Source organism: Salvelinus namaycush, chromosome 18 (genome assembly GCF_016432855.1).
Source record: "Salvelinus namaycush isolate Seneca chromosome 18, SaNama_1.0, whole genome shotgun sequence".
Taxonomy (NCBI): Eukaryota; Metazoa; Chordata; class Actinopteri; order Salmoniformes; family Salmonidae; genus Salvelinus; species Salvelinus namaycush.
In genome coordinates, this window is record NC_052324.1 from 19816192 (window position 1) to 19949090 (window position 132899).

Sequence of the window (132899 nt, forward strand, 5' to 3'; positions counted from 1 at the left end):
TGTCACTTCCACATCTGAGTAAAGAAGTCAGAGCCTCATGTATCCTGCAGCCATTCAAGGTTGCGTTCCAGACGGCTTCATTTCAGTGGTGAGTCACTGTGTGTCTGGGCTGTGCGTTTGGGCTAATATACTATGCACGTACACCAGGTCACAAGATGGCGGCCTTATGGCATTCAGCACTTGATTCTTTAGGGAAAGGGGAATGTTTATTTAGCTTTTGGTGAATTAGTCATGGCAGTGTTCAGGGGGGTTTGAATCCCTATCCCTCCTGGGTTTAAAACTAAAGGAAAGGTGAATACATCATCCTCAGTACATCATCCTTTTTTCTGGGAGTTTTAGGGAATGTCAGGAGCATGTTCCAGCAGGCAGCAGGGCTTGTACTCAAACATTCCTGTCTCCTGAGAAAATTATTCTGAAAGATCCTACAGATCCTGTTTGGCAAGGGAAGGGAGGGAGGGATAGGGGTAGGATGGGCAGGTCTAATGTAGGCCCTGGCTTCAGAACTGATCATGCTTTTCAGTTGCTTATTTGCATGTTCTATCTTGTCAAACAAGTGTAATGATATGATTCTCTGAAACATTTTCCAGAAATGAAGACTTTGAACTCTATAGCAACGTGTCTTTGCAGTTTTATACCTACATGTACAGAGCTGTAAACTGAAAAAACTGAATGTGTAAGTTAACCACTATTGACAGAATAGACTATAGATCCTGCAGGTTTGGTTTCAGTAAAAATGTGTCACTAAAGAAATACACTATAGATTGATTGATTTTATTTCTGTTGTACACCAATTGGTGCCCAGCCCATAGGGCTTATAAGACACGATATCAAGTCTGTGTACACAAAACACTAAACACATTTTTCCATTGAACAAAGTAAATGCATTTAACAATTAAATGAATAATTAGCACTCATAAAAAAGTATAGTTTTCACCTTGTCACATTACACAAACAATACACTTCTCCTTCTCCCACATGCTTTGAAAATAAATTGTGCAATATCAAAAACTCCCTTTCTGAAAAGAAAACAAACTTCACTCTCTATTTCGCAGAAGATCACACAATACACAAACATTTTCCTCCTCAGGGATTCTGTTGAATCTACCTGTCTGTAGTGTCACAGGGAGCGGGCCGGATCTTAGCTGGACACAAACTAACTTTTGGGCTTTTGTTACATTCAGATTTACGTATAGTTCAGGGCTTTAGTTCTCTTTGAGAAGAGTATACGTTCTAAGTTTAAGTTTAAACCAAATATCAGCTGCCCCTTTTTCCTTGTGGATCAGAAAAAGCTTGTACCTGATTTGGTTAACACCACATGGTAATTTGTGGTACAGCAGACTTAGGCACTGCATCTCAGTGCTAGAGGCATCACTACAGACACCCTGGTTCGAATCCAGGCTCTATCACAACCGGCTGTGATTGGGAGTCCCATAGGGCGGCGCACAATTGACCCAGTGTCGTCCAGGTTTGGCTGGTGTAGACCGTCATTGTAAATAATAATTAGTTATTAACTGACTTGCCTAGTTAAATAAAGTTTTTTTTGTTTTTTTTTAAATATGCTGCAAATCAGTTTCACAAAAACAGATTCTCTAGCCCATGGATAGTTATGAGTAAGGTCCCAGTCAAGCACTTTTTTGTGATTCTGTGTTCTGGTATATTTATCAGTCTATTCCATAGATGTACCATTTGACACTTTTGTCTAACCACACACGGTTCCCAACCCATATCTCCACAGATGGCTAGGTTCGGAGTCAGTTTATGCACACCAAGAAAGCATTGGATTGCTGTGATTTGAACATTGTTACAATTAGTACGTACTTTGGATCCCCATACCCCAGCAGCATAGTCCATCACTGGACACACACAGGATTTATACAGCTGAGAATAAGCACACTAACCAAGATCCTTACACACTTTAATTTTCTTTAACACTGACCCCAAGGCTCTACCTGCAGAATCTTCTAGTGATCTAATGCCACCTTCAAAAGTCATGTGTTCATCCAGAGTGAAGCCAAAGTATTTATAAAGCCCAGTGTAGAATAATAGGGTTGTACCAAAATAAAAGTTGTGTGTACTTCTCTACACACCCTTCTTTCTGAAATGAACAACCTGGGTCTTATCTTGATTTATCACTAATCTCCATTTAGTACACCATAAATTAACAATATTTAAATGAAAATACACTGAGTGTACAAAACAACTTTCCATGACATAGACTGACCAGGTGAATCAAGGTGAAAGCTTTGATCCCTTATTGATGTTACCTGTTAAATCCACTTCAGTCTATGTAGATGAAAGGGAGGAGACAGGTTAAAGAAGGATTTTTAAGCCTTGAGACAATTGAGACATGGATTGTGTATGTGTGCCATTCTAAAGGTGAACGGGCAAGACAAAAGTTTTAAGTAAGCTTGAACAGGGTATGGTAGTAGGTGCCAGGCGCACCAGTTTGAGCGTGTTAAGAACTGCAACACTGCTGGGTTTTTCATGCTCAACAGTTTTCCGTGTGTATCAAGAATGGTCCACCACCCAAAGGACATCCAGCCAACTTGACACAACTGTGGGAAGAATTGGAGTAAACATAAGCCAGCATCCCGGTAGAATGCTTTTGAAACCTTGTAGTCCATGCCCCGACGAATTGAGTCTGTTCTGAGGGCTAAAGGGGATGCAATTCAATATTAGGAAGGTGTTCCTAATGTTTTGTTCACTCACTGTGTTTTGGAGGTCATCTTATGTCTCAGCAAGGAGAACTATGTCATCAGATGCCCCAAAAAATGCCAAGGAATATATCCTCAACTTCAACACCAAGTTTAGCATGTTTGATTTGTAGGGCTATATCATTAACATATAGTGTAAATAAAGTGGGTGAGAGTATGCTCCCCTGCTTTACATAGTAAGGGGTTGGAAACCAGCCAGTCCTGAGGTCATTGACCTGAACACAGGCAACTGGAGCCCGATAAAGAGCTTGATAGCATCATAGAATCTACCATCAATTCCCATTTTAATTCGTCTAAAAGCAAGGAGGTCTGTATTCACCCAATCGAAAGCCTTCTGAAAATCAATAAAACGGGCAAAAGTTGATTTTCCCTCTTGAATTCTAGGCCGGACCACTGTAAAGACCGTATAGATGTGATATACGCTATGGCTTTGTTGAATTCATCTGTACTATAAACAAATAATGTATTAATGAAAAAGAGAATCACTCTTAAATTACCATATTTTCTGCATTTCAGAATGGGTTGCAATGTGAGGGCATCTACAAAACGGTATTTGTGACAATACCATATAATAAGTGGCTTCTAAACAGCGTCTACCCCCAAGCCATAAGACAGCTAATCAAATGGCTACCCAGACTATTTGCACCCCCCCCCCACCCATCTATGCATAGCCACTTTAACAACCCAACCTGCATGTACATAATTATCTCAATTACCTCGACTCCGGTACCCCCGCACATTGATGACACATTGACTCTGTACCGATACCCCCTGTATATAGCCCTGCTATTGTTATTTACTGCTGCTCTTTAATTATTTGTTTTTCTTATCGATTACTTTTTTTTAACTTTTAATTTTTAGGTATTTTCTTAAAACTGCATCGTCGGTTAAGGGCTTTTAAGTAAGCATTTCACCTGTTGTATTCGGCGCTTTTGACAAATAAAATTTGATTTGATTTGATTTGAATAACAATGCAATGCAAAAGTACTCATCAATAATCTGACAAGAATCATATCTGCTTTGACTCTGAAGAAATTGATGGAGTGCATATTCTGAGAACTGATGGCAGCAAGTTTCTTAACTGATTCTCGAACTGGAAATTGCTGAAATTGAAACTAACTCACTCAACCCTGTTCCAACGAAATGCTGCCTTTCCAGGACTTAATAAACATGTACAGAGATATTATTGCCATCTAGAGGACTTGAAGGTAAATTGTGTAGAAATATCTGAAACAAGGCCAATAGAAAGGGGTTACGTGTTGACTATATAATCAAGGTGATTGTATAAATGTGATCTTGGTTACTAACTACAGGATAAATCCCACACACACACACACACACACACACACACACACACACACACACACACACACACACACACACACACACACACACACACACACACACACACACACACACACACACACACACACACACACACACACACACGCAGGCACGCACACACACATACACTTTCTGCTATCATTGGGCCTGACCTACAGCCTCTGGTGTGCTTTAACATATCACCAAGGGGCGTCTCTTCAATGGGCTATTTTAGCCATACCAGTTAGGATTTAATTCCCAAGCACTAAATCCATTTCACAGATCGTTAACAATGGGGCTTAACAAGAACTGGGACTGGAAGGTTCATAATCATTTTCATCTGGTTTCTTTCTGTATGCTTTCTGCGAGTGTGTGTATGCATGTGTCCAGGTGTTTGTGCCTGTGGTGCATTTTATTCTATTTTTAAAATTTGATTTGGATCCCAATTAGCTGTTGCAAAAGCAGTAGCTACTCTTCCTGGGGTCCACACAAAACATGAAACATAATACAGAATGACATAATACAGAACATCAATAGACAAGAACAGCTCAAAGACAGAACTACATACAAAAAAATTTAAAGGCACACGTAGCCTACATATCAATGCATACACACAAACTATCTAGGTCAAATAGGGGAGAGGTGTTGTGCCTCGAGGTGTTGCTTTATCTGTTTTTTGAAACCAGGTTTGCTGTTTATTTGAGCAATATGAGATGGAAGGAAGTTCCATGCAATTAGGACTCTATATAATACTGTACGCTTTCCTGAATTTGTTCTGGATTTGGGGATTGTGAAAAGACCCCTGGTGGCATGTCTGGTTGGATAAGAAGGTGTGTCAGAGCTGTGTGTAAGTTGACTATGCGAACAATTTGGGATTTGTTTCTTATAAAAAGAAGAAGTGATGCAGTCAGTCTCGCCTCAACTCTTAGACAAGAGAGACTGGCATGCATAGTATTTATATCAGCCCTCTGATTACAATTAAGAGCAAGACGTGGCACTATGGTCTGGGCCAGCTGCAGCTTAACTAGGTCTTTCCCTGCATCCCTGGACCACACGACTGGACAATAATCAAGATTAGACAAAACTAGAGCCTGCAGAACTTTCTTTTTGGAGTGTGGTGTCAAAAAAGCAGAGCATCTCTTTATTATGGCCAGACCTCTCCCCATCTTTATAACCATTGAATCTATATGTTTTGACCATGACAGTTTACAATCTAAAGTAACAGCAAGTGATTTAGTCTCCTCAAGTTGTTCAACAGCCACATCATTCATTACCAGATTCAGCTGAGGTCTAGAACTTAAGGAATGATTTGTACCAAATACAATGCTCTTAGTTTTAGAGATGTTCAGGACCAGTTTATTACTGGCCACCCATTCCAAAACAGACTGCAACTCTTTGTTAAGGGTTTCAGTGACTTCATTAGCTGTGGTTGTTGATGCGTATATGGTTGAATCCTCAGCATACATGGACACACACACATGCTTTGTTTAATGCCAGTGGCAGGTCATTGGTAAAAATAGAAAAGAGTATAGGGCCTAGAGAGCTGCCCTGCGGTACACCACACTTTACATGTTTGATATTAGAGAAGCTTCCATTAAAGAAAACCCTTTGAGTTCTATTAGATAGATAGCTCTGAATCCACAATATGGCAGAGGTTGAAAAGCCAAAACACATACGTTTTTTCAACAACAGGTTATGGTCAATAATGTCAAAGACTGCACTGAAATCTAAAAGTACAGCTCCCACAATCTTCTTATTATCAATTTCATTCAACCAATCATCCGTCATTTGTGTCAGTGCAGTACATATCGAGTGCCCTTCTCTATAAGCATGCTGAAAGTCTGTTGTTAATTTGTTTACAGAGAAATAGCATTGTATTTGGTAAACACAACTGTCAGTGTGTGTATGTGTGTCGTAGTATGCTCTCACAACAACTAAATGCAAACATTCTAAGCTAACCAAACTAGCTGTTAACCTTGTGCAGTATATTTCCTAACATCTCCTGTCCAGACTTGTTACTATCTTTATTGTTTAAACTTATGTAACAGTATTAAGCATCAAGAAACACTTGACACATGACCTTGATCAGACATTATTCAACATCATATGTACAATACAATCATGGAATGCCTTAGGAAAGCATAATGGCAATACAAACATTAGACATTTTCTTTTGAAATCTAATTTTTGCTGTCTATACAATTGTTATGTCGAGACTTTTCTTGTAACAATATCTTCATTATGTAGGCTACTCTGATTTCTTACCGAGAAATATTTCACATCTAAGACCCCATTGTTAATAACACTGTATCTTTCTCAACCTTGTTACAACTCGTGTCTTCAAGTTTCCTATGTTTACACTTTCCATCACACTCTCTCCCACAAGTGTTTCTTAGTTATGAAGAACAGTATAATCTAACTAAGTGGTGTTTTAGTAGAGGCTCTTTGTATAGTATTTCAACATCAGCCTGCCCTGCTCATTGTGAAAGATCCATTCTGCTTATTATGTGATCAACCAATAATGGTTGGCGGTATTATATATACTTTAAATTGTGTGTATGTATGATCATACAAACAGAAATGAGAAACCACGGTATTAGAGCGCAACTAACAATTACTGTGGGAAAAGGCTCTACTGTACATCCTGTATAGTCAATGTGAAGCCCAAGCCTGGGAAAAAAAATTCAATATGTTGGGGCCGGGGGGTTTGGTTCTCTCACACGAGTTACCCTTGTCACAAAGTTATTTCTCACGCCTCAAAAGAAAACATGCAAAGACCAAAATGGCACATCCCTATGATTTTCAACAACAATGCCATCAGCTTGACTAAAACCATAGAAAGGTACATTAATCTAATTATTAGTTTGGAAGTACTAATTAAAGATGCATTAATGTAATTATTTGATTATACTGTAAATTTTCTGGAAAATGTAAGACATTTTCAACGGTTAAATAACTAATGTGCTAATTCAGTAAAACAGTTCAAAAAATGGTTTAGAAATTATTTCTAAAAGTATTTTGTTTTATTGTGTTTTTACATCTAGAGGATGCCGTGCCAGCTAGTGTAATGAGGCAGTTGTACAGCCAGACTGTAAAAATAGAAAGACTCAAACCCTTATGATGTAATGAAACCATGAAAGTAGTGCAGCTAATCTGAGAGCTGGTGTTTGGAGGATGTTTGAATGTAAACCCAATGTAAGTGTTTTGGTACACAGAATGTGTTTTAAAACAGAATAGAAGTACTCTGAAACACCCAAAGTGGTTCTTCAATCTGAATATTGGTGTTTTTAAGAAAAATGTTGCACACTTTTTGGAGATTCAGTGCATGTAAACGGCAGCATCAAAACACACACACAAAATATATTATATAAGAAATACACACTCAAACACATACCCATATTGTGAAAAAATATTCTGTGGTGAATTAAAATGTACAAAAAAATGTAAATAACATACACTTAATAAAAATATTTGACTTTCACTGAGGTCATTTCAATGATTTGTTCATTTCATTTTACCTTAACATTTAAGAATAAATCCAACTTAATATGAGATGTAATGGATCATAATGAACAGATATCAAAACTGTCAGACAAAATGACAGTCAATGATGAGAGGAAAAATTTCCACATCTAAACATGAGAAAGAAATACAGTTTTCTACAATACTTACTGTAAAACATCTAATTATTGCTGGTGGATTGAGAGCTGTACTCAACATTGCCTGCCAAAATGGGTTAAACTGGCAAATTATTAGACAGATCAATGTTAAACATTAAAGTTCTTCATAAGGGATCTAATTCCGCACTAGACCAAAAGTGTTTAACCATTTCCGGTAGTGTGCCCAGTCCCTGGCAAGGTTTTGCACAACACTTAAGTTTAGTTACAATACCATGTAATCTTTCAAAAACATCTCAGGATGATGTGTTTCAATACTCCAGCAAAGTTAAGGTTTCATCTCCTTCGCGTTGGTGGCAGATCAGTTGCCACTAGTTTTGGTGTTACAAAGCACTTAATTTTAAGTGTAGAGCAGGGATCATTAACTACATTCAGCCGCGGGCCAATTTTTTCTTGAGTGGATGGTCGGGGGGCTGGAACATAATGACATATTATTTGTAGACTGCAAATTGACCGCAAGGAACCCAAACAGATATGTTTGACTAAAATAAAATAATTTCAAACCTTGCTTACATTTGTATTCGATTTGTGTGGGAATACTTGGGAACAGCTTTCTTAAATGAAAATCACTTGGAGCTGTTTTCCTGGCGTGGTTTTTAAATTTTAATTACAGTCCTGTGTCCAACTACGAAAATTCCACACCAAATGTTTTTTTGTTTTTTTGCTCAGTACTTAGGGGGCCAAATTCAGCCTGCCAGTTGGGGAATCCTGGTGTAGAGAAATAACTGAAGATGTGTGGGTGAGACTCTTCAAACCACAATATTTTAGTTTAAGGATGCTCTTCCTGTTTTGTCCCACATTTTCCCAAATTAAGAATTGAGTGTGGTAACGAATAACAGACAACATTATGTGATGCTAAAGTTTCTTAAATTAGAAAAAGAAAAGGCCCGAACAAGTCTGACACATGCAGAGAGATTGGACAAACTCGTAGAGAGCTTTTCATTCAGATCTTTTCACTGTTCACTCTAAATCACAGCCTTTCAAGAGCCTGAAGCCAGCTAAACACATAATGTATACACAACAAAATGGTTGTAGGTTGAGGAGAAACATGCATCACACACACACACAACAAAGCAGAAACAACAATACAAAACACATGAGGGTCAAATTGAAGGAGTTTCAAAATGTATATTGGATCACAGATTGTTTGGAAAACTACATACACCTTTACAAGAGATCCAGCAATCACTGCTGGATCTAGTCTGTTCAGTTGTTCACCCTTATGGTATTAACATTCCATTGATAATATTATTAGCTTCAACAATGTGTAACGAAGACGGAGGGAGTCAGGAAGCAGGTGCAGTCGGTGAGTCTAATATGAACAACCTTTGAGAATACAAGAACAAGAGTAGCGTCAGAACATGAACGCAGAAACAATACTGCCTGATGTGGGATACAACGGAGTGCTAGATAAAGGGGAAGTAATCAGGGAAGTGATGAAGTCCAGGTGTGCCTGATGAGGCGCATGTGTGTGTAATGATGGTTGCCAGGTGTGCATAATGGGTTGACAGGACCGGTGGTTAGTAGATAGGCAACGTCGAGCACCGGAGCGGGGGTAGACATGACATTACACACTCAGTATATTACCTCATTGACCCTCCAGAGGACTTTGAATGGCCCCACACATTGGGGCCTGAGCTTCCGGCAGGACATGCAGAGCGGGAGGTTCCTGGTGGAGAGCCAGACGAGATCACCAGGATGGAACACTGTAGTCTCACTGAGGTGGCGGTCCTCCTGCTCCTTTAGGCGGCAGCAGCAATTTGGAGCCTCACATGGGCAGCGTTCCAAACCTCCTCTGCGTGCCGGAACCACTCGTTCACCGCAGTAGCTTCGGTCTGGCTCGGGGTCCACAGAGCCAGGGCCGGCTGCTACCCCACAACGCACTGGAGTGACAAAGTGAATACTGGGCGTACGCTGCCCAGGGAAGGAACCGGACCCACTGCCGGTCATGGCAGTAACTCTTAAGGAATCTCACCAGCTCCTGGTTCATCCTCTCCACCTGCCGTTGGACTGAGGTCGGTACCCGGAAGTGAGCCTGACCGTGACCCCCAGCTTCTCCACGAAGGCTCTCCACGTGGAGACGATGTCCTCCGGAAGGCCATAGTGCCGAAAGACCTGCTGGAACAGTGACCTGGAGAGCGGTAGGGAGACCAGAGACAGGGATAAAATGGCATGATTTAGAGAATCTTTCCAATGGACAGATGAGAGCAAGGCTGAGGCACGGGAATGGGAAGGAGTTTTCCTGCTGGAGCATGCAGGGGAAATTTGGTTGACACAGGAGTTGACGTAATGAGCGACGTCCTGCACCAAGGTGGGCCACCAGTACTTAGCGAAGATAGATTGAATGGTGCAGGTGATACCTAGGTATCCAGCGACAAGGGATGTGTGCGCCCAGGTCAACAGCCGATCCCTTACCTCCGTGGGAACGTAGGTGCGCTTTGGAGGGCAGGTAGCAGGCGCGGGTTCCCTTTCCAGAGCCTGGCGGATGTCCACGTCCCAATGCACGCCGCATTGATTCGGGAGGGCGGAATGATGGGTGCACTCAGGACAGGAACCTCTCCCAAATCGTGGAGTTGGGAAAGGGCATCAGCCTTGATGTTCTTTGAACCTGGGACAGAGTGAAGTTAAATCTAGCAAAGAAAAGGGCCCACCTTACTTGGCTTGGGTTCAGCCGTCTCGCTGTCCGTATGTACTCCTGGTTCCGATGGTCGGTGAGAATGAGAAATGGGTCCTTGGCGCCCTGCAGCCAGTTGTTCCACTCCTCTAGTGCCAACTTCATTGTCAGGAGCTCCCGGTCGCCCGCGTCATAGTTCCTCTATGCAGGAGACAGTTTTTAAAGTTATATTCACATGGATATAATTTGTGGGTTATCTTGGCGTTGTGACAAGACAGGCCCCACGCCCACTTCTGAGGCATCCACCTCCACCACGAAGGGCAGCGTAGGATCTGGGTGTTTCAGCAATGAGGCGGAGGTGAAACGCCCCTTCAGTAGGCGGAAATCCTCATTGGCTGTAGTATTCCACACCAACTTACGGAGATGACCCTTGAGGAGAGGCGATGGAGATGAAGTTCTTAATGAAGCGGCGGTAGAAATTGGCAAACGCCAAAAACCATTGTAGTCCCTTTATGGTGGTTGGGAATGTTTAGTAAAAATTCGGGCCCGCAGAGCTTTTTGATGGCGGCTGTCACCAACGGGAGAGGGTAGCGGTACTTGGTGGTGATGGAATTGAGACCTCTAGTCGATGCACAGACATAGACCACCCTCCTTCTTGGCCACGAGGAATAAGCCTGCCGATGCTGGGGAGGTGGATGGGCAGATGAAACCCTGTTGGAGAGCATCCTGGTTGTACTCCTCCATAACCTTGGTTTCAACCACCGACAGGGGTTAGATGCGGCTGCGCGGAGGCGCAGAGTCTGCTAGCAGGTCGATGGCATAGTCTCAGGGGCAATGTGAAGGGAGACCTCCCGGAGATCCTGGTAAACCTCCGGGATGTCGACCTGAAGGGCATCCACAGGACACTCAACTGACGTGGAACCACAGGGTAAGGGAAAGCAGGTCTTCCGACATCCAGGTGCCCAGGCAGTAATCTCCATTCTCCACCAGGAGATGGAGGGGTTATGGCGTTGGAGCCACGGGAGGCCAAGGATGACTTTGTGTACGGGTGCCTTAAGGAAGGGAAGGCTTTCTTGGTGCAGGGGTCCCATGGTGATGGTGAGTGGTGCTGTGATGTGTGTGATTGTCCCAGATCCCAGTGGTCGATTATACAGAGCTTGAACCGGAAATTAAGAGGTGAGCGGGTATGAGGTTTTGTTAAGGGAGGAAGCAAGGCCGGGTCAATGAAAGTCCCCGCGGAACCCGGAATCTACTAGAATTGTAGAAACAAGGGAAAGCCAGCTGATGAAAATCGGTACTAAAAGGGTTCGGTGGAAAGTGATGGAATACTCACACCTATCCCAGGAGACGGATGATCATGGGACCGTCCCTCTGCTCCAGTGGATCTCGAGTTGGGATGTAGCAGACAATTGAAGCTGGTGCCCCTCCTGACCACAATACGGACAGAACCCCAGCTGTTTCCAACGGCGTCGCTCAGTCGCAGGGAGACGTGTAGGCTCTGAATCAGAACGGTCAACAAAGGAGGGAGAGAGGTGATGAAGACTCCGTTTAACAGAGCCATAAACCTCTCATAGGAACCCAGCTCCTCCTCTCCGCTCCCCCAGGCGGCTGTAGCCGACTCCAACGCCTGTCCAGTCAGCAGTGAAATAACTGTGGCAGCCTTGGACCTCTCGGTGGTAGTAGCTCCCATCTGATGAGTGAAATAGAGGGAACACTGGAGGAGGAAGCCACGACATTTGTCTGGGTGGCCTGCTGAATGGGCTGACGTGCTGGCTCGACTCATGGTAGAGGATCCTTCGATTGTTGGAGGTGACGGCTCTTGAGGAAGATCTAGATGTTGAAGAACGCGGAGGACCTCATCCATCACCGTCGCCAGTTGTGCCAGCTGGTCGTGGTGTTGGCGAAGCAGATCTTCCTGTTCATTGACCATCTGGGAGATGTCTCGGTTGGCTGCTGCTTCCATTTTGTGAGTCAGTATTCTGTAACAAAGACACAGGGAGTCAGGAAGCAGGTGCAGTCGGTGAGTTTAATATGAACGAACATAGCAAGAATACAAGCACAAGAGTAGTGTCTGAACATGAACACAGGGATGATCCTGCCTGATGGGTGATACAACAGAGTGATAGAGTGATAAAGGGGAAGTAATCAGGGAAGTGAGGAAGTCCAGGTGTGCCTGATGATGAGGCGCAGGTGTGCGTAATGATGGTTGCCAGGTGTGCGTAATGATGGGTTGCCAGGTGCGCGTAATGATGGGTTGCCGGACCCCTGGTGACTAGACCTGTGATGTCGAGCGCCGGAGCAGGGGAGAGGGAGTAGACGCAGCACTAAAAAGTATAACTTGCAAAACTTTTACAAATGTAATCTCTTCTATCTTCCCACTGTAATCTCCTGTGTTTGATTATTCTTTGTGTAAAAGGGGGTAAATAAATCCCTACATGCTTTTCCATTTCAGAAACATCACACAAAAGATGTCCAAGCTTCTGTCACACACTTGTTCACACTCTTGTCTCTGTAACGGAGTTAATAAGATGGTATCGTAAGCTCATTCCACAGCAAGCTTGAAATGTTGGGGATGGAGCTATCAAATGAAATTACATTAGATATAACCGTTGGAATGTTGTCAAGGAGGGTAGTTACGTGTGTTGCTAAGCAGAGGATCACTGGTTTTAGCCCAGTATGTGGCAGTTGGACAATGGAGGAAGCAAAACTAGTAAGTGCACACTGACCTCATGTCTTCAGTGTATTCACAATTTGTTTATCACTTTAATTGAACATTTACAGTGCCTTCAGAAAGTATTCAGACCCCTTGACTTTTTCCAATTTTTTTTACGTTACAGTCTTATTCTAAAATGTATTAAATAAAACAAGTTCCTCATCAATCTACATACAATACCCCATAATGACAAAGCAAAATACAGAAATACCTTATTTACATAAGTATTCAGACCCTTTGCTACTCGAAATGGAGCTCAGGTGCATCCTGTTTCCATTGATCATCCTTGAGATGTTTCTACAACTTGATTGGAGTCCACCTGTGGTACATTCAATTGATTGGACATGATGTTTGGTAAGGTCCCACAGTTGACAATGCATGTCAGAGGCCTGAATGCTGGCCTGAATGCCAAGCGTCACGTCTGGAGGAAACCTGGCACCATCCCTACGGTGATGCATGGTGGTGCAAAAGTACAGAGAGCAAAGTACAGAGAGATCATTGATGAAAACCCACTCCAGAGTGCTCAGGACCTCAGACTGGGACGAAGGATCACCCTCCAACAGGACAATGACCCTAAGCACACAGCCAAGACAACGCAAGAGTGGCTTCGGGACAAGTTTCTGAATGTCCTTGAGTGGCCCAGCCAGAGCCCGGACTTGAACCCGATCGAACATCTTTGGAGAGACCTGAAATTGTTGTGCAGCAACGCTCCCCGTTCAACCTGACAGAGCTTGAGAGGTTCTGTAGAGAAGAATGGGAGAAACTCCCCAAATACAGGTGTGCCAAGCTTGTAGCGTCATACCCAAGAAGACTTGAGGCTGTAATCTCTGTCTATGGTGCTTCAACAAAGTACTAAGTAAATGGTCTGAATAGTTATGTAAATGTGATATTTCCATACATTTTTTATAAATTAGCAAAAATGTATAACCAGTTTTTGCTTTGTTATTTATTTATTTTTATTTTACCTTTATTTAACTAGGCAAGTCAGTTAAGAACAAATTCTTATTTTCAATGACAGCCTAGGAACAGTGGGTTAACTGCCTTGTTCAGGGGCAGAACGGCAGATTTTTACCTTGTCAGCTCGGGGTTTCGATCTTGCAACCTTTCGGTTACTAGTCCAACGCTCTAACCACTAGGCTACCTGCCGCCCTATTATGGGGTATTGTGTGGAAATTGAGAGAAAAAAAATGCTCTAACCTAACAAAATGTGGAAAAAGTTAGGGGTCTGAATACTTTACGAAGGCGCTGTACTGTATGTGCAGTATCAATAGAAAAATTACACGGTTATCAGGACTTCAGTTAGAGAATCATCAGCTCTGTCTTCCTGGCCCACCTCCAAATGCTTTTGATGGGTCAAAAAGTTCCATCCGAGGGGCAAACGGATCACATAAATGCTGACTAAAAGGTTTAGATCACATGCACTTCAACTACCACAACTTTAACACCACAGAGTTCCAAATAATTAGTGATGTTTAAAGGGAAGCCATCAGCAGTTTTGAGGGCAATGTTGCAATTCAAACCTGGGCAAATTCTGCTGACTAACATGGGCCTGCAGACTTCCTATGTGAATTTCACATAAAAGGTGATTAATAGTTAATTGGAGTTTGACCTGACCCCTAGACTTTTAAAGTGACCGCATAGTGCTGATGTGCAGAGACAATACACTGAGTATACCAAACATTAGGAACACCTTCCTAATATTGCCCTCAGAAAAGACTCAATATATTGGGGCATGGACTCTACAAGGTGTCGAAAGCGTTCCACAGGGATGCTGGCCAATGCTTCGTACAGTTGTGTCAAGTTGGCTGGATGTCCTTTGCGTCGTGGACCATTCTTGATACACACGGGAAAATGTTGAGCAAGAAAAACCCAGCAACATTGTATTTCTTGACACAAACCGGTGCTCGTGGCACCTTCTACCATATCCCATTCAAAGGCACTTAAATATTTTGCCTTGCCCATTTAACCATCTGAATGGCACATACACAATCCATGTCTCAAGGCTTAAAATCCTTCTTTAACCTCTAAAAGTCTAAGCCATACTATAGCCCATAGAAACACATTGAATAACACATTCATAAATGGCAAAAAAGACATTCAAATTATAAATAAGGAATAAGGCTTGGAAGTGTCTGTCCTATATCTAGGAGATTTAGGACATATTTTAGTTGTTTCGGACACTTATTCAACCTCTTATCTTTGTTAGAAAAAAACTACATCCATACTTCAATTCACATACTAAAGTAAAGATCTCTTAATAGAAAATGACTCAAGTAAAAGTCACCCAGTAAAATACTACTTGAGTAAAAGTCTAAAAGTATTTGGTTTAAAATATACTTAACTATCAAAAGTAAAGATAATTGCTCAAATAAATAAAAAACTATATTTTATCCTTATAGTTATCAAACCAGAGGGCACTATTTTCTTGTTTTTATTTATTTATGGATAGCCAGGGCACACTCCAACACTCAGACATAATTTACAAACAAGCCTGTGTGTTTACTGAGTCCACCAGATCAGAGGCAGTAGGGTTGACCAGGAATGTTCTCTTGATAACTGTGTGAATTGGACCATTTTCCTGTCCTGCTAAGCAGTCAAAATGTAACGAGTACTTTTGGGTGTCAGGGAAAATTTATGGATTAAAAAGTGCATTATTTTCTTTAGGAATGTAGTGAAGTAAAAGTAGAAGTTGTCAAAAATATAAATAGTAAAGCAAAGTACAGATACCCATAAAAACGACTTAAGTAGTATTTTAAATTATTTTTACTGAAGTACTTTACACCACTATAGACACGTTCATTTTGATTAATTAACTCCAGGAGTATAGCCTAGCCTGTAAAATAAAAGTGTTTTTTTGTTGTTGTAGAAAGCAACATGCATCGAAATTGGTTGATTTTGCAGCACTAATCATAAACACATGCGCATACACTGGAAGATGGGCCATGATATTTACTTTCTGCATCCCATGAGTTGTAGTGCTCATGAGAGCAGCATCACTAAAAACGATGTAGAACATGCTTTGAAACTTTGATTTGATTATCAAACAATTAAGTAATAGGCCTAATTTAGATGATACACAACGCCTTGAAGAAAATGGTCTAGTTATCTGAAAAAGGTGTGCCTTTTGCTAAAGGAGCTGCAATTGATGTTTCCTGTAAACAGGCTATTAAGCTTTGCCTCTGGCGGCTACGGTCTTATGATTAGAACTGAACGTGCGTGCGCATGAGCCGTTAGGCTACTCTCCACCCATTGCCGAACAAATATAAGCCAACAAGCAATTTAACATATAACAACACTGGCAGCGCCACTTGATATAGACCTCTCCTCCGATGACTGTTTGCCTACAAGTGGACAAGTGACAGGATACTGCGGATGCTTGCTTCCTAGACACACAGGCTACGCGCAGTCTTTTCAATGTCACCTACTTATTGCAACAGGAACAGTGGAGCGCCAGCCTTCGGAGAGACACTTTTTTTAACACATTATTGGTGAGTTTCAAGCAACTTGTTCCTCTTATGGTTTTCAGAATTGGACAATTAAAAGGCTACTACTCTAAGATGGTTTTATGTTCCACTTGTTTTAATTTCATAACTGGTTTTAGTATAAAGCACACGTGAAGCAGCCTAACCAGGCAGTTATTCATTGCAGGTTATGCAAGATACAGAATTTTCTGGTTGCCTAGTCGGCCTATTGCATAAGACCACTTTTACTGTGTTAGTCTATAATAACTTTATGTAGCATTCATGGATAAGGCCTCACTAAATCAAATAACACTGCTCTTGAAGTGCTTGAAATCTACTTTTGTGCTCATTTATTATATAAGTATGTTACTTTTATGTTAGTGTATGTTCACTGACAACTTGTGAAGGCCTACAGAAAGACTACTTTTATACTGTATTATTTCAGCGATTTAAATTAAATTTGAGCCATCATACATGATTTCTAAAGTACCATCTCTCAAATTACAGTACAAAACATAGACTCCTTAGGGTAATGATTCACACCATGGTTAACCCACCAATTCTTGGATGTGCTCTTAGTTCACAAATTAAAGGCCACTGTAAAAGAAGCCCAGACAGTTCACTAATGTTAAAGTCAATAGGTCAGCTAGACAGAGACTGCGCCAGTGAGCATGGTGGAGAGAATGATTTACTATCAAATGTCAAAAATTACAAAACAGTAGTTCTGTCTGCTTTTTTTTCACACATACAATGGTCATTAATTTGACCCCACCCAAGTTGTATCCATATTGACTTTGATCTGTCAGCAGACATGCTGTAACACTGCTGATCCATAGTGACTGTTTTGGTCCTGTCTGTTAACTCCTGGTCTAATATGTTTATGTCACTTCAAGTATGTAATTAGTGTTCAATGCTGAAATTAAACAATGCTTTATATCTTCTGATTCAGTGTGGTGGATTAATCTTTTTGGTTGTTTTTTTGCAGAACATTGTATATCATCAACCACCTGCTGAGGCTACCACACAATGGATGTCCTTTGCATATCATCGCAGTGTCTAAGAAAACTCTCAAACCAGCTTTGTATACTTAGATAACAAATATTGTTTTACCCTTCCCATTAGCCGCTTATTGAACAGAGCTCGGAAAGGAGTAAGAAAATAGCTATATTCTTTGATTTGAGGCAGGATACCTGAAACATTTATTTATTGAATTCCAAAGAAGCAATATACCTCATTATTTATTAATCATATAATCTCGGAAAGCATTGTTAAGTAATTTTGAAACTATCCTAATATTTAGAATTTAGTTTTGAGATTCAAACACACACGTTGTTTTGCAATGGAGTCTACCACTATAGCATCTCTCGCAGCAGCCACCACTTTAGCTACCGCGGCCTATTCAAGCGATATGTCAGGCTACCTGTGGCTACTGATCCTGGGCTTTGTCATTGCCTTCATCCTGGCCTTCTCTGTGGGGGCCAATGATGTGGCCAACTCATTTGGCACGGCGGTGGGCTCTGGCGTGGTCACCTTACGGCAGGCCTGCATCCTGGCCACTATCTTTGAGACCGTGGGCTCCATGCTGCTGGGGGCCAAAGTCAGCGAGACCATCCGCAAGGGCATCATCGATGTGAACATGTACAATGGCTCCGAACACGTGCTGATGGCAGGCTCCATCAGTGCCATGTTTGGTGAGTGCTTATATGATGGTCACTGTTAGGAGTTCCGAAACTCCTTGCATGCTATATTGATTTGAAAGGTCTCAATGGCATTTGTTGATATCCTTTTGAAAAGGGCAACCAATTAGGATTTTGTTCATCCTTGTGTTCTACAGGTTCTGCTGTGTGGCAACTGACCGCTTCATTTTTGAAGCTCCCTATATCTGGAACCCACTGTATTGTGGGTGCGACACTTGGTTTCTCCATGGTAGCCAAAGGTCATCACGGGGTCAAATGGATGGAGCTACTACGCATTGGTATTTAAATGACTGTGGAGATATTCTGCAATAGGGACTTGCTCAGAAATTATAATTGTGAGATGACAAGACTATTAAAAGGGTGACATGTATGCATTGCTTATGACAAGTCTTACAATGTGTTATATCTGTATCATAATGCATCGTATATGTCTGTGTTAAGGAAAGTGACGAATAGTGTTGGTCAGAGACTCATTGAAATATGCATTGAAAGGATTCTCTTTTAAAATACCCCTATTTTCTCTCTGTAGTGGCATCTTGGTTCCTCTCACCTCTGCTGTCAGGCATCATGTCAGCAGTTCTCTTCTATTTTGTTCGTAAATTCATCCTGAATAAGGTAAGATGGATAAACCTGTAATTCACTATTGTTTATAGTGCTTCAACTTTCCCTTGGGGAGTGAATGTAGTAGTATGAAATTACTGTTTCAACACAACATGGGGAGTATCTGAGGAATATATGAAATAACAGTGATATTTAAGAAGAGATCCTTAGCTATGTACTCCGAGTCAGACCTTACCCATCCTGTCTTCCTCAGGAGGACCCTGTTCCCAACGGCCTGAGAGCTCTCCCTGTCTTCTATGCTATCACCATGGCCATCAACCTGTTCTCCATCATGTTCACTGGAGCCCCCTGTGAGTACAATACACACTCTGTCACAATGCACACATACACACCACCTACTTCATCCTCTCAAAACGCTCTCTCACAGCACTAATGCAGGGACCATTGACACCCCTGGAGCACGCTTGATGCCTTATTAAAGTGTCACTGGAGGCACCAAGAAGTCTGCTTTGATGACATCTGTAAATATTTCACTCCTATGTTTTGTCATTCAGCATATTTAACTACCTGAATCTTAGAAAAGCAAGCATGCCACTGTCAGAACCTCTGCAATGACATTTCTTATACTGTGTTTTGGAAACTATTTTATTTTCAAGTTGACTGAGCCACTGAGAGAAAAATGGATATTAAATGGGACATTTCCACTCCTTTGTGTTTCACTTGCAGGGCTGAACTTTTCAAGAAGTCAACTGGCCTGGGCCCTTCACTAAAGGCTGCAGGCCGGTGTATGTCAAGGATTAATACACACCATAACCCCTGCACACAGCACACATTCAGCACACATAGACAGCAATATATAGGCTATTTTGTATGGTATTGCTCATTTAGCAGGATAATCATTTTTACCACACTCATTTTAATGCTTGCCCACATACTCTTTTCACATACACTTGCCCACTTTTTCTGTTTCTCAGACACTCACAGTATCACAACTGATGCTGATAATCTCACTCATTCCAACAGACACACGTAATCAGAACCACACAATTGGATGTAGTATCATTGAGAGCAGGGCTCTCCTACCCTGTTCCTGGAGAGCTACCGTCCTGTAGGTTTTCACTCCTACCTTAATCTAGCGCACCTTATAATTAGCTGGTTGATAAGCTGAATCAGGTTAGTTACAACTGGGGTTGGAGCGAAAACCTACAAGAGGGTAGCTCTCCAGGAACAGGGTTGGGAGAACCCTGATTGAGAAGATAAGAAGTGTTCTCTTGGGAGCCTCTTGCTGTATCTATGGCAGTAGGAGATTCAATGTCACTACATTACAGCATTTGCCATCCTGTATATTTTTATTGTTCGTCTCTGGTGTTTGGCTCCCTCTCTTTTACTTCTGTCAAGTCTTCATTAAAATAGGCAGAGCTAGACATCTTCTTTTGCTTCATATACCACTATGAGACACTTTGAAAGAGCATCTCTTAATTACATTTACTAGTTAGCCATACATTAGTCTGTTACATTTCATTCTCTACCGGATTAAACAGGTAAGTATTTGATGAAAATGGTGTTACTAACCATATAGTATAAACATATGTTAATAAGTAGGAAACAAAAAAGTAAAAACAATTACTAGTGATTGGTACATAGTAATGCACTGGCCTATTTTAAAGTGACCCTAAATCACATAATCACTATGCCACAGCGCCTGTCTGACTCCCATTATCTGTTGTGCAGAGCATGTCCTCTGTCTGATACTGCTAATCTCTGAGGACGTACACAAACAGCTTAGCTGAAAGTTAAACATTTCTCAAGAAATTCTACCACGTGTCTCCCATCTCATGTGATCATGAAGTAAGCAGGGGCATAGAAATTACCAAGAAAGGACAGCAAGAGGGGTCATTTGGTTTGTACCATCCTAGTGATTATCAAAAAGGACTTTGAAGGCACAAGCAATAGTACACTCAATAGTGTACTGGACACTGGCATAACTTAAATGAAAAGGTCACTTTCTATTTTATTCAAATTACTGAGTTATGTACAATTTCTAATTTTAGAAAAGGCATCTAACCCAACTACGAATGTAAACTGAGATATGTTCGATGTTTTGTGCAGAATTTTGTTGCTATGATTGTGATAAAATACAGTGGGAAATGTTGACATTCCCATGGCAGGTGCTGTGTATGATGACCTTGGATTATGTGGAGGGTACATGTTTTAGTGAAAGCGTCCTCTGAGCATTCTGTTCTTTGTTCCCTTGTCGTGTACATAGTGCTGGGGTTCAACAAAATGCCATGGTGGGTAACACTGCTCATATCGCTAGGCTGCGCCCTCGTCACAGGCCTGGTCGTGTGGTTCTTCGTCTGTCCACGGCTCAAAAAGAAGATCAGGCGTAAGTGGCATTGCTGTACTTTTTCTTTAATTTGCAAAAAATAAATACTGGACTTCAAACTTGTGTTGATTTAAAGGGAATTGACTGATATGAAGATAATCCTGATTGCTCCCTTTCTGCCTGTTTGTCAACCAGGTAAAGTTGCCTCCAGCCCCTGTATGACTCCACTGATGGAGAAGACCCCTTCCAAACCTGCCCTACAGGAGCATCCCTCCACAATTCAACCTTGTGACTCTGTTCCCCAGACACCACCAGCCTATGAGAAAAGGGCGGCCTTTAAGATTGGAGGTTCGGAGGAGGCTGATCTGGACAGCAACATGGACACCAAAGACTTAGGCGCTAGCAGCGGTGAGATCCCCTTACTTTGTTGCAAGTGGCTAGTGACCATTTTAATTAGGGCACAATACATTATTTGTAAATGTATACATTTTATATAGATAAAGTATTATAATATTATTACATTACTAAAGTAAGTATTATAGTATTTGTACACTCATCTGTATTGTTTGAACTGAATGTATTGTTGCTTGTTATCCCTCTTAGGTATTAATGGCATGGGCCCCATGACCATCACAGACCCACACAGTGGTCAGGCTCACACTGTACACAAGGATTCAGGGCTCTACAAAGACCTGCTGCACAAGCTTCACCTAGCTAAGGTGGGTGACTGCATTGGTGACGACGATGGACGGCCCATACGGCGGAACAACAGCTACACCTCCTACACCCTGGCCATCTATGGCATCCATGGGGACCCCAGATACAAGGAGGGAGAGCTAGCAGATCAGCGGAGGAGATCGCGGCTGGACAGCTACAACAGCTACTGCTCGGCAGTAGCAGATGGTGGCACAGTGGCTAAGGAGGAGGCAGGGGCTGTGGGGCTGACACTGGAGGCTGGCCAGGACATACTCCAAGAGGAGGATGAGCTGGAGGTGGACCGGCCAGAGGTCACACATCTCTTCCGGTTCCTCCAGATCCTCACTGCTTGTTTCGGCTCTTTCGCCCATGGAGGAAATGATGTCAGGTATGCTAGGATAGAGAATATAGAGAAATAATTACTGTCTGTGAATTATCATAGGCTGATTATAGGCTGTTATTCTCTCTCAGTAATGCGATTGGTCCTCTGGTGGCCCTGTGGCTGGTGTTTGAGAGTGGCTCTGTGGTGTCCAATGCCCCCACACCTATCTGGCTGCTGTTGTATGGAGGAGTGGGCATCACTGCTGGGCTCTGGGTGTGGGGACGCAGAGTGATCCAGACCATGGGCAAGGACCTCACCCCAATCACCCCCTCCAGGTATGCCATGCACTCAAACTGAATATCTGTGTTTTACGTAAGTCTGTGGGCCAATACAACAACATATCACATTGTTCAAACTCCCAATGTTTATTCAGTATGAATATCATTCATTGTACTCTTGTATCGTATTACACAGTATACTGTATAATCTCTTGTGAATCTTATTTGCTTCCTCCAGTGGATTTAGCATTGAACTGTCCTCAGCGCTCACAGTGGTAGTGGCCTCAAATATTGGTCTCCCTGTTAGCACAACTCACTGCAAGGTACTTCAACTTTAAATGTATAGATGAGTCTGTCCAATTTCTTAGCCTAACAACAAGAAACTGTCTATAGTGCTAAATCACTGTTAGAAAATATTTTGGAAAATGTGTGTTTTATAACAACATAACGGAGGAGTCGCATGACATGTTAATAAGTAATAATTCATTCATTTATTCATTCATTCATTCATTGACCAGTGTGAGCCGGTAGAAACCAGTGTGAACCTGTGCATAGTGTTGAGTAAAGTTGTTTCTATTATGCTCACTCAGGTGGGCTCTGTGGTTGCTGTTGGATGGCTGCGCTCCAGGAAGGCTGTTGACTGGCGTCTCTTCAGGAACATCTTCATCGCCTGGTTTGTAACCGTCCCCATCTCTGGGCTCATCAGTGCTGCCATCATGGCTCTCTTCACCTATGTTATCCTGTGAGGTTCAAATGGACCTGGGATGACATTGCCTTCACCCCTGACGAGGGTCTACTACACTGCAGCCGGGGATACTGTTGTTTTCTCACTGACCATAGTTTAAAACTGTGTTGAAAAATGTGTGTTTCAGCATGTTTATGTTATCTGTACATATCAAGTCCTGACTCTGTTTCTTTGTTTCTTTATACACATGTGTTTACTGCACAGTATTCAGCATCATTGAAGTTGATTACTATGTAATGTTGATCATCTATCTATCATGTAATGAATTGTTTGAAAAATTGTAAAATGTCTAGTTTACAGAAGATCTAGGAGGTGTCCCTCCAATGGTGTTTCTAATAAAAAATTTGATTCAAAATAAAATGACATTACTAACCCATTTGTTGTTGGGGTTCTAATGTCAGGACACTTACCAGCAAGAAAATACAATGCAGTAAAAACGTAGACAATTCATTTTAAATAGTCAATTTATATTTAGTTTGAAGAAATAATAGATCAATAACCTCTGTCATGATTTGCATAGGCACATACAATACAGAGACATTGTAATCCTCATAAAATGTAGATTATTCTAGTCTTTCATTCACTTAATCAAGGTTGACAGATTACAAACATTTATGCTATGTGCGGCACTTGGGTGATAAACATCTAGAGGATCATAATGAAATAGTGGATACCACTGGACAGTATTTTAAATCTATATGTAGGCTAGTGTGTGTGTGTCCAGATAATTTGACCCTGAGTGGGACTGAGGTGATCTGCCGCACAGGTATGTAAGTATTTAGTGATGGAAAAGATCCAGGAGATGATACACACACTAGCCTACATATAGATTTAAAATGCAATACATCATTTTGTTGACTATGAAATAGGCTGTGCAATAGAGATTAGACTATACACTACAACTATATTATTATATTGCAGTATGTACAATCACAAAGCGAATTGAGCAACTGCAGGCAATTTCATTACCAATTTTTTAAAGAATGGCTCAGCAGCCCAATTATTAGCTATGCCTTTGCTGGGCAGTATTCACAAACCTATATGATCTCTTGCAATTATATAATTGCCACCAAAGCCCAGTCTGGCTAATAATACAGTCAGTGCTGGTTGAGGATGAACAGTCTGGGGTATGGACCAGGGACACTGTGTTGAGTGAGTTCGTGGGGCGAGTGCAATACCGCATGTGCAATAAAATAAATACTTTCTTAGCAGACGCAGCACTAACATATGGGGAGGCTAAACCCACTTAACAGAGTTCAGATTCTAGAAAACCAAATCATTGCAATAATAAAGTTGGCTGGAGCGGTGATGCTTCAACGAGTCGATAGAGGGCATTGTAGAAGAAAATGTAGCGTCGAATTTGACCTATAACACGGACGGAAGCGGAAGTAATGACTCTTGTTGTTACATCGTGTTTGTCGGGACGTATGGCCAACGCTTTTATTTACAAAAAGTACATCGCGTATCGCTAAGTGTATATATACATATATCTATAGATACAGAGAATTTCTGCTTATCTGTATTTATTGATCTAAAGCACACCAACATTGGCTGTGGAGCTAGCCAACCTTAGCGGGCTGCTCCGCAAACTAGCCATCGTTTTTCCAGTGTTGAACAACAAAAGTGCTATTACGTTCATTCAAAAATGGCAGATGTTACTGCGCGTAGCTTGCAGTATGAATACAAAGCGGTGAGTATGAAATTGAACTAAGTTAGCTAACGATAACTATTTGGAAATATGTTCACTCAGGCTATTGTTTTGTTGCGCCTATGTAGCTAGTTCGCAGTATATAACTTTAGTTAGAGTAGCTGGACACAGCCTCTTAACTTTAACAACCAAAACTGACTAAAGTTACGGGTTACTAACCAGCCGTGCTTGCACGACCAGTTGCTAGCTAGCGAGACAAGTTAGCGAACCAACGTTAGTCTGCTAGCTAGACAGTTGATTGTCTAATGTTGGGAAACACGAATTCCTTAAAATAAGTTGTTTTTGTGCCTCAATAACTGTATAACCAGCCAACATAAGAATAACTTGGTGTAGGGAAGTTTACATTGCATTACAGTTACTCCTTTTATCTTTTGTCTCTTTTCCAATAATAGAACTCCAACTTGGTCTTACAAGCGGACCGTTCGCTCATTGACCGCACAAGGCGCGATGAGCCCACGGGAGAGGTGCTGTCCTTGGTGGGAAAGTTGGTGGGAACCAAGATGGGTGACAAGTCCCAGAGGACCAAACCTTCAATGCAAGGAGAGAAACGGGCAAAGTAACTACAAGTGCCTCTAAATTGTCTATTTCCTGGTGCATGTCTGAATCACTTCTTGACTAACTAACCCACATATGACTCTTCCTTCCACCATTGTCTTTTAATCTGTGCAGGAGGAGGAAGAGAGATGAGGACGGGCACGACATGAACAAGATGAAGGGCTTCACCCTCCTGTCAGAAGGCATTGATGAGATGGTGGGCATTGTGTACAAGCCTAAGACCAAGGAGACTAGGGAGACCTACGAGGTCCTTCTCAGCTTCATCCAAGCTGCCCTGGGAGATCAGGTCAGAGAAACAACCAATAAGGCACTTGTGCAATTATGTGTCTGTCTCAAGAGTCACTGATTTGAAAAGATTGAAGAACTCTATGCAGACAATATATACTGGTGGAATTAACAACGTTCTATTCAAATCAATTGATGACTTGAATATGCCTGTGATGTGTGTCTGTGTCTACGCAGCCAAGAGACATCCTTTGTGGAGCAGCTGACGAGGTGCTGGCTGTGCTGAAGAATGACAAGATGAGGGACAAGGAGAGACGGCGTGAAGTGGAGCAGCTACTAGGGCCTGCAGATGACACACGCTACCACGTGCTGGTCAACCTGGGCAAGAAGATCAGTGACTACGGGGGTGACAAGGAGCTGCAGAACATGGGTAAGGAAATGAACACAATGATGAAGGAATGTTTACATTATGTTCACTCAACTGGAACATGCCTTTATTTCAGGCTAGTATTATGCACTCACTTCAAATGAATCAATGTTTCAACACACAGATGACAACATTGACGAAACATATGGGGTGAATGTCCAGTTTGAATCTGATGAGGAGGAGGGTGATGAGGACCAGTTTGGGGAGGTGCGAGATGATGGCTCAGATGAAGAGAGTGAAGGAGAGGAAGCAGACTTGGGCTGCACCCTGACAGCCAACGTAAGACCCCTCGTTTACATGACAACACACACATCAGTGTTCATACTAAACTACAATGTATTTTTTAACCATTGCACTAATGAAATGCGTCTCCATGTTCCCCTGTAGCTTGGTGTGACAGGTGATGTGATGACAGCCAAGAAGAAGGAGCTGCACCCTCGTGACATTGATGCCTTCTGGCTCCAGCGTCAGCTCAGCCGTTTCTATGACGATGCCATCATCTCTCAGAAGAAAGCAGATGAGGTTCTGGAGATCCTCAAGGTGTGTGTTTTATTTGTTTCAGTGTGTCTGTACGGATGCCTTGGTCTCTGACTGACTCTGTGTTTCTGTATTCCACAGACGGCCAGTGATGACAGAGAATGTGAGAACCAGCTGGTCTTACTGTTGGGATTCAACACTTTCGACTTCATCAAAATCCTTCGGCAGCATCGGCGGATGAGTGAGTACCTGTCATTTCCACAATGGCGAACATCACAGCCTGCGTTGCCAAATTTGAAAGGTCACTCATAATCAATTTATCTCCTCCTTCACAGTCCAGTACTGTACCATGTTGGCAAGTGCTCAGAGCGAAGCAGAGAAGGAGAAGATTATAGGAAAGATGGAGGCAGATCCAGACTTGTCCAAAGTTCTTTACCAGCTGCAGGAGACTGAGAAGGAGGATATTATTAGGGTAAGATGCCATCTTCATTGTTGCATTAATCACTGGATAAATCATTGTTTCTATACTGTGTAATATAAACATATTGGAACAGACTGAAATAAATAAACAAATGATCGCCTTAACATTTCATGTTAGTTCCCTTTGTCTCAAACAATGGCTGGTGTTCCATGTCTTTAGGAGGAGCGATCTCGCAGGGAGAGAGTGAGGAAGTCTCGTGTGGACAATGACTTGGAGTCTATGGACATCGACCACGGAGAGGTGAGGAGGAGAACCATGATTAATGCACACACTAATATAGCCCGTCTACCCACTGTGTAGCACACAGACGATTTGCACATACATTGCAAACATGACACACATGTTGCAATTCCACACGTATTTAATATGAATACATTGATGCTAAATACTAACTTGGAATCATTTACCCCCCCTCTCAGTCCATGGCCCCTAAACAACTGCTGGACCTGGAGGACCTGGCCTTCACCCAGGGAAGCCACTTCATGGCCAACAAGAGGTGCCAGCTACCAGACGGGTCCTTCCGCAAGCAGCGCAAAGGCTACGAGGAGGTGCACGTTCCTGCCCTCAAGCCCAAGCCCTTCGCTGACGATGAGGTGTGTGTTTGTGTGCGCGCCTGTGAATGTTTTATTTTTTGCTGTAGTCAGTACTGAGGCTTCTAGCAAGTGAATGGTCTTGTTTTCAAGAACTTTCTGCCAAGCCTCTTAATTTATTAACTGTGTTATTAGGTGCTGGTGGCCATTGAGAAGCTTCCCAAGTATGCCCAGGCAGGTTTCGAAGGATTCAAAACCCTGAACCGCATCCAGAGCAAGCTGTTCAAGACTGCTATGGAGACCGACGAGAACCTGCTTGTGTGCGCTCCTACGGTTAGTAAATAAACCACGGTCAATTATAATACTTCTCCCCACAACACACTGCTCTCTGCTCAGCACGCTGTCATGTTGCATATGTTTCGAAAGTGCCTTCAAACTCTCTCTTATGTTTTCTAACTTATCACTATGTATGGTCTCCCTCTGTCTTTTCCCCTGGGTGCCTCCAGGGGGCAGGCAAGACCAACGTGGCCCTGATGGCAATGCTGAGGGAGATCGGCAAGCACATCAACCTGGACGGAACCATCAACTTGGACGACTTCAAGATCATCTACGTTGCTCCGATGCGCTCGCTGGTACAGGAGATGGTGGGGAACTTTAGTAAGGTGAGACTTGTTGTCCTTTCAATGGGGTCAGAACTCAATGTTCAATGCTGTCAAGGATATGAATTGCCAAGGAAGCTGTGTTTGTATAATTAATCATAAGGCATAATGTCCTGTTTGATCAGTTTTGCTTGTCTCCCTCCATCCCAGCGTCTGGCTAGTTACGGCATCACAGTGTCTGAGCTGACTGGAGACCACCAGCTGTGTAAAGAGGAGATCAATGCCACCCAGGTCATCGTCTGCACCCCAGAGAAATGGGACATCATCACGCGCAAAGGAGGCGAGCGCACCTACACCCAGCTAGTGCGCCTCATCATCATTGTAAGTACAGACACTCTCAAACGGCCCTCTTGTGGACCTCATGCATGATCCTTCGAGTGTTTAGTCAAACATCCCATTATTACATTTCCCAAGCATTTACATTCTTTTACATTATTTTTCAAACTAGTTCTAAACTCATTGGGTGTAAGTACTGTATGTAACGGAGTGTGTCTTATGGTCAGGATGAGATCCATCTGCTGCATGACGACCGCGGGCCAGTCCTAGAGTCTCTGGTGGCCAGGACCATCCGCAACGTGGAGCTGACCCAGGAGGACGTGCGTCTGCTGGGTCTCAGTGCCACCCTGCCAAACTACGAGGACGTGGCCACCTGCCTGCGTGTGGACCCCGCTAAGGGACTCTTCTACTTCGACAACAGGTCAGCCAGGGCTCAGGAAGGAGGGACAATCTCTCCCACACTCATAATCCCACTTCAGTTTAACAGGTTTTATCGTGTGAGTGGTTGCATTATCAGCATAAGGCTAACAGTCTTTTCTGTCCGGTAGTTTCCGCCCAGTGCCTCTGGAGCAGACGTATGTGGGCATCACTGAGAAGAAGGCCATCAAGCGCTTCCAGATCATGAATGAGATTGTCTATGAGAAGATCATGGAGCATGCTGGGAAGAACCAGGTGAGGACAGCTCAGTCTAGTGTTCTTTTATTTTATTAAATTCTTTGTGTTTTTTATACCCACTTTTCTCCCCAATTTCGATCTTGTCTTATCGCTGCAACTCCCCAACGGGCTCGGGAGGCGAAGGTCGAGTCATGTGTCCTCCGAAACAACATGACCCGCCAAACCACACTTCTTACAGGGATACAAACTAGTCACCTTTCTGCGAAATTTGCCGTTTTGAATCCAAAATAGGTGACCTATGTGATTCGTGTAGATTTTTCGTGTAGATTTTTTTTTTTGGGGGGGGGGGGGGGGTCTTTGGATGACCACTGGCTGTATGTGAACTAGTGATTCGTGTTTGGAGCAATACTGGCTGTATCCAAGGCTCAGCCAGTCGTTCACATAACAGAATGCAGCACGCGACTGAAGAGATTGGCTAGTTACAGCATCAGCGCACGCTCTGGAAAGACAGCCGGAGAGTTGAAAGGCAGTTTACCAGTTAACTTACAGCAGCGCGTCCCCTGAACGATAACTAAGGTAGGTGAGAAGCCTGACCACGGAGAAGGGGATGAAGCGTACTTCATGAGCTGTAACTGAAAAACAACTGGCATTTGGAACGTTTGAGGTGAGGGAGAAAGTGTGGTGGAACAAGTATTGTTTAGCATTGTTAAGTATCTTGCTAGCTGGATCAAATTATCCGTTTGCTAGCCAGAGAAATGTTGAGCAACATTAGCCAACTTTACTGATCAAATAATTGAGTTCATACGTGTGAAAATTAGCAGACTAATAAAGTTAGACAGCTAACGTTAGCTAACTAACACTACATCAGATGAGCTAACGTTAGTAACCTAACCAATTCACTATAATATTAACTAGTAATGTTATACGACTCCTTGCCGTTCCTCAAGTTATGTGTTAGTTGCTTACTGGACCCTGGCAATCTGTGTGACATGTTAACTAGCTAACTAACTACAATCTGTGAATTAATGTTTTCCCTTTACAGTATGTGGTTAATTTTCAGAATGAGAGAATTAGATGAAAAATTAGATGTTGCTTGTTAAACAAGTGTAGCTGGAGCTGGGCCTGGCTTAAACTGGATGCCACTAGGTGAAAGGAACACCACACACTTTCTCACTTTTTCAATACAGTGGATAAAAAGGGTTATGCCAGGTGTACTCTCTGCCTGAAAGAGATCAATTATGCCAACAAAGGGTATCATGCTGTGCTGGCACATTGTAGAACAGATGTACACAGGCAAAGTGTAAAATGCAGTGTAGGCCAAAGATATTGCTTTTGTTGGGTTGAACTTGACTAACACGTGTATGAGTGAGGGGGGATTATTACATTTTTTACTCAGTGAACTTTATTTTTGCACACATGTAGCCTTAGAGCAAAAATAGAATGCCTGTTTGTTTCATTCTATTTCTACTTAAGATGTTTTTTTCCCAAGTGTAATATTTAGAAGTGTGTGGTCACAAACGTTCTATTATAAAGGCTGTCATGACTAACTGCAATATTAATGTATTGTTTTTTTCTCAAGGCTTGAATGTCATTTGCAGTGAAGTCTAGGCAACAAATAACATTGGATTGCTTTCTTTACATTTGTTTAGCTGTGAGTTAGTTTCACATTAACCACTTTTTATTTTACACACAGAGACGGATCATTTAGATCATATTCTTTGTTTAATTCGTTAACCTGCATTTCACCAGGATGGATTTCTTTTACATGTTTCAGTGCAAATAAAGTGTCACCTTTTTGGGCCCTCACCAGTTTGCATCCTTGTTCTTAACACCCGCCCGCTTAACCCAGAAGCCAGCCGTGTTGGAGGAAACATTGTTCAACTGACAACCAGGGTCAGCCTGCAGGCGCACGGCCCACCACAAGGAGTCGCTAGAGCACGATGAGCCAAGTAAAGCCCCCTTTGGCCAAACCCTCCCCTAACCCGGACAACGCTGGGCCAATTGAGTCGTGCTCTGTAACCATCATCTGACTCCACATTGCGACCAAAACAAAACATGAGCTCTAGAAAATCTCAATGTCTGTTTATCAGAGGAAGAGCAACAGAGAGTTCCACAATCTAGTATCCCTGTGCTAACTTGTGTTTGTCAGGTGCTGGTGTTTGTCCACTCCAGGAAGGAGACTGGGAAGACGGCCCGGGCCATCAGGGACATGTGTCTGGAGAAGGACACTCTGGGGCTGTTCCTGAGGGAGGGCTCAGCCTCCACCGAGGTCCTCAGGACTGAGGCAGAGCAGTGCAAGGTGAGCTCATCTGACCTGGAGACTGATTTTAGCTGTCAATCTATGCACTTCATTGAAAACCAAATCTTACAATCCGATTATAAAAGTAAAATAAAAATTCTCTAAACAGTACGTACATTTTTTTCATCCACCAGAACCTTGAGCTTAAGGACTTGCTGCCTTACGGTTTTGCCATCCATCATGCTGGTATGACCAGAGTGGACCGTACCTTGGTAGAAGATCTCTTTGCTGATCGCCACATCCAGGTTAGTCTCTTCTAAATCTCTACTAACCTCTTTCCCTTGCTCCTATACAGTCAGAGTTATTGTTACAATGTCACTAGACCTGTCCCACTGAAAAGGCTTTGTCTGTCTGTTTCAGGTGCTGGTGTCCACAGCCACATTGGCCTGGGGTGTGAATCTGCCTGCTCATACTGTCATCATCAAAGGCACCCAGGTGTACAGCCCAGAGAAAGGCCGATGGACAGAGCTGGGAGCCCTGGACATTCTACAGGTTTGTCTGCATTGGCTGGATTAGATGACTGAGATACATACACAGGGCTAGACTTCATTGTAGCACAGTGTAATTTGTTAGCTAAATAATCCTCAAACTCTGGCCGTGTTTGTGAGTTTGAATGACACCGTTCTGTGTTCAGATGCTTGGTCGAGCTGGGCGTCCTCAGTACGACACCAAGGGAGAGGGCATCCTGATCACATCCCACGGAGAGCTGCAGTACTACCTGTCTCTGCTCAACCAGCAGCTGCCCATCGAGAGCCAGATGGTGTCCAAGCTGCCAGATATGCTCAACGCTGAGATAGTACTGGGCAATGTGCAGAATGCTAAGGTGAGCGTATAACTGGGGTTCACCCCCCCACAACCAGGGCTGTGTCGGTCACGAAGTTTCGTCAGCCGGTAATTGTCAAGCAAATAACTGTCGGTCTCACGGTAATTGGCCGCAAATTAACAAACACATTTAGCATCTCCTGGCTTCCACACAAGGCCAACAAACCACTGATGAATCCATGTAATATAGCCTACACCTTCACAATAAATCAATTATTTATTTTAGACATGTCTAAAGAAGCATGATATGAAGAAAATGTAGTCTATTACAGAAGAACAGAATAGAGTTGTCCTTATGTTAGGTCCTGATCATGCTATGCCAAATGGCTGTGGGCTACACTAGTTCATTTAGCAGACAAGATTTGCTTAGAATTCCGTGGCATTATTTTATATTATGAAGAACACAATTGAACAAAACTGAATGAAATAAAAAATGATATTTTGAGGGAGTGCGCACATGCGGTTATTGTGTCGAGCGGTTAACAAAGAAATAGGTACTCCTATATGCTTAGAGTTATTCATGTAACTTTAGTTGTTCTAGAAACGTTGGGCCATATGTTTAGATGTGTAATACATTGTAAGGCTGTGATGCGACTCTAAATGATGATTTGAAAAAAGTTGCTTGAAAGGCATGAGCTCTGCTTTGTTTTTTTGCGTAGACTGTACACACTCCAATAGTCTCTCATTCACAATTTGACAAGCACTTGATAATGCCTATAATTTCACAGCGGCATCCCATTTGTGTGGCCGTAATGCATCCTAAAAAAATCCATGCCTTGTGGCCGTTGTGCCCTTCTCCCTGAGTGCTGTGCGCTCCATCACGTGATTGGGTCTTTCTCACAGGCTATAAATGAAGACGGACACATTGGGGACGCATCTGTCGCGTCCTTATCCAATTCCGAGGTGCATATTGAAGATATTGGAAGAACTGCCCACATTCACTTTTCTATGCCAACAAGAGGCCTAACGAACAGCAAAAGCACCAACCTTATGTCAATCTACTATCCTCCATAGTAGAGGTCGACCGATTGTGATTTTTCAACGCCGATACCGATTATTGGCCAATTAAAAAATATATTTAAAAAAATTATTTAAATGTTTTGTAATAATGACAATTACAACAATACTGAATGAACACTTTTCTTTTACCTTAATATAATACATCAATAAAATCAATTTAGCCTCAAATAAATAATGAAACATGTTCAATTTGGTTTAAATAATGCAAAAACAAAGTGTTGGAGAAGAAAGTAAAAGTGCAATATGTACCATGTAAAAAAGCTAAGTTTTAAGTTCCTTGCTCAGAACATGAGAACATATGAAAGCTGGTGGTTCCTTTTAACATGAGTCTTCAATATTCCCAGCTAAGAAGTTTTAGGTTGTAGTTATTATAGGAATTATAGGACTATTTCTCTCTATACCATTTGTATTTCATATACCTTTGACTATTGGATGTTCTTATAGGCAGGTATTGCTTGTGTAGCAGTATAGCTTCCGTCCCTCTCCTCGCCCCTACCTGGGTTCGAACCAGGAACACATCGTCAACAGCCACCCTCGAAGCATCGTTACCCATCGCTCCACAAAAGCCGCGGCCCTTGCAGAGCAAGGGGAACAACTACTCCAAGTCTCAGAGCGAGTGACGTCACCGATTGAAACGCTATTAGCGTGCACCCCGCTAACTAGCTAGCCATTTCACATCGGTTACACCAGCCTAATCTCGGGAGTTGATAGGCTTGAAGTCATAAACAGCTCAATGCTTGAAGCATTGCGAAGAGCTGCTGGCAAACGCACGAAAGTGCTGTTTGAATGAATGCTTACGAGCCTGCTGCTGCCTACCATCGCTCAGTCAGACTTAATTATAACATAACACACAGAAATACGAGCCTTTGGTCATTGATATGGTCGAATCCGGAAACTATCATTTCGAAAACAAAACGTTTATTCTTTCAGTGAAATACGGAACCATTCCGTATTTTATCTAACGGGTAGCATCCCTAAGTCTAAATATTGCTGTTACATTGTACAACCTTCAATGTTATGTCATAATTATGTACAATTCTGGCAAATTAATTACGGTCTTTGTTAGGAATAAATGGACTTCACACAGTTCGCAACGAGCCGGGCGGCCCAAACTGCTGCATATACCCTGACTGCTTGCACGGAACGCAGGAGAAGTGACACAATTTCCCTAATTATAAGAAATTCATGTTAGCAGGCAATATTAACTAAATATGCAGGTTAAAAAAATATATACTTGTGTGTTGATTTTAAAGAAAGGCATTGATGTTTATGGTTAGGTTTGGTGCAACGACAGTGCTAAATCATCACCCGTTTGGCGAAGTAGGCTGTGAATCGATGAGAAATTAACATAGTACAAAAGTCAACCTATTCTGTGCGAGAAATAAATATTCCAAACACAGTCTGGGACAGTTGTGGGATGTGATAGATCCCAAATGAATACAACCACTAGCATTAAAAAAGACTTTTTTACGCGATGTGGCTGTTGCAACAGATCAGAACATTTAGCTTAAAATGTTGATAAATTCTTAGGCTTTTTCACATTATAAGCGCAGCAATGCGCACATGGCAGTAGGCTATAAGCGCAGATATTCCATTAGCGGAAAATAGCATTTATCAAAAGTGACCGCCAATGCAATTATGCATGTACTGCTTTTATTATAAAGGTGCATTTTTATGGTAAAAATGATCTTCCCCAAACTTGAAACTCACCTGCTTCTTAAGTATGCCAGTTAGGCTCTACACCCCTTGTAAAGCAGATTAATGTCCTTCATTTTAAGAAGTTATTTGGCCACTTTAGTTGTGATACAAACCTTATTAAAACAAATAGGCCTATGGGCTAGGCTACAGTACATGAGGTGTGCTACTATAATTTGAAAAAGTTGCCCCAAAAAAAGGCATTGTTTCTTATGCAGGGCATCATTCACAAGTGAAAATATATATTTCACGTGATATTGTCACCCATCAGACTATTCTTGATTTAATCTGGTCTTTACATATACAAAATAATATATGTGTTAAATTTGTTTTGATTTAGAATGGACAATTATCATGCGCCTGTATCAAAACAGGGGTAGCGGGAAAAAATACATGTCATCTCTGCACTTAAATAGCGAATGGAAGATGCTTTTCCTGTGGTTTATTTTCATGCCAGCCAGTTAGGCTATACTCTTGTTGTAAATATAAACGATGTGCTTAATATTTGGAAAGTTAAGAAATAAATATAGTAGGCCTAGCCTAGAGAAAGCTGATGGAATCCTCCTCTTTTTAATAGAGGCCGTCACTCGCGCAATTTCATAGCCTATAGAAATGTTGAGCAACATGAGCTCATGGGCTCTCATGAAGTGTTTGATTAGATTTTCAAATACATTTTCATTGATAGAGAGACAATAGAGTGCTGAGTACCAGGCAGTTAGCAAGTTTGGTAGGTTACTAATGACCAACAGCAGCATCAGAGCTTGGAGAAGCCTAATTACCGCCGGTGTGGCGGTAATACGGTCACCGCAACAACCCTACCCACAACTCACCACAAATAACCATACAGACATGCTGTGGTGTGCTCTTGAGACTGCACTTTACCTGTACAGAAACTGGTCGGCTAGAATCATTAGTGCTCACTCCTCTCTCGTTGTCTCCTCATCAGGATGCAGTGAACTGGCTGGGCTACACCTATCTGTATGTGCGTATGCTCCGTAACCCCACCCTGTACGGGGTCTCCCATGACGACCGCAGCTCTGACCCCTTGCTAGAGCGCCGCAGGATGGACCTGATCCACACTGCAGCCAACGTGCTGGACAAGAACAGCCTGGTCAAGTATGACAAGAGGACCGGCGCCTTCCAGGTACACACCGCTCTACACATGTTATTTTTGTTCAGGCGGATCAATGACCAATTGTGAACTCTCATCAAGATTTTAAGATGGTGAACGCAAAGATTATGCTATTGATATGAATGAGACAAATTGATGTGCATAATAGATTATATTTTGGGCAACTTTTTCGCATCCCTCCCTGAAGGTTACTGACCTGGGTCGCATCGCCAGTCACTTCTACATAACCCACAACTCCATCCAGACCTACAACCAGCTGCTGAAGCCCACCCTTAGTGAGATCGAGCTGTTCCGCGTCTTCTCCCTCTCCTCAGAGTTCAGGAACATCACTGTCAGAGAGGTATGCACCACTCTGGGATACTATATCAATTACTAAAGCCTACACATTTTGGGGGTGACTTTTGGTTGGATCTACACAAAACTAGTTACTAGTAAAATGCTACAGATACATAAATACTCACATGTGGGGATTTATTTCAGGAAGAGAAGCTGGAGCTGCAGAAGCTTCTGGAGAGAGTTCCCATTCCAGTGAAGGAGAGCATTGAGGAACCCAGTGCTAAGGTATACTACATGTGTCAATGTTGTCACTGATCAGACCTGGGTTGAAATACTATTTAGGTTATTTCAATTACTTTCAAAGACATTACATTTTTTTGTTGTTGAAAAGACAAGCACTTGAATACTGGAATGTATTTGGAAATACTCAAATACAGTGACTTAAATACACTCCTGTGCATTTAACCCAGGTATTTGAAATAAGTATTTTTAGATAATTTCAAATAGTAGGCTATTTATAGGAAATCCAATAGAAGTAGTTGATTCGGGCCACATTATTTGAAAATACTAAAATACACAGAAAATAAGTATTTAATGAACAACTACACATATATTTGAGCCCAGGTCTAACACTGATCAATGATATGGTACACCACTGCAGTATGTATTACTAGAGCCCTGTTGGTATGAACCAGTTCGGAGGTGTGTGTTCTTATTACAGATCAACGTGCTGCTCCAGGCTTACATCTCTCAGCTCAAACTGGAGGGCTTTGCTCTGATGGCTGACATGGTCTATGTGACACAGGTAAGCCCATGTCTGTTTGCTTGATTTGAGAGTTGTTTTAAGTATGTTACCAGCCTCTGACTGTTAAAGCTGGAATCCTTAGTTGCTACATCCATTTTTTGTATAATTATTTTACAGTTGAAGTTGGAAGTTTACATACACCTTAGCCAAATACATTCAAACTCAGTTTTTCACAATTCCTGACATTTAATCCTAGTAAAAATCCATTGTCTTAGGTCAGTTAGGATCACCACTTTATTCTAAGAATGTGAAATGCCAGAATAATAGTAGAGAGAATGATTTACTTCAGCTTTTATTTCTTTCATCACATTCCCAAGTGGGTCAGAAGTTTACATACACTCAATTAGTATTTGGTAGCATTGCCTTTAAATTGTTTAACCTGGGTCAAATGTTTCGGGAAGCCTTCCACAAGCTTCCCACAATAAGTTGGGTGAATTTTGGCCCATTCTTCCTGACACAGCTGGTGTAACTCAGTCAGGTTTGTAGGCCTCCTTGCTCACACACACTTTTTCAGTTCTGCCCACAAATGTTCGATGGTATTGAGGTCAGGGCTTTATGATGGCCACTCCAATACCTTGACTTTGTTGTCCTTAAGCCATTTTGCCACAACTTTGTATGCTTGGGGTCATTGTCCATTTGGAAGACCCATTTGCTACCAAGCTTTAACTTCCTGACTGATGTCTTGAGATGTTGCTTCAATATATCCACATAATTGTCCTTCCTCGTGATGCCATCTATTTTGTGAAGTGCACCAGTCCATCCTGCAGCAAAGCACCCCCACAACATGATGCTGCCACCCCCGTGCTCCACAGTTGAGATGGTGTTCTTCAGCTTGCAAGCGTCCCCCCTTTTCCTCCAAACATAACGATGGTCATTATGGCTAAAGAGTTAAATTTTTGTTTCATCAGACCAGAGGACATTTCTCCAAAAAGTACGATCTTTGTCCCCATGTGCAGTTGCAAACCGTAGTCTGGCTTTTTTATGGTGGTTTTGGAGCAGTGGCTTCTTCCTTGCTGAGCGGCCTTTCAGGTTATGTCGATATAGGACTCATTTTACTGTGGATATTGATACTTTTGTACCTGTTTCCTCCAGCATATTCACAATGTCCTTTGCTGTTGTTCTGGGATTGATTTGCACTTTTCACACAAAAGTACGTTCATCTCTAGGAGACAGAATGCGTCCCCTTCCTGAGCGGTATGACGGCTGCGTGGTCCCATGGTGTTTATACTTGGGTACTATTGTTTGTACAGATGAACGTGGTACCTTCAGGCGTTTGGAAATTGCTCCCAAGGATGAACCAGACTTGTGGAGGTCAACAATTTATTTTCTGAGGTCTTGTTAATTTTGATTTTCCCATGATGTCAAGCAAAGAGGCACTGAGTTTGAAGGTAGGCCTTGAAATACATCCACAGGTACACCTCCAATTGACTCAAATGATGTCAATTAGCCTATCAGAAGCTTCTAAAGCCATGACATCATTTTCTGGAATTTTACAAGCTTTTTAAAGGCACAGTCAACTTAGTGTATGTAAACTTCTGACCTACTAAAATTGTGATGCAGTGAATTATAAGTGAAATAATCTGTCTGTAAACAATTTTTGGGAAAATGACTTGTCGTGCACAAAGTAGATGTCCTAACCGACTTGTCAAAACTATAGTTTGTTAACAAGAAATTTGTGGAGTGGTTGAAAAACGAGTTTTAATGACTCCAACCTAAGTGTATGTAAACTTCCGACTTCAACTGTATATACCCATTAATTCTTGAAGTATTTAACTGATTGTACCCTCAACTGTTGTACCCCATCAGTACCCAAAATATAAGCATGTTTTCCTCCAATGATTGTAAACAATGTAAATGTAAACAAACACTGTATATCCTCAACATGGTTAACTATGATTTTGAAATCATGGATGGTCAGTCCTTGCATCCATAGCTCTGTCTATGAATTTGAGAAAGGTGGCATTTCTCACGGCCTATCCCTCACTTTTTTACCAAAACAAAGGCTGGGTGAAACTTTGTCTCACCTTCTGATTCTAGCTTTAACTGTGTTCTTCCTCAGAGTGCTGGAAGACTGATGCGAGCAATCTTTGAGATCGTCCTGAGCAGGGGATGGGCCCAGCTCACAGACAAGACCATGAACCTCTGCAAGATGATTGACAAGAGGATGTAAGTTAACCATTGCTGTTTATTCCTAGTTTTCACTGATTTAAGACGTTAGTCTACAGTCCTAGTGAATTACATGATGATGATACATGAAATGTGACGTTCTTCCCTGTGTGGATGTGTCCCTCCTACACAGGTGGCAGTCCATGTCTCCTCTGCGTCAGTTCAGGAAGCTCCCAGAGGAAGTCATCAAGAAGATTGAGAAGAAGAATTTCCCCTTCGAGCGCCTCTATGACCTCAACCACAATGAGATTGGTGAGTCTGCTCTGCAGTCTGCTCCAAATGCCCCACCTCAGACCTGCACCCACTAACACTACATTCTCATTGATTCATCCCCGGTTGTTAAAGTCCTTCTGTCCCTCAGGTGAGTTGATCCGCATGCCCAAGATGGGGAAGACCATCCACAAGTACGTGCACCAGTTCCCCAAACTGGACCTGGCCGTCCACCTGCAGCCCATCACCCGTTCCACACTGAAGGTGGAACTCACCATCACACCAGACTTCCAGTGGGATGACAAGGTCAGTGGTTCAGTGGCTATAGTAGTTTAACAGGATTCACTTACTGTAACACACACACAAACCGTTAACACTGCTCTCTGTGGCCCATACAGGTGCATGGCTCATCGGAGGCCTTCTGGATACTGGTGGAGGATGTGGACAGTGAGGTCATCCTACACCACGAGTACTTCCTGCTCAAGGCCAAGTACGCCCAGGACGAGCACCTGGTCACCTTCTTTGTGCCCGTGTTTGAGCCCCTGCCCCCGCAGTACTTCATCCGTGTGGCCTCGGACCGTTGGCTATGTGAGTGACAATCCTCTGGCTAGATATTATATATATATATGTGTTTTTTTTGTGGTATAGAGCATTGGACCAGTAACCAAAAGGTCGCTGGTTCAAATCCCCCAAGCTGACTAGGTAAAAAAAAAATGTCTGTGTGCCCTTGAGCAAGGCACTTAAACCTAATTGCTCCTGTAAGCTGCTCTGGATAAGGGTGTCTGCTAAATATGTAGAATGTAGTTAATTAAACTGTATGAGAAAATATAGACTTTAGAGGATGTCCATTGAAAATGTATCTCTCTCTCTCCTTCTCTCAGCCTGTGAGACGCAGCTGCCGGTGTCTTTCCGCCACCTGATCCTGCCAGAGAAGTACCCCCCTCCCACTGAGCTGCTGGACCTGCAGCCCCTGCCTGTGACAGCCCTCCGTAATGCCGCCTTCGAGACCCTCTACCACAACAAGTTCCCCTTCTTCAACCCCATCCAGACGCAGGGTAAGATGGCACCATGTTGGCTAACAGTTTCTAACAGCACCCATCTGACCTCAAAGACCAATGTGGCCCATTCAATGACTTCGATCAGGCACATGCCTCTATACCTTTTGGTGCTTACACTGGGAGTAAACTGTGTGGTATTGTCCGTCTTCCTCCAGTGTTCAACGCTGTGTACAACAGTGACGACAACGTGTTTGTGGGAGCCCCCACCGGCAGTGGGAAGACCATCTGTGCTGAGTTTGCCATCCTGAGGATGCTGCTGCACAACGCAGAGGGCCGATGTGTTTACATCACACCCATGGAGGCCCTGGCTGAACAGGTACAGTTATCAATATGGACTGTTTTTACATTTACATCGTAAAGCAAGGTTATATTTTGGGTTCTGATGGGGCAGGACAGTAAAAATATGCTCGTGAGGCATTTAGAAATTATATTCCTCAAGAATCAATGGGTACATATCATTAATTTGGATGTAGGAACTGCACATTGCCCCCCTTTTTAACATAATGTTGTTTTCATCTGACTTCTAATTGTTCACACTGTTTACCCATTCCTTACACCTCCGTTTAATATCTTCCTGTGTGTGTCCAGGTGTTTGTTGACTGGCACCAGAAGTTCCAGGATGCTCTGAATAAGAAGGTGGTGTTGCTGACGGGAGAGACCAGCACTGACCTGAAGCTGCTGGGCAAGGGTGACATCATCGTCAGCACCCCGGACAAATGGGACATCCTGTCACGCCGCTGGAAGCAGAGGAAGAACGTCCAGAACGTCAGCCTCTTCATCGTGGACGAGACTCATCTCATTGGAGGAGAGAATGGAGTAAGGCCATGAATCCAAACCGATAAAACCTATATATCCACCTGCCTAGTGCTTTGATTAGATATAAACTATACAATACTTGTTTGGCATGTGAAGTAAAATACATTGATATTCACACTCATTGTCTTGCTTGTAGCCTGTGTTGGAGGTAATCTGCTCCAGGATGAGGTACATCTCATCTCAGATTGAGCGTCCCATCCGCATCGTGGCCCTCAGCTCCTCCCTGTCCAACGCCAAAGACGTGGCCCACTGGCTGGGATGCAGTACCACCGCAACCTTCAACTTCCACCCCAACGTCAGGCCTGTCCCTCTGGAGCTGCACATCCAGGTCTGAACCATGACTGTAATGTCTTAACATTTTATCATCATCAACCTGCCACCAATAAGGATTTGGCCATAAAATCTGTTATTGTTTGGCTGGGTAATATCATCTGCTCAATTGAACCTCATTGTAATGCCTGTCTCTCCTCAGGGCTTCAATGTGAGTCACACCCAGACTCGCCTGCTGTCCATGGCCAAGCCAGTGTACCACGCCATCATGAAGCACTCCCCCTCCAAACCGGCCGTGGTGTTCGTCCCATCCCGCCGACAGACCCGCCTCACCGCCATTGACATCCTCACCTTCTGTGCTGCTGACGTGGTCCCTCAGAGGTCAGACCCATAACCTCAGCCTTTAATCTCTGAGGGGTGCAAGGGGTTAAAACTCTTAATAGGTATCCAGTAATGATAGGTGTAACCTGAGGTCTCAAAGCAGTAACATATGTCCCTGTCTCCCTGTAGGTTCCTGCACTGCACTGAGAAGGACCTGGCTCCCTTTCTGGAGAAGGTGACGGACGGCACCCTGAAGGAGACGTTGGCCAATGGGGTGGGCTACCTGCACGAGGGCCTGTCCACCACAGAGCGCAGGATCGTGGAGCAGCTCTTCAACTCAGGTACAACTGGCCACTCCATTAGACCTGCTGATGCCTAGTTAGGGGAATTATGGGCTATGGTTGTTAAATGACATGCTGTGTCTGGTCTGCAGGTGCAGTCCAGGTTGTGGTGGCTTCACGCTCCCTCTGCTGGGGCACCAACATCTCTGCTCACTTGGTCGTTATCATGGACACCCAGTATTACAACGGCAAAATCCATGCGTAAGTAGCTACGACACTGGTTTTGGTGATGACTACATTTCCTAATTTATACCCGTCAGAACCTCCTCCTGCCTCAGGTTGAGTGTGTGTTAGTGACCATGTCCTCTCTGTCCCCAGCTACGTGGACTACCCTATTTACGATGTGCTCCAGATGGTGGGCAAGGCCAACCGGCCCCTGCAGGACGATGAGGGACGCTGTGTCATCATGTGTCAGGGTTCCAAAAAGGTACATTGGCAATATCCTCATTTACTCGCCCTCTCCATTTTCACTCAGTCCCTCTCTATCTCTCGTACTCCATCATTCTGTCGTTTATAACCCACTCTCTTTTTCTCAAATGTAGGATTTCTTCAAGAAGTTCCTGTATGAGCCCCTGCCGGTGGAATCTCACCTGGACCACTGTATGCATGACCACTTCAACGCTGAGATCGTCACCAAGACGGTGGAGAACAAACAGGACGCAGTGGACTACCTGACCTGGACCTTCCTGTACCGCCGCATGACCCAGAACCCCAACTACTACAACCTGCAGGGTGAGAGACACTCACAGCACTGCGACTGCTCTCTACTGTTGGCATTCTTACAGATGGGCTATACAGGTTTTCAGACTATATGCCTTTTAGTTGAAGTTGATTTATTTTCCTGACATACAGGTAACTGCCAAAATAAAGGAAACACCTAAATAAAGTGTCTTAATAGGGTGTTGGGTCACCACAAGCCAGAACAGCTTCAATGCACGTTGACGTAGATTCTACAAGTGTCTGAAACTATTGAAGAGATGCAACACCATTCTTCTATGAGAAATTCCATAATTTGGTGTTTTGTTGATGGTGGTGGTAAAAACTAGCTCAGGCACTGCTCCAGAATCTCCCATAAGTGTTCAGTTGGGTTGAGATCTGGTGACTGAAATGGCCATTTAGTTTACAGTCGTGGCCAAAAGTTTTGAGAATGACACAAATATAAATTTTCACAAAGTCTGCTGCCTCAGTTTGTATGATGGCAATTTGCATATACTCCAGAATGTTGTGAAGAGTGATCAGATGAATTGCAATTAATTGCCAAGTCCCTCTTTGCCATGCAAATTAACTGAATCCCCAAAAAACATTTCCGCCGCATTTCAGCCCTGCCACAAAAGGACCAGCTGACATCATGTCAGTGATTCTCTCGTTAACACAGGTGTGAGTGTTGACGAGGACAAGGCTGGAGATCACTCTGTCATGCTGATTGAGTTCGAATAACAGACTGGAAGCTTCAAAAGGAGGGTGGTGCTTGGAATCCTTGTTCTTCTTCTGTCAACCATGGTTACCTGCAAGGAAACATGTGCCGTCATCATTGCTTTGCACAAAAAGGGCTTCACAGGCAAGGATATTGCTGCCAGTAAGATGCACCTAAATCAACCATTTATCGGCTCATCAAGAACTTCAAGGAGAGCGGTTCAATTGTTGTGAAGAAGGCTTCAGGGCGCCCAAGAAAGTGCAGCAAGCGCCAGGACCGTCTCCTAAAGTTGATTCAGCTGTGGGATCGGGGCACCACCAGTACAGAGCTTGCTCAGGAATGGCAGCAGGCAGGTGTGAGTGCATCTGCACGCACAGTGACGCAAAGACTTTTGGAGGATGGCCTGGTGTTCAAGAAGGGCAGCAAAGAAGCCACTTCTCTCCAGGAAAAACATCAGGGACAGACTGATATTCTGCAAAAGGTACAGGGATTGGACTGCTGAGGACTGGGGTAAAGTCATTTTCTCTGAATCCCTTTACGATTTTTTTGGGGCATCCGGAAAAAAGCTTGTCCGGAGAAGACAAGGTGAGTGCTACCATCAGTCCTGTGTCACACCAACAGTAAAGCATCCTGAGCCCATTCATGTGTGGGGTTGCTTCTCAGCCAAGGGAGTGGGCTCACTCACAGTTTTGCCTAAGAACACAGCCATGAATAAAGAATGGTACCAACACATCCTCCGAGAGCATCCATCCAGGAATAGCTTGGTGACGAACAATGCCTTATCCAGCATGATGGAGCACCTTGCTATAAGGCAAAAGTGATAACTAAGTGGCTCGGGGAACAAAACATCGATATTTTGGGTCCACCACATATACAACTTGATTAATGACAAGTGTTTCCGGATTAGTATTCGTGAGCAATTTCCATTTTTTCCACATCCACTTCAGGAAACTGCCCAGACCTTAATCCCATTGAGAACTTGTGGTCAATCCTCAAGAGGCGGGAGGACAAACAAAAACCCACAAATTCTGACAAACTCCAAGCATTGATTATGCCATCAGTCAGGATGTGGCCCAGAAGTTAATTGACAGCATGCCAGGGCGGATTGCAGAGGTCTTGAAAAAGAAGGGTCAACGCTGCAAATATTGACTTTTTGCATCAACTTAATGTAATTGTCAATAAAAGCTTTTGACACTTATGAAATGCTTGTAATTATACTTCAGTATACCATAGTAACATCTGACAAAAATATCTGAAGACACTGAAGCAAAAAACTTTGTGGAAATTAATATTTGTCATTCTCAACTTTTGGCCACGACTGTACATCGTTTTCATGCTCATCAAACCATTTTGACCACTTGTGCCCTGTGGATCGGGGCATTGTCATCCTGCCCAGCATTTGTATACATGGCCCAAAGCATGATGGGATGTTAATGGCTTAATTAACTCAGGAACCACCTGCTTTCACTATACTTTGTATCCCTCATTTACCAAGTGTTTGTTTTATTTTGGCAGTTACCAGTATATGTGTAGTCTTCTGTTAAACTGCTGCTCTCCATCTCCCCTGCAGGCATGTCTCACCGTCACCTGTCAGACCACCTGTCAGAGCTGGTGGAGAACACCCTGCATGATCTAGAGCAGTCCAAGTGCATCAGCATCGAGGATGAGATGGACGTGGCACCTCTTAACTTGGGCATGATCGCTGCCTACTACTATATCAACTACACCACCATCGGTGAGAACTACCACAACCAACAACCCACTGTCACGAAATATGGCTGTATCAGTCACATCACCTATACTGTGAACCATCGCAAAGACTAAACAACTGTTGAAATAGAATACATCCATCATTGAGTATATAACGTGTTGCTATGTACAACAGTTCTGGAGTTACTGACATTTTATTTGTGTTTGTATCAGAGTTGTTCAGTATGTCCCTGAACGCCAAGACCAAGATTCGTGGATTGATTGAGATCATCTCCAATGCTGCGGAGTACAAGAACATCCCCATCAGACACCATGAGGACAACCTGCTCAGACAGGTAAACATACTAATGCACATCAATAATCATAATATGCATTATGAGCAGACTCATAACCCACTCAAATACCCATGTAGAAGTGGAAAAAATGGAAATTGCTCACGAATACTAATCCGGAAACACTTGTCATTAATCAAGTTGTATATGTGGTGTTTTCAGCTGGCCCAGAAGGTGCCACACAAACTGAACAACCCCAAGTTCAACGACCCACACGTGAAGACCAATCTGCTGCTGCAGGCTCACTTGTCCAGGATGCAGTTGAGCGCTGAGCTGCAGTCAGACACAGAGGAGATCCTCAGCAAGGTGAGGAGGAATGGCTAACAGCTCCCTGAATGAGACATTGATAGATACTTTGGTGGAATCTTAGCTGTGGTAAATGGGCTCTGTAGAGCAATCCACATATATTATGATGACATTTTGAGACGTTTTGGACATGGGCAAGGGTTTTTCCGGCTGTTCGGGCACAACTTTTTTTCTAGAGGCAAGCCGAAGTCGGAAGCCGAGGACTACGCCCCCTCGTTCGTCGATTTGGTCAACAGTAGGGATTCTTCAATTAATTTATTTGTAATTTCTCTGACGACTCGCCCTCATGCAAATTTTTCCGAAATTGCACCAAACATCCTAGTCAGAAGCAAAATTGTTGACTAAGATCTCGCCTGCAAAAATTTGTAAATTAATTACAGATTTCTTGAGTTCTTTGACTTTTGAGGAAGTGTATTTTGGCTATGGCAGGGATCATCGACTAGATTCAACAGATGGTTGGGGGGCCAGAACTTAATTACAAATATTTTGTTGACTGCAAGAAGCCCAAACATACAGTACCAATCAAAGGTTTGGAACACCTACTCATTCAAGGTTTTTTCTTTATTTTTATTTTTTTCTACATTGTAGAATAATAGTGAATACATCAACTATGAAATAACACATAGAATCATGTAGTAACCAAAAAAGTGTTAAACAAATCAAAATATATTTGAGATTTGAGATTCTTCAAAGTAGCCACCCTTTGATGACAGCTTTGCACAATCTTGGCATTCTCTCAACCAGCTTCGTGAGGAATGCTTTTCCAACAGTCTTGAAGGAGTTCCCACATATGCTGAGCACTTGTTCCTTCACTCTGCGGTCCAACTCATCCCAAACCATCTCAATTGTGTTGAGGTCGGGTGATTGTGGAGGCCAGGTCATCTGATTCAGCATTCCATCACTCTCCTTCTTGGTGAAATAGCCCTTACACAGCCTGGAGGTGTGTTGGGTCATTGTCCTGTTGAAAAACAAATGATAGTCCCACTAAGTGCAATCCAGATGGGATAGCGTATTGCTGCAGAATGCTGTGGTACAGTAGCCATACTGGTTAAGTGTGCCTTGAAGTCTAAATAAATCACTGACAGTGTCACCAGCAAAGCACCCTCACACCACCTTCATGCTTCATGGTGGGAACCACACTTGCGGAGATCATCTGTTCACCTACTCTGCATCTCACAAAGACATGGTTGTTGGAACCAAAAATCTCAAATTTGGACTCATCAGACCAAAGGACAGATTTCCACCGGTCTAATGGCCCAAGCAAGTTTCTTATTATTATTGGTGTTCTTTAGTAATGGTTTCTTTGCAGCAATCCGACCATGAAGGCCTGATTCACGCAGTCTCCTCTGAACAATTGATGTTGAGATGTCTGTTACTTGAACTTCAAAGCATTTATTTGGGCTGCGATTTCTGAGGCTGGTAACTAAGGAACTTATCCTCTGCAGCAGAGGTAACTCTGGGTCTTCCTTTCCTGTGGCGGTCCTCATGAGAGCCAGTTTCATCATAGTGTGTGATAGTTTTTGCGACTGCACTTAAAGAAACTTTAAAAGTTCTTAAACTTCTTAGGGCTGCAATCCCGTTAACGGGATCGATATGACAACAGCCAGTGAAAGTGCAGGGCGCCAAATTCAAACAGAAATCTCATAATTAAAATTCCTCAAGCATTTCACACCATTTTAAAGATACACTTCTTGTTAATCCCACCACAGTGTCCGATTTTCAAAAAGGCTTTACAGCGAAAGCACCACAAACGATTATGTTAGATCACAGAAAAACACAGCCATTTTTCCAGCCAAAGACAGGAGTCACAAAAAGCAGAAATAGAGATAAAATTAATCACTAACCTTTGATGATCTTCATCAGATGACACTCATAGGACTTCATGTTACACAATACATATGTTTTGTTCGATAAAGTTCATATTTATATCCAAAAACCTCAGTTTACATTGGTGCCATGTTCAGAAATGCCTCCAAAATATCCGGAGAAATTGCAGAGAGCCACATCAAATAACAGAATTACTCATCATAAACTTTGATGAAAGATACATGTTTTACATAGAATTAAAGATAGACTTGTTCTTAATGCAACCGCTGTGTCAGATTTCAAAAAAGCTTTACGGCAAGAGCACAATATTCAATAATCTGAGAACAGTGTTCAGCCACAAAAGGAAGCCATACAGTTACCCGCCAAATTGTGGAGTCAACAAAAGTCATAAATAGCATTATAAATCTTCACTTACCTTTGCTGATCTTCTTCGGAATGTACTCCCAGGACTCCCACTTCCACAATAAATGTTTGTTTTGTTCGGTAATGTCCATTTATGTCCAAATAGCTACTTTTGTTAGCGTGTTTGGTAAACAAATCCAAAGTCACAAAGCGCGTTCACTAAAAGCAGACAAAATGTCAAAAAGTTCCGTAAGTCAGTAGACACATGTCAAACGATGTATTGAATCAATCTTTAGGATGTTTTAACATAAATCTTCAATAATGTTCCAACCGAAGAATTCCATTGTCTTCAGAAGTGCGATGGAACAGAGCTCCCTCTCATGTGAACGCGCATGGTCAGCTCATGGCAGACCTTACTCATTCCCGTCTCCTTCGGCCACACTTCACAGTAGAAGCATCAGACAAGGTTCTAAAGACTGTTGACATCTAGTGGAAGCCGTAGGAAGTGCAAACTGACCCATATCCCACTGTGTATTCGATAGGCGATGAGTTGAAAACCTACAAACCTCAGATTTCCCACTTCCTGGTTGGATTTTTTTCTCAGGTTTTTGCCTGCCATATGAGTTGTGTTATACTCACAGACATCATTCAAACAGTTTTAGAAACTTCAGAGTGTTTTCTGTCCAATACTAATAATAATATGCATATATTAGCAACTGGGACTGAGGAGCCGGCAGTTTACTCTGGGCACCTTTTCATCCAAGCTACTCAATACTGCCCCTGCAGCCATGAGAAGTTAATTTTCCAGATTGACTGACCATGTCTTAAAGTCATTTCTCTTTGCTTATTTGAGCTGTTCTTGCCATAGTATGGACTTGGTCTTTTACCAAATAGGGCTATCTTCTGTATACTACTCATACATTGTCACAACACAACTCATTGGCTCAAACGCATTAAGAAGGAAAGAAATTCCACAAATTAACTTTTAACAAGGCACACTTGTTATTAATTGAAATGCATTCCACCTCAGGTAGCTGGTTGAGAGAATGCCAAGAATGTGCAAAGCTGTCAAAGCAAAAGGTGGCTACTTTGAAGAATCTCAAATATAAAATATATTTTGATTTAACACTTTTTGTTTACTACATGATTCCATGTTATTTCATTGTTTTGATGTCTTGAAATGGAAAAAGAATGTGTGGATGTGTCAACTTTTGACTGGTATTGTATATAATATTTGACTAAAACATCATTTCAAACCTTGCTTACATCTATCTGTATATGATCACGTGTCTCTATTATGCGTGGAAATAATTAAATAATTGGGAGCAGATTTCCCAAATGTAAAATCATTTGAAGCTGATTTCCTGATGTTTTTACAGTTTTTATACATACGTCTCAAAAAAAATATTATTTGTATAAACATTTTTGAAAACTTGGGGGGCCAAATAGGCCACCAGTTGGGTAACTCTGGGCTACGAGATCTCAAAATGGACAAACAGTACTATTGCTGCTTTTTTTCTCGTTTTTCAATCAAAGGTCTTTTAAGGGAGTACGCAAGCACACTCGTTCAATTCGGCTAGCTGGGATCGGCTAGGCGCCAGCCAAACTGAAGCATGCTTACACCTTAAGACTGTGGTATGACCTAGTGTTAAACTGCTGAGAGAGCAGTGGGTCATATTGAGTTATGCTAGTGTTTAAAATCTGTATATGGTTCTGTCTTGTCCAGGCTGTGCGTCTGATCCAGGCCTGTGTAGATGTGCTGTCCAGTAACGGCTGGCTAAGCCCTGCGCTGGCTGCTATGGAGCTGGCCCAGATGGTCACCCAGGCCATGTGGTCCAAGGACTCCTACCTCAAACAGCTGCCTTACTTTACCTTAGAGCACATCAAACGCTGCACAGACAAGGTAACACATCCACTACTGCCTGTTACTCTATCCATTTGTAACACTTTAATTTACCAGACAAGCAATGAACATCTTGCTCGGGTGTGGATCTTGAAGCTGATCTCTCGATGTATTTCTCAGGGTGTGGAGAGTATCTTTGACATCATGGAGATGGAGGATGAGGATCGTAGTGGGTTGCTGCAGCTCTCAGACACACAGATAGCTGACGTGGCTCGCTTCTGTAACCGCTACCCCAACATTGAACTGTCCTACGAGGTGGCAGAGAAGGAGAATATCAAGAGGTGATTTAAATGGGGGCTGTTAGAGGTATAGGGGAATCTTTGTGGGGAAATAGCTTGACTGAATATAAAGAGATCAGTACCACAGGAAACTGTAAATTTGCTTAGGAGTTTGATAATGTTTTTACTAGTTACTACTACTGCCCAGTGAATCTATAGAACATTGAGAATGAGAGAGAAACTGAGTAGGTGTCTGATCATATCTTTGTGTTCACAGTGGAGGTCCAGTTTTGGTTCTGGTCCAGTTGGAGAGAGAAGAGGAGGTGACTGGGCCTGTTATTGCCCCACTCTTCCCCCAGGTACCTATCATCACCACCAGCTTGTCAGAACTCCCATACTGATTTGTTCAAAAAGCACAAACTCAACAATGGCCCTTTTTAACATTTGATTGTTATTGTTCCAGAAACGTGAGGAGGGCTGGTGGGTGGTGATTGGAGACCCCAAATCCAACAGCCTGATCTCCATCAAGAGGCTGACACTGCAGCAGAAGGCCAAGGTCAGTTAAATACCACACATCAATCTGATCTTGTGGAGCCAATGAATACCTGCAGGCAACTGCATATGTTTGACAAAATTGTTGCATATGGCTTGTGGGTGTAAAAACAAAGTAGACAATCTTAAAAGTGAATGCCCTCTGTCAGCAGTGCTTGGCCTCACTCTGAGCCCCTTTCTCCCACTGCAGGTGAAGCTGGACTTTGTTGCACCAGTGCTGGGCATTCACAACTACACACTGTACTTCATGAGTGATGCCTACATGGGCTGTGATCAGGAGTATAAGTTCAGTGTGGACGTGAAGGAGGCAGAAAGTGATGGAGACAGTGACTCAGACTAATCGGGGATCTATAGAAGGAGAGAAGTCTCCCCAGACTGGGATCAGTAGGGATTGTTGGTTTTGTTTTAGGTAAGGCATACACGGGTTAGCTGAGAACGTCACAAAAACGATGTGCACGCTTCAATGGGGCAGAAGTCAGCGTTGTGATTCTGGATAGCTAGCAACAATGACAAGTAGCTGCCATATGGGGAATTGTAGGTGGCTCGTTTCAGCTAGTTTTATCTTGTTCTTGATACCATGTCTTGTTTTGAGGTGTTATGTCTATGCTAATATGGCTATAATTAGCTAACCAACAACTAACTATTTGAGACAAGTGCTCATATAGATTACATGTCAACAATCTTAGCCAACCCTGTCTTTTTTGCCCCAAAGTTTTGCATGCGTCGGTTTTGTTGCTAAACCGTCTAGTCGTTTTTTCCCCCTTTATATGCTTTTGAGGTAGTGTTAAACTTTTTCTAGGTCTACAGTAGTTTTTGAATTTGGATCAGTCGAGAATAATGTATATAGTACCTATTTAGCGATGTCAACCACAAGGTTTGAATTGTACATGAAAGAAGCATACTATTTTAGTGAACAGTCATTGAATATTAAAGATGTCTACTATAACTGTTTCAACAACATGATTAATAGATTGACCTGTTTTTTTTGTAAAATGCTTGTGCAGTTTTTTTTTAACAATAAATAATCCAAATTGACCTGACTGCTTTGACTGTCAATTTAAAGGTAGACTAGCATAATGACGTTGCCACAAGTAGCACTGCAGATATTGCGATGAACGAGGTGTTAGACTTCGCTCTCACACGGTGTCTATGGGTTTGCTTCATGCTCTTACATGGTAGCCAAAGGACCGAAATTTACCCACTATGCATTTTACTTTGTGCATTTGTCATATAGCTGAGTACCTTTTAATATGAGGACAATAATCCTTACGAACAATTTGTAATTTTTTTTATGCAATGGTATTGCATCATCGCTTACAATTAAATGCTTTCTTTCCCTTACACGTTTCTGGAAAATTTTAGCTAGCACCAGTCCTAGACATCCAAACGCGCCGAACCACTCAACTTTGATTAAATAGCTATAACAATTTTATTTTATTGATATTACAAAATGCCTTTGGAATGTGTAAATTGTATTGTTTTTCAAATACATAATTATGACAATACACATTTGGGACCCTTGAAACCACAATTTATGAAGCACAGAACAAGTGCACAGGCAGGAAGGAGTCTTATCAGTATCACATGAGACCAAGAAACCTAATGTTATAACAGGAAATTCCAAGAGACAAACAAAATACATGACTATTTTAGTGCTGGTAGCACCCTCAATTGTACAAGGTAAATTCAGCACTGTTAAACACTGGATGTCGAAGTCCTAACTGGCCCAGCATACTGTACATTTTCTCAGACCGCAGACTGGTAGTTCCAGACTGCTATCTCCCCATTGTCACTGCAGGAGACAAGGAGCCCAGCCTCCTTGGGGTGCCAGGCGATACAGTTGACATCCTGGCTGTGGGCCTTGGGTACATGGGCAGACAGGGAGAAAACAGGCTGGTCTGGGTCAGCCGTCTCATCCTCCTTAAACACACGCACTCCGTCATCACCACATGCAGTCGCCAGGGCACCGGTCAGCGGACACCTGAGTACAACAAATAAGTACTAAATTGGATCTGTGGCTGCATTTATCAATATATATGTTTTATATAAAGAGGATGCTCACCATGCAATATCATACACTGTCCGTCCATGAAACCCTGAAAGGGTGCAAACACATTTCCAAGCCGTGTCTGTGCCTTCAGTAAAAAAACAAAAATCAGGTGTTAAATGGGCATTTATCTTCCTTTTCCCTTACATCATCCACACATTCACAGAGCATCTTGCCCACCTCCAGGCTGACATTCTTTCCAGATCTTCACAGTACGGTCATCACTGCAGGAGGCCAGTCTCTGGCCACTTGGGTCAAAGGTCAAACCCCAGACAGTGGAGGTGTGACCCTCCAAGATCGCCCTGCACTCCCAGTCATCATCCTCTTCTTTATAGACACACACATTGTTGTCATAGCTACACGAGGCCAGGAGCTGCGTAGAGAACATTTAACTTCAGTGGGTAAAAACACACTGAATGCAGAGTACAGAATACTGAAACGATTAGTCCAGAGAAGCCTTGCAATAGTGTTGGGGTGTGAAAGGATTATATAATGCTGCTATTTAGTACAAAGAGTGAAACAGTATGAAATAGGCAGTACCTCCTGTGTTGGGTGCCAGACAACATGCTTGACATCCTGTGTATGAGAGTTCACCACGCTCACACACTCATACTCATCCTCCTCATCCACTGAGAAAGATGGAGAGAGACTGTTCAAAACTACATACAGATACACAACAGCTGAATGTTTATGTGGAACACAAGTAATGTGATAAAAATACAAGGAATTGTATTCCTATGTTAATGCAGCACTAACCCTCCCAGATCCAGACGCTCTTGTCTCTACTACATGTGGCCAGCAGGTTACCGGATGGGGCCCAGGCCACACATTTGACCTCATTCTCATGTCCTTCCAACACAGTCAAGCACTGAAAGAAACAGAAACAGTGTGATGCTCTCACGGGCCATATCTTACTATCATCATCACAAAGCATTTGGTCAATTGTCTGTGGATGACTCACCTCAAAGTCATCATTCTTCTTCTTCCAGATGCAGGTTGTGGCATCAAAGCTGGCTGAGGCCAGGTAGTTTCCACATGGGGACCATGCCACCTTTCTGACAGCTCGCTGGTGTCCATCCTGGAGCACTGTCTTGCATTCCCAAGAGTCACCTACACAGACAAAGGGGTTATTTTTTTCTGTTTTCCACCTCTGATATGGTTAATTTCACACAGTGGATTTGGGATATTTACCTTCCCTTCCCCATATCCGAATGGCCCGGTCACCACCACACGAGGCCAGCAATGTGCCCTTGGGGTTCCATGCAACATACCAACAGCGAGAATCTGGATGCGCGTTGAATTTCTGTAGAAGGGCCAAAGTGTCCTTCATTGCTAACAAGCTTGCTATCTTGCAGTTACTGGCAACTGATAAGCACAATGTGCAGCCACCAAACTAGTCGTAGCTATGAATGATACCAACAAAACCGTATCCCCAAGAAGATAATGCAAATATCATACAGACATAAACAATGAAGATAGCTAATATCCACTTAAAATACGATATTGTTATCCGGTATATGTAAATACATTTACCAACCAAATCCAAAAACGCTCAACCTCAACTTCCTACTTTTTCTTCCTCTTCGTATCTTAGTTACTGCTGGCTGCCAATCTAACGTCCATCTGGCTCATTACCGCCCCCCTGAGTACAGGGTGAACATTGCACGTGTTTCTGGTGTGTAGCTGCACAATAACCCAGTAGATGGCGGTAATAACCACAAAAGTACCTTGGTCTGTGATGAATAACAAGGAAGGAAACAATTTTACAGGAAGCTAGCTAGCGAATTGGCTGCCTTTTGTTTTTGTTTTTAGCGTGAGAGCTAGTATAAATCCTGATGTTCGCGGTTTAGATTGTAAGTATCATATCATCAGATTGTATTTATTATGCCAGTTCACGTTACTGTTTTGTTTGAAGTGATTTAATTAGGATTGTATACTTAGCTAGCTAACGTTATACGTCTAAAACGAACTAGATAGCTAACTTCTGCTGCTAACAGGCCTAGGTCGAGATCTTAGCTAGTTAGACTGAAAATTATCGGTCTATTTTCTTAGTCATTTATCATATCACACCCAACAGTTAAAACGTATTTATTTTACAAATAATGTAACCAGTTGACCTTCATTATCGGTTTTGGTGAGCTGATTATTTCACAGGCGGAAGGGCGCATTGTTAAAACAAAAGCTGTCCGTCCTTTGAGTGACATAACATAGATATACATCAGGCACTGAGTCCTGGTTGAAGACAAAGCGGGAATTGAATGACAATGTATGCACCACCTGGTGCCACTGTCCCTGGAAACCGGCGAAGGAGAGGGGGTACCGCACTACCCAAGCAGCCAGAGCGAAGCCTGGCATCTGCCCTCCCCGGAGCACTCTCCATCACGGCTCTATGTACGGCATTGGCCGAACCAGCTTGGGTCCGAGTTCATGGAGGGACGTGTCCCAGGCAGGAGCTTGGAGTGGCTGATGTCCTGGGATACATTGACCCAAAACTCATGGAGGGTAAGTAATGATATTGTCAACATTGGCTCGAGCACCGAATGTGAAATCACGTTGGCATGTTTACAAGACCTGTGGTTTGTGTTAACTATCACGAACTTCTCCTAAAGATTACTGCGTGAACTCCCAGACCATCTTACTGATAAGGGTCATTGCTGCCTTCTGCTTCCTGGGCATCCTGTGCAGCCTGACAGCTTTCCTGTTGGATGTCTTTGGGCCCAAGCACCCTGCCCTCAAAATCACCCGCAGATACGCATTTGCACACATTCTCACAGGTATGAATGGGTTTGGGCGGTGGAAGGGGGAGGGAATGAGCTTTTCAGCTAAAGAGTGTGTAAACAATTGCAAGGCAAGGTAGAAACAATGGAAATCAAAAAATTATTTTCCTGCTTGCTGTTATTTTGTATGTTTTCAGTGCTGCAGTGTGCCACAGTGATCGGGTTCTGCTACTGGGCCTCAGAGCTCATCTTGTCACTACAGCAGCAGCACAAGAAGTACCACGGATCCCTCATCTACGTCACTTTTGCCATCAGCTTTTACCTGGTGGCGGGGGCTGGTGGAGCCTCTATTCTGGCCACAGCTGCCAACCTGCTGCGCCACTACCCCACAGAGGAGGAAGAGCAGGCTCTGGAGCTTCTCTCAGAGATGGAGGAGAGCAGTGAAACATATCCTGCTGATTATGACATTGCCAACCAGTTCCAGCCGCCTCCTGCATACATGCCTTAATGTTGCCAGATAGCCGCCTCTTTCTCTTACATCCATGCTTCTCTATGAGTACCACTTTTGGCCTCGTAACAAACACATATACAGATATGTGATCCAATAATTGTACCAAATGGATATTCTCTGCAAATAGCTTACTCTCCTTTCCTTTATCAACACACTAATGAACACACTTATTTCTTGATTGTGGGTGCTTGAGTGCATGAAAGCTTCCTTTTATGATGGCAGAGATTCAATACTTGAATCTTATTTTCACCACTGAAGCTTTTAGTAATTTGCATGTAAATGGCATTAAGGTCTTGACCCTTACATGTAAAGCAAGAGAAAGTGGTAATATATGGGGTGTTAATTCATGCACTACTGTGCGGTTTGGGTCTACACCTGGTTATTGAATGATCAGATATGGGTTGAGACTCAACTTGGTATATGACAGTGTATGACAGTCATGGTTTGACAAAGGTCAAGTTTTGAACAAAAGTTTTGAGTTTCCACAGTGTGTCAGTAGTATTTGGCCCTTGGTTTGAAGCATTAAATACCCACCGAACATCCAAAACTTGGTGACTTGCCTGCCATTTGAATATTATTTGACATTTTATCAGTTAAACCAAATAAAAGGCACCAAGATTACACAGACACTGAATTGTGGACATTTATTTTTTAATTGAAATGGACCATTATTTAATAACTGCCTGTCCCTGGTGTGGTAAATGTGTTTTTTCTTTTTATGTGTATGAAAGGCACTGTTTTGCATTTTATTTAGTCTTGCAGTTGTGAACTTGGAAATTAATAGGTTTTCAATATTCTGTAAGATTGGTTCGTCATGGTAGTGGAAAAAAAAGTTATTTTACATGATTATGGCTAGTAATTGAGGCACTCATTGCTGTGAAAGTAATTGATGGAAAACCATGAGAAATGTGAAGTGTCTCATTATTTTGCAATGGACATTATTCAAGATGTTCCTATGTTGGACAACTAGAGGAACATTATTTTCTAATTTTAACAATGGGGGAAAATGGGTAGAACGTCATTGTAGAATCATCAATCCACAATGCATTGGTAATTTCATAGATTAAGTAATTTCACTTAAATATACACAACTGATTGACAACTCTTAATTGTACTTTGTGATTACTTGGCTTGAGTTATGTGACAGTTGTATGTTGTCTGTGCATGAGTTCTTCCCCCTTGATCCTCAAGATAGTGAGAATCTGATTGTAATTATTTGGGATGGAATCTTACACACACCTATCTTAACTTGTGTTCAGATTCAGCCCTGTACTGCTTACTTTTTTTATTTTTATAAATGTGATTAATAATATAGTTTTACCATAGGTGATTTGTTGCTCTATTGTTTATTTTATTTTAGCCTTTCCCCTCATTGTTGCTTTACTTTCATCAGTCTGTAAACATGTATTGTGGACTGTTTATACAAAAGCAGGTCATATTCAAAATAAAAAAAGATATTGTCCAATTTTCTTTTAGATAGTCCAATTTTCTTTTAGCTCGTACCCGGCTCCACGAGGGTACTAAAGGGGCATGCTTCAGTTCGGTTAGCGCCTAGCCTAGTAGAACCGAACGAGTGTGCTCGCATACTCCCTTAAAAGTCCTTTGCTTAAAAACGAGAAAAAAGTGGTAATTGTACTGTTTTTCCATTTTGAGACGCTGTAGCCAGTAATACTTCCTCAAAATAGTCAGAATTAATCTAAGATTAAAACCCCCTTTTTAAATTATTATTAACAAATCAATACAAAAGGTACATGGGAGAAGACAAGTGTGAGATATGTGTATAAAGAATATACAAAGGACAATTGGGCTAGGGGGGTACAATATCACATTACACATGGACCTTAAGGGACATACACACACATTTATAATTCTTACGTTTTTTTTGTTGGAAGAGTATAGTTGTCTTACAGTTCAATTTATTTTTGTAAGGTAAGAAAATATGGTGTTTTGTTTGTAAATTTACATTTGTGAATATGAAATTTGGCCAAAAGAATAATACAATTAATTACATCAAATTGTTTCAACTTATTTCTATCGTAGGTAAAGAATCCAAGCAGTACATCTCTCCATAAGTGTAAAATCTTCATAAATGTGTTCAATTATACATCTACTGAAGTCTTGCCACAGATTCATTACATGAATACAATGCCAAAAAAGATGCAACACCGTTTCTGGGAGGTCATTACAAAAGGTACAATTTGAATTTATGTTTTTCTTAAACTTCTTCATATAGTGGTTGGCAGGATAATATTTATGAATATATATATTTTTTTTTAAAACGTCCTTAATTTTGTTAATACAGTAAGTGGGTATGTGTGTGGCAACACCCAAACTTTTTTTCAACAGATATGATCAATAAAACCATTCCAATAAGGCATGACATAAGGTATCCTGCTGAAAGAAGGCTTGTATTGTTGTTGGATGGACCAAAAGAGAAACAAATGTTTCCTGCTGATGAGTCAACAGGGTTAATCTTAGGTATGTTCCGAGGGTCAGGCCTTGACACGTTCCTGAATAATAAAGCAACACCTGCGGGAAAGGCATCTAAAACAATTGCACATCTTTAGGTGTTACAGGGATCTTGTAGTGATAAGAATTCCTTATAATTAAGTAAAATACCCTCTGCAGCCGAAAAAAAACCTTGCCGAAGTCCAAAACGAATAAAAACGTCACAAAATTGTGTCATAATATGGGCTCCCGAGGAGGTCCGCAAAGTCTAAGGCACTGCATCTCACTGCAAGAGGCGTCACTGCAGTTCCTGGTTTGAATCCAGGCTGCGTAACATCCAGCCGTGATTGGGAGTCCCATAGGGCGGCACACAATTGGCCCAGCGTCGTCCGGGTTTGCCCGGGGTAGGCCATCAATGGAAATAAGAATTTGTTCTTAACTCACTTGCCTAGTTAAATCAAGTTTAAATAAAAATATATATGTACTAACTCTTCCGGCTAGGAAGCATGCGAACGCCAAAAATGTGCCACCTCAAATTGAAACTATTGCTAATCTGTGTTGTTTACAAAGTGGGAAGCATAGTGGGCCGAACAAGCAAGGAGCTGGTCAAAGTCAAGCGCGAGATCCTATTGACTCGTTGTAGCATACATTTGCATATTCCGTTAGGGAACGCCTCTTCTGAAGTGCACGACTGCACATATGCGACCTTGCACTTTTAAACGACTTTTTATTTATGTTTTACTTTGGCAAAGCGTCAAGTCTATAAAACTTAGTGCACTGTGTTCATAACAGATTCTAGTTTTGGGAACATACAAATGTATTGAGATGTTTAATCAATGAGAAAGAATGTTGGCTCGGTTTCACCTAGTTCCATCCTCTCCCACACCCTAAGAACAGGTGGGTTCAAGAAGGATGGAAACCTAGAGTTCAACATGAGGGCCATTTTCTACAGGATACCCAGACACACACATCTGTATTAAAACTTAAACTGAGGGGGCAATAGCACAGACAGAAGGGGTAACCCAGACACGTCACAGAGGCTATAAAGTTGAAGCATTCGTTTAGAATGTTTTCTCACCACCACATATGGTAGTGAGATGAAGTCCTGCCCACTTCTTGAACCCACCTGTTCTTAGGGTGTCATCCTCACAGCATACAAACACAGACAATACAATTATTCTTGATGATTTCGATGGAAAGATGGAAATCAAGGTTTATACTGAATAACATCAGATGTGATCAAATCAAAGTTTATTGGACATGCGCAAGATACTAGGCTAAACCTTGCAGTGAAATTCTTACTCATGGGATCTTCTCAACGGTGCAGTACACATCCACCATTACCTAAGGTGGCAATATCTGTTCATGACAATGCAATAACAAATGTCCCAGTGATGTGTATACCTGTATGTTTAGGCTGGCTGAGTCGAGGACGGTGGTCACTAGATTGGGCTGGGGAATACACTGTAATTTATGATGCAGAGACATGTTGTAAGTTTGTGTGTGTAAACGTCTGTGTGACCTTACAAAAGCTAAAAATTGGTTCCCCTTGAAGTCTGATAGTCCTGTCCAGCTTAAGGTGACCAGATTTCTGAAATGAAAACCGGGTTCATTTTCAGTTCGGCGGTCAATATATAATTAAAATATCCAATGTTATTATCTATGGGGGAAAAAAGGGGGACAATGCCTGTTTCATTTATTTAGTCTAACAGGCACACTGTGATAGACAGAGAAAACAACTATATTACAGAAACACTACAGACAAGACAGAACTGTCCGATCTGAACAGCCATTCAGTGGTCCTGGTAGTCTGGGTAGAATAAGAGCAGAAGAGAACATGAGCAAAATTGAAAAAACAGACAATAGTATATGTGAAATACTTACCAACATAATAAAGAAATAAGACGCTGATGAGGTTGGTAACTACATAATATACTTATACCAACCTAATCTGTATATTTCTCAGAAGAATGTATTTTATTCAGGATTGCTCTGTCTTGCTTCTCCATGAACTCAGGATTGCTTCTCCATGAACTCCTGGCAGGGGAGGTTAAAGTTTATCTTCACAATAAGCATGGCCTTGATGGTAGGAACAGTGAACCTATTTCTTGCTGCTGTCCATAGATCATTCATTTGGGAGAACACTCTCTCGACTGGTGCATTACTTCCAGGTAAGCACATGACAACAGACGCTAATCTAGCCAGGTTAGTGTGTGGGATGTCATTCTATTTGAAGTGGGTAACCACCGTGCTCCATCTCTGACTAAGCGGTGTCTCAGATGTTTTCCATTCTTCAAGCGATCCCCCTTTAGGAACTCTTGCAGGCCAGTAACCTCGTCACACAATGCATCCTCATTGATGGTCACATTGGGCATTTTTCCTGCAGTGTGCCTGCTGCCTTCTGGATCTCTTCAGGCAGAGGTTGCCTTTTTAAAAGGAGACAATGTAAATCTTTTAGATTATCTGTGTGCTTTCCCCATGCTTGCAAGTAGTTCACAGCCGTAGTGAAGAATGATTGGGATGTTTTGAGAAAGCTCTCTTTAGACATGGCTCCATTTTCCTCTAGCTCTCTCAGAAGTCCTCTGACCAAAAATGGAATGAAGTTGTCATCACGTCTTGCAGTAAATTTTGCCTCAACGTTTCTCAGAATTGCAGCGGAGTCCACAGCACAGTGGTCCTGGCCTCCAAGCATCTTGATCGTGTCACTGAATACAGTCAAGTTTCCATGGACAAAGGCCAGCCAAAGTTCAGTCAGTGGATCTTCGAACATTGTTCGCAGGACAACAGGGCATTTGTCTTCAGAAATAAAAAAGGATTTCAATGGCACATACATTTTCAGCACTCTTTCTAGAGCAGGGAGCATGGACAGCCAGCGAACATTGCTGTGTCCTAAAATGTTATGGTACTCCTGGCCAACAAACTCACAAAAGCCCTTCAGTCTTTCTACTCTGACGGTGAAAATATGAACATATTCAAATATCTTTGTGAGCAGATACTCAACATCATATCCAAAGCTGTTCTGGCCGTGTTATGAATGATGTGGGCAGGAAAACCTAAGCCAATCACCTCCCACTGCAGAGCATTTTTAACTTTGGTATGGACATTGACTCTCCCCAGCCTATTCAGTCCTCCAAAGTTGGTATTTGTTGTCGGCAGAGAATGTTTTCCAGGTTACATTTTTGGATGACCACCAGGACCTCAGCTGCAACTTCCTGTGCCGTTTCTCCATTCAATTCAACAAAATCAAGCAGTGTTGTTTCCACAGATGTGCTGCCATCATATATCTTACAATATCTGACTACTTTGGCAGCAGCTTTACATGTCCATGACTGGATGCATCAATGGACAGGGACACAAATTCAACCTGGTCTAGGTCCTGTGTTATCAAAGTACTTGCCCATGTTACTAACACATTACTCACTATGGCGTCACATTTTGTCCTAGCACATGTAAACTTTGGCTCATAAAGCTTCCATGTCAGTTGTGCTGTGCAGTCCATAGATCTGTAACTATGATTGTGTCGCATAGTGTGGTATGCAAAGACACCCTCCTGCACAGCTAAACCATATTCTTCTTGGGAAGGCTCTACCTTCTTGAAGAATGTGGTGACAGAGGACATACCAACACGGGCAATCAGAGAGGCTTTATGCTTTTTCGTCTGCTGATGTTCTACCACTGCCGTTCTTCCCCGGCTGCCAATTGAAAGAGAGGATGCAGTGAACCATTCTATCGTCTTGACCTGAGCGTATTAAATGGAAATTCTCTCATCATGTTTATCATAAAAAGTGCATTTCCGTTTCTTGGAAAGAGTCATTGTATCTCCTCTGTCTGCTCTTCTTCACTCTCCTTGTGCCACTCTTAATTACTCTCTTAACTTTCTATTCTCCTCCTCTTTCCTTCACTCGTCTTCCTTTCCTTCACCTTTCCACCTCACTCTTCTACACTCTCCTTGCTTCACTCTTTTTACTCCCTTAAATTTTTCCTTCTCCTTCCTCTCCAATCTGTATTAATAAATAGCATACTATTAGATAACCAAAGTATTTTAACAGATTCCCATTGCTTGCTTCATGTTTGTATTTTATCTCAAAAACATTGTTTGGAATAATAAATTGGCAGGCTCTGTAACCATCTTAACCTTTCCTCCTCTGTCTCCTTCACTCTTCTTCCTATCCAGTCTTCCTCCTCACTGCTAATGCTATCCATGAACATTTCTAAATATATTTTCACACTACTTATTATAATGCCAAACCATTAAAATTGTAATCTACAAAAATATTCTCTGAATTAATTGTGCATTCATTTAATATAATCATATTTTCAAAATAGCCCGTCCACTGCATGTTTACATGTGAACGTTTTTTTTTACCTAGCTACCATAACAGTAGCTAACTAACCTAGCTAGTTAGTCTACATAGCTAACGTTAGCTAGCATAACCTATTTAAAACCTTGTAGAGCAGATCATCTATCTATATAATAAATTGTGACATTATAACATCACTAGCTAGTATCTCAAACGATTGGAATTTACCTGGCTTGAAAAGACGTTTGTGGTGATGTTGTGGATTCACTTGATACTTGCTAGCTTCTGGCCGAGTTTTCCACAGCAGTTTTCTCTAAAACTATCGCGAGCAAGTAGTTAGTAGAAGAGTGAATGAAGCTGCTATAGAGAGCAGCCCCCTCTGTTGGCCTAAACAAGCACAACGCGATTGCGACGTCAACCCGTAGGCTCTGCTGCCCGGTCTTTCTTGCCAAGTAAAATATTTCACTTTGCGGTCTGTTTTTAACGCACAGTTAAAAACGGGGACATTTCCGAGGACAGGCCACCAAAAACGGGGACTGTCCCCGGAAAACGGGGACGTCTGGTCACCCTAGTCCAGCTGGCCTGGAATCAACTCAGGTATCTTCCACTATAAAGATATAACTCAGAGACAGACACACAACTGATAATGTAGCTTAGCTATACTTCATAAGAATGTGTCATGACATCATGTGTTGCCGTGCATAAATTACAGTATTGTGATAATCAGATTCCATGTGAGGCTATTCACCAGATGCATTCTTTCGCTCCCTCTCATATTAGCTAGCTACTCCTCTCAAACTCACGATCACACACAGATGGCTTCAACCTAACAAGCTTAGGAAACATCATTCAGTGTCGTAACATTAGCCATTTTGTTTGCTATATAGCTAACTAGCAACCTAGGTTAGCTAAAAAAGCAAAGTGTCCCGTCTGGTCAGCATCTAAAACAGCTAGTTAGCTAGCCACGTCCGCTAACTCAACGATTTACGATATACTTGAGTTTAGCTTGGTTGGCTAGCTAACGTTAGTGAGAGAGCTATGTAAATCCTGTAGCCACAATGGAGCCGAATTGAATGTAATCTATATAGCTAACTAGTTAGTTTAGCTGCTGTTATTATTATATCGCTAGCTTTCTGCAGTTAGCTCGTTAGCTAACTATCTAGCAATATCAACGACAAACAAAAATGCTCAACCAACCAAAACATAATAGGCAATTGTAGCAGCACGTGATCACATCAACCCGCATTTCTTCCAATCCGTCCCCTGGACTCTACTAGCTAGTTATTCAACATAACATTCCATAGCAGTCTAAGCTGTAGCTACATATTGTGCCCCCTACTGCCTCCCTCCCTCCACTTCTCAACAACATTCTTCCAAAGAAGTGTGATGTGAAGTTTGCACTTACAATCGTACGCTCTCCTCCCCATAGAAGTCGTCACTCCCGGTTCTCGTTGCATAAGCAGTTCGAGTCTCCCAATAATCACTCTATTGCGGCATTGCCTTATCAGTTGTTAGTTAAATATTACATTTTACAATCGAGGTATAGCACGCATTACGCCTCATACCCTAGCGCCGATTGGCATGAGAGAAAGAGTGATCTTGGGTCTCATCAAACAGAGCCTAAACTCCAACATAGAAGAGAGAAGGAACGAACTGTGCTGAAATCCCGTCTGAGAAGAGTGGTGCTGTAGGACACAACATAATAATCACAAATTATGCTTCCCTCAGTTTTGAACCCAGTTCACTGAATGGTGACCTCATGTGTAAAGTCTGAAATAAGTAAAGGTGTAAAGTCTGTGAATGATTCACTCTTGAGTTTTATCTCACTGTTACCAATAACATGAACATGGGTGCAAACTGGATAGTTCAGGACCCTGTTCAAGACTTTTCAATGTCAAATCATAATGTCACATTCTGGTACATTCAGAATAAAACAATTTATTCAATACAAAAATAAAAACGACAATGACAAGAACCAAGTGAGCAGATATTGAAAAAACATCCAGTTTGTACAAAACATCAAACTTATTTTAAAAAATGCCAATGTACTCCAAATGTACAGATGTACAACTGCTCCATAAGTATAATACATGCTTCAATTCTTTCCTTTTATGAAATTGTATAAGAAATATCTCTCTTGGTTACTGTAAAACAGTTCCATTATAAAGTACAGTTTTTTTTATTAAATAACAAATGTCAGGACACAATTTTGGATATAAAATGTACAACAATAAATGGAGACTTCTTATTCCAGCAGAATTCAGCTTAATGGAGTATATTTGTAACGGATGTGAAATGGCTAGCTAGTTAGCGGGTACGCGCTAGTAGCATTTCAATCAGTTACGTCACTTGCTCTGAAACCTAGAAGTAGGGTTGCCCCTTGCTCTGCAAGGGCCGCGGCCTTTGTGGAGCGATGGGTAACGATGCTTCGTGGGCGACCGTTGTTGATGTGTGCAGAGGGTCCCTGGTTCGCACCCCTGTCGGGGCGAGGGGATGGTTTAAAGTGATACTGTTACATATTCACAGTGTGCTTTTCACATCAATAATGTGAACTTGCATGTAAACATTGTTGCATATCAAAACTCATGTTAATAAATATACAATAATGTTCAATAATGCTTGTAGTACAAAAGGTGATGACATACATTATACACAGTACTTAATCTCAAGCCATATTGTTATTCTTGAATTCCAATAATTGAATATAGGCCTAGTTTGGGAATAATGTTCAACCATATTTGTGAATGGTGAACTACCATTTTTTTGGACAAAGGTAAAGCAAAGATGATACACAACCTGTCCCTGTCATGGACAACTTCATAACATCTTTTTCATATGATCAAGGATTAAGATGTTGAGTTGCTATGGTACCAAAAATACAAGGTGTAATTGTCTAGGGCTACAGTACATGAAAACATTGACACATAAATTACAGCAATCACTCAACACTTTCCTGTTAGTCTGAAATACTCTGCTGAGAAAACTGAGTATAATTACAAACACAACAATGAGGGAGATTTACCTGTTTAATTGGGAAATGAATAAACATGTTTTTCTGCTCAGGTAATGGTGAGCTAGCTACCCACTCACTGTAACAATGCAACACAAAGATGAAGGCTCGCTCACTCAAAGCTCATGCCATTTAGGTGGCTAGTACTGTACTAAATCTTCATATTCAGTGTTTTCACATACAGATCCATACATTGTCATAAACTGACTGATGTTTTCATCCAATTTGTATAAAATGGTGGTGGAAGCAAAAATACTTTGTCCTTGATGTGAAATACTCCTTGGACTTGAAATACAGATCTCAGGCACAAGTTATTGCTTGCCACCATTAGCTGGCCAAGTGGTTATGTACAAGCATGAATCCAGTGACTTTTCCAATATCTTATTTAAAGAGGGCCAACTGTGTTTATTGTCCAAGCTTACCAAAAGCCCATAAAACACTTGTTGTTTTGGTTTACATTTGTACTTGCCTCTTTGAAAGGTCCCTGGTCAGTTTCACCAAAACACAAGAAATGTAAATATCCAGCATCTCATAACAGGCTCCAATCAGGGCAAAGTATTATTCTGTGTCAATAATGATGGCACAACACAGGTATCAATATCTGTGGCAATTGGTGTGTACGATGTGAGCCATATGATCAAGCATATCCTTTCTCTTTCAGTTGGTTACACTTTTGACAGTGTTCCGTCCACAGAGGATCCAGTTGGATTGTCGAGGATTTGGATTTTGAGGTGTTGAGGTATCATGAAGCTTCAAAAAAGATATCCAGCATACATCCAGGACCACAGTACTGTCAGTTCTCTGCATCTGAGAAATTATTTGGTTCCTTTCTTTGACATATCTGAAACACAAAATGTTAAACACCGTTAAACACATTCCCAGGACAAACAATATAAGATTCAGAAAGACAAACATCAAAATACTGTGAGATTAGGATTTCATTAGCTAGTATAAAGTGGTGCTTTGCTTAAAAAATTGAGTGTTTTAAAATGAACAGAAAAAGTGAACGCACAATTTCACAACAGATGGATGAAAAATAGGAGGGACAGAGGAAGGGAGTGAGAGGTCAAAGAGAAGGTGAGGGGGTAACAGTAGCAGGCAGAGAGGAACGGACCAGGGTGGGCAGGCAGTTAGAGCACTGCTGAGTTGGAGTCAGAGTCTGTGTCGGAGGGGAGGCAGGGATTACTGGTGCAGGAGGATCCCCGAGAGCGCCTGTACTCCTGGTACTCCAGGCGGAGTGCGTTGAAGCGCGCCTCACTTAGGGAGCGGGTGTATTGGCAGTGTGGTAGGTTGGAAACTGGTGGACTGACTGAGGGAGGAAGGCCTGAGGGGCAGGATGGAATGGGAAGAATCATGGGTACAACTCACATCACCACAACCACAACAAAAGGTACATGATATGATACATTCAGTGTGGTGAATAATAAAATACAATTGTCTTACCTTTCCTGTAGAGGTCCTGAAGGCCAGCCACAGAAAGGACTCGATCATGCCTGCCCTGCCCCCTGCCCTTCCCTACCCCCGCCTGTGGCTTCATGGCCTCCAGGACTTCCAAATCTACACAGACATCAGCAGAATCCCACTCATAACTCTCATCTACTGATGTGTTCCTTCTAATGACAGACACACAAAACAAGTAGTCAGAGTCAGACATACAGGGGACAATAGCAATAATTTAACAGTAAATCAATAACATTTTGGCAATATCCTCAATTTCTTCAGCTGTGAAGACACCTGTGTGTGATGTTGGACTGGTGCGGTAGTTTTACCTTTTTTTTCTCCACTCACGTAGCTCCATCTCGTCTCTGTGTCTCTGTGTCTCACTTTCCTCTGTTGTCTCCGGGGAGCTGAGAAGGATGGGAGTGATAGAGAGGGACTGACGGAGGAGGCCAACGCTACCTCTCCCACTGCTCTGACTGGCATAACTGGCCCTCCCTCCTTCTCTGTTGTCTCTCATCTCTGCCTCAGCCCCTGCCCCCTTCCCTGTCCCTCTCTCTGCCTCTCTATGACTGTCTACATCCCTGGCTAGGAAAGGGCCACCACGGTAGGGTGAAGGCCAGCTATACATCCGGGGCAGGTTGGGCCTCGGTTGGCCCCTCTTGGACTCCATTGGTCTGGGGTAGTCTCCCCTCATGCCTGGTCTGGGTGTGTACTGGTCTGGTCTGGGTGGGTACTGGTCTAGTCTGGGTAGGTACTGGTCTAGTCTAGGTAGATACTGGGGTATTGAGGAGTTCATAGAGACATATCTTTGCTCTACAGACCTCAGAGCATCCTGATATGTGATAGGCGACGTGGCGGCATCAGGATAAGCACTGGCCTGTCTACATGGATCTGATAAGTCTCGTCTAACAGAGACTGGGGGTTGTCTTGGTGGGTACATGGAGGGGCTGAGGTATGTATAGGAAGAGCTGGCTAGGGATCTGTCATACCGAGGCCTCTCCAAGGATCTGTCAGCATTCAGAGGCTTCTCCAAGCTTCCTACACTCGGTTGTCTAAACTGGACCCCTTCCCGCCACGAGGGGTCTGGTCTGGAGAAGGAGGATGGAGGGGTGCGTCCTAAACTATACGATTTGACCCGGACGTCTGGGTTTGGGAACTCATCCCAGTAACATTTCTCTGAGACATAAGTCCTTGGTCTTTCAAAATGCTCCCATTTCTGTGACCCTAAGCTGATGGACTTTTTTATGAATGGACGAGGCTGTCCCATGCCTGAAAGTGTTCTGCATGGGCCAATACTCAAAGATTTCTTGATGAACGGTGCAGGGTGTTGATAGATCCTAGAGGCTATTTTATTAGTCCTGTTGCCCTGAGAATGAAGTCTTTGGGATTGTTCTGAAGCTGACTCTGGTTTCCCTGCAAAAGTATTAGTGTGTTTAAACACAACTTCTGCCATGCTTTTAGCTGCACTAGCCAACGTCTGGGCTGGACTTAAACCAATTCTCGTTGGTGGTCTCTCTGAGCATGTGGTCTTTTGACTAATAAGTGGTTGTGACTGCTCATAATAACGATAATTCCCTGTGTATTCTGACCCGGGTGCTAGTTTTTTTGACCTGTCTGGAATCGCAGCGCTGTGGCTTGAATCTCTTGCTTGCACTTGCAGAGAGTATCTATAGTCTGGCTTCTCAGTTGCCTTTGAAGTTCCTGCTGGACCAACAAAGTGTCTGTTTTCTAAAAAAGAAACCGTGTTTTGGCTTGAACTTTTCTCTAGCTTCTCCTGCACATCCCAGTTTTTTGGAACCACGTCTGGCTTACCTTCCAGAGACGTCTCTGTCTGTGGCTCTATGCTTTTGCAAGCAGTGTCTGTGAGTTCAGATTCATCCCCAGAGTTGTCCACACTCATCTCAATGAAACCCGGGAGGCTCAAATACTCCAGAATTGCACTTGTCTGCAGTGGGGACATTTTGGGTGCCTGGGTTGCCGGCTTATTCTTGAAAGACTCTGTTATTCTGGCAGCAGAGAACTGGGACTGATCGCTCTCACACGCTTCCAGAAGAGTTAAGGGGGAAATTTGACTGGGGCTGTCACTAAAAAGAGCCCTATCACTCCTTCTGGAGCGTGCCCTGACTCCCTCTCTCTCCTGCTCAGGGTTTGACAGTGAACTCCGAGGGTCATCCCCAATTTGATCACCTCTCACTTTCCCTTTGGCCCCTGCTTTGTGGAGCTCATATGGCAAGGTAGAGTAACCAGAGGGAATTTGATTTAATCTCTCCCTATCATCCATTGTCTCTGTTCTCTCAGACAGACTATATGGTGCAGTGCCTGGGTAAGGCTGGCCAGAACTTGTGGCCCTCACTCGCTCTGCTGAAACAGATCTTTCAGCTGTTGGCTCCAGATGCTGTGTACCATAAGCAAAGGACGATCTTGGCTTTAAGGCACCTCCCCCTGACTGTTTTGTCTCCCTCCAGCCCTCCTCAACCATAGACCTTCTACGATACATGTCCTGCTCTTTTTCTACAGTTCTGTCAGGACTCCTTGACCTGGCTCTGCCTATGTTTCTGTCTGTTCCTTGACTGATAGGTGGGCTTTCTGAGGTAGGGGAGAGCTGAGATGGAGAGGTGCATTGAGTGACTGGGCAGCGTGAGCAGTCCACATGTAGTGAGTCCTCCATGGCCAGCCCAGCATGACGTTGGTGAGGATGTTGGGATCTTGGTGTGGTGCTCTCTAAGGGGCTCTGCACTGGGACAAGGCTGCTGATAGAGGTGACTGGGCTGATGTCCCATTGGATGTAGGAGGAAGGGAGCCGGTCCATTGGGCTGCTGGTGTTCCCAAAGTAGCAGGCCCTCCTATAGTCCGACAGCTGATGGGTCTGCCCGGACGCCTGGTGGGCTTTGGGACGTAAGGTAATGTCCTGTGGCTTCCATATAGGATCCTCAGCCCCTGGACTGCCCAGTTCTCTGTTAGGGCTTGTTGCCTTTTCAAGCTGGTTCTCCTCTTTCTCCCACTCCCTTTCCCTCTGGCTGCCAGTATAGTTATCCAGCTCCCTTTCCATCATCTCCCTCTCTTTGGCCAGCTGCAGACACTCTCTGAGGTTATCCTGCTTTTGTTCACTTGTGTCAATCTGTGAGACCAGTGTGCTGGCGTTAGTCAGCTGGCTCTCTCTCTCCATGGGTTGGTAATCTGCTAGGTGATGCCTGTCCATCTCCAGCAGTCTGGCTGTCCTGCCCAGGCTGGGGAAAATGTCCTCTGGGTGCCCAGATCGGTATCTTTTCAGGGAGTCACAGACTCTCTTCTCACTCCTATCGGAGTGGAAACTGGCTCTCTCCAGCAGAGCCTCTGAGAAGCCCTGCTCGTCATCAGAGTAGAAGCAGCCGTGACGGGAGAAGTTCCTGGCCATTGCCCTCACTCTGCCCGGGGAGGCAGGGGGCTTGCTGAGTTCTGTAACCTCCACTGTCAGGGGGGAATCCTTTCCCTCTCCCCTCTCAGAGCTCAGACTGCTGGACTTTGGAGAGTCTCTGAAAGATGTCCGGTTGCTCCCTGTGCCGCTGCCTCCCCTATTGGTTTGGGTTTGTAGGAAGACTGTCTTCATGTTGGAAAGAGTAGGCGCCTCTGGCAGGGGTTGGACAATGAAACGTCCATCTGGGCCTCTTAAGATGGACTCCAGAGTAGAGGGTGAGGGGTCCTTACCCCCCAGGTGGCTCTCAAAGAGGGTGTAATGTGGTGGGGGAGTAGAGCTGGACAGGAGCTGCCTGCGCTGGTCCTGGTACTCTCCACGGCTGCCTTTATTGAAGGAGGAACGATCAGCCTGGGAAGACGAGGAGTTGGGGAAGAAAGACAGGGTAGGACAAAACTTGATCTTCAGGATGCTGTCGGGGCTGTCAGAAGGCGAGCGAGCTCTGAGGAAGAGAAGAGTCATAAAGGAGGAAAGATGAGTTAAACAGTACAGGTTAATGCATTATTACATTATTGTCTCAAGCTTAGAAGAACCATATGTAAGGATGCATTCAGTGGATACAAATAGTTATGCTTGTTATGAGTAGCAGATCAAATAAATACACATTCATTTGCAATGATTCTCAAAAAAATGCACAAGAATGAAACATGGGTTGGTGAGAAGACAGCCAATGCAATGAGGAAAACATGCTGGTAAGGATGGGAACTTACTCTGGAGAAAGACTCTTCTGGAAGGCAGAGGGTTGATCTGAAAAGGTGGGGAAGGGTGAAAAGGTCAAACAATGGCACATGTAAAATAAACAAATAGATGGGATGAAAAGAAACGCTGTCAACTGAAATACACTGAGTATACAATTCGTCAGGGCATGGACTCTACAAGGTGTCAAAAGCGTTCCACAGGGATGCTGGCCCATGTTGACTTCAATGCTTCCCACAGTTGTGTCAAGTTGGCTGGATGTCCTTTGGGCGGTGGACCATTCTTGATACACACGGGAAACTGTAGAGTGTGAAAAACCCAGCAGCATTGCAGTTCTTGACACAAACCAGTGTGCCTGTCACCTACTACCATACCCCGTTCAAAGGCGCTTAAATCTTTTGTCTTGCCCATTCACCCTCTGAATGGCACACACATAATCCATGTCTCAATTGTCTCAAAGCTTAAAAATCCTTCTTCTTCCTCCCCTTCATCTACACTGATTGAAGTGGATTTAACAAGTGACATCAATAAGGGATCATAGCTTTCACCTGGATTCACCTGGTCAGTCTGTCATTGAAAGAGCAGGTGTCCTTAATATTTGTATACTCAGTGTAGATTAACATGCATAGCATGCAAAGGAACCACTTGACAGTTACAAAGAGTTGCTCCAGTCACCAAGGCTTTGGAACTCCAACTTAGTAGGCTTTGAAAATACTTTCTTAAAGATAACTTCTAATAAAACAAAAGCTTGAAATTCTCTGTCTTAGTATCAGAAAAATGTTAGGATACAACAGTCTTTACCATCTCTCCTCTTCCTGCGCCGATGGGCTCTTCTGTGACTCATAACATAGGCTGTCACCAAGGAGAGGATGATTGCCACGAACAGGAAGCACATTCCACCCAACACACCAGCCAATAGGGGCTCTGGGACAAACTCCAAGAAGCTTGGCCGGACAGGGTACATCGCCATCCCTGCAACCATACCAGGCACAGTGTCTGAGTAATACACTACCAACAGCGTAGACAGCTGTTGTCGGAAATACCTACGCAATACATTTATCAACATAATGACAAGTGTCATGACCATTGATTATTATCAAGCACAATTGATATACCTGCTACATAATATTTAGGACTGTTTAGTCTAGGATTTATGAACCTAAACAGTGTTTCCATCATGCAGTTGATCACAGCTGGCTGTACAGTAATGATACTAACCTGTGGTGTTCACATTGACAGACTCACTGGGCTCACTCAGTAGTTTGTTACTGCGAGACATCAATCTCAGATCATAAATGCAGTCCTGAGAGGGGAGAAGGACAACTGTTTAGTAGCCACAATTCTGGGCAACGTATCTGAAAACACATTAGTGTTTGGAGGTCATAGCCTTCAGATTACAGTTCATTACACCTCATTTATCAAATAGTCAGTGTCTTCATTCATTCTGCCAAGGTCCAAAATTATCATTGCCTCTCACCCTCAGTAATCCTTGCACCAGTAGTTCACTCTGGTTGGTCTTCACAGCACTGTTGAGAATGACCCATTGGCCTCTGTCCCTCCGAGCCTGGAGGACATACCCAGTGAGTAGTGTGGCCTGGGACTCAGGAGGATACCACTGCAGGACAATCCCCAGCACTGTCCGATTGGCTGACAGGAACAAGGGAGGGTTGAGAGTTGGTAGACTGGTTACCACTGTCGGTGGATATGTTGGCAGGGCTGTGCAAGTGAGACAGGATAAGATCAGACTTGTACATACAGTAAAAATGTAGATAAATGTCCAATACAGACAAATTAAGGAGTACTTTGTCAGTTAAAATTTGTACTGACCCTGCGTCCTGACAGAGGTAATTTCACTGAAGGGTCCGGAGCCCAGTTTGTTCTGAGAAAGGACACTGAACTGGTAGCTGGTGCCAGCCAGCAGCCCTGTAACCAACAGGTGGGACTTGGAAGTGGGCACGGAGATAGATCCCCACTCATGTTTCCCTCTGGAAGTCTGCTTGACCCTGGGGGCAAGAGGGAGGAACAGAGAGATTCAACCACCATGTTCCAGAGAGCAGTGTTGAGTTGAGTCTCATTCTAAAAAAACATTGAGATGAGTTACTAACCAGACAGTGAACTTCTGGGTGTATCCTCCATCAAAGCCAGGTTCCCAGGACACATTGGCCTGGTTCATCCCAGCACTGACTGATACAGATGAGGCAGCATGAGGGCTGGTGCCTGGGAGAAAGACGAGGAGAACAATGAGAATACACCAGCGGAACTGTACACACCAGTGTCTACGTAAATAGTATAGCATGTCTTGTACCATGTTGCTCCATGCAGTGGGCACTCACCCAGCACCAAGACCACAGTGGCAGTGCCGACGGTGGCCACACGGTTGGTGGCGAGGCACTCCCAGCCCCCCTGATGATCTTTGCTGAGAGGCTTCAAGAGGAGGGAGCCATTGGACAGAACAGTGTACGGGGAGCGAGGAATGGGACCAACCTACAAATGAAAGGGACAACATGTAGAGATTAGCGTAAGTAGAGAGAGAGAGAGGGCTATGATTTCTGGGGTTCCTTCAGCAATGTCTATCAGGGACACCTCACCTTGCTCCAGGTGATATTGGGAGAGGGGTCTCCATCAGCTTCACAGGGGATGACCAGCTCCCCGCCCACCTCCTGCAGGTACTCAGCACGAGGGGACACCGAGAATGAGGGTGGGTCCTGCAGAGGGAGAGAGTTTTAAGTCTATACACTCTCAGAAAAATGTTCCCTGGGGTACAAAAATATCAAAATACGCATAACCTTCAGAGGTACATACACAGTATACCAAACATTAAGAACACCTTCCTAATATTGAGTCCCCCCCCCCCCCCCCCCCCTTGCCCTCAGAAAAGCCTCAATTCGTCAGGGCATGGACTCTACAAGGTGTCGAAAGCGTTCCACAGGGATGATGGCCCATGTTGACTCCAATGCTTCCCACAGTTGTGTCAAGTTGGCTGGATGTGCTTTTGGTGGTGGACCATTCTTAATATACACGGGCAACTGTTGAGAGTGAAAAAGCCAGCAGTGCTGCAGTTCTTGACACAAACCGATGCGCCTGGCACCTATTACCATATCCCGTTCAAAGTCACTTCATCTGATGCAGCACTCCACACTTAATCAGCATAACTACCACAGCATTCTGCAGCGATACGCCATCCCATCTAATTTGCGCTTAGTGGGACTATCACTTGTTTTTCAACAGGTCAATGACCCAACACACCTCCAGGCTGTGTAAGGGCTATTTGACCAAGAAGCAGAGTGATGGAGTGCTGCATCAGATGACCTAGCCTCCACAATCACCCGACCTCAACCCAATTGGTTTGGGATGAGTTGGACCGCAGAGTGAAGGAAAAGCAGCCAACAAGTGCTCAGCATATGTGGGAACACCTTCAAGAGTGTTGGGAAAGCATTCCAGGTGAAGCTGGTTGAGAGAATGCCAAGAGTGTGCAAAGCTGTCATCAAGGCAAAGGGTTTGAAGAATTTGAAATATAAAATATATTTTGATTTGTTTAACTTTTTTGGTTACTACAAGATTCCATATGTGCTATTTCATAGTTTTGATGTTTTCACTATTATTCTACAATGCAGAAAATAGTAAAAATAAAGAAAAACCCTGGAATAAGTAAGTGTGTCCAAACTTTTGACTGGTACTGTATATATATTTCCTGAGCCTTCTTATATCTCCTAGATATAGGACAGACATGTCAACACCTTACTGTCTTTTTGCCATTTCTGAATGTGTTATTCAATGCTATGGGCTTAGTAGTAAAGGCCACATTCAAAATTTTATCAAATCGTTTTAAAATATATTTGTTTTATACCTAAAGGGTTCCTAAAATTCGAAATCAAATCGCTAAATAATCCATGGTATGACCATCTTAAAACAATTCCATATGTTAGCTTAGTAGTACGAACAGCAAGGATTTGACTATGTACCTATAACTAATGGTACCTTACAGGGTACCTACAGTGACAAGCGTTTGTAACCCTTTAAGTACAATTCGGTACCTTTTTTTGTGTACACATTTACAGGTAGCACTGTAATCCATAACCAGGGAACAGAGGCCTGGGGTACAGCCTTACCTGCAGGATAACCTTAGTGGGTTCAGACTGTCCCATGGTCCCGTAGCTGTTATAGGCAGTACAGGTGTACATACCCACTGCATTGTCATTAGCTGTGGCTATAAACACAGAGCCCTCGGCGTTCACCAACCAGCCAGGGAACTGAGCAGGCAAAGACAGAAGGAGAAAAAACAAATATGAAATACAACAGAGATTAATGGTGGATATACTGTGTGATAAGATTCATGTTGCCCTGATTGCCTACATTGTCAAGGTTTAAGTTGTTCCCATCTTTGGTCCAGTTGACAAAGATCATGGGGGGCTCAGCCTGGACTGGGCAGAAGATGACTCCTCCCATGCCCGTAGGTAGATACGTCTCCCTGGGCATCCGGCCCACCCTGGCAGGGTCTAAGAGAGACAGAGGAAGTAGATACAGTAAGTCACTCTCCCAGAGATGGACTAAAACACACAAGCCAGGAAATCAAGGCATGCATAGCCATAGTCAACCACAATTCTTACGTTTGACTTTGAGGTGTGCTGAGGCAGAGGGTGAGGTCATCAGCCCATTGGTTGGTATACAGGTGTAATTCCCAGTGTCCTCTGGGACAAGACTAGGGATGAGGAGTGTGCCGTCCACTAGGATCTTCACACGTGTCTTAAGATACCTGAGGACAAAACACACACACATCACAATCCGGCCTTGAGTTAGTATCTTCTTAGTTGCATTATGCACCATTGTCTAGGGATTACCTGTGGTGACAATGCTGCTTCCGGTATTTAACTGATTTACTAACAATCCAATTAACCTGAATTGTAGTGCCAATGGCTTTGTACGATTACATGGAATCAATGCTTGAAAACATAAATGCACAACATAAGAAAAAAGGGTTCCAAAAGAGTTCTTCGGCTGTCCCCATAAGAGAACCCTTTTTGGTTTCAGGCAGAACCCTTTTGGGTTCTATGTAGAACCCTCTGTGGAAAGGGTTCTACCTAGAACCAAAGGGGTTCTAGCTGGAAGCAAAAAGTGTTCTTCAAAGGGTTTTCCTATGGGGACAGGCAAAGAACCCTTTTAGAATCTAGATAGCACCTTTTTTCTAAGAGTGCAGTATGATTCTCACATATCCCTGTAGCTACTATAGTTAGTGTTTTTTGTGTGTGTTTGTGTTGTAGTCAACTCACTCTATATGGTAGACATTCTGTCCCTGTTTCCACCACTCATAGGTGAGGTTGGAGGGATAGGCCTCAGCTTGGCACTGTAGAACTGCATCCTGGGATATGTTGAGGGTGGTGTCCTCTGGGGCGATAATGATGAGTGGAGGACCTATTTTGAATTTGGGAGATTTTTAGTTACTGCATGTGCTTTTATCTGGCTGTAAAACAAGTGATTCAACTGATTAACCGTAATGATACAGTTATTCTCATGCCAAATAAAAGCTTCACAATCAGATCACGATTTGATGTGACAAGGGCAGTGCATTTATAGACCATACACCACTAGATGGCAGTATGACAGTAGCTCTGATCTGAACTCTATTACCTATTCTTAAAGAGAGATTCCCGCATTTGTTTTTCTGCTGCTCATTAAAGGACAAATCCACTCAAAGACTATCTTTTGGTATTTTTTTCATTAGTCCACTGTTGATACAGTCCCAAAATGTTTTGCATGTCAGCAGTTTTCAAGAATTTGGACGTTCAAAAAGCAAAGTGTCACTTGCCACATCATCATATGATGCAAAACACATCATATGATGCAAAACGCATCATCGTGATGATGTGGCAAGTTACATTTTTGCCGCCTTCACGTGCTCTTCGGAACTAAGAAACTCAGACATTTCTGACTTGCTAACTGGTTTAAAATAATCAAATGTACATTTATTTAATTGGGTTAACTGCCTTGTTCAGGGGCAGAACGATTTTTACCATGTCAGCTCAGGGATTCGATCCAGCAACCTTTCAGTTACTGGCCCAACGCTCTAACCACTAGGCTACCTGCCGCTATAACTGTAACCGTGTTGCAGTTATACACGTGTCGCCTTCAACCAGTTAGCTATCTTTTGGGCACCCGAGTGGCGCAGCGGTCTAAGTCATTGCATCTCAGCGCTAGAGGCGTCACTACAGACCCTGGTTCGTTTCCAGGCTGTATCACAACCGGCTGTGATTGGGAGTCCCATAGAGCGGCGCATAATTAGGGTTTGTCGTCCGGGTTAGGGTTTGGCCGGAGTAGGCCGTCATTGTAAATAAGAATTTGTTCTTAACTGACTAACCTAGAAAAAAAAGCTAGTCGGAAATGTTTCCGCGTTCTGACTAGCACGTAAATATGGCATTAGCTTCTTGACTGCTGACATGCTAAACATTTTGGAACTATATCAACAGTGGACTAATGAAAAAAATATGAATATATTTCCTTTAAGAAAAAACTAAGATTTGAGTCTTGGGGGTGTGGTTCGATGTGGCTGTTATGTTCACTTTATCATACCCTGGCAGTTAGAGTTGTTTTTCCCTCTTGAGGCACGGTAACAACAAAACAGCCACTACCACTTCCTCAAAATAGTCAGAATTAATCTAAAACGAATCAAGAAATCGGTCTATTTTACATCTAGCTAAGGTGTTTGGTGCAGTATTTCTCAAGTAAACATTTGTGCATGAAAAACTAGTCTATTACGAGAGTGTGCATCTGTCTGGCAGTGTTTCATAGCGTATCATGTTACAAAACAGGTCGTGACCTTGGGACTATAAGGTTTTATCTGCGCAAAGCATAGTTCTGAGATATTGAGCATCCCAGTTTTCACATCCCAGATCTCAGAACAGTTTTGTAGTGAATGCTTCTTTCATAACCCATTAAGGTCCTCGCCATAAAGGTACCTAGAGTACAGAGTATCAAAATACTGAAACATTTTAGTGGGTTGCAAAAGCAGATAAAACTGTATGGCTCTGAAATGTCAATCTGGGTTTAGCCATAACGTTCTATCTGACACTTCTGAATTAGACATGTTCCGTTTTTAAGAAAACTGTTATTTTCATACATAAATGATAGAATAACACTATTTTACCCAGATAGAGTCAGAACACATCATCAAATACATTAAGAAATGTATTATGATCATCAGACCAACTACTGTCATCACTGAACAACGATGTGACAACATCATTTACTTTAAGATTTTTGACAGTGTTGTTTTTTTGCTTGTGTGCCATTATTGCTGGTTAGACTAGCCTAGACCATACTTAGAGTGAGATGGCAAAGACATACAGTATGTTTTGATTGGTCCATCTGTATTTGTTCAGGCTTGTTATTGGATTGCAGATAGAACATTGTGTTTATGCTGATATAACTTTTTGGTAGCCTAGCGGTTAATAGTGTTGCGTCAGTAACCGAAAGGTTGCACTAACTGAGCTGAAGTGTCAGCAGAGGGAGGACCTTTCTGCCTCTCCCAGATGGTTAAAAAATAGTCAGACTCTGACCTTTGACCTGCAGCTGGGTAGTATGGGTCAGATTCCCTTCCGAGTTGGACACCTGACATTTATACATTCCTGATGTCTCTCTGGTGACGGTGGCCAAAGACAAGGTGCCATTGAGTACCTGAGCAAGAGAGAGAGCGCGAGAGAGAGAGATGCTTTAAAACATAACCAACAACTTCATCCAACAACAGCAAACATACGTTTTTTTTTTTTTTTTTTTTTTACATACCGCCATCTTTTCATGTTTCTCAATTGGGGTCTCATCTTTATGCCATATAACAGTTGGTCGAGGATTGCCATGGGCACCACAGCTGAGGGCCAGGGAATCCCCTTGCAAGACTTCTACAAAGGTAGGCGGAGTCTTGATAAATACAGGTGGGGCTGTAATAGAGGAACAATTGATGATCTTTTAACAAATGTATCACAATTAGCTAGCTAGTTAATTAACTAATGTGTAACAATTAGATAACGAATGGCAAACTATGAATTCTGTTATTGCTACATCTGTAAGCTACCCATGGCCTTTGTGCATTACTTGGATATAACACAATACTTGCCCTGATGATATCCTATTTGATGCATGAAGGAGGCAGAAAAAAAGACAAATGGAAAGAAAGAGAGAATGGGAGGTAGATAGTAAATTGGAGTGGCATGTGTTTTGATGTCAGTGTGGATGGGGAAAACAGAATAGGAAAATGAGAGAAGGAGAGAGTGACAGTAGGGGGAGAGATGATCCAGGATAAGAGAAAGAGAGAGTGATAGTAGGGGAGAGATGATCCAGGACAAGAGAAAGAGAGAGTGACAGTAGGTGGAGAGATGATCCAGGACAAGAGAAAGAGAGAGTGACAGTAGGTGGAGAGATGATCCAGGACAAGAGAAAGAGAGAGTGACAGTAGGGGAGAGATGATCCAGGACAAGAGAAAGAGAGAGTGACAGTAGGTGGAGAGATGATCCAGGACAAGAGAAAGAGAGAGTGATAGTAGGGGAGAGATGATCCAGGACAAGAGAAAGAGAGAGTGACAGTAGGGGGAGAGATGATCCAGGACAACAGAAAGAGAGAGTGATAGTAGGGGGAGAGATGATCCAGGACAAGAGAAAGAGAGAGTGATAGTAGGGGGAGAGATGATCCAGGACAAGAGAAAGAGAGAGTGACAGTAGGGGGAGAGATGATCCAGGACAAGAGAAAGAGAGAGTGATAGTAGGGGAGAGATGATCCAGGACAAGAGAAAGAGAGAGTGACAGTAGGGGAGAGATGATCCAGGACAAGAGAAAGAGAGAGTGACAGTAGGGGGAGAGATGATCCAGGACAAGAGAAAGAGAGAGTGACAGTAGGGGGAGAGATGATCCAGGACAAGAGAAAGAGAGAGTGACAGTAGGGGGAGAGATGATCCAGGACAAGAGAAAGAGAGAGTGACAGTAGGGGGAGAGATGATCCAGGACAAGAGAAAGAGAGAGTGACAGTAGGGGGAGAGATGATCCAGGACAAGAGAAAGAGAGAGTGACAGTAGGGGGAGAGATGATCCAGGACAAGAGAAAGAGAGAGTGACAGTAGGGGGAGAGATGATCCAGGACAAGAGAAAGAGAGAGTGATAGTAGGGGGAGAGATGATCCAGGACAAGAGAAACTGCAACACAAATCACTGTTTTCCCTTTAGCCCCCACTATCCTGGTGAGGTCACATGCACTGTGTCTACGTCCCCTGTGGCTCCTAACAGACACTCCTGTGTCAACGTCATCCCACAGTGAACAGCAGAACCAGACAAAGATGAGACGTGAGCACTGTGTAAAACACTGAGCATTATGCAACAACAGCTCACACACCGCAATAAGACTCCATAGGAAGATAAACAGGAGAGGGACTGTCATGCTCCAGCCTCATGCTGAGGATATTTTAAAGGGAAAACATTGATGGTTGTAAGCAGCTGGAGGATTTCCTGTCCTGTAAACGCTAGTCCAGTTCCTCTGACTGCCACAGAGTCCCACTGAGCTGCACCTGTGATGGAAAGGAAGCTCCAGGTGCCATTGCGGAACTCGTCGGTGGTGCGGTCCAGGAGTAGGATGCGACACTCGAACCAGCCCTCGTCCTCCAGGCTCAGCCCCTCCACCAGCAGCGAGGCCCCCCGGGTCAGAGACACACGGCCTGGGCACAGAGAGAGACAGGGAGCCCCCAGCGTCAGAACACACAACCAGACTGCAGAGTCAGCACATGCAAACAGAGGGCTTACCAAGCAGAGGACACAGGCATCCAGTTTCACAAAAGGCCACAGTCAAAGTCCAACCTCATGGGTTTTCAGCTAGGTTCAAGAGGACATTAACTATGCTGTCCCATAAAGTTTGCTGTTAGTATCAAATATTCAATTATGCATTAAATCCATTCCCAAAGAGGTTTGGACTCGGGGCTTTTTGGTCTGCTGAATGGAATGAGAAAAATGGCAGGGAGATAATACAATTTCAAGAGAAGCCAGAGACCTTGGGTTAGGGAAGTGCAAACACATGATTCACTTGTGACAAGTAAAGCAAGATTATAGTTGAGGAAGCTTTACTATGTTATTTAGACCTCTTGTTGTTTACAATACGAAGAGTGCAGAAGGCAGTTTGGTACCAAGATCAACATATAGAGAGAAGCTCCTACCAATGTCAAAATGTCAAGATTTCTTATGAAATGTACCACCTGTTTTTATTTATCGTGGAGGAGCATATGGCAGAGAGAAACAAACACTGGAGAGCGGAAGACACCCCACGTCTCTCTATTTCTCACTCACACCCCTCTCTTTTTCTTTCAACTTTGAAACATGATCTCGTGGTTGCCTGGTGACTGAAGCCTGGTTTTCAGGGTACCCACCCTTTTATTCTGTCTCTCAATTATATTTTTTTCTCTCCCAAATGCAGGGTTTTAAATGATAGAGGATGTGTATAGTACAGTACATCAGGGGAAAACACATGCACTTAGCAGGCAACTGCCAAGCAGTTTGAAAATAAACAGAGCAGTCACAGAGAAACCTCATGCATCCCCTGAGAACAAAACAAATGTAGGCCTACCCAATCAGTTACCTATAACTGTAATAACGTGTGTAGCTTTATATGAGCAGAGGAGAAAGTGCATGGCTTCTAAAAACAGGAAATAGACTTAAGGTTAGGGGAAGGGTTAGCTAACATGCTAAGTAGTTGCAAAGATGCTAATTAGCCTAAATGCTAATGTTGTCTGTGATGAAATTTGAACACGCAACCTTTGGGTTGCTAAATGTTCACGTTATACACCCATTCACCCTGACCAACCACCCTACTTCCATTTTTGCCTTACCATACTAAACATAACATATCATACTAATTTGAGTGTCCTGGATTTTCATTTACTATGTTACTTCTAGTCTATGAGACCAGGCTGAGCAATAGTATAGGGAAATTATCAGACCAAAGGTAAGGACACAACAGTTCACCTGACACGAGACTGAATCCAAAAACTTTTCACAGCATTTGTCAATGATGAAATCTGAAAATACTCAGTAACATAATACAAATATTAATTGTAATTTTGGAGTAGGTGCAAGATAAGAAAAAACGATTAAGAGGGTTTGAGTGAAAGGTCTAACTGGTGTCTCCAAGTGGCCACACCCCTCTGCACAGTTCTTAAGTCATTTCACTGCACTTTTATGACTCAATGAAAGACCCTTCAACTATAAGGTGAAGGAATTTGAACGAATTGAGGAATTTAAGCAAGCACACTTGTAGTTTTTTGTTTGGAAAACAGCCCTGTGTCCCCACCATCACACTGTTGGTTGTTATAAATCGCAAGCTGGGTCAGGTGGGCATCATTTGAAAGATTGTTCTATTGCCAACATGGCTAGCTAAGTTATAAAATACGATCTTACAGTGTTAGGCTTTCAAAATGCACTTCAGAGAAACATAGTCTCATTCTGTTCAGGATAACCCAGGGTATAACGCATGTCATCCTTGTAACTGTTTCCCTCATTTCCCTCACTCAGACAACAACAAATGTGCAAAAGTAGCCCAATTAGCGGGAGGGATGGGGGCATCTTCTTGTCGGGCGCGGTGCTCAAATTTATTACGGCTGTCAGTCAAAAACCACCTATATCATGTATAGCATGTTACTGTACAACCACTGCATTCCAACTTAGGCGCTTATCAATGACAAAAATCTGCCATTTACAACCCGTATATGGGATGACAGTGGCTGTGAGTGGAAAGGGCTACACATATTTTTCAAGGTGAAAAAGTTGGACCAATCAACCCTGACAAGGAATATGATTAGGTCTGATAAATGCTTAGGCTTTATAAGCCTCTGTAGTAAGCAATTATAATAGATAACCAATCGAACTCTAGAGCCTACAGAATCTGGATAAAAGACTGTAGGCACCTTGTACACTAAATCCTATGATTGACAACACAATGTGTAAAAAGCCCCTATTTGAAACCTGGTCTGTTCATTGAATAACCATGAGAAAAGAAACGGAGTAGCACCCTCATCATTGAATCTTTTCACCACACAATCTTGTAGTTCAGCTCTTGCGGTCATCTCTCCAGGGTGTTGTATGACAGAGATTTATTGAATTCATGTCAACCTTAAAATTATGCCAAAAAACGTCAGAGGAAAACCCAATAGCAACCCTATTCAGCTTTCCAGGATGTTTTCCCTTCAGACAGCAGTGAACAGAGGTAGCCTTGGGATTAATTATGCACCCACACGGTGCAGGGTGAAACACCACACTGTGTTTAAAAAGGAATTACAGTGACTAACAATTGACCCCACATTCCTGACTGGGGCTGTTGCTTTGGTTAATAGTAAGGTGTGCTTGCCGAGGTAGGGATTGACCTGCTTAAACACAGACCCAACCCTTACTGGGCGGCGTTCAGTTTGTGCTTCCATAAAAAGGTCCCTTTAATCCCAGGTCAGTGTTACCAGGAGAACTGACAGAGCACTCAGAGAGAGGAAATGTGTGCTGAAATGATAACAGGTGTATGAAAGACTTGATCCACTGGCTGATATCTCAAAGTGAGGGATCCTCCCTGAGCTGCCTATTTCCTATGTAGGCTTTTCCCCAAACAGCAATGGAATTGATTCTACACCTAGTGAGTGAACTGGAGGAAAAATACTTTCATGTGCAACACCACACAGACTCTCTCTCACACCACATCCCTGTGTGGCTAAATATTGCGGGATATTTTAAGCTCATTAAGATTTCCAGCACCTCTAAGAATGATTAAGAAACAAACACAAACCATGGAATTTTTAATGGCTAATTAAATCCAAATGCATGCGAGTGCTAGTGTGTAGTGCCAACTGGCTTACCAATGGGGAATTTCTCATTTGACCATCAAACACTTAACCATTTCTTGCTCCCCTCCTGCCTGTCCATCACTACAAAGGGACTGCAACCCCCTTCCCACACCACCCCTCGTAATTCTCTCAGGTTACCATAGTGATGAAACCAAGAATACCCCAGGCTGGGCGTTTAAATTTGAATTCAGTTGCTGTAGCAACGGGGAGCGACGGCGGCAAAACACTGGGAAGGGAGGGTCGATGACAGGGGTTTGTGCCTGTGATTTGAAAAATGACACGTGGAAGAAAACATGTTTGGATTTAAAGAATGGGTAAATGGCTTGTGATTGGTAAAACAGTGTGAAATGGAAAGAGAGTGAGAGGAAAAAGAGAGTGAGAGAGAGAGAAAGACTGTTTTCATTTGAATCTGTGGTCAGACAATAGCCCTTGACATAGAGTGACAAATGCAGTTTAATTTGAATTTGAATATTTATTTTCTAGCCATGGTAAAAATTGCTTCCATTCATAAAAATACAATTAGGATAATATACAAATAAATATGTGCCCTGTCAATGATTGCTTTTGTTAAGATGGACAGACAGGTCTCTACCACATTATTTAAAATATGTTCCAAATTTAAACTGTGGAGAATTTCCAATCCATCCCAACTCAAAACAAAAATATGGGGATCTGAATACTAATCAAAGATGACCAAGTATTGATCAAAACGGTTAAGTGTCCCATCGCTGCATTCCACAAGGAATACAATGAGAGGTTATGGAGGGAATTTTGATCAATAATTCACCGACTGCTACCAATGAGTGAGAGACCTCTATGACCTCAGTGAGCCTGCAACACTCCAGCAGAGACATTGATCACTCCCCCTTCGTCTGCATTAGCACAATGTCTAGAGGTCCTCTACACTAGTCTCTACACAACACAGAGGCAGAGAAACAATAGCTGCTGCTTTCTCTTGTCTGTTCTCCTCACTGTTTTTCCACCCCCAGATATCACATGACGGCTCCAGTCTACCTTTAAATGAGCTGCTATTCTGGGTGGTGTGCAGTGAAGGGTGCAAAATGGAAACACTATAATCCACCCACATCTCTAAAACATACCACCCTCTTCACATTAGCCAGAGTCAGGTTCTCCCCTACTGGGTGGCAGGTTAAAAATCACTCAACTCTTTCTGAGCTGCACCGCTCACTGCACTGCCAGAGAACTGGCTAGCCTGTACTCTGACAACCGTTTTTATGTAACCATGGCCTGGGGGTTTTAATATACAAGGACTCTCTCTGTGGTGTACTGCATTGTATTTCAAATCACTGTGCTCCCATGCTTACTTAATTGAAACTAGTGTTAAAATCATATTAATTTTACCCACATAATTCTAGTGACCTCGCAGTGCTAGCTGTGCCACTAGATATTCTGGGTTCGAGTCCAGGCTCTGTCGCAGCCGGCCACAACCGGGAGACCCATGGGGCGGCGCACAATTGGCCCAGCGTCGTCCGGGTTAGGGGAGGGTTTGGCCGGCAGAGATGTCCTTGTCCCATCGCGCACTAGTGACTCCTGTGGCGGGCCGGGCGCAGTGCACGCTGACAAGGTCGCCAGGTGTACGGTGTTTCCTCCGACATATTAGTGCGGCTGGCTTCCGGGTAAAGTGGGCATTGTGTCAAGAAGCAGTGCGGCTTGGTTGGTTTGTGTTTCGGGGGACGCACGGCTCGACCTTTGCCTCTCCTGAGTCCGTACGGGATTTGCAGCGATGAAACAAGACTGTAACTACCAATTTAATACCATGAAATTGGGGGGAAAAAAGGGTAAAAAATATATAATTAACAAAAAAATTGAATGTTGTAATGCGCGGGGATATACAGAATTTCATATGCTACAATAACAGTGGCACCTATGGAGGAAGACAGATCATTCTGAGAGGCCTCAGTTTTGTTGTTCTTTGTCTGTTCCGTATGTGTTTAAGGCAGAGGTGCATTGTGGGATGTGTTTTGATTTGAATACAATCATAAGTCTGGGGCTGGACCCCAGCCCCTGGCAGCCCATCCCCTCCCTTCCTCCAAAATGTCTCTCTTCAATCCTCCTCTCCCCTAATCACTTTAACCCTCTTATGAATAGCTCTTTGTCAAACGATTACAGGTAACTCTGTCACTCACACTCTGTCCGACTGTGTTAACCCCTGCTCACATGTTCAAGCCACTGCTTGACACATCCAAACTTCAGCACTCAGACAACTTGGCCAACTTCAGCATGACCTGCCATTGCCTGAATCAAGAGAACATGCAATCTAGTCAACCATGGTCTGTGACAGAGCACGAAAGTGTGTCAGTGTGTCATCGCTGTTTTTAACAACACTGTATTTGACACTTACTAAAACATGACTTAGAAATCACCATGTGTATATGTTCATGCACATGTGAGTTCTCTCATAATCCCTTCTGTATTCCACACATGATGTGCTGGTAAATGATTCACAGTTAGATTGACTTTCCAAAATATATGCAGCATATTTTGGGGCTCATTCAGGCAAGTCCAACCTCTTTACTTGCATACTAACATGATGCATCAGTTTAAACCTTTTTAAGTGAATTCTACATAATGAATCAAGCCTTTCAGCGGTGTGTAATAACACACATGTTAAATTTAACTTATGGCCCTATCCTTGTAAATCACTCTTCCAACAGTAGGTAACAGAGACCTGGCTCAACCAAAGCTTCTCTCTTCTCTCAGGTCTGGGATAAGGTAGAACGTCCCAGGAAGTGTTTGGGACTGAGAGAAGGCTTTCATACAAAAGCTCCCAGGCAGCACAATACTGGGCCTGATCTCCTTCCCCCTGCTCTGATCCCAGTCCCATGGGACACACCTACAGCGTTGTGACAGACCCTTTGTCTTGACGGATCACCTCAGAGCTGGAGAACCTGCCACAACCTCACTTTACCCCAACCTACATGTACAAATGACCTGGACTAACCTGTACCCCCGTACATTGACTCGGTACCGGTACCCCCTGTACATAGCCTCATTATTGTTATTTTACTATGTTCCTTCTTTAGATCTTTTATTTTTACTTTAGTTTATTTAGTAAATAGTTTCTTAACTCTATTTTCTTAAAACTGCATTGTTGGTCAATTAAGGGCTTGAAAGTAAGCGATTCACGGTAAGGTTTACACCTGTTGTATTCGGCACATGTGACAAATAACATTTGATTTGATTTGATGAGATCCACGGGTCCAGCCTGGTTTCTTCTCTTATTGTGTCACTGTTTGGCAAACGTCTCCCTGGTCCAGTTTCAGCAGAAATGCAGGCTGCAGCTGGATCATGTGGATCGGCCTCAGCTGCCACCTATGTTCTGGCTTAGGTGGTCAAATAGGGTTATGTTTACTAATGAAAATGTACATTCCAATTAAGATTTGTGGTGGAACAAGGCTAATTTATTGAGGTTCTTTAATGTGTGTATTTGTATAAGGGTGAAACAAAGCTATGACTCCCCCAGCGTTTAGGGCTCACACTGAGACCGAGTAATGGGGGCCTGCTGGGCTGAGTCGGGGTTTTTTGCTGCTGTCGTTCTACCCCCTCCACACCGTCTCCACTCATTTACTTCAGCAGAGAGGACACATTTGATCTTTTTTAGAGTAAGTGCCTCTGACAGGGCATCCAGTGCAGGGAGACTCACAGGCCAGCCTGGACTAAACATTTCCTCAACAAGCACAACTCGAACAGACTTCACCAGTCAAGTTGACTGCACATTCAGTCACTATTTATTTGTCTGTTCCTCTGTTTTGTCAGGTGATTGATGTTCAGTCCTCCAGGGTATGTTTAGAAAATAGACACAGAGGAAGAAGGATGTGGTACTGGGAAGCCTCCTTCAAAAGGGTTTCTGATTCCCTCCAGAAATAAGAGATTTGCAGAGCAGCCTGCACAAGTAATCTGTCTGTGTTTCAGAGGGATTGGCTTCTAATGGGGTCAACAGAAGAACATTACTCTGTTGCACAGACACAGACATAGACACAGCAAACACTCCTCAAGCACTCACTGTCATCAGAAATACACATGATATCCTACCGGAACAACTGGACGTTAAACGCATGGCAATATTATGTCCTCATCCAAGATAACGCTTCCTCTCATTCTGTGAAATTTTTAGGTTGGGGGATGGCATCAGGACAAGATTGTACATGAGAGACAGAGATGACAGAACAGTCTTATAGGCTCTAAATAAGGTTTAACAACAGTGAGTCAATTCTTCTCCTTACTAAAAAAGTTGCTTTTGTTCATCCCTGAGCATAGACTACTTGAGACAAAGACCAGGAAGTGGTTGTGTTTCATACTGTCTAGTGAGGTGGGGCTGTGGTTAAATCCCAAAACATTTTAATTTGAGGGTAGAATATATTAGATCTGCAGTGCTGATACGCTTCACATGTTGCCATCTGCCTCCAGAGGAAGGGGAGCTGAGATGATATGAGGCAGACAGGGGTTAAGCAGAGCCCAGACACACAGAGAGGGAGAATATCCCTCCTCAAAACGAAGTAATAAACCGTTAGACTGTTGTTGTATCTTTTCTGTTGTTTTTACCCCCATAGATTCAGTGATGAATTCTGGGTCATGGAGCATCAAATGATAGCCCTAAAACAATAACACTGTTAATGGCCTATCTATGGGTGGGTCAGACAGACTGCCAGACATCTGTTGGCCAGTGCTCTCCAGGCCATTCCTGAGTGGTCAGAGTCTGGTGTGTGTCCAGTGCATGCCAGGGTCCATTTGATCTTCAGTGTGATAGCTGAATGTATCTAGTGATTGTTTTTAAATGAAAACGAACTCTAGGTGGACTTGAAAAGCTTCCTGCCAGTTCAGTGACCTAGATGAGAGGGTATGGGATTTTGGAGTATTGGCATGGGCTCTGTCAGAGGACGTGGGGTGGGGTGGGGGGGGGGGGGGGGGGGGGTGACATAGCCTTTGTCTTATTTCTCCGAGAGACAATGACTAGATTATGGTACTCAATGAAAGAGAACTCTAATATTCCATATGCTTCATCCATCCTCCTTACAGCTAAACAAGGTCACTCCTCTGAATACCAAGAACAAACTGTCAGACCACCAGCCCCCACCTCAGTCAAGCCTGTCTCAATTTAACCCCACTCTCTTCAATCCATACTCCACTTGCACTCACATAAACACACACACACACACACAGACACAGACACAGACACACAGACACACACAAACACACATCCACACACAGCCCCGCCTGTCATCCCACCCCCCCCTGACTAACATATTTCCGTCCTCGCCTAGTCCCTGTCCCAGTGCCCTGCCCTACCACACACAAACACACACACACACACAGACACAGACACAGACACAGACACACAGACACACACACACACACACACACACACACACACACACACACACACACACACACACACACACACACACACACACACACACACACACACACACACACACACACACACACACACACACACACACACACACACACACACACACACACAGTCTAATTACAGGGCTCTTAATTGATTACCTATTTGGAGTATTCTCACCACTGAAACCTTCCAGCATTCAAAAATACCAGTGTAGCCCCCTTCCCCATCCCAACTCAAAACAAATCAGCTGTACTTAAAGCACATTCCCAGCCAGTTCCTCGTCAGGGGAAAGGAAGGCTGAAAGGAAGGTCATTGAAAGTTGTTTTAAGACAATGCAACCTTATTGCACGCAATCTCTTCAGATATAATCAGATACATTTGTCAGCTCCTTCTCTTCACTCGTTTGAGATACCACAACTGCTATCGTCGCGTCTAGGTAATTGAGGTTAAACTCTCCTTTGTCCTTTTCCCATACGCTGCACTGTAAAAAAACAGTAAAAACACTGGGCTGTTGTGTGCAGGCAAATGGCTCCCAATAAACAAACAGGACAAAAGATTCAATTGCACCAGGACTCTGAAAGTGAGAACCAAAAGGTTCAAATGTTCAGTCATGGTGTATAACTGCAATTACCACAATGCCTTTCCTGTGCATTGCGTAATTTGAAAGAAGCAGTGCTAAGACATAGATCTAGGACAAGCGGACTCACCCTTGTAGTTGGGATGCACACGTGGTGCGTACACTCCGAATTTGATGAGGATGGGAACATTGTAACCCAGACGAACCCACTCCACCACGTGCAGTGGGAACAGGTTTGGGGTGGTGGCTCCTGTAGAAGGGGGGGTAAGACTGCAACTGAGCTCTGCAGTCCCCCCAACCCTGGCTCGTACCACCGCCTCCACACCCTGGGACGTACCTGAGGAGAAAGCACACAGGTAACAATAATACCACGGAGGAAGGCTGAGCATGACTGGTGAATCTGCAGTAAAACATGCTAATGTCTGAATGGTCAACAGTCAACACCCACAACATAAATCAATATTTGGATCTGTTCCACATAGGTTTGAGTGTCATGCAGAACCAGATAAACTTTGAGTTTTTTTCTAAATGCATTCAGTGGAATTTCTGGTTACACATTCCAGGAAGATATTGAGTAAATATTCCATTTATTTTTTGCAGGGCAGAGAACTGATGATAAAACTGTTTTGCCGCAAAAGCGTCGCTTCATGAGAGGGAAGGGGAGGACAAAGACAGGAGAAACAGGGCTAAAACCAAAAGGCATGGATAGAGAAAAAGTGTAAGGAGATTGAGAAAATAACAAGCAGTAGGCCAAAGGGGAAAGAGACTAGAGTAGATAGCATAAACACACATTTAAATGTGAATAAATATTTATGAGTTGGATGCCAGCCTGAAAATCTCCAGAGTATGCTCTGTTTAAAACAGGCACACAGAGGCCATGTAAAACAATGGTACTCCATTTGGTGACAAGATCACTAGGCTGCAACCGGCTCTGTAGACATGCTGCAATCTCATTAATGACACTTGGGCCAGAGCCTGTGTTGTGTTGTCTCTGCACCTCGTTTAGCCTGGTGATTAAGTACTAATCTTAAAGGGCTTACCTGTAGTCTTTATATCGAGCAAAACACGACAGCGAAGGTACAACACTACATAGACTATAGACCCCTCTGCGCAGTCAATGTATGCATTGTACAATATGCTGAGTTTCCCTGTACTTGGGCGGGAAACAGCTGTGAAAGAGCAGTAGCCAATTGCGTGTTTGTGTTTGAGTCTGTTATTAAAGAATGTGAAACAATGTTGTGTCTGTTCGCTGCTTTTCATTAAATCATGTATGGCTATTTTTTTAGGCTATGGCCTAAAATAAATGTGTTAATATGGGCAGAATATTAGGCTTGCCTATAAGCCTATAGCCTACGGACATTTGATCAGTTATGGAAATATTCAGTCCATGCGAAAATATAAGAATCTAGTAAAAGGCCAACATATTTTTCAATAAAAATTTAGTATTTGTCACATGACTATAGAAATGTAAACAGTGTGGTTTTAGAGACTCAATGTATGACTGTATGATTAAAGGGACTGCAGTCAATCTGTTACTGGGCTCACACCATCATTATCATTATCATTAGGCACTTCACATAATTCAAATTCCATCAAGTCACATGCACAATTCGATCGCCCGTCATTCATTCATTGTCATCAGTAAGGAAAGACACATTGGGTCTAACAACACCATAGATCTAGGAATATGATGTAATACCTCTTTGTCATGAAATGTCATAACCAGTTCATTTTGTTAATAAGCCCACTAGGCGACTCATTTGTTGTATATCGTGAATAATGGTAAGGAAAATACCGTTGGCTGTTGGGCAATAGCAATAGGCCTACACAATTGTGCACAGTGGACTAGGTGTTGATGGGTTATCTCCAATTTAACTGGAGAACACAACTATATCCCAGACAATGCTCGGATTCGGATCCGAAAGGTGATGAACGGCCTAAAGGAGAGAAGCCTGGAGACCCAGGAAGAAACCGACCAAGTTGTGGACCGTGGTACACACGGTTTGAGCTTATTTGGGGAGAAAATACATTCTTTCAATGGCGACCCGTCATTCAGGGCAGGTGGGGCAGAGCATGTTTTGAGCCCAAAATCTTTTGCAAAAAAAGCAGCAAACAAACATTTTTTGGGGGGGGGCATTCCTGTTTTGCACGTTATTTTGGCATTAATACGTGTCACATGTCAGTTTGCAAACAATGTCAAAAATGTATGTATTTAAGCCGCATACAAAAGCCTTGTACAAACATGGTCTCTTTTTGTTTTCTTCAGTAAGGCAGCTCCAAAATGCAGGTGTTTCAGCCTAGCTCAGTGCTGTCTGTGGTGGTGGGGCAAGCCAGCAGAAAATACGGCGCAATGCGCCATGATTGGCTCAGTGTTCTATCACTCATGGGGACACATTGCCTCTTATCCTCTTGTCGTCCCCTTATGCCATAGCTTGTACATCTCAATTGTCAGTAGAAACCACATTTGTTTAAGCAAGTCAGCCATATCAGCTATGTTTTTTTAAAGGCAGTAAATGAGGCTGAATGAACTGTTTCGCTGCCAGACAAGGCTCCGCTGATAGCCAGGTGTAGCAGTGGTCAGGTGTTGGGACTGCCGTTGGGACAGCTTTATGTAGGCCCTAACAGTTTGTGGGCACTGTTTTTCACCGTTATAGTGCAATTAATGTAATGTTTAGTGTTGTGATGTGTAATGGATTTGCTGGCATGCATCCCAAAAATGTTTTTGCCCCACCAAGATTGCCATGCTAAAATCGCCAGTGCAGTCTTTAAAACAAAAACACATTGTAGAAACTAGAAAAATACCTAGATATAGTATAGGCTGTTTTTAGCCTTCAGCCTTTACATAACCATATGAATTAATTTATATACAATTTTCTGCCCATATGAACGAATGCATATACAATATTTATATTCATACGTGACTTAAATGAAAATCAGTAAACATAAACATTGCTTCACATTCTTTAATAACAGACTCATAAACACAATCACGCAATTGGCTACAGCTCGCTTCACAGCTTCCCAGGGAAATTCAAGGCATTGTATGCCTCACGCGGACAAAAGAGTAGTGGAAGGAGTTCGCTTCTGCTGCACTGTTCTCTGTAAAATATAACGCGTTGCGGCAGTGCTTTGCTCAAAAGGGGACACTCCCTGATAGATGGTAGGGCAGCAGGCCCCTCACCCCTCCCTCCAGATCCACAACCCCCTGGGGTCCACACATGGCCTCGCTCCACTAAACTCCCCTCCCCCTAGAAGCATGCTTTTTGGATGGGACCAGTATAAATCCCAGATTAATCTAAATCCGCACCATCAGATTTATTTTGTACATTAGGATTTCACCCCATTCCCTTGTACACACTTGTGTCTAGACCCCCCGACCCCCTCCTCATCACTTTCCCCAATCTATGTCACGTGTACATAGTGGCTGATGTCAGAGACTTATCAGTATGATGCTTTGAATCATATGTTCTAGGGAGTGCATTCAGAAACGTCCACCAACCAGTACATGAGAGCCAAGGCCTTGGACTCTTTGCCATTACTTAAGCGTCCATGTAAACAAGGAATGTAAAGAGAGTGGTATAAACTCCAGAGGAAAATATATTGGTAATTAAGGGTGGAAAAGGATGAAGAGAGACAGAAATGGTGAGAGGCAGATAGAGAATTGAATGAGAGGATTTCTCGAGAGGCACATTTTATATGATTTACAGTACATAACTTCACTATATTGATGTACCATTGTAATAGAAATGTATGAAGTGAATTACTTGGGTAGCTAGGAGAGCAAGGCAGGTGTAAGGAGAGAAACCAATAAAATGTTATGAGCATAGCAAATGCACTGTGCAGTATTATACTTACGCAGCAGACAGAGGGCAACAGCAGTGGTGACACCCAGAAGCCACAGCCTCTCCAATCCCATCGCCGTCCCTCACACTGCTTTACATATCTCCCAACCTGAAAACACAGAAACACACACATTCAAATCAAACCTCTGACATAAAGTAACACACAGCCTTCAATACTGTACAAGGACATTCCCACTGCATCTGGCATCAGACAAGACCAAGGTAATCCTCCAAGTTAACATCAACCCTAAAGTATTTCATAATCCCTACTTCAAACTGTATTCCAGTCTGTTGACGGCTTGATAACTAACTGTATTCTGTAAAAAGTCTTTGCCCACTGCAAAATTGTATGTCTGTTTTGTGATTTGGATTTGGATTAAGGGAAACGTGCTTATTCAAACTAGCTTTGGGAGTGAAAACATATTGATGTGTGTGTGTGTGTGTGTGTGTGTGTGTGTGTGTGTGTGTGTGTGTGTGTGTGTGTGTGTGTGTGTGTGTGTGTGTGTGTGTGTGTGTGTGTGTGTGTGTGTGTGTGTGTGTGTGTGTGTGTGTGTGTGTATGAGTTTGTGTGTATCACCATTAGACAGACCTGTGGGTGTCCCTGTCACTGATATGGTCAAAAAGATGAACCTTCTGCCTGTGATTGGTCCAGCTCATACTGTAGGTCTTGTCTCATGCTAACTGGGCTAACAGCTTTAGACAGGTGACACATGCAAGAGGAAAACATCAGGGACATCTCTGTTTATCTCGTCATCCCAACCCCAGTCTAATGGTCAATGCACTTTCAATTCATATTTACTCTTGTGTTTCAATATATTAAAAAAACATCCACAGTATTCGAGAAGAGAGCCCTGTAAATTCCATGAATGTAATTTCTATCTCTGACATTGTGCATTATTGCACCAACCCACTGAATGTGAACTGGATATTACTGTAACCAGACTGCTCAATAATCCACTTCCTAGAAAGAAGAATGGATGGAGCCTGACAATGCAAAGGGTCAATAAAGCTCTGAAAACTGAATCTGTGTTGCATTGTCTGGCCCATGATGTGTTAAAGTAGCAGCATACAGCTTAAAATCATCTACAGTTTAAGCTTTCACCTTTCCTCCACACACACATATACACTGTATCCTCCCACACACGTAATTCAGAGTCACTAATACCAGCTTATCACTAGTGTAAGTTAATTACACTAATATAAGGAGGCTATTTTTAGAAAGCTAGGAAGTGTAATAGCAACAGATATGCCAACTCAACTCACGTGACCCATTTGGTTTCATAGTAGTAACCTGACATAGTAAACAGATCTGGGAAGAATAGGTGAGGGATATTGTTATCCTCTGCACTTGTCTGATAAGGGTATGGGACTCAGCGGGACTCTTTAGTCCTGTTGGGAATTAGCCATGGCATCTGTCCTGAGTTGGTTTAATCAGTGTGATATTTATCACTGATTTGGTGGCAAGGCAACAATGATGTTATTATATGAGAGTAGCAGAAATGGCAACATGGGCTATGTCATAACCAAAACAAAAGTCGCTCCTCTCTGAATGGAAAAGGAGCAACAGAAATTGTTTCACAGGCATACATGATACCTATAACTTGCTCTGACAGGATAGAGATGGAAGGAATAATGATGTCCTCTCGTTCCTGTCTTACGCCTGAAATGCCAAATTAAATCGAACAATGCCCATCCCATTCAGTTTTTTTCCCCTACTGCACTAGCTATTGTGTCATCATCCCTGCAAAGTGACAGAAACACACTATTACTTGTCACTGGAGCTGATTGCACAGCACTGCATCATTCTCTGAGGTAGAAATAGTCTTCCTAGGTAACAGTTTTCATTCAGCCACATGACATCCAATCGAGCACCCAGCCAACCAACCCCCTCTCATGTTATGTTGCTGCTATTGAGGGAAACCTCATTTAACTGCTAAAATGTTTATTTTGGATAGCTCTTTATACATGCTTATCACCTATAGGTACTTATATCACCTGTCAAATTCTTTAGTTTCTCCAGCCTTATAGTTGGTGCTTTGACAGGGCAGTTGAGAGGGGAGAGCCAGACTATAAACGCTGCAGAGAGAGCCTGTAGGGTTCCAGGTCTATAGGTGTAGACAGGAGAGACAGAGTACAGCACCCACCACTATTATGTGGCTTCAGGTATGACGTGTTTCCCAGGGCAGGAAGTCCTTTAATTTAAATGCAAACAGAGGAGGCCTACAAGTTTATCTCAAGATGCTACATCATACGTAGTAAGGAGGGGTTGCATAGGTCACTGATAGTATACATGTTAAATGACAGAGCTTGGAGATGCACAGTACACAAAGCATCATATCAAAGTGCCTTTAATCTCATAAAGGAAAAGCAAATTGGGTGCCTTTAGAATGATTATCTCTCTATCTTCAAACGAATGAGAGGACTCAGTGTTCTTTCTAAAAGCATATTGTCAAGAGAAATCATTGCAATTATGGGAGCTGCTCAAGGAGGGTTCTGATTTTGCTTCTTCAATGAAAAAGTTGCTGGTTGCATACAAATACACCAAGTCAATTATTATGAATTATTGGATTATGTTAATATTGCCCAACAATCATTTAAGTTTATTTGACTAAAACCTGGCTTTAGTTTACAGGGTTGGGAGTGGTAGCTAAGCCCCTCTTATACAGTCCTGAACAGCAGACAAATGCAGCTCTGCCAGGATCAACTGTACATGGAGCAGATGCGGGTTAGGAAGTGAGGGGAGCTGAGCCTGAGGGTATCTGAGGGGAACACGGAGACGTTACATAAGTGTCTAAGTCACACAAAAGAAGCCATTGAGGGAGATCCGGACCGTTCTGTCATACTGAGTAAGACTGTTCTGTCAGTACACAACCGATACACAACCTCAGACACTCAAATAGTCTGGGCCTTTTCTCCCATACGTCTGGCAATCAATGCAGTAGACTAATACACACTTACACAGAAGACATTTTACTTTGAAATGACAGTGTAAAGACTTTCAAACCTGTTAAAGCTGCAATATGTAATTTTTTGGGCGACCCGTGAAATGCGAGTTAGAGACCTGTCATTCCCATTGAAAGCAAGTTTAAGAAGTGGTAGATCTGTTCTATGTGCTCCCGTTCTTAAGTTCAAACAGCTGAAATGGAAAATATTCGTCCGAGCAGTTTAGATGGTATTATTATTATTATTATTATTATTATCATTATTCTCTACACAATGACTGCTTGTTTTGCCACTTAAACTGAAATTAGGCCAACCAGGAAATGGCGGAGCGATTTCTGCATATTGCACCTTTAAGAATAGTTGCATCTCTTACTGGGCTTCAATGAGACAAATGACTTTGGACTGCACCCTTGTGAACACCTAGTCTAATCCAGTACTGCTGCTCCCAACCTTAATAGTGTAATCGAATTAGAAATCAAAGATAAAGGGCATCTGTCACCAGCATGCTGTCCTGTATATGCTTTTACAAACAGTTGGGGAATGTTTATTAAGCACTGCTTGCCATAGCAGAGTGACAGCCATTGATCTAACTGACAAATGTACCATACCATACCAAACCTTCCATCCATCCCCTGTGAGAGAGCCATCATACATAAATCCATAATCTATCAAGACTGTTGTCTTCTCCTCAGTAAACAGTTGTCAGCAAATACTGTACCATAACCTGCCAGATTGTTCTGTTTACAGGGATGCTTGCCATTTTGATGGCATTATAAATAACATGGATGGTTTATCCCATCTAAATTTGGCACAGCGTGTATGGCACAAACTTACAGTAGCGCTAAGGGAGCAAATGACGGACAGGGCTGAGCTGGATCTCACAGGCAGGATGCAGCACAGTTTGAAGAGCCCTGCATTAAGAGGTAAAGAGGTGAAAACATGGAGGGAAATTATCCCCCCAGGCCAGGCCAGGCCAGTAGTAAGCCCACTGAGAGTAAACCCCACCACCCCCAAAAAAGTTTTGCCGAATTCGCACCCAGACAAAACCGCAAATGTGTACATCAAACTCATAACAATCGAACACGACACTATCTATCTGACTAACTCTCTACGTTCACACACTTGGTAATACATACTAAGAATATCCTATCGGCCTAGCGGCCAAGGCCCATCTGTGATGTTGGTGATAGAGACGGACCTGATAAGCAGCTGTATTACTTTCTTAGTAATCCTGGTTAATCCTGCTTGGGCCATGGCCTCAGAACAGGCCTGCTGGGTTTGATGGGGGAACTGATGGCCCTATTGCAGGTGCAAAGAAAGAACACACCTACTGGTAAATCATAAACAAATAAAGAATTCATCCACTGCACATCCCACCAGATTACTTCATAAAAGGAAAGGGTTAAGACCAACAATCAACATTTTACTGACCGAATTAGCGAGTATAGAGACCAAACTCTTCTTTCAAGGTGTAACTTAGTGTAGTGGGGAGGGAGAAGAGATGGATACGTCTGTCATCATTGAGACCCATTATTAATAATAATAATAATAATTTGGTTGGTGCTTATATTTGTGTGTATTGTACTGTACGCATGTGTGAATTGGATTATTATAATTTTTTTCATATCCAAACTCCCTCTGATACACCCTCTACATCTTGTGTACTGACATCCTCCATTAATTCAACCAGCCCTTTAGAGTAGCTTGCCCCACCCCATGACCTCTGGTGGCCATGCAAACCTTCATTTAGGGTCAACCACTGCATTGATGTGAAATGAAGTGTCTCAAGGCATAGATAGCTGATTGCTGCACCTGAGCTAGAATACTTCACACGCAATAACCACATTGGCCTTGTTAGAAGAAGGAGAGAGACAAAAGTGAGATGCTGCCCTAATGTATTGGTTGATCGAAAGAAAGCTAAAATTACACTAAAGAACCCATTTGGTTCTGGAGGTTCATTTATACCTCACCAAGTCAACTCTTACCATCTACGACTGAGAAACACATTCATAGTTTCCAACAACACTGCAGATTGAAATGTCCATGTCTATACAATGGTGCCTTTTACACTGCATTCAGCTGAATAGGTCTTTATTTGCTCCCTTTTTCTAATCTCCTTTAGGTTTTCCCTCAAAACTCTAAGCGGTTTTGTATCAAATCCGTGCAAGAAGCAAAAACTTGCTTTATTACACCTCGATGCTAAATAATAACGTTCCTTTTTGCAACTAAAACAGAGTTTCTATTGGACAAATTCTGTTTGGTTCCATTTTAATAAATGTTTTGCAACAGAATCGGTGGAATAAATACACCCCTGATCACCCGTACAGCAGTTACACCGGGCCCCAGTGGTAATGAATTAATAAAACTGAACACTTACCTTGACTTGGAAGAGTTGCTGTGTTGGATATCTTTAGCCAGCTAGCTAACATTAAGTAGCATTCCTCTCTGTTTGAGTCAGCTTGTTGAGTAGGCTAAATTAGCTGCATTAGCTACATAAGTGAAAGGTAAACTAAGAAGCTAAAATACAACAAAATATAGTTATCTCTCTCTCTCTCTCTCTGCTGCTTCTCCTTCATTTTTGAAGATTTTTTCTTTTCAAAACTGTTCAACTATTGTCCTTTCTCTCTTTGAGTCAACTACTCACAACATTTTATGCACTGCAATGCTAGCTAGCTGTAGCTTATGCTTTCAGTACTAGATGAATTCTCGGATCCTTTCATTGGATGGACAACATGTTAGTTCATACTGCAAGAGCTCTAATAGGTAGGAGGACGTCCTCTCGAAGTTGTCATAATTTCTTGTATTGAAGTCAATGTACCCAGTGGAGGACGGAAAATAGCTGTCCTCTGGCTACACCATTGTGCTACCCTAGAGGGTGTTGTTGATGCTACTGTGGACCTTCATTGCAAAACTGTGTTTTAATCAGATATTTGTTGATGTGAATATAGTCAGTACAGTTTTATCTAAAAAAGGATAACTTTTTTTATGTTTCACTATTTTTATTTTTATGAAATTCACTGAAGAGGATGGTCCTCCCCTTCCTCCTCTGAGGAGCCTCCACTGTGCAGAACATAGAACCACAGAGTCCGGTAAATCACTAAGGCCCATGGATGAACTGAGCTTTACAGTTGGACTTTGGTCACCTGAGTAAGCAATTAAAATCTACAAAATCAGCAATAAAAAAACATCACTGATACAATGGACACTTTACTATATCATGAAATAAGTGCCATGGTAGATAACTGAACTATTTAGCATCAATGATGCCCTTGTGTCATGACTTATGAATTGCCACAGTCCAAGTGAGGATATCCAGTATAAGTAATTCATAAACATATCAAACAGAAGAACTGAAAGACACAATACATGGTCTTTCAGAATGAAGTCAGTCTCAATAACCAAGTGTGGATTGAACTGGTGACTCATTATGGAGTAGTGTAAGCAAATATGCATCATATTCTGTTGGGTTTTTGCCTTTATCCACATTGGGGGATGGGAGGGTTTAGTAGCAGATGCTGTTTTCATTGATCAGTTTTCAAACATAAAGAAACAATATAATATGTGGCATCAAGGCTGATATCTGAATGCAGTAAATAAGTCAAGAATAGGAATAACATCATATATCAGAAAATAAATCTGAAAGTCATTGTTATTTTAGAGTAACTAGATGGTTTGTTTACAAGGATGCCGCATGTCAGTCTCCATATCAGGCAACAACAACAAAAACAGGTGCCTCTATTATCTGACATGGACTGGGAAGGGACCCAACCTGAATACAAAATGACCATTCTGCTGTGATTGAACATTGTTCTCAGTATGCATTCATTTAATGCATTAATTAATCTTAATTTCACGAAAGGCTATGAATAATCTACCTTGTTCCAAACCTACACTTAAAAGCTAACGCACGCTAAATAAATCACACCTCAACCTGTAATCATAAAGCAACATGTCTAGAGCAAAATGATCAACAAGAACGGACGTCAACACAATGCACTTCAGGGAATATTCTGCTTGTCAGACTGTTTTAACTGTAGGTTGAATAGGCTACTTGAGACAAAAGTAGAAAGCTACAACGGAATCTTTGTCTAGACTAAAAAAAGGGTGAGGAAATGTGTGTTTGTGAAAAAAAAGTATATTCTATTATAAGTGAATGTACATTTGCAATAAAAGTGGAACACATGTGTAACTCACATAAACTGTTATTCACATGTAGGATGTGGCGGAGTCGATTTACCTTGCTTGAGGCACTTCTCTGAGTTGACCAGAATACAATCAGTCCATCGGGTCCTTTGCTTTTTTCAGCAGTTGACGTATTTAGGCTTTCATTGGTTATTCTAAAGTTTGATACGTTTGACTTAAAAATGCAGGTGTTCGCATATTTTATAACAGCGTGAAACTGTCTTTCACGAGCCCCTGATAGGTGCTGACTCAACAAGAGTGAAGATAGGAAAAGCTCCGTTTAGATGTAGCTGTAGCAGTATTTCATTCTATTCTAAGTCATTAAATCCAATATAACGACAGAGAAAAACTTAAGGAGTGCCTAGATTGGTTTATAATAATTTGAAAGTTTCCGAGCATATTTCAATTTTTCTCCTTCTTGCAGCTTTGTCCAAAGTTATCCAAAGTGTAGTAAAAAGGAGCAGTAGAAAAAAACTATCTGAATCCATTAAGCACATTTATTTAAGTAATGCGTTGCTCCAAAAAATCCCCAAATGATGTGCACCTCTCAGTTCTACCCTACAATGACGGAGAACGTGTAAGAGTATAGTCGTCTATTCATGCACCACGTTCCTCGCGGTTTCTTTCCTTCCTCGTATCTCCCTCCTCCTCCCTAAGATATGCACTCCGTTTGAGCGCTCCAGACAGAAGCGCTTTTCCGTGGGAGAGGACGTTTTGGAGACCCTGACAAAAGAGACATGCTATACAACGGGACACGTCCATAAACAATGACAATGTAATGTTGCCTATGCCCCCAGTCATACATTTTTAATAAAGGTCCAAATTTAATCCAAAATGCCTTGCTTCTGTTCTTCTCATGTCTCTTTCCGTGATGCAATGATCAATAACGGCTTTATTACAGGGGGAAATACTTTGCCCCACAAAGTTACAACAAAATGCCTTCACAACATCACTTTTTTTTAAATCAATATGGGTGGGATAGTTTTCCTATATGAATAGATGTCCCTCCAACAACTATTTTTTTAATGGTTTGGGTTCTGAGGTCGTTGGGGTAAACTGGTCCTAGAGACCCTCATTTAGTGGTAATCTCGTTCCCAAACACAGAATAGCCTGTGCGCAATAGCCTGATGAGGTTACCTTAGTGGCAACGCCCTACCTGCTTGATTTCGGCAAAACTTCATCTACACTACCAGTAGCATCATTTACCCAAATATGTCAAATAATAGCTCTCAAAGAAACACAGATCTTACATTTTAGAAACATTTGGTTCAGACAACATCAATGGTTGTCTGTAGAATATTGGGTTTGTTTTTTCCCGCTGAGAAAACTTTGGAACACCACATGGGGGCGTGAGTTGACACAAAAGTGAAGATGGTTGTTTATGATAGTCTTTATTTGAGCTGGTGCACAACCACAATTGCCTTTCTTTTCAACATATGGATACACTCCTGGCTTCATTGCCAGTGGCAATGCCTCTCAACCTTAGTCAGTAGATATCTATACCAGACACTTTGAGCTCTGTATTGTTGCGTGACTACTTTTCCCTCTTGACTCTCACAGGCCTAGCAGCACAGCATATGGAGATCAAAGGATTGGCATTAATCGCATAAGATACTCCTCCCAGCAAACCCTACAGGAAAGCACAAGTGACATTTCAACAGAAAAACAGTCAACTTTCAAGTTCAGCCATAATGTCTCAAACTCATGGTTCTGTTTATGGTTACAGTGATCAGTACTAACAGTTGGACAATAAATTCAACTCATGCCTCCCTCACAGCACAGCTAAGTATTTTATCAGCACAGAAATGACATCCTTCTCTTTTATATGTTGAAAAAAAATGCATCCTAGAAACACATTTCCAATTGATCCGTCAACTAAAAAACATGTTCTTTGTTAGAAACAATAACACAAACATATCTAAACTAAATATAGTAATCAATCATAATGAACTATGGTGGTAATTCAGTCAAAAAACAAAAAGTTAAGACATTCTATGATTAACATAAACATCAAAGGACATCTGCTTTAGGACTAACCTAGATCCCTGTCTTATTACTGTATTCAACAACGCTATATAAAAATAACACATGACTCTGTTAAGAGTGGCTCAGTCATCAAAATCTGGTATATCATCATAGGAGTAACCACGGTAGCCCTTTGATGCATAGTAAGCTATCCGCAGGTGATAGAATCCAGGAAGGAAAACCAGGATTCCAATGATGAGAACAGGCACAGTCCGGTCAGCATGCTGAAACGAAAGAAGACAGATATCAATATTTTATAGATTTTCTAAGGAACACATTAGAATGTGTCAAAGTTAACTGTGTGAAAATGTATTTGTTGTAAAACATGACAGGAATGTACAAATAGACTTAATTGTCATACTCACTGTGACTTCAAAGTATCCTGCCAATAGGAGGGCTCCAATGGTGATTAACAGAGAGCCAATCAAGAAGAGGCCAGTGGCCAGTGCAATGGCTTTGTATGGGACCTTGGGTGGGCTCTTTTTGAACTGGGGGGATAAACATTACTTAATAACAACATACTACAGAATATCAAACATTTTGTAATTTGTGTTTCACCAAACCATCCCAAAAGCTTTTTCCAATACTGATATTACAACATTATTCCATATACAGGGTTGATTGACGCAATAACGATATTGGACGATGTCTATAGTTACATAATGATGATGATGATGATAGATTCCCATAATTGCCATGGGCAGTTCATTTCAAATGGCCTATAGATTCGAGAAATCCATTTCAACCCTACCAGGCCCATTCTAGCACTCAAGCCCTTACCTGCAGGTCAATGTAGCCGTCATCATCACTGGCTAATTTGGAGTACCTGACATTAGTGTTGGGTATTCCATGTGTTACACTGTTGCGAGCTGTCATCTTTGCTTTAAATTACAGGAAACAAAAGTATCACTCTTGCTTAAAAATGTTGCATTGTTCTGTTACATTGGCAGCCGATTGTATCATTTCCTATTGAGAAATGCTACACTGATGGCGCCCGCCTTGTCAGCTACAATGTTGCTTCTCTCGATAATTAGCCTACTGTAGCCTACGTTGCAACCAAGTGTAAATAGAAAGAAGGGTACCGCCGTTTCAGATAAGAAGTTAAAAAGAGAGGTAGCCTAATTCTGTAGAAATCAAAACGATGGTCTGTAGTCCACCTAGCTACTCATGCTGAAGTGACCTCTTCCGTTGTTTCGTCTGTACAACGCCTGCGCAATGCGCGTTTCTTTTCTCCAGATAAGAGAGGTGTATTCATTACGGAAATCGTTTACCGTTTAAGAACCAAACGAAGCAAAACAGAGCTAAATGAAAGTTTATATTAGACGAATTCCATTTGCTTTCGTATGAGAAACGTTTTGCATCAGAATGGGCAGAATGAATACATCCCAGGTCCCTAAAGTGTATTGGAAGTAACCTACCACTAAGGGGCGCTGCCGTATCACAGCTGAAAAACAATTTGGTACCACTCAAGTGAATCACAAAAATGTAGGCTATATAGGCTATAGTATATAGGCTATAGTGGTCCTGATGTTATTTCATGTGCATTTAATAACTTTTTTGAGCGTGTGAGTTCCTCTTTGTCAAAGAATATTTAGAAAACTGATGGAAATCCCTTGGATTACGTTAAGTGGCATTTCCCTTCTCTGCTTCAGTTTGATCCTCCTGATGTAGTGGAGGTGATGGAGGTAATTGGTAACTTAAAGATATCAGCAGCAGGTCATGATGAGATTGGTTACTCTTTGGTGAAATCAGTGTCTTCCTCGTATATCTCCACCAAATCTATTAAAAAAGGTATTGTTCCTGAAGATTTGAAAATTGCCAAAGTTATCCCCCTCTATAAATCTGGGAATCCAAGATCTTTTACAAATTATTGCCCAATTTTAGGACTAGAAAAATTGGTGTGTTGAAACATTTAAATCAACACTGTATTCTATATGAGCACCAATATGGTTTCCGTAAAAACTACTGCAACTTGTGAATAAAATCTTTAGTCATTAACAACAATGAATACGCTCTTGGCATCTTTTTAGATTTATCCAAAGAGTTTGACACGGTTGATCATGAAATATTACTTTCTAAATGGCATTATTACGTTTTTCATGATTATACATTTAATTGGTTATATAGTTATGTTCATGATAGAGAACAATTTGTTTATGCAAATAACTGTGCATCTACCAGGGCCAAGATATCATGTTGTGTGCCACAGGGTTATAATTGGGCCTTTGTTATTCCTAATCTATATCAATGACCTTGCTGCTGTGTCTTCTATCGTACTTCACATTCTCTTTGCTGAGGATACCAATTTGATTTTATTACACAATAATTTTGATTCACTAATTAATGAAGCAAACTCAGGTAAGGCCACATTTTCCGAATGGTTCCAGATAAACAAATAGTCTTTAAATGTTACAAAAATGCAACTTTATTGTATTCACTAGTAAGAATAAGAAATAGTTTTTTTTTTTTTTTTTAAAGAGCCCGAATTTCAATTGGTGGGAATGAAATGGAACAAGTCACATCCACCAGATTCCTCTGAGTTCTAATTGATGAAAAGTTATCCTGGAAAGATCATATTCAATTTGTCTGTAGCAAAGTGATGAAATCTGTTGGTATCATCAGAAAGATTAGTGGTTTGGTTCATCAGGCTTGTGTCCTAACTCTATACTATAGCTTAATAGACCCATATCTCATTTACTATAATATTGTCTGGGCCAGTACATATGCCTCGTACCTACACAAATTACTCATCATACAAATACATTTGCAAGACTAGCCACCTCCTCTAATTACCTGGCTCCATCTGCACCTTTGTTTAAGAAACTTGTCTATTTACAACATTAATGTACGCCAACTATGCACGTTCATCTACAAATACTCCTACCTCCCAGACAGTTTTGTAACGGCTTCGAGGAGTAGTGGGTGGAGGAATCAGGAGCAGAGAGCAGAGGTAGTTCAATCGTGATCTTTTAATCCAGAACCAAAAGTAACGGTAATGCCAAACACTAAGGCGCATCACTTTAAATCAGTCCAAAAACAGGACCAACCAGTCCGGAGAAAATAGTACACACGAAACACACCACATGAACAGAAAAACAAGCCCGCACAAAAGCAGGCGGGCATACCTGGTTTAAATAGCCCAAATCAAAACCCAAACAAGGAACAGGTGTAACAAATCAGACAAAACTAACTGAAAAAGAAAAGGGGATCGGTGGCAGCTAGTAGACCGGTGACGACGACCGCCGAGCACCGCCCGAACAGGAAGAGGAACCACCTTCGGTGGGATTCGTGACAGTACCCCCCTCCTGACGCGCGGCTCCCGCAGCGCGCCGACCCCGGCCTCGAGAACGACCCAGAGGGCGAGGCGCAGGGCGATCCGGATGGAGGCGATGGAAATCCCGTAGTAGTGATGGATCCAAAATGTCCCCCACCGGTACCCAGCACCTCTCCTCCGGACCATACCCCTCCCAGTCCACGAGGTATTGCAGGCCCCTCACCCGGCGTCTCGAGTCCAGAACAGCTCGTACCGTTTACGCCGGGGACCCCTTGATGTCCAGAGGGGGCGGAGGGACCTCCGGCACCTCACCTTCCTGAAGGGGACCAGATACCACCAGCCTGAGGAGAGACACATGAAATGAGGGGTTAATACGATAGTAAGAGGGGAGTTGTAATCTATAACACACCTCGTTTATCCTCCTCAGGACTTTAAATGGCCCCACACACTGTGGCCCCAGCTTCCGGCAGGGCAGGCGGAGGGGCAGGTTTCGGGTTGAGAGCCAGACCCTGTCCCCTGGTGCGAACACAGGGGCCTCACTGTGGTGGTGGTCAGCGCTCTTCTTCTGCCGTCCACTAGCTTGCTTGAGAGATTCCTGGACTGCCCTCCAGGTCTCCTTAGAGCACTGCACCCACTCCTCCACCGCAGGAGCTTCGGTCTGACTCTGATGCCACGGAGCCAGGACCGGCTGGTAGCCCAGCACGCATTGGAATGGCGACATGTTCGTGGAGGAGTGGCGGAGTGAGTTATGTGCCACTTCCGCTCATGGGACGTACCTCGCCCATTCTCCTGGCCGGTCCTGGCAATACGACCGCAGAAACCTACCCACCTCCTGGTTCACTATCCACCTGCGCATTACTCTCGGGGTGATAACCAGAGGTCAGTCTGACCGAGACCCCCAGACGCTCCATAAATGCCCTCCAAACTCGGGACGTGAACTGGGGACCTCGATCAGAAACGATGTCCTCCGGCACCCCGTAGTGCCGGAAGACGTGGGTAAATAGGGCCTCCGCAGTCTGTAGGGCCGTGAGTCCTCTCCGACCACAGCAGGTGCAGGAGGAGCCTCCTCCTCCGGTCCCCCTTGATGCAGCCCCCCCTAACTCCATCGGAGTTGGGGCAGGAGGGCTGGGAGGTGGAACTGACAGGACCCCTTCTGAACGCCCGCGGGCAGCTAGTAGGTTGTCCAGCCGGATCGACAAGTCTATGAGTTCGTCGAGGGAGAGTGTGGTGTCCCGACAAGCTAGCTCCCTGCGGACGTCCTCCCGGAGGCTGCACCGGTAGTGGTCCATCAGGGCCCTGTCGTTCCACCCCGCACCAGCGGCCAAGGTCCGGAACTCCAACGCGAAGTCCTGCGCGCTCCTCGTCTCCTGTCTGAGGTGAAACAGTCGTTCACTCGCCGCTCGGCCCTCTGGAGGGTGGTGGAACACGGCCCGAAAACGGCGGGTGAACTCCGGGTAGTGGTCCCGAGCCGAGTCTGGGCCGTTCCAGACTGCGTTGGCCCATACCAGGGCTCTACCCGCCAGGCAGGAGACGAGGAGGCTCACACTCTCTTCACCTGAGGGAGTCGGACGAACGGTAGCCAGGTATAGCTCGAGCTGGAGCAAAAACCCCTGGCATCTCGCACCCCGCGAGACGTAACGCGCTGGGACCAGACATCGCCGGAGGAGGAGTGGGTTGCGTCGTCGGTGGAGGAGCTGGTGGTGAAGTAGGCAGACCACTCCTCTCCCATCGCTCCATTCTCTCCATCATTTGGTCCATCGCCGAACCGATCCGATGGAGGATGGCCGTATGATGGAGGACGCGCTCCTCCATTGATGGAAGAGGGGTGGTCGCTGCTCCTGCTGACTCCATAGGTTTGGTGCGGGCTTCTGTCACGGCTTCGAGGAGTAGTGGGTGGAGGAATCAGGAGCAGAGAGCAGAGGTAGTTCAATCGTGATCTTTTAATCCAGAACCAAAAGTAACGGTAACGCCAAACACTAAGGCGCATCACTTTAAATCAGTCCAAAAACAGGACCAACCAGTCCGGAGAAAATAGTACACACGAAACACACCACATGAACAGAAAAACAAGCCCGCACAAAAGCAGGCGGGCATACCTGGTTTAAATAGCCCAAATCAAAACCCAAACAAGGAACAGGTGTAACAAATCAGACAAAACTAACTAAAACAGAAAAGGGGATCGGTGGCAGCTAGTAGACCGGTGACGACGACCGCCGAGCACCGCCCGAACAGGAAGAGGAACCACCTTCGGCGGGATTCGTGACAAGTTTACCTAAACCCTTCAATGGATTCTTCCAGATTCTTTCTTTCTGAAATCCATCTATATAACACAAGACACTATGATAACCTTCACCCTCCCTACTGCCACACCTCACATAGTCAATTCTCTATCAGATACAGAGGTACCATACTCTGGAATTCTTATCTTCACATTGCCAAAACCTCATCATCTCTCAATAACTTCAAGCGAAGACTGGGGGTCAGCTTTATGAACCAAACTACCCAATAATCTCCACCATGTAGCCTAACTCTCTCACACACACACACACACACACACACACACACACACACACACACACACACACACACACACACACACACACACACACACACACACACACACACACACACACACACACACACACACACACACACAATCAAATATGTTTTTTCTTGTTTTCTTGTTTACTGAGTACATTATGTACAATTATAATTAATATGCTTTGTTTAACTGATTGAAGACATTATTTTTTAAACTTATATTTGTGGTGTGGTTTTCATATTACCTTTGGGCTTCTAACCTCACCTGCACACCGTTTTTTCCAGTTTTTTATCTGTACTGCTTTGTCTTTTACTTATTTTCTTTGGTGCGAAAAAATAAATTCAAAATAAATTTAAAATTAACTAGGCTATAGGCTACCTGGCATTCTTCTCGGCAGAAGATGCTAGCCTACTGGCTTGGAGACACTTACTGACAATGTCATTATCTGTCTTTTCATCAAATCAATAGATCTATCACATGTAGGTTTACATAATGTGATACTGTCAGTGATGTTATTAGTTAGTTAGTGCTGAAATATTCAGTATATTGTGATTTAGTATTGGTTTTAGTTCACAGCTTTCTCTACATCGTCTTTCCATGCATTATTTAACTTATAACCTTCACCTTGAGGTAGCTGTCAAATCATACACGATTATACATGTTCGCAGTATAGTGCATAGTCATGACTCATTTATTTTGTATGCATACAGATGCCATATCATAATTTGATCATCCTGTTGTTGCAGGAATTTTCCTGCAGAGCAGAAAAGCAAACTTGCAGTGCATTCAAGGTTTAAAAAGGCTTCTAAGGGACTGTACGTTATTTATAATGATGGATACCTGGAGAAAATATGACTTCTCTGAAGTGAAAATGGATGGCCCTCCCTTCAGCAAAATATATCTTTACTCTTTACTTTGCTTGAAAAAAAATCTAGTGACCATCCCCTATACCCAAAATAACAATTAAAACATAAAGTGGATAGCAGAGAACATGCCATTTAACCTCACTCTTATGACAGACCAGAGCCTTAGATATGCAGTTTTAGAAACTGTTTTGTAAGCATTACATGGCAAAGTAGCCAGAAGGTTGTGGATAATGCAGACCACTGCGGACAAGGGTAGGGGTGAAACGATCTCAATTATTGTCACGTCCTGACCATAGTTCTTATGTGTTTTGCTTGTTTAGTGTTGGTCAGGACGTGAGCTGGGTGGGAATTCTATGTTGTGTGTCTAGTTTGTCTGTTTCTGTGTCCAGCCTAATATGGTTCTCAATCAGAGACAGCTGTCAATCGTTGTCCCTGATTGAGAATCATATATAGGTGGCTTGTTTTGTGTTGGGGATTGTGGGTGGTTGTTTCCTGTCTTTGTGTTTTGTCTGCACCAGCTAGGACTGTGACGGTTAGTTTGTTTTGTCATTTTGTATAGTGTCTTGTTTTGTGAATTAAATAATGGAAAATTACCACGCTGCACATTGGTCCTCAGATCCTTCTCGCCTCTCCTCGTCTGAGGAGGAGGACGACTTAGACTGCCGTTACAATTATAATAAAAGCACTACATGAAACTATGATCTTATTTTCAGAACCAGTTACAACTGAAGTATCTGATCATCAATGAATTTGAGAAAAAGCCATTTGTTTTTTAACACAGCAGGCGCATATCATCAGGTAGGGTGAAACTATAATTTTCAAATGTATTCTATTTTATTCCATGATATTGTTGTAACAAAAATAGATTTCTGTTGACAGTGATTAGGGCATGGGAATATAAATGAACAAACTAGGCATGCATAGTTCACCGCATGATCATCAAACCTGACTGGCCAAACTCATGTTTCTAAAAGTGAATTCAAAAGGCACTGTATAGCCTAATAAGGCATTTTTCATTTCATGATTATTTAATTCTAAGTCATATTTTTTTACATTTCATTTTATGTAGTCTAAATGCGAAATGTATAGGCATGTTGTTGAAGTGCTGTTGTTACATGCTGAGTGTTCCTTCCAGTGTCACTTTCTGACCTTTATTTTCCTTTGTTTTGTCTTTAGTTAGTATGGTCAGGGCGTGAGTTGGGGTGGGCAGTCTATGTTATGTGTTTCTATGTTTAGGTCAGACGAAGAGGAGGAAATCAGCCGTTACAGAAACACCCACCAACAAAGGACCAAGCAGAGTGGTAAAGGACAGCAGCAGCAGCGGCAGAAGACACAGGATTCATGGACTTGGGAGGAGATTCTGGACGGCAAAGGACCCTGGACTCAGCCAGGGGAATATTGCCATCCCAGGGCGGAGTTGGAGGCAGCGAAGGTAGAGAGGCGCTGGTATGAGGAGGCAGCACGGCGACGCGGTTGGAAGCCCGAGAGTCAGCCCCAAAAATGTATTGGGGGGTGGCACACGGGGAGTGTGGCTAAGCCAGGTAGGAGACCTGAGCCAACTCCCCGTGCTTACCGTGGAGAGATAGGGTGTCGTACTGGTCAGGCACAGTGTTATGCGGTGGAGCACACGGTGTCCCCAGTACGCGTGCTTAGCCCGGTGCGATACATTCCAGCTCCTCGTATCGGCCGGGCTAGGTTGGGCATCGAGCCAGGTGCCATGAAGCCGGCTCAACGCATCTGGTCTCCAGTGCGTCTCCTCGGGCCGGCGTACATGGCACCAGCCTTACGCATGGTGTCCCCGGTTCGCCAGCACAGCCCAGTGCGGGCTATTCCACCTCGCCGCACTGGCCGGGCTACGGGGCGCATTCAACCAGGTAAGGTTGGGCAGGCTCGGTGCTCAAGAGCTCCTGTACTCCTTCACGGTCCGGTATATCCGGTGCCACCTCCACGTACCAGTCCTCCGGTGGCAGCCCCCCGCACCAGGCTGTCTCTCCGTTTTCTCTCTACAGTTGCTCCCGCCTGTCCAGCGCTGCCAGAGCCTTCCTCTTCTCCAGCGCCGCCAGAGTCTCCTGTCTATCCTGAGCCGTCTGAGCTGCCCGTCTGTCCTGAGTCGTCTGAGCTGCCCGTCTGCCCAGCGCCGTCTGAGCTGCCCGTCTGCCCAGCGCCGTCTGAGCTGCCCGTCTGCCCAGCGCCGTCTGAGCTGCCCGTCTGCCCAGCGCCGTCTGAGCTGCCCGTCTTCCCAGCGCTGTCTGAGCTGCCAGCCAGCCAGGAGCCGCCAGAGCCGCTAGCCAGCCAGGAGCCGCCAGAGCCGTCAGCCAGCCAGGAGCCGCCAGAGCCGTCAGCCAGCCAGGAGCCGCCAGAGCCGCCTGTCACGCCGGCGATGCCGGAATTGCTCCTCAGTCCGGAGCTGCCCCTCAGTCCGGAGCTGCCCCTCAGTCCGGAACTGCCCCTCAGTCCGGAACTGCCCCTCAGTCCGGAACTGCCCCTCAGTCCAGAGGTGCCTTTCAGTCCTATGAGCCCATTTATTGGGGTTACCAGGCCAAGGTCGGCGGCGAGGATCGCCGCTCGTAAGAGGCCACGGGGGCGGTTAAGGAGGCGGACAAAAACTATGATGAAGTGGGGTCCACGTCCCGCGCCAGAGCCGCCACCGCGGACAGACACCCACCCAGACCCCCCCCTATAGGTTTAGGTTTTGCGGCCGGAGTCCGCACCTTTGGGGGGGGGGGGGTACTGTCACGTTCTGACCTTTATTTTCCTTTGTTTTGTCTTTAGTTAGTATGGTCAGGGCGTGAGTTGGGGTGGGCAGTCTATGTTATGTGTTTCTATGTTTAGGTTTGTCAATTGGCCTGATATGGTTCTCAATCAGAGACAGGTGTTTTGCATTGTCTCTGATTGGGAACCATATTTAGGTTGCCTGTTTTCACGCCACACGGGACTGTTTCGTTTAGGTTACTTTGTTATTTTGTATTTTTTGTCGTGTTCAGTGGATTATATTAAAACATGGACACTTGGACACACCACTCTGCGTGGACACACCACTCTGCGTCTTGGTCCGATCCCTGCTAGGAGGACTGAAGGAATTGGCAGACACAATATATGCATAGTAGACTATAATTTTGTCTGTCAAACTTATTTAACTTTTTCTTGAATAGGAAGAAATAGGTTCCAACATAAAGCCCCTCTTGTTCTTAGTAGCCTAAATTACAATTCAAATGAAGACATTTTAAGGGCAGGGGCAGGCCAGGCCAGGGCTTATGATTGGGAAAGCCTATCACTGCAGTGTATAATGCAGTGTAGCCTAGTTTTATATACACCATCCCAGCAGCGCGAAAACTCGGGAAGGAAGAACATTTTCTTAGAAATATTACTTTGCCCTGCGCTTCTCCGAGCATGCTCTTCGTGTTGGCCTATAGCCTACAGTATAAGCTATGGATCATTTGATTGCGACCACTCTAGGCGCAGTTGATATTGTGCGCCCAGCAGAGAATCAGGAATGAGAGGCAGCAATGGGCACACATCGAGATATAACAAGCAACTAATTCTCAAACACTGAGCAATATGACATTTAATCGATTACAAATTACATGACCCTCCCCTGGACTTAATAAAAAAATACTAAACCCTCCCCCTGACTGAAATTGAAAAAGCATGACCCTCCCCTGTTTTCCTCTGGGTAACAATTGTGTAGATTTCGACCTCTCCCTAAAGTTTGTAATTTTTACTTTGAATTTTCAAACTTGATTTGCGCTAACAAAAAATGTATCAACCCCTACACAAATGTTTCATTAATTATAATCCACATAAAATTCTCATTTCCTTTTATTGCAAGATTATTTTCCTGCTGTAGCAAACTGGCTCAAATTAAGATCCTAGATCTGTATGAAAAAAAGTCAAATCAACAGATGGTAACTGGGGCCTCCCGGGTGGCGCAGTGGTCTAGGGCACTGCATCGCAGTGCTAACTGCGCCACCAGAGTCTCTGGGTTCGCGCCCAGGCTCTGTCGCAGCCGGCCGCGACCGGGAGGTCCGTGGGGCGACGCACAATTGGGCTAGCGTCGTCCGGGTTAGGGTGGGTTTGGCCGGTAGGGATATCCTTGTCTCATCGCGCTCCAGCAACTCCTGTGGCGCTCCAGCAACTCCTGTGGCGGGCCAGGCGCAGTGCGCGCTAGCCAAGGGGGCCAGGTGCACGGTGTTTCCTCCGACACATTGGTGCGGCTGGCTTCCGGGTTGGAGGCGCGCTGTGTTAAAGAAGCAGTGCGGCTAGGTTGGGTTGTGCTTCGGAGGACGCATGGCTTTCGACCTTCGTCTCTCCCGAGCCCGTACGGGAGTTGTAGCGATGAGACAAGATAGTAATTACTAGCGATTGGATACCACGAAAATTGGGGAGAAAAGGGGATAAAAATGTATTTAAAAAAAAATAAAAAACAGATGGTAACTGTATTAGAACCTCCAGCTACTGCATCTGTCACTTCCTGTTGTTTGTGCGAATAAAATTAAGAAGCTCTGTTGAAATAACAATCAAAACTGTGCAGGGATCACCTCCCACCCCTACTCAAACACACACACTCAAACACACACACACACACACACACACACACACACACGCCATCAGTTGCACCTCAACAGTCTTTGTCAATAAACATGAAATGGTGCACATTTTCATAGTAATCCATGTTAGACATTCATTTTCATACGATGACAACACGTCAGATTGAATTGGCAATTACTGTTATCTGAAATTGTTATCTAATATGGTTATATCACATCCTTTGCCCTGAGGCTTGTACTCAGATATGGATTGATGTGCTTAAATATACTGTTTCTCTTATTCAGGGCAGTGTCTCCTTTCTCTAAAATATTTTTTTTTAATCTCTGTATATTTCTCCCATATATTTGTCTCTAACTTATCTTGCTTTCAGTCAGTTAGACAAATACAAACCCCATCTCTCATCTTTGTGTCCAGTGCATTTTGAAGTGGCATGTTTTGATATTTTTTTATGTTTTATGTACTGGACATGGTTTTACGGCTTCGTTTCCATCGCAGTATCCTTATACACATACTTACTGAGGTACATTCCATGTGCACCATTCACTCCCATGCTGTATTTCTGTTCTCATCAAATTGCCTCAGAATAGACCAGTCTTTGCAGGGTCAATCTTGTCCAGAGCTCTGTGTTCTGTAAAAATATCAATTAGCCCTCTAGTCAATGTATTAACTGATACGATAAGTCGACTTTTTCAATTAATGGTGATATTGACTCAACAAAACAATTAAAGGCCATCACTTCCCAGAATATGTTGCCGTTGTTGACCAAGGCTGTGTCTCAGACAGTGTTTAACAGACTAGAAATGATTTGATTATCTATCCGGTGTCTGTGCAATAAGAGCTGTGACTGATCGCTCTGCACAGGTCAATAAAGTAGATACACTTGGTGTTGTCTGAGAAGAGAAAACAGGGCAGAGGCAGACAAAGTCTAGTCAGGTTACCTGATGATTCAAACACACAAAGAATAACAATACTGCATGACTTTTACACTGATAAATAATTGATGTCGTTGCAGATGATAGAGGGAAATTGTCTTCCTTCCCTTAAAAATACTATATTATTCCACATTGCCCCTCTGGTCCTGGGAAAATTGGACCATCAACACAGACAAACTAGAGAGCCCCGTTTAGGAAGGAGTGTCTGATAGCATCCTCACAGTACAGCCCTCCAGCTAGCTAGCGGGGAAACAGTGATATGAGCACTTTGCCAGGGTCACACACAGCGTTCATGGAGTAAATGCTCAGATTATGAATTATCTTACGGCTAAATGTGAGTCAAACAAGGAAGATTTAATTTAAATATCTGAGGACCCGTTCCGCCGCTACTGTGATAGACTGTGATAGAGTTGCTTTGTATGAAATAAATGAATCTCTTGTCTGGCAAGTTATTAGAATCTTGAGACAACACATATCCATCTGGATACACACATACGACACGTACATGCTGCTATTTGTATTGTCATCACACTTTTGAAGTGAAAAACAATACAATCTTGTTCCTCTGGTCTTGATGTTCTAAATGTTCTCTTTTACAATGCAGTACAGCATTTAAACAGTACAGTGCCTTCAGAAAGAATTCACACCCCTTGACTTTTTCCACATTTTGGTCTGTTACAGCCTGAGTTCCACTGATCTACACACAATACCCCACAAGGTCAAAGGGGAATTTCGTTTTTAGAAATGTTTACAAATTAATATAAAATGTAAAGCTGAAATGCCTTGAGTATTCAACCCTTTTGTTATTGCAAGCCTAAATACGTTCAGGAGTAAAGATGTGCTTAACAAGTCACATAATAAGTTGCATGGACTCACTTTTTTTATGATTACCCCATCTCTGTTCCCCACACATACAATTATCTGTAATGTCCCTCAGTCAAGTAGTGAATTTCAAGCACAGATTCAACCACAAAGACCAGTGCGGTTTTCCAATGCCTCACAAAGAAGGGCACCTATTTGTAGATGGGTAAAAATACAAAAAGCAGACACTGAAAATCCCTTTGAGCATTGGTGACATTATTAATTACTCTTTGGATGGTGTATCAATACACCAAGTCACTCCAGAGGGGAAGGAAACCACTCAGGGATTTCACCATGAGGCCAATGGGGATTTTAAAACAGTTACAGAGTTTAATGAATGGAGTAACAACATTGTAGTTACTCCACAATACTAACCTAAATGACAAATATTCCAAAACATGCATCCTGCTTTCAGTAAGGCACTAAAGTAATATTGCAAAAAAAGTGGAAAATATATCAACTTTTTGTCCTGAATACAAAGCATTATGTTTGTGACAAATCCAAAACAACAACACTGAGTACCACTATTCATATTTTCAAGCATGTTGGTGGCTGCACCATGTTATGGATATGTTCGTTATCGGCAAGGACTAGGGAGTTTTTGGGGGATAAAAAGAAACAGACCAGAGCTAAGCACAGGCAAAATCCTAGATGAAAACCTGGTCCAGTCTGCTTTCCACCAGATACTGGGAGACAAATGCACCTTTCAGCAGGACAATAACCTAAAACTCAAGGCCAAATATACACTGGAGTTGCTTACCAAGAGGACATTGAATGTTCCTGAGTGGCCTAGTTACAGTTTAGACTTAAATCGTCTTGAAAATCTATGGCAAGATGTCTGTCTAGCAATGATTGACAACCAACTTGACAGAGATTGATACGTTAAAAAAATTATAATGGGCAAATATTGTACAATCCAGGTGTGCAAAGCTCTTCGAGACCGACCCAGAAAGACTCACAGCTGTAATCACTGCCAAAGTGATTCTAGCATGTATTTACTCAAGGGGGATCAATACTTATCTAATCAAGATATATTAGTGTTTCATTTTTTCTTGGGGTGTGAAAACTTTCTGAAGGCACTTTAAATGATGCATTGCGTAGACTTTTTAACCATTTTCTGGTATAGATTTCTGGTAGTGCAGAGAGCGCAAAAAAAATGTCTGGGAAACATTTATTTCCTTGTATAGAATTTTTGAGTAAACAAAGCTACTAAAATGTATCGGTATTGTTTAATTAATGATGGCCCAACAGTTCCTTCTGGAATTTGGTAATGGAATCTTAAATAATGGTGTATTGATGTGAAACTGATAGATAATTACTCTGTGATCAGATATAACAGATGGTTAGACTTGATGGCAACCAATACTTCATTTACATTGCCTTCATGTTACTTTGAACATACAGATGTAATGGCCATTTTAATTGGAAAAATATTAGTACTGGTATTTTTTTTCTGTTTCAGGGTGTAGGCATTGATTTTCCTTTTCAAAACTCACTCATTAAGACTCAAAAGACATGTCACTAAAGCCAGTAAAACACATCAATATAGTAAAATGATTCAACCATGTGTGGAACCAAGCCCTAAATCACACAAGAGTTAGTTTGTCAACATCTAAAATAGTTTGTCATTGGTCCAAAGGAGACATGAAGGGTTGTCATTTTAGATGATAACCACGAGAGCATTTTCCCCCCACAGTCAGTTATAGCATAATACCAGATGTGCATAGCCCCGGGGATGTTTGTGTATGTGCAGCAGTCAGGCAGCTGCAGCAGGGCCATAATTAGAGTCCTGTTTGGGGGCAGAGTTCCATCGGAAAAAATAATTAGGGCCGACTTCATTACAGCAATTCAGAGAGTGCCATGACTGGAAATGTCAAACGCAGAGTTCTAAAATCCCACAGCAAACACAACCGCAGAGGCAGGCCAAAGTGAAATCAAAGATCATTTTTTGGAATTTCGCATTTACAACAATGAAAATAATACGCAGTATCACTATGGCCTGATTAGAAACATATGAAAGGCATAGGATTTGGGGCTATAGGCTAACTATGGGCACCGGGCCAAACTAACACTGCAGTTGATTCACTCACGGAGCGGTGGCCAGTGTTAGTTCGTTTGTCTCTACCCAAGCAGGGTTCATCTCTTCCTACCGAGCTGGGGTCGTTAGTCGATGCTCCCCATAGCCGCCGTTACATAGATAGAACGTTTTAAATTCCTCTAAAATGGATGGAAAAGGTGAAATGAGCTAAAGTGAGGGGTTCACAGAGAATGAGATATTCACTGTTTTGGCTCTTGTACTTCTAACCTGTTGAATATTATCTGACAAGAAAATGTTGGTTTTCAAGCATGCAAGAATTTCTTCCTCATCTTCAATCTGTCTGCCCATGTGAGGCTTGAACACACTTCAACCAATGATGCATCAAGCCTGACTTTTTTTCTACCTGAGATGTTTGTGTGTGTGGGTGGAGGATTGCCTGGTGCGCTAACACATTTCAACAGATTCCGTAAGGCTTTATCCTCGGTTCAAATGGATGACTAAGACTTCCTGTGTAAATGTGAAGACCCGGGTATCTATAAGCGGCTGCTGGACAGATGTCCATGATCATACGATGTCATCTCCTCATACTGTAACATTTTGAAGGCTCTTGCAGCTGAAACTGAACTACATTATTTTTTTGTCAGTAAATCCAAAGAGGGTTGTGTGCTCCAATCGACTAATAACTGTGTTTAAAATATGTATGTATGTGAAATTTGAGGAGTTGTCGTCAAGGAACATATTTGATCTACAACAATACCATCTCTAACGGAAGTCATTAAGGTGAGTGTCGGTGTAAATGGCAAAATTTGTATAAATGTTTAGACAAGATATGTCCCTCAGTTAAGTGTAATGTTCTCTAACTTGATTTTAGAAACATCAAAACTCAGCAGACTGAAAGGCTCAGACTGATAATTGCCATTCTGACAGGTCTTTTACAGATGGAACTTGACAAGATGAACAGACAGACAGACAGAGAGAGAGAGAGAGAGATGGGGTGGAAAGAGAGGGAAAGAGAGATACAATCTGTTATAGTAATAGTCTGCTCTTGTTCTAACATTTAGAGAAATCTCTCATCTCTAACCAAATTAATCTCATTTGGGCTCGGTAGCTCATAAGATAATATACCTTGATCCATGTACAGCACAACACAGCGCAGCACAGCTATTTATTTAAAAAAATGTACGTGTTCATATTCCATCATTCAATTTAATGACGGCCTTGATGTTTTTTAATCACTGATAATATCTCATCAGTGAATTAAAATGTTAGATGTTTAGTAAGGAAGGGTCAGAACAGATTTGCTCTGCAGCAACCCAAATGTGGGAAAAGGGAAAGGGGATACTTAGTCAGTTGCACAACTGAATGCATTCAACCGAAATGTGTCTTCCGCATTTAACCCAACCCCTCTGTGCAACCCAAATTTCATCACTGCTAAATATGTTTACTCTACATACAGATGTAGGATCTTAATTTGAGCCAGTTTGCTACAGGAGGAAAACAATCCTGCAGCGACAAGAAATGGGAATTATTATGGGAATTATAGTTATTGGACATTTTTTTGTAGTGGTTGATGCATTTTTCGTTAGGAACATTCCTGCAACAACAGGTTGATCAAATTAAGATACGGCATCTGTAACAACACTCTTAGAAAAAAAGGTTCTATCAAGAACCTAAAAGGCTAATTCGGAGAACGCTTTGAATAACCCTTTTTGGTTCCAGGTAGAACCTTTTGGGTCCCATGTAAAATCCTCCACAGAGGATTCTACATGGAACTCAAAACAGTTCTACCTGGAACCAAAAAAGGTTATTCTATGGGGACAGCCAAAGAACCCCTTTGAAACCCTTTTTCTATGAGTGTACCATTGCTAGTCATTTTAAATGATGATGAACAACTATGAGTTGTCATGGTGATGTACTGTAAGCGCTGTGAGGGGAAAGTGAATCGTCCCCAGGCAGGAGAAGCAGGTACTGAGAGGTGGTTTGCTGCTCATCTGCTTGTGGGGGAGAAAGGATTCTTTGCTATGATACAGTAGCATCCTAAAGGCTTGGGTTGGTGTTGAATCTTTATGAGCTTGAAAACAAACAAGCTATGGACAGTTTACAATGGATGGTAGAGAGAGAGAGGGGGGGGGGGAGGGACTAGGAGTAAAGCACAGCATATCGATGAATGTAATGAGCCTCAGATGAATTGTTGAAGCCGAAGATGGTCAGATGGTCTTTTCAGGGACATCTATCCCCGATAAAGTAATTTATCTTCAGTGCCCTAACTACAGTCATCTCTCACTGTAAGGCTCAGATATCGTAAAGTTCCCAGCACCCCATAAATATCTTACATCTGGAACCATTTGAGATAAGATTTCAATCGCATGGCAGTTTATACTATTTGAGGATTTATCCATGTGTGTCAATCGTCTTGTTGCTTATTGTGTGTGTTTGGGTGTGTTTGTGTCTACGTCTGTGTGTTTGTTTGAGGCCCATGGGGGATATGAGACTAATCTATTTAATCCACAACACATAAACATATGTTTTGTTCTACAGCTCTTCTAAACTCTTTGACCCGCAGACATCTATTTTAGCATTGAAAACACAGGGGGGGGGGCTGCCTCAGGCATTTTTCTGAACTTTACGTCTTCTTTATGGACCCTCCACCGCAATCATTTTGAGTTTAATGTAACATAACTGTAAACCAATTAATTAAAGAATAAACAATATACAGCGTCTCCAAACCAGTTTCATTCGATTCCTTAGTTCGATCGTGTTATAATGAATCATCATTTTCTGGAAACCATGAAATATGGCTGTTCCATCGCTGAGAAATCGCTGGGAAAATCTAAAGTTTTGTATAAATATTGATGACGCATTGGATGCTGATCTGTAAAAGGAAGCTGAAATGTATAGGCTATAGTGGAGGCGGGGGGGGGGGGGGGGGGGGGGGGGGGGGGGGGGGTGAAGGGGTGGTAGCAATGACTCATTTCGTAGTCATCGTTTCAAGGAGTAAATGCTCTTGAAGAGCAGCACTTAAATGGATCCAGGGCTTTCCATTAGGAGCGCACTTGGCTATCTGAATTAATATCGGATACCTCACCTCGGTCGAGAAAGCGGAGCATATCACAAAAGCCCGCAGTTATTAACACCATGTCCTTTTTACACCTTACAATGCTCCTTTTTCATCTTTCTTTTTGCTTTTCCGTATACTTGACATTTGTTGCTGTTCAAACCATCCGGACAAGTGTCAAGAGTTAGGTGAGTTAAGGTCCGGTGAAAATGTTTGATTGCTTTGGTCAATGGGATCGATTTTTTTCTTTTTTAAGAAGTAACTCATTTATTGCAATCTATTTTTAGTTGATTGTCAACAGATATGTTATTAATGTTTTCATGTATTGCATAGGCTACTTTGATGTACACTGGGCCGTATTGGAAAAATAGTCTAAGGAGAACGAAATGTAGACTAGTATTGGTTTAAAATTACATCCAAGTATATTGAAAACAGTTCAATTTATGAGAATCACAGTTATGGTCAAAAACATGGAACATCTACTCGACTTTTTCATTCTCTCATTATTCTTATTCTTTATAGAAAGATAACGTTTCCTTCTAGTGTCTATAGTTCAACAAACTTTGTCATTTTCAATACTGTCAATAACCTAATCAACGTTAGATATGTGGCGCTTTTGCAGAGCCTAGATTGTGTAGTTTAAATTTGTACAATGAAATAATTCTGAAGCCTAAAGCCTATTTGCTTGCTACAGTAGGCTATAACGATGTATGACATAATATGTTTAATTGTTTGTTGCGTTGCTCCTTGCATTAGCCTTGAAGAGCAAGCTGTAAGGAGAAACAGTCAATTGTTAGGTCATGGCTTCCATGGCTTCTTTCTTTCTTTCTTTGCAGAGGAAATAGTATGTTGTTCTTATAAATTGTGTATTTGTATTTCTTTTATGTATTTTTCCCACATAGGCCTACTGTATATTAATTTTCTTCCATCAGTTTTTCATGTAATAGAATTGAGCTGTGAGAGGTCACCACACAGTCCATTAATGTATGTGAAAACAAGCAGTGTGATTACTGAGCATTATACAATGGGTGTGTCTAATCCTGAATGCTGATTGGCTAAAACCGCATTCCAGCTGGTGTATATTCCACAAATGACCACCTGCTAAATCTATGATGTTAAAATGCCTATTTACTCTGTTCCATCTGACTGCACAATCCACTGTCTCATCAGCCCAGCCAGGCAATTTATATCTCCACTACAAAGAACATCTAGCCATTATCTAATCTTTTAGACTAAAATTTAGTTTTCAACAGCGGAGATTAGTATAAACCTTGCTGTTTGTCTCCGACATTTGCAACATTGCTTCAATATTCATATTCGATCTTCAGCTGTCGCATAGTAATGAACTTGTCACGAGTCGGGATTACACAGAAAGGCAGGCAGCTTTTGTCAGCCAGTCGAAATCATGAATAAGCATAATTTTTATGGATATATACAAAGAAAATGAAACAAAGTGCAGCTAGTTTGCTGTTTTTCCAGCATCAGTTTGAAGGAATTGTGTTTGCTGTGTTGTTGTCTATCTCCTATGAACAATAGTGTCCTGACGAGGAGCACATTTTCTATACCAGGTGAAATCGCGCATCATTAGCTCATCGTTATTGATGTATCCAAATAAATTCCACTAGAAAACAGCTTAAACAAATGCAAATGCATCTACTTTGTTTTTATTCTGGCTGCGCTGTTTGACGTGACACAGTTAGCCGTAGTTGGCTAGCTAGCAAGCAAGGGATAAGTATGGCAATAGAACATTTAGAAAGAATGACTGGGTCGTGTCCATAGATACAGAACAAAAACGACTGGATCGTGTCTCTGGCAACTGAACCGATAGAAAGAACGACCAGCCAGCTTGGGTTGCAACCCTCGATTTGTGTCAGGACTATATCTTGTGGAAGGATGAAATAGTATGAATAAATTAATCAAAATGAGTTTTTTAATGAAAATATGAAAATCATTATTTGAATATGTTGGTAACTCGTTGTATAAAAGTGATAATGCCCTCGAAGCCGGTGTTCGGGGGATATATTGGCACAGTTTGCCGGCCTCCGACTTCGTCTCGGCCTAACAACACCCGTGCCAATATATACTCCAAACACCGGCTTCTCTGGCATTATGATTTGACTAGAGCTAATGGTCAGAGACAGTGAATACCACCATACTACTACAATAATGTGATAACTGTTCATTAAAGCGTACCAGTAATTGTGATGTAATCTTGGACAGAATGGATGTTGCTTTAGGGGCAGTCATGACTGCCGTTATGTGGACACACTGTCTCAGGCATAATGTAATGCTTTTACCATCCCTAATTTGAACAAATCCTAACAGGCACCATTTAGAGGGGGTTGGCTGTCTGTGCAGCTTGCTAGACACAAACAATCCTTGTTTTCTTGATTTGAGTATCATGTCTTTGCCGTTTGGGTTTGCGGTAATTTATTGAGGCATTTCAGGTTACCTGTGCACCTGAGTCTGGTATGTACCTAATTTCTAACATCCAGATGTTGCTTACAAGGCACTATGCTGAGGGCAACTCATGAAGTAATGCTTTCATGTGTGACAATGATGCAACTGTCATTGTTGTTTATTCATAACTTTGCCATGGGCAGTTTTTTATTTGTCCCACACGCTTCAGTGGCTAAAATCAGACACAGTCTTAGCACCATATATTGCCCTTAAATCAAATGAGCACTCTCTCATCCTGCTAGTACACTACCCAAGTAAGTATCTGTGCATTAGATACCTTTCTAACGCCCAGAAAACTCTGATTCAAACTCCCATTCACCAGCTATGCAAACGTTATAATGTCAAAATACGTTTGTTGATCACCAAAATTAACATGGAGTTTTGCTGAGCAATTATCTTCATTTACTCCTGTCACGGCTGGTATGTGCTTCCAAAAAAGGTCTAAATAAAAATGAAATAAAAAATGTACAAGCAAAATGACTCTTCGTCACCTCCAATTTATTGAGCTGTTGTGGACTTCCGACCTGTGAGGGGCAGTAATGAGTGATTGGAGGTGCAGAATAGGATTTTTTTGGGTTGCTTGTACATTTTTATTTAGACCTTTTTTGGAAGTACGTAAGATAGTTGCTCAGCGAAACTCCATATTTGGCGATCAACAAACGTATTTAGACATTAGAACGCTTTCAGAGCTGGTGAATGGGAGTTTGAATCTGAGCTTTCTGGGCATCAGAGAGGTCTAGAGATACTGGTTCAGCACCTATATTGCCCTTAAAGCAAATGAGCACTCTCGCCCTGCTAGGACACAAGCCAAGTGCTGTTGTGTGTTATAACCCACACCGTGAGTAATATTATGGCACCATCCCAGTGTTCGCTCCAGCAGCACACCACACGCAGGAACTAGTTGGAGGTGTGAATGTAAGTGGCATCTGACTGTACACAGGAGTTCATCAGGCTGCTTCAGCAGCTGCTCAGCCAGTGTGGAGCAGGACTCTGTAGGGCACAGAGGAAAGGTCATGCTGCGGTAATAATAATATGACGGAGGAGAGAGGGGAGGAGGACAGTAAGGGACTAAGTAATGTTTTATTTTAGACCCAATTTAGACCCATCACTAACCGTCCACTTTCACCTATTCTGTATGGTAATGGATGGTGTGCATACAAAGTACAAGAGAATTGGTTGGAATACATAAACCTTGACACTGATGGATTTATAGTCGAAGAGCTGCACTCAGATGAACTTCTAATGTCATCATCTAAGTCAAAGCTGCTTATCATAACCCAATATAAACCAAACTAGGGCTATTTCCATCCACTTTTAGTATTCTAATGTGTTGTCAAGCATTCGATCAAATCTACAGTATATTCCATATATGACGTCCATGTACCAAATGCCATTGAGCAGCAGAGACAAGGCTGATTAGATTAATTTTACATCAGTCAGACAGTGGGTGTTTTCTGTGGGACATTGTGAAAAATACATGTAGCTATGTCCTCTATTATGAAAGTTTACTCTTTGAAGGCGAAGGAGAGACAGCCAGAAAGATTGTTGCATCACCACCATACAACAAAGTCAAGATGAATTACAGTGCCTTCAGAAATTATTCACACCATTTGACTTTTTCCACATTTTATTGTGTTACAATTTGGGATTAAAATTGATTTTATTGTAATTTTCTTCTCAATGAGCTACACAAAATACTCTAATGTCAAAGTGGAAGAAAAAGTCTAACATATTTTTTTAAATTATGGAAAATAAAACACTAATGTATCTTGATTAGATAAGTATTCACCCTCCTGAGTCAATACATGTTAGAATCACCTTTGGCAGCTATTACAGCTGTGTCTTTCTCTGTAAGTCTCTAAGAGCTTTGCACACCTGGATTGTACAATATTTGCCCATTATTCTTAAAAATATTATTCAATCTCTGTCAAGTTGGTTGTTAATCATTGCTAGACAGCCATTTTCAAGTCTTCCCATAGATTTTCAAGCCAATTTAAATCCAAACTGTAACTAGGATACTCAGGAACATTCAATGTCATCTTGGTAAGCAACTCGAGTGTATATTTGGCCTTGTGTTTTAGGTAATTGTCCTGCTGAAGGGTGAATTTGTCTCCCAGTGTCTGTTGGAAAGCAGACTGAACCAATAATATGATGGAGGAGAGAGGGAAGGAGGACAGTAGGGAACGAAGTAATGTTTTAATTTAGACCCATTACTACCCGTGTGTGTTTTTTCCACCCATTGATTCCACTTTCACCTATTCTGTATGGTAAAGGATGGTGTGCATACAAAGTACAAGAGAATTGGTTAGAATGCATAAACCTTGACACTGATGGATTTATAGTCTAAGAGCTGCACTCAGATGAACTTCTAATGTCATCATCTAAGTCAAAGCTGCTTATCATAACCCAATATAAACCAAACTAGGGCTGTTTCCATCCACTTTTAGTATTCTAATGTGTTGTTAAGCATTCGATCAAATCTAAATTCCATAGATGACGTCTATGTACCAAATGCCATTGAGCAGTAGTGACAAAGCTGATTAGATACATTTAACATCAGTCAGACAGTTGTTTTTTATGTGGAAGATCTTGAAAAATAGAGTACACATAGCTATGTCCTCTATTATGAAAGTTTACTCTTTGAAGGCGAAGGAGAGAAAGCCAGCCGTGAGTCTTTCTGGGTAAGTTTCTAAGAGCTTTGCACACCTGGATTGTACAGTATTTGCACATTATTCTTTTTTCAACTTATCAAGTGCTGTCAAGTTAGTTGTTGATCATTGCTAGACAGGTCTTGCCGTAGATTTTCAAGACGATTTAAGTCTAAACTGTAACTAGGCCACTCAGGAACATTCAATGTCGTCTTGGTAAGCAACTCCAGTGTATATTTGGCCTTGTGCTTTAAGTTAATGCTCTGCGGAAAGATGAATTTGTCTTCCAGTGCCTGTTGGAAATCAGACTGAACCAGGTTTTCATCTAGGATTTTGCCTGTGCTTAGATCTGTTCCGTTAATTTTTTTAAGCTTTTTTTTTATTAATCCCTAGTCCTTTGTCGATGACAAGCATACCCATAACATAATGCAGCCACCACCATGCTTATAAATATGAATAGTGGTAACCAGTGATGTGTTGTGTTGGATTTGCCCAAAGCATAACGCTTTGTATTCAGGACAAAAAGTTAATTTCTTTGCCACATTTTCCGCAGTATTACGTTAGTGCCTTATTGCAAACAGGATGCATGTTTTGGAATATTTTTTATTCTGTACATGCTTCCTTCTTTTCACTCTGTCATTAATGTTAGTATTGTGGAGTAACTACAATGTTGTTGATCCATCCTCAGTTAACTCCTATCACAGCCATTAAACTCTGTAACTTCAAAAAAATCACCATTGGCCTCATGGTGAAATCTCTGAGCAGTTTCTTTCCTCTCTGGCAACTGAGTTAGGAAGGGCACCTGTATCTTTGTAGTGACTGGGTGTATTGATACATCATCCAAAGTGTAATTAATAACTTCACCATGCTCAAAGGGATATTCAATGTCTGCTTTTTATTGCCCATCTACCAATGGGTGCCCTTCTTTGCGAACCATTGGAAAACCTCCCTGGTTTTTGTGGTTCAATCTGTGCTTGAAATTCACTGTTCGACTGAGGGACCTTATAGATAATTGTATGTGTAGGGTACAGAGATGGGGGTAGTCATTTGAAAATCATGTTAAACATTATTATTGCACACAGAGTGAGTCCATGCAACTTATTATATGACTTGTTAAGCAAATGTTTAGCTTATTTAGGTGTGCCATAACAAAAGGTTTGAATAATTATTGACTCAAGACATTTCAGCTTTTCATTTTGAATTAATTCATTAACAATTCTAAAAACATAATTTGACTTTGACATTATGAAGTATTGTGTGTAGATGGGTGACACAAAACCTAAATTTAATATATTTAAAATTCAGGCTCCAACACAACAACAAAATGTGAAAAAAATTCAGGGGGTGTGAATACTTTCTGAATGCACTGTATACATGAAAGGATATAGCACACTGCATGTCTTAAGACAGATGAATACATTTTTACGTCATAAGAGTCAGCAATCAAATCCAATTTTATATGGAGGCTTTCCTTCTATTCTATTCTTAGGCTACACAGATACATTGAGAAAAAGGGACAGATTTGTTAAGCATTTACAGCAGGTGCAAAGTCTGCACCTGCTTTTCTTTCAAAAAGGAAATTAATTCAGGACGAGAAAAGGGATTGTATCTCCCCTACAATGGGACTGGATAGGAGCCAGATAGGTAATTTTAAGCAGCTAATGATATTGAAACATGCGGCAGAATACAAATTGTGGCTGTCTGAAAATGTTTTAAAAGATATAGCGACTTGTCTTACTGAGGTTTGATTTTGCATGAGATCTGTTGTGGTGGTTGGATGTCATACCAGCTTATACTTAGTCTTACTCAGACCAAAGCATCATTGTGGCTGTATCTCTTTTTTTCAGGGGGAGTCATGCCACAGATGCACAGTGACTATTCAACTCATCCACATCCAAGCTGAGGCTGTTCCCACTTTCAGGAGGCTTGGCCAGACTTGCCCTGGGACTGGCCTGTCTCTTCACCTGTAATAACCCTCCTACCTCCGAACTCCTACTCTGGCAAGCGGTCTGGTCTGGAGCTCAAGCTCAGTGAGAATATCTTTCAGTATTCTCTTCCAGTTGGATTGAGCCAAACTAAAACCAAACTACTCAGATTGCAGATTGTATATGCTTCACTGTCCTCTTCCCACTATTCTACATTTTTGATATGACACAGACTTGCCCTTGGACACTTGGAAGTAGATATTGGGAAGATCAGAGAGATCGACCTCAGAGCTATGCCTATGATCATGATCCTCAGTAACCAAATACGACTCTGACAGGTCAGACTGTCAGAGTCGACTCCACACTCCATCAAAGATCTTTTGTGGTCTCCAACTGTATTATAACTTGTGGCTTAATAACATCAAGCACAATCTCAAAATGGATTATGATTTCTATGTTAAATAGCATTCCTCTGCATACACAATGTGTGTCTCGCTCAGTGTTTAAAACAAGAACATAGCTTACTATTTTTGATTAATCGTAATTGCTCATTAGATTGAGACATCATCAGTCAAATTATAATTTGACATGACAGTCTTAATGTGATCCTTATTTTCATTATTTTTATTTCTCAGGAAAGTGCTCTGATGTCCTTGTCTTCTCTCAGCAAACATAACTGTCTGCAGTCTGTTTATCAGTCTACTGTTACAGTACAGGGCAGCACAGTGTATCAATACTGTATAGAGAACAGATGGTTCCTATAGCAGACAACATGAACATGACCCCAGAGCCTCCGACACAGAACTGCTCCAACTGCAGCCAGGCATTTGTCCCAGAGCTCAATGTGATCAAGGCTGTGGCGCTGGGACTGATACTTGGGACCTTCATCATATTTGGGGTTTTTGGGAACATCCTGGTTATCTTGTCGGTGGTCTGTCATCGACACCTACGCACAGTCACACACTACTTCATTGTCAACTTAGCGGTGGCAGACCTCCTGCTGAGCTCCATCGTGCTGCCCTTCTCTGCCACCTTTGAGATCTTAGGGTACTGGGTGTTCGGACGGCCATTCTGCAACGTGTGGGCAGCAGTGGACGTGCTGTGCTGCACAGCCTCCATCATGAGCCTGTGTGTGATCTCAGTGGACCGCTACATCGGGGTCAGCTACCCGCTGCGCTACCCAGCCATCGTGACAGAGCGCAGGGCACTGCTAGCCCTGGTGGGCCTATGGGCTCTGTCTATCACAATCTCCATCGGCCCTCTGTTTGGCTGGAAGGAGCCGGCGCCTGAGGATGAGTCTATCTGTAAGATCACAGAGGAGCCTGCCTATGCCATCTTCTCTGCTGTGGGCTCCTTCTACCTCCCGCTGGCCATCATACTGTCTATGTACTGCAGGGTGTATGTGGTGGCCCGCCAGGAGAGCCGGGGCCTGAGGGAGGGGCACAAAACAGACAAGTCAGACTCAGAGAGCATCACACTGAGGATCCACCGCGGCAACATGGCTGTGTCCGAGGACGAGGCCCTGCGCAGCCACACACACTTCGCCCTTCGCCTCCTCAAGTTCTCCCGAGAAAAGAAGGCCGCCAAGACCCTGGGCATTGTGGTTGGCTGCTTCGTGCTCTGCTGGCTGCCTTTCTTCCTGGTTCTGCCCATAGGTGAGTGTTACCCATTGTACCCAGGCTCCTTACCTTGTAGACCGTGCTCCACAGCTGCTGTGTCATGCTGTTAATGCCACCACCTTTTGTGTCTACACTTGGCAAAATAATTTATGAGGGTTTATAATTAAATTGCATTGCAGAGATGGCTGTAGGAGGGAGTGTGGGATGACTCCCAAAATAGATGTTCACAACAGTCTCATGCAAGCCTTTCTTATGTCATTCGGTATCAACCATAGAAATAGAACAAGTTTATTTATGTGTGTAATAAATCAGTTATTTTAGGTTATGTGAGGTTGCTGGATGTGGATGATGTAAAATGTAGTCTATTGTCGCATTAATCAATAATGGGCTGCATCTGCAAAGATTTACTTTCATTGATGAAAGTACGAATTAAAACTTGTTTACAAATAGAAACCATCTGAAGTAACTCAAATGTATCATTAAAAAGAGTACACTAATCAAAGTATTTGTTTGAACCATGCAAAATGTCAATCTTCTCCTCACCCTGATGTTATTTTACTTGTCATACTGCTTTTGTCTAACTTAACTACCAGACATTTTTTTAGTAGTATATGCAGTTAAAGTCAGAAGTTTACATACACTTAGGTTGGAGTCATTAAAACTCTTTTTTCAACCACTCCACAAATTACTTGTTAACGAACTATAGTTTTGGCAAGTCAGTGAGGACATCTAATTTGTGCATGACACAAGTCATTTTTCCAACAATTGTTTACAGACAGATTATTTCACTTATAATTCACTGTATCACAATTCCAGTGGGTCAGAAGTTTACATACACTAAGTTGACTGTGCCTTTAAAAAGCTTGTAAAATTCCAGAAAATGATGTCATGGCTTCAGAAGCTTCTAGACGCTACATCATTTGAGTCAATTTGAGGTCTACCTGTGGATGTATTTCAAGGCCTACCTTCAAACTCAGTGCCTCTTTGCTTGACATCATGGGAAAATCAAAAGAAATCAGCCAAGATCTCAGAAAAAAAATTGTAGACCTCCAAAAGTCTGATTCATCCTTGGTAGCAATTTCCAAATGCGTGAAGGTACCACGTTCATCTGTACAAAAATAGTACGCAAGTATAAACACCATGGGATCATGCAGCCGTCATACCGCTCAAGAAAGAGACGCGTTCTGTCTCCCAGAGATGAACGTACTTTGGTGTGAAAAGTGCAAATCAATCCCAGAACAACAGCAAAGGACCTTGTGAAGATGCTGGAGGAAACAGTTACAAAATTATCTATATCCACAGTAAAACGAGTCCTATATCGACATAACCTGAAAGGCTGCTCAGCAAGGAAGAAGCCACTGCTTCAAAACCGCCATTAAAAAGGTCAGACTACGGTTTGCAACTGCACATGGGGACAAAGATCGTACTTTTTGGAGAAATGTCCTCTGGTCTGATGAAACAAAAATAGAACTATTTGACCATAATGACCATTATGTTTGGAGGAAAAAGGGGGCGGCTTGCAAGCCGAAGAACACCATCCCAACCGTGAAGCACGAGGGGTGGCAGCATCATGTTGTGGGGGTGCTTTGCTGCAGGAGGGACTGGAGCACTTCACAAAATAGATGGCATCATGAGGTAGGAAAATTATGTGGATATATTGAAGCAACATCTCAAGACATCAGTCAGGAAGTTAAAGCTTGGTCGCAAATGGATCTTCCAAATGGACAATGACCCCAAGCATACTTCCAAAGTTGTGGCAAAATGGCTTAAGGACAACAAATTCAAGGTATTGGAGAGGCCATCACAAAGCCCTGACCTCAATCCCATAGAAAATTTGTGGGCAGAACTGAAAAAGCGTGTGCGAGCAAGGAGGCCTACAAACCTGACTCAGTTACACCAGCTCTGTCAGGAGGAATGGGCCAAAATTCACCCAATTTATTGTGGGAAGCTTGTGGAAGGCTACCCGAAACATTTGACCCAGGTTAAACAATTTAAAGGAAATGCTACCAAATACTAATTGAGTGTATGTAAACTTCTGACCCACTGGGAATGTGATGAAAGAAATAAAAGCTGAAATCAATCATTCTCTCTAATATTATTCTGACATTTCACATTCTTAAAATAAAGTGGTGATCCTAACTGACCTAAGACAGGGAATTGTTACTAGGATTAAATGTCAGGAATTGTGAAAATCTGAGTTTAAATATATTTGGCTAAGGTGTATGTAAACGTCCAACCCCAACTGTACATACACTTACCAATAATGTGGTATTTCATGTGGAAATAATGAAGTAAAAAGTAATTTCAGTAGCTTTTATTTCAGAGGACACAATGCCCAATAACAAGTATAATTGCCATAAACGTTTACTGATGTTATCACAATCTTTGAATAAAGTCAGTATTCTTTTAAAAGAAAACTGATTGATGAACGTTTCAGATTAGGCCCATTATCCTCATCATTTCATTTGATGACATTATCGTTTTTACTTAACACTATTGTGTAGAAAATATTGAGAGGATTTTCAGGCAAGCCAAAATACCAGTCTCAAGAAATGATCCAATATTAGAGACTTCAACTGCACGCACGCACGCACGCACGCACGCACGCACGCACGCACGCACGCACGCACGCACGCACGCACACACGCACACACACACACACACACACACACACACACACACACGCACACACGCACACACGCACGCACACACGCACACACGCACACACGCACACACGCATTAGAAAGTGATAGAGATAGAGAGCTACAGAGAAAGATCGAGTACGTTTGGAACATCCATTTCCATTCATT

General features: G+C 42.7%; 7 protein-coding genes across 7 annotated transcripts in view; 4 read left to right on the plus strand and 3 right to left on the minus strand.

The window, feature by feature from the left end:
• Positions 1-16317: 16317 nt before the first annotated feature.
• Positions 16318-23501, plus strand: LOC120063201 (sodium-dependent phosphate transporter 1-A-like). Its single transcript, XM_039013419.1, has 11 exons — positions 16318-16529; positions 17488-18193; positions 18337-18477; positions 18729-18814; positions 19014-19110; positions 21027-21146; positions 21282-21494; positions 21690-22170; positions 22254-22439; positions 22621-22705; positions 22973-23501. The coding sequence occupies exons 2-11, from the start codon at positions 17842-17844 to the stop codon at positions 23126-23128; spliced, it is 1917 nt and encodes a 638-aa protein (XP_038869347.1). The 5' UTR covers positions 16318-16529; positions 17488-17841; the 3' UTR covers positions 23129-23501.
• A 1040-nt stretch (positions 23502-24541) lies between these two features.
• On the plus strand, positions 24542-51955 carry LOC120063202 (U5 small nuclear ribonucleoprotein 200 kDa helicase-like). Its single transcript, XM_039013421.1, has 44 exons — positions 24542-24817; positions 25228-25391; positions 25505-25676; positions 25853-26045; positions 26167-26321; positions 26430-26582; positions 26661-26760; positions 26855-26991; positions 27160-27240; positions 27420-27593; positions 27726-27863; positions 28037-28192; positions 28340-28510; positions 28693-28886; positions 29014-29137; positions 31230-31379; positions 31514-31624; positions 31740-31871; positions 32014-32202; positions 35863-36060; positions 36236-36388; positions 36529-36609; positions 37046-37129; positions 39189-39295; positions 39429-39547; positions 39657-39811; positions 39904-40093; positions 40387-40560; positions 40719-40879; positions 41152-41379; positions 41516-41707; positions 41852-42030; positions 42160-42311; positions 42404-42512; positions 42630-42738; positions 42854-43043; positions 45296-45460; positions 45649-45770; positions 45930-46073; positions 49969-50145; positions 50266-50426; positions 50641-50722; positions 50827-50919; positions 51106-51955. The coding sequence occupies exons 1-44, from the start codon at positions 24773-24775 to the stop codon at positions 51253-51255; spliced, it is 6414 nt and encodes a 2137-aa protein (XP_038869349.1). The 5' UTR covers positions 24542-24772; the 3' UTR covers positions 51256-51955.
• A 474-nt stretch (positions 51956-52429) lies between these two features.
• Positions 52430-54556, minus strand: LOC120063203 (probable cytosolic iron-sulfur protein assembly protein ciao1-A). Its single transcript, XM_039013422.1, has 7 exons — positions 54154-54556; positions 53924-54072; positions 53719-53830; positions 53503-53591; positions 53143-53335; positions 52978-53050; positions 52430-52896 (listed from the first exon to the last, which is right to left on the minus strand). Exons 1-7 carry the CDS (start codon positions 54290-54292, stop codon positions 52662-52664), a joined length of 990 nt encoding a protein of 329 aa, XP_038869350.1. The 5' UTR covers positions 54293-54556; the 3' UTR covers positions 52430-52661.
• Positions 54557-54704: 148 nt separating this feature from the next.
• LOC120063204 (transmembrane protein 127) lies at positions 54705-57655 on the plus strand. Its single transcript, XM_039013423.1, has 3 exons — positions 54705-55464; positions 55572-55736; positions 55877-57655. The coding sequence occupies exons 1-3, from the start codon at positions 55221-55223 to the stop codon at positions 56185-56187; spliced, it is 720 nt and encodes a 239-aa protein (XP_038869351.1). The 5' UTR covers positions 54705-55220; the 3' UTR covers positions 56188-57655.
• Positions 57656-65342: 7687 nt separating this feature from the next.
• LOC120062860 (protein turtle homolog A-like) lies at positions 65343-94245 on the minus strand. Its single transcript, XM_039012928.1, has 21 exons — positions 94185-94245; positions 90460-90666; positions 81076-81222; positions 79313-79464; positions 79087-79204; positions 76804-76945; positions 76144-76289; positions 75890-76032; positions 75646-75786; positions 74125-74241; positions 73870-74020; positions 73640-73753; positions 73364-73549; positions 73014-73252; positions 72755-72839; positions 72338-72508; positions 71551-71587; positions 67719-71282; positions 67393-67562; positions 67064-67273; positions 65343-66790 (listed from the first exon to the last, which is right to left on the minus strand). The coding sequence occupies exons 1-20, from the start codon at positions 94243-94245 to the stop codon at positions 67080-67082; spliced, it is 6285 nt and encodes a 2094-aa protein (XP_038868856.1). The 3' UTR covers positions 65343-66790; positions 67064-67079.
• Positions 94246-102668: 8423 nt separating this feature from the next.
• LOC120062732 (transmembrane protein 230-like) lies at positions 102669-104513 on the minus strand. Its single transcript, XM_039012793.1, has 3 exons — positions 104102-104513; positions 103687-103809; positions 102669-103545 (listed from the first exon to the last, which is right to left on the minus strand). Exons 1-3 carry the CDS (start codon positions 104195-104197, stop codon positions 103405-103407), a joined length of 360 nt encoding a protein of 119 aa, XP_038868721.1. The 5' UTR covers positions 104198-104513; the 3' UTR covers positions 102669-103404.
• A 24708-nt stretch (positions 104514-129221) lies between these two features.
• The window catches only part of LOC120062733 (alpha-1A adrenergic receptor-like), a 7299-nt gene continuing 3621 nt past the window's right edge, over positions 129222-132899 (plus strand). Inside the window, exon 1 of the mRNA XM_039012794.1 lies at positions 129222-130125. Within this exon, the coding sequence (XP_038868722.1) occupies positions 129222-130125 (904 nt within the window). The remainder of the gene's footprint in view (positions 130126-132899) is intronic.

Bases quoted from the DNA above. Each gene is read 5' to 3' on its own strand.
- LOC120063202 (XM_039013421.1), top strand. From the start codon at position 24,773: ATGGCAGATGTTACTGCGCGTAGCTTGCAGTATGAATACAAAGCG. The intron at 26,046-26,166 runs GTAAGGAAATGA...TTCAACACACAG, and splicing joins CAAGGAGCTGCAGAACATGG to ATGACAACATTGACGAAACA. The intron at 27,864-28,036 runs GTTAGTAAATAA...GGGTGCCTCCAG, and splicing joins TGCTTGTGTGCGCTCCTACG to GGGGCAGGCAAGACCAACGT.
- LOC120063204 (XM_039013423.1), top strand. From the start codon at position 55,221: ATGACAATGTATGCACCACCTGGTGCCACTGTCCCTGGAAACCGGCGA. The intron at 55,465-55,571 runs GTAAGTAATGAT...CTTCTCCTAAAG, and splicing joins TGACCCAAAACTCATGGAGG to ATTACTGCGTGAACTCCCAG. The intron at 55,737-55,876 runs GTATGAATGGGT...GTATGTTTTCAG, and splicing joins ATTTGCACACATTCTCACAG to TGCTGCAGTGTGCCACAGTG.
- LOC120063201 (XM_039013419.1), top strand. From the start codon at position 17,842: ATGGAGTCTACCACTATAGCATCTCTCGCAGCAGCCACCACTTTAGCT. The intron at 19,111-21,026 runs GTGAGTACAATA...TCGTGTACATAG, and splicing joins CATGTTCACTGGAGCCCCCT to TGCTGGGGTTCAACAAAATG. The intron at 22,440-22,620 runs GTATGCCATGCA...TGCTTCCTCCAG, and splicing joins ACCCCAATCACCCCCTCCAG to TGGATTTAGCATTGAACTGT.
- LOC120062732 (XM_039012793.1), bottom strand. From the start codon at position 104,197: ATGACAGCTCGCAACAGTGTAACACATGGAATACCCAACACTAATGTC. The intron at 103,810-104,101 runs GTAAGGGCTTGA...TTATCCCCCCAG, and splicing joins ACGGCTACATTGACCTGCAG to TTCAAAAAGAGCCCACCCAA. The intron at 103,546-103,686 runs GTGAGTATGACA...CTTTCGTTTCAG, and splicing joins CAGGATACTTTGAAGTCACA to CATGCTGACCGGACTGTGCC.
- LOC120063203 (XM_039013422.1), bottom strand. From the start codon at position 54,292: ATGAAGGACACTTTGGCCCTTCTACAGAAATTCAACGCGCATCCAGAT. The intron at 54,073-54,153 runs GTAAATATCCCA...TTGTCTGTGTAG, and splicing joins TCGGATATGGGGAAGGGAAG to GTGACTCTTGGGAATGCAAG. The intron at 53,831-53,923 runs GTGAGTCATCCA...TGTTTCTTTCAG, and splicing joins AGAAGAATGATGACTTTGAG to TGCTTGACTGTGTTGGAAGG.
- LOC120062860 (XM_039012928.1), bottom strand. From the start codon at position 94,245: ATGGGATTGGAGAGGCTGTGGCTTCTGGGTGTCACCACTGCTGTTGCC. The intron at 79,205-79,312 runs GTATGTAAAAAA...TCTCTTGCTCAG, and splicing joins AGAAACATGAAAAGATGGCG to GTACTCAATGGCACCTTGTC. The intron at 76,290-76,803 runs GTGAGTTGACTA...TTTTGTCCTCAG, and splicing joins CAGAATGTCTACCATATAGA to GTATCTTAAGACACGTGTGA.